The sequence below is a fragment of the Falco peregrinus genome, chromosome 2 (genome assembly GCF_023634155.1).
Source record: "Falco peregrinus isolate bFalPer1 chromosome 2, bFalPer1.pri, whole genome shotgun sequence".
Classification (NCBI taxonomy): Eukaryota; Metazoa; Chordata; class Aves; order Falconiformes; family Falconidae; genus Falco; species Falco peregrinus.
Genome location: NC_073722.1, coordinates 16,010,393 through 16,154,571, shown reverse-complemented (window position 1 = coordinate 16,154,571; position 144,179 = coordinate 16,010,393). Strand labels below are relative to the sequence as shown.

At 38.5% G+C, this 144,179-nt stretch overlaps 2 protein-coding genes across 6 annotated transcripts in view; one reads left to right on the top strand and one right to left on the bottom strand.

Annotated features, from left to right (window-relative positions):
* The window catches only part of LRBA (LPS responsive beige-like anchor protein), a 411,018-nt gene extending 377,867 nt beyond the window's left edge, over nucleotides 1-33,151 (top strand). Inside the window, 5 exon segments of the mRNA XM_055797819.1 lie at nucleotides 3,301-3,468; nucleotides 20,240-20,341; nucleotides 21,590-21,804; nucleotides 29,111-29,262; nucleotides 31,605-33,151. Coding sequence (XP_055653794.1) covers nucleotides 3,301-3,468; nucleotides 20,240-20,341; nucleotides 21,590-21,804; nucleotides 29,111-29,262; nucleotides 31,605-31,695 — 728 coding nt within the window. The 3' untranslated portion in view covers nucleotides 31,696-33,151.
* Nucleotides 33,152-39,412: 6,261 nt separating this feature from the next.
* Nucleotides 39,413-137,967, bottom strand: DCLK2 (doublecortin like kinase 2). 5 transcript variants are annotated; one of them, XR_008746149.1, is made up of 18 exons: nucleotides 136,914-137,967; nucleotides 124,180-124,514; nucleotides 90,396-90,498; nucleotides 87,884-87,982; nucleotides 86,509-86,559; nucleotides 78,562-78,656; nucleotides 69,720-69,789; nucleotides 68,663-68,771; nucleotides 61,768-61,825; nucleotides 58,189-58,308; nucleotides 56,275-56,421; nucleotides 53,883-54,016; nucleotides 52,494-52,571; nucleotides 50,875-50,971; nucleotides 48,948-49,028; nucleotides 47,678-47,794; nucleotides 46,521-46,603; nucleotides 42,736-42,873 (listed from the first exon to the last, which is right to left on the bottom strand). XR_008746149.1 is itself a non-coding variant. In XM_005243335.4 (17 exons), exons 1-17 carry the CDS (start codon nucleotides 137,329-137,331, stop codon nucleotides 42,652-42,654), a joined length of 2,334 nt encoding a protein of 777 aa, XP_005243392.2. In that variant the 5' UTR covers nucleotides 137,332-137,967; the 3' UTR covers nucleotides 39,413-42,651. The 5 variants fall into 5 exon arrangements, 2 of the variants coding, with proteins under 2 accessions (XP_005243392.2, XP_055653796.1); XR_008746148.1 differs by lacking the exon at nucleotides 46,521-46,603 and adding an exon at nucleotides 45,673-46,028 and having other exon boundaries at nucleotides 42,759-42,873; XM_005243335.4 differs by lacking the exon at nucleotides 46,521-46,603 and having other exon boundaries at nucleotides 39,413-42,873.
* Nucleotides 137,968-144,179: the final 6,212 nt, after the last annotated feature.

Here is a 144,179-nt window from a genome sequence, read left to right as displayed (position 1 = left end):
GAGGAACTTGTATGATTTTGGTAGCTTTGTCCTGTATCAGTCTGAGCTACAAATACTTCATTAAGTTATGTCTTCTATGTGTAAGTCAGATACACCAGATATCTCATTACTACCATAGCTAATTATGGTATAAACACAAATACACTTGTCAAAAAAGTTGCAGATTTATGTCTTCCATGTGTCTCCTGTTAGTCAATATAGCAACTCTAGCTCTAGTTTAAATCAAGTGAACTCAATTGTAGTTTATTTTGTTTCAAATTAAAATGAGAATATAGTAGTGAAATACTTACTCTGAAATCAGCAGAGCAGCAAGGAAAAGAGATTATGTGATCAGTAATGCATAATGGCAAGTGATCACAAGTGTTGAATTCAATTATATTTTAGCACTTACACAAAAAAGGAACTTTTTTCTTATTAAATTTGAGGTTTGTTTGGGGTTTTTTAACAGGAAATACTTTTAACATAAATCATGGGTTCTCAGCACAGCTAGTATAGCAGAAGCACAATAAAACCTTCCTCCAGCAGTGGGAATGATTTCTAGACAGCATTTTAGATTCGGTAGTACAGAGACTTGAGTCTTAGTTTTCTTTTAATTATTCGTAGCACAGCTGTCAAATAAAACATTAACTAGAAAATTTGTTCTGTTAAAAGGGGATATCTGAGTGCATATGGTAAAATTCGGTATTAGTGTATAGAGAGGACAACTTACGTTAAAGGAAACAAAAAGTTGAAGAACTCTTATGAGATTAATGATTTTTATTTTTTTTACTAATGTGAAAGAGCAAGTGCTTATTTCTTGTTTTGATGGAATTGATTGAACCTTAGCTGCACAGTGACAAAGTAAAACTAACAAGGCACTGTGACTACACGAACAACTGTCAAAGAAATAGGCTTGAAAAATGTTTGTTTTCTAGAACAGAACCTATAAACAGAATATAATTGAGAGAGAGATGTCTATAACTCAGCGATGTTTATAGCATAAACTTGTGTTCTAAAAGTATAAATCACCTGAGGTAGTTGATTACCTACAGCTATACAACTGAAAAATATATTACATAATTAAGTTATTCTCAAATCTAAACCATGTCATTGACAGCTTGAATTTTCAGGGGAAAACATACACTCGGTAAGATGTTTTTGTATATTGCCAAAATGAGGTTATGTAGTCTGTGAGTGTCACTGCTCCTAGCTGTGAATTTCAGTAACTTTTTCTGACTAAATCTGTTTACTGATCAGCGCCTGAGACAGTTAGGTGACCCTGTGACAAAAATGAAAGCCCTGGTGTGCAGAGGGGACCACTACAGAACACTATTACAGAATCACAGAAATTAGGGAAAGACTCGATGCCTGAGTTACTCTCCTTTCCAGCAGAAGGCAGATCTTCACAGTGAATGTACTTTCCAGGGGTTTGCCCTTTCCAGTCAGAAAAGGCTCATGTGATAGTACTTATTTTCACAATTTCTCTTGGGGGATTATACTTGCCTAATAGCTTTTGTCAGTCTTTTATTTTAAATCTTATGTACAGGTTTACTTTAAATGGCATCATGTTATTCTGTTTTTTACTTCGTGTACTAAAGTAATTAATTCCTTTTTTTTTTTTTCAGCTGTTCATACCTTTCTCTTTTTTTTTTTTTTTTCTTCCTGGTTTTCTCCACTTTAACGCAATTACCTTTTTTGATCTCCTGTTATAAATCATGCTGTTAACATTATTTTTGTTCTTTCCTCAGAACCACTCCCTTAAATCTTTTGTTAGCGTTAGAGTTATTTAGTGGCTGGATATGAATACAGTGCCTTTGTACTGCACAGGAAGAGGGCTATGAAATATGTCCTACTAGCCATATTATAGGATTGACTAATTTTTAATTCATGCACCAAAATATTTTGCTAAGATGTGCTTAATTTGAGTCCCAATGCTGATTTGTGTTACTACTTGTCACGTTACTAGTTACTATTGTTATATACTCTCCAGAACATTTTATTTCAGATACAGTAATTTTCCATTCCTATTTCTTTTTTGGCCTGTGTTGTTTATCCTTCCAAAGCCATCACTCTTTTCCCCTTCTGTTCTTTCTCATTCTTTATTCAGCCCAAAGCACAAATGGAGGCATGGTCATTTGGGCTGAGGAGTCTGAGGTCACACGTTAAGGGCATCACACTTCCTTGTGTCATTGGATGCAGAATTTAGCCTGGCCCATGTTACCTGAGTGGGCCAAGCAGGCGCGTAAGAAACGTGTGTGTGAATCTTTTGTCCTGTCTCTACAAGATCTGCAAAACCTAGGCTTCAGGAAATCCAGTGAGATGGATTTTAGTATTTCCATTCTCATTTCATAGGATCACGTATGCTGCTGGCAGATCCAGAAGGCAGCAGGACCCATGACATGTTTGCTGTGTAGGAGCCAGCCTCTGGCAGGGTGGTCTGGCAGAGATCTGCTGTGGGTGACCTTACATGTGTTTCCTCTCCCACATGCAAATCCACTATGCGTGACCATCCAAATTTACTTTTTTCTTGAAATAATGTCCTGTTTAGATAAGGTTAAAAGGTAACAGTCATATTAATGTTTATACAGACTCTTGAATGGCACATTTTTAACTGCCTAGGCTTTCCTTTCTCTTTAGCATTGATGTCTCTTATCAGCAGTACAAACGTTTGTTGTATATGCAACAGGTAAGAGTTTTTTCCAGGTCAGTCTTCTGAGGTTTTCTGAACATTACAGAAATTCTTAAAAGGGAAGGATGCTGGTTGAAATAATTGGCAAGTGTTTAAATGGTGATGGAAAAACCTGGGTTCAAGATTTATTTTTTATCTAAATCTCCTCTGTTTAAGAAGATGCCCAAAAGCTGCATGTGCTATATATAATTTAGGCAGCTCTCACACTACTAATTTCTTCAGGGTCTTATATTCTGTATCTTCTGATTCTGTTTCCCACATCATCATCAGAGTTGCATTTTTACTGGTACTTTCTTTGGTAAACTTGCCTTAAAAGAGAATCCCATCATGTTTCCTGTCTGCAAAGGGAATGTAAACATGTAGAATGTAAAAAACCTTCTAGCATGATTGGCCTTTGAATAAAGTGTAATATTTATGGACTGCAAATATTTTTTGCATGGACTGTATGGACTACTGCACTTTTAAATAAGTTTCCACCAAATAAAGAAAAAAAAATAGTACTCTCCACTATAGTTCTTTCTTGAACCTTTTTTTAATAAAGAAAATGTATCTCAAATAATTTATAATGTATTTAGTTTGCCTTAGAAAGAATAAAAGCATAGTTTTAAACCAATCAATTTTATATGCTTCAGGTAAACTGATACAAGTAATATTTGGACACTGGGATGTTGTAACCTGTCTTGCTCGTTCTGAGTCCTATATTGGAGGAAATTGTTACATTCTCTCAGGATCACGTGATGCAACGTTGCTGCTCTGGTACTGGAATGGGAAAACCAATATTATTGGTGATAACCCAAGAGGTAAGCAAAACCAGAAAAACTTGTTTTATAAAGACGTTGTCTAAAAATGGCTTGAGTGAACACTGCATGACAAAATTTTAAGCAACGCTAATGTTAAAGTACAGTATTTCTTTTTTCGTAGTTGTTATCAGTTCTGTTTTAAAGAATTGAGGGCACATTGCTTGCTTAGCAGCATAACTAGAACTAATTTTTAAAGTTATAGGATACTGAACATCACAAACACATTTATTTTTTTTTTCTTGTCACTCATTCAATTGGGAGAGAGTGGCTCTGGGAGTGAGGGAAGGGGATTATATTTTTATATTGCCTGTTCAATCTGAGTAAATCTTTTTCTCTCAAAATGACACCTTCATTAAATACTTGCATTTGAGTTGTTTAAAACAAAAAAAGACTTTACATTGTTCCAGTGCAGACTGTATTCTATGCAACTGTAATCTTATGCATATAGTTCTTACAGTGGTATGTTAGCTATCAATAGAGTTACACAGACAGTGAATTTTAACTTAGCCTCGGGTCGTTGTGATGAGATGTGTAATGGCCTGAGCAGGACACTTAGGTGAAAGACGGACAGACATGTGGGATGGATTAAAGAAGCAAGTTTAAAACTTCTTTAGTTGAACACTTTGGTAGGGTGCTACATGCCTAATCCTCACTCTCACATAGTAGGTATTTTAATTGGTTCCAGTGCAAGCAATAGGGCTCATACAAACTATCAAAGTCAGAGCAAACCCTGCTTCAGCCTAATTCAGTTTTAACCCCTCCCCACCCAAACTCACCTTGCAATTGCCGAAGAATTTAATCTCTTCTGTCTTGCACAATTTCCCAGGAAATCCCAAATCCTTTAACTCATGAAGATTCTCTCTTTTTAACTCATAATTTTATATGGAAAACAATGAAATGCCATGACTGTTTTACCCTGCTGTGCCTGTATTTTGTAACAGGAAAGGTAGAACGTGGTCTTGTTATTATGCCAGTTTCACTCCACACAAAAAATTAATTCCTGATCCTCAGAGCAAAGAAAAAGGCAGACATATAGCTTCAGAAAAAGCCTGAGTGAGCCACTTCACAGGAGTAAGAGGCTTTCAAGACCACTTGTAAGAGCTTACCCATGTGAATAGATGGGGTGCATCATATCCAGAGGTCCCGTTCAGCCAAAAAGAAAATGCCCTAAAGAGAAGGGGTGAGAAGCGGTATATTCTGTCTGACAAATGAATAAGAGTATTTGTTAAGTTTTCTGCCAAACACTTAAGGTCTTCTCTGACCCTGTTTAAATACTAGTAAAAACATACCTGCTGTCTGCAGAGGACAAAATGGACATCTGGAACACAAGAAGTGTTGTTATATCTGGCATATATTGCAATTATAACTGACATACAATTTCATATAATGTAAACAATATCTGACATCTTCTATATTAATTCATTTGGTAAAGTTGTGTGTTCCATACTGTTCTGTTACTCAACTGAAGTTATTTGAATTTGAAAAAAAGAGGTGGTTTAATGAAAATGCGTCCTGTGAACTATTTTGAAGAGGTACAGCTAATTAATATCAGAATGAATATCTGAATTTAACTTGCAAATTATTTGATGTTGACTGTGAAAACTATTCAAAAATTGAACAAGATAGCAAAGCTCAGTTCACACAATTGCAGAATCTTCAGGCTGAGATTGTGAGCAAGCTATCCTCATTATCCTTCCAACAGCATGGTTGAAGAGATGGGAGCTTTTCTGGGATGTGGCTAGCAGAATTTTATGAGTATTTTAAAATAAACGTGGCTTTGGTTAAGGGACAAAATCTCTGTGAATATTTATACATATTTTGCAATCTATCAATTTAAAGAGAAGGTAAACTCTGCGCTGTTTTTGCAGAGTTTGTAAACTTGGAAACTCCAAAAAGTCTGTGAAAGGAACTTAAGAGCTTGACAGTCAAGTGAGCTTGTAAATCCTGAAGAAGAAAACTGCCCTTTTGAGGAGAAAACCCTAAATATTTTACTGGTGTGAAGCAATGAACATTTGTAGGTGTCTCCTTACAGCATTTTCAAGGCCTGCAAGCTCTTGCAGATTCCTAGGCCTGTCCTGAGAAGTTCTCCTTGTTGAGTATTTCCCAGCCAGGGCTTTGTGAACAAGACCTTGCTGCTGTAGTCTCCTTTATGACCTTAACAAATTACGTGCTTGGATTTTGTACGTAGTTTCTAACTAGAATAGATAGATTTGGTTATAATCTGTTTACTGTTAAATTTCTAATGTGTTAAAATTTTGCAGTTTTCAAAGTTAATACTAGGCTATTTTAACTACTGTTTAAAATCAAACAATCGCTACCTGGTAAATCTCTTTGTTTGCACTCCTATTAAACTTGTATGTTTTAGGGACATGCAATGGCTCCTATGTTTACTAGTTACCATTATGTAGCTTTTTTTGTGATACAGCGTGCTTGGAAGCCTTTGTTATGAATTGGAATCTCATGGCACTATACATAGGCCTAGACATGTGTATAGTAAAAGACAGTTTCTGCTTCAAAGAGATGGTAATCTGGGGGTTTAATTTTTCCCAGAAATAGCTTTCTATAGGCATCTCTGTTCAGTCAAATTTTTTTTTAAAGGCAAATAAAAAGAGCTGTTTCTGCTTAGTTCTGATTTTGTCAGAAATGGAAAGCACCAGCAGACTTGTTGGGTTTTGAGCCCTGTTACTGCAACTGTAACTTCCATTCATTTGTGGGATGCTAGATATTTAACTTGTCTGATATCTTTTTGTATTTGAGGCTTAGGATTTTTTACCTCAAAGTATAGTTTATTCATGCTTCCCATGAGCACTGTTCATTGGAATTTTAGATACTCTCAGAGTTGGTATTTCTTTCCTATTTTTTCTCTATTTATTTTTCTCTAATTTCCATCTTAAAATGACTTCACAGCAACATGCATCCAATGGCACTGTACCAAATCATGGTACCAGAGTAGTTTCAACAATAACAATGTAAAACAGAAGCATTTCTTTCCTCCTTTCATAGTACTGTTGCCTCTGATACACATCAGTCAGCAGCCTAGTATGATCAAGCTACCCTAAATTCTACCCCATTGGGCACCCACTGCTCCACCAGGTACTTTTTATTTAGGTCCCTTTATCTGGTTTCGTTACTTTAGGAGGCACTGAGCTCTTGATCTCTGGCTGCATATATTCATGTTTTAGAATGGTACTTAACTCAAGCTGACAAGCCAGGTGGGCTATGGCATACATGATAAATGTTTTGTTTGATATTCTTTATCAAGGACAATTTTCTGGCCAACTGGACCGTATGGAAAAATTCTTTACGTTTTTGGTTTAACATAAGAAATATGTTACTGAAATATTCATTATTGACATTCTTTAATTTTTAACTTTTAAGCTGACTTCTTAAAGAAATTACACCTATGTAGTCTCACTGTCTGTTTAGTTTCTCCCTAATAACTCTCAAATGCATTGATCAATGTAAACCAAATTTCAGTAATTTAAATCTCAAAAGATATGAAATTCCTACGTGGGACACATCTGCTGGACACTATTTTTATTCCTCACAAAACAGCCTGATTACATTTAAGTTAAGTCCTTTTTTCCTTCTCAAATTAAAACCTGAAATTCAAAAAATATTTCACCATGCTCTTTGATCAAATGTAGGGTTTTTTTCTTTCTAAATTAATTGATTTTGAAAATGTAAAAGCATGGCAGTACTTTACTTTGGTACGTAGGCATTTTCTGATGCAGAAATGTTTCTGTGGACAATTTCAGACCAAGCCTAGGAATAATGCAGAACAGAGCAGAGGATCTGAAATAGTTGTTTCCTTTCAAATAGCTCTGAGCTATTTTCACATTAATTAGCATAATTTACTGTGGAGATGTAAAGTCACTTCGCATAGCATAAGAGGCTTTTATTATTCTCTCCTTGGCATGTGGCTTGCTGTGGGTAGGTGGGGGAGGTAGGAGGGACAGGATGTAACCCTCCCCTTGGTACCCCTTGAAGCCCATGTGTGATCTGTATCACAGGGTTGGCTTTTGCATATTTAGAGGCTCCGATCTAATAGCAAAGTATGTACCGCTTGGGGACATGGCATTATGCGTCAGGGCTTGTGTTCCTGAATAGGGTGGTAGAATGTGTAGAGGTTACTGAAGGAGGGTGGTGTACTTGTGGAAAGATGCCATGTTTTGCACTTGCCCAGCCTGATAGGGTGGCAGCAGAGGTGGAAGGAAGGCGAGATATGGGGGGTGAGAGGAGGAACTACTTGTGATGGCTGGAGAAAAGAGATGAGAGAATTCATTTGCATACAAATGGCGTGCAGCACTTTCTGATCCCGTGCTCACTTTGAAGCTCAAGTGGCAACTCTTAGGGTTTGGACATTTCCTAGGCTGAGGGATTGCATTTTACTTTGTAATCACAGAACCATAGGAAAGTGGGTGGGCAGGAGCTTTGGTCACCTGATCTATTCTCTTTTCCAAAAGAAGGCTTAAGTACGCCAAAACCATTCTTTACTGATGTTTGTCCAACATTCTGTTAAAAACTTCAGCAAATATATTTTTGGGCCTATCATTAGCAGTCTTTTCTCAGTCTTCATCCTAGTATCCTGTTTTGTTTTGGTTTTTTTCAGCAGTTGTATTCTATAATTTCTTACATACTTATCTTTGTGTAGAGAACAGATTATTTATTTCCCCCTTGCAACAACTTCCAGTTATTTGGATTGCCATGACCTGTAATTCTTTGCTTCCGGAAAGCATGCCTTTTGCCATAAGTTATATTTTTCTAGAACTCTGACTTTTTCCTGTGTTCCTCTCCTCTTCAGTTGTCTTGTCTTCCTCAAAGTAGTCCCAGCAACACAGTTGAAGCCTTTCCAGTAATAAGTAGAAAACAACCTGGTTTACAGACCATTTACAAACCATTACTTTTCACATCCCTATGGGATATCTGTTCATTTTAAAACTGTGTGACAGTGTTAATTCTTTTACGGTATGAGCCAACATAAATTTCAGTATTTTCTGAAGAACCATCTAGTCAGTTGTTTTTTCTCCTCTTCTGTGTAGTTTGACTGTGGAATGTCTTTAAACTTTCTGAATTGCATGTTTTTTAGACTGTTCCTCCAATTTGTTAAAGTTATTTTGAATTCTCATCCTTTCCTTCAGCAGACTTGCAGCAGCTCATGTCTGCAAATGTAACTTGCAGTCTTATTCTATCAAATTGCTCATTAAAGAAAACATTAGATAGTACACTGTTCAAGAATGCCCATCAATACGTTCACTATTTTGACAACGAAGAGCTTTCTGAATATAGCTTTCCAACTGGCTTTTCATCTGGCGTATAGTAGCATCTTATAAACATGTGCTTCCCTGTTTTCCTTAAGAAATTGCCTATGTGAAACATTGCCAGAGTCCTTACTAAAGACAAAATACATGATGTACCCCTGAACACAAGTTGTGTTACTCTGCCATTGCAAGAAAAAAATTGCTTTGACGTGATTTCTTCATAACAAATTGGCTGTTACTTATCTCCTTGTTTTCTTGGAAACTGTGTGTGTGTATATATATGCAAATAAAAATATACATGTTCTACCATATTTTTTCTGTTTGTTGGGATTAAGTAAACTACTCTTCTTTCTCAGTTTTCCTTTTTCTGCTTCTTAAATGACATGACTTTTTTAATCTTGCAGAACTTCACCCAGTATTCATAAAACAACAGTTAAAACTCTGAGATTATGTAGTTTCATTTTCACAGTATTCTCAGATCAGTATTATCAGGCCAGTTGAGTTCCAAACATTTCCCTCCTTTAGTTATTGTATAATTCAGGGAATTCTGTAACTGATTTGTCATTGCTGCTTTTACTATGTTTGCTCCCTGACTGCAGTTGGCCTTTTTATTGAAGACTTACTGAAATACTTCTAAATGTGTGACATTATCTATTGGCATTGCTGGCTCTTAAATAGCAGAGCAGCTTCTCATGGAAACTTACAATATTTTTGTGTTTATAGAATGACTGTTACTCCTGATGTCATTCATAGTTGCATCTCATCTGTGCTTGGCTATCCTGGTTTTGCCCCTACTTGCTTATACCTTGTGTCTTACACCGATTCAGAAAAAACTCACTTATTTTGATCTTTCTGCCTGACTTTCCTGTGTTTACAGTTATGGGAGAACTTTCAGTTGTGCTAACTGGTATCATCTTGTCTGTCTTGTCCTGCTGCATTGGGGCAGTTTTCACTAGTATCTTTTATTACCTTTTCCTTTGTTTTTCTGTAGACTAACTTTTCATGAGATCTTATAGAACAATGTTCTGCACGTATTGGAACCTGTCTTCAAAATACTTGAAAAAATTATCTTGTTCATGTTCTTTCCTTTATAAAGCGTATTGAACACTCTCATAGCTTCGCCACTTTCATGTAAGTTCCTTTAACCATCATGTTTCTGATCTGTTATATTGATGATAATCATATCTAGAAGGCCACCTCTAGTTGTTGCTTACAGATTAAAAATTGTCACAAAATTTCTTGCTACACACATAGTTGTTGTATTCCTTTACCAACAAACTTCTTTGTAGTTGGAATATCCCATTTTCTCCAATCCTTCTTCTGAATGATCCCTCACTTATACCTACCAGATAGAGGCCAATCAGATCAGTGAATGTCAACCTATGCCTACAAAATGTTTGTTTTTTCACTGCGGTTATTTTGTTTGGATGTACTTTCTTGGAGGGGAGTTTTATAGTGGTGAATTTAATTTTTTAATAGTGTTTATGCTTATAAAATGGTTTGTACTTATAAAATGCTAGGCATTTCCACAGTTGAGGTGAAGGTAAGTTGCTTTTCTGCTGTTCTTGCACTATATTCATAGGCTATGAAGAGACTGTTCTATTGCTTTCAAAATATCTACAGATTATTTCATAATTATTTTTTAGTTTTCATATTTTGAAAAACAGAAATATATCTAATTTAAAATTTTTATTTGCTTAATGAAAGCAAGGCTTAACCGATCAAAGTATTCAGTACTAATGAAACGTAGAGTCTGTGTATAACTGTATTACTACTACTAATACGAATGTGTTCTCCTCTGAGTTATTGCGTTGATCTTCCACACATATGTGAATAAAACAAATTATATTACCTCTTTTATGTTAGCCCATAAAACTAGAAAATGTTACTCTCTGTATGTATCACATTTGCATCACAAAGATTGTGGGGGTGCTTTCATTGCACAGTTTTATACTTTTTTAGAGGGTACTATATTCAGGTTTTCTGAAGTGTGTTAAAGAAATGTTTTCAGTCGTGTAGCTGTGTAGCAGGGCACGTGTGAATGTAAGCACGTGATTTTGTACTTTAATAAAAATTACTGGGTTTACTGAGATTTAATTGGGATAATTCATTGAACACTTTCACTATCACTAACATGTTGAATATCTTTCTCAGATATAATTTTTTAAAAAATACGTAATCTTTTGAATTTATAAAATGTGAAATCTCCCAAAGGATTCAAAGTTTAATCACCAGTTTCCTGTCTTGCTGAAAAACAGTCTAGCTACTATCCAAGCTACTTCTTTTAAAATAAACTGTGTTTGTTTTGGTTTTTTTTATAGCTACAGTTCCTAAATAAGTATTTGAACACCTGAAAAACTTTTTATCAATTAACATTATTATTATTAGACTAAAGCTGCGGTCTTGAGACTAGAGAAATCATTGGTTTTAATTATATTAGTAACCATAGCAAAAGGTAAAACATCTGTATTTCATCAACTGCTACGCACATTTTTCAGTTTGAAAATTTAAACTTTTTATAAGTGAATGCTTGGTAATTAATTAAGTGGATAATGCAGGCAATTGAAACTTTGAAAATATGACCTGATGAGCATCTTTGTGTTGGCTGATTAAAGAGCAATTCCATAGTTAATAATTTCTTTGTACTCAGACACACTAATTCTGTAAACTTGAATTCTATGAAGTTTTGTATACGTGCTTGCCTCTGTACACAGTGAATAGTCACAATGATTCCAGGCAGGTCATATATCTGCTGTTAGGAGCAAAAAACCCTCTTTGCCTTCTTCCCTTGTCTTTATCCACATCTTGAATTAACTTACATCTTGGTTCCCAAGTTTCTGCATGATCTAGACTTCTATTTTCAGTTTAAAACCCAATGATAATTGAGAAGATAAGGTTCCACATTTTGAAGAATGTTTATAGCATAAATATTTATTTAGAATTTTAATGTTTATTTCCTAAAAAATAAATACATTTGGAAGTAGTTTACATAACAGCTTATTTTCTTTAGAAAAATTAATTAAGAAGTAGTTGTAAAAATCTTACCTGTCAGTGTTCCCTTTTGCATTTATCATGCTAAGTCATAGAAGTATCAAAATGTCCATAAATCAGTAATCATGTTAGTTATAATGGAAATTCTGCTATCACTGTTAATTTCTGTCAAATGGTGGTCTACCATAATAGCTAAAAATTTGCAGAGCCTCCAAATACTAAAATATTTTGGAATTGCTGCAACTATGAAGGCAGTAGGTGCCATTCTCTGTAGTCAGTCTTTTAAGAAAAGAGTGTTGCTCTATGATAGTCCATCACTGAGTTTAAAAACAGTCTGCCTGTGCTCCTTTTGGTGTTCAATAGCACATTTATATTTTACCTCTACACACGTAGATTATATTATTGTGAGTCTTTCCTGAAAAAAAAGCCAGTAAATAATTCAGTATTATTTTAACAGTGTTTAACTGCAGACATAACAAATATTCTTTGTTTCTTCAAAAATGGCTGGACAGTAGCACAATGTTGTACATAAAGCAAGAATCCTTTAGCACCATCTGCTGGGTTCGCGTGAAATCTGATCTTGGACTGACTCTCCAAAGCACTGCCTAGTAAAATATTTAAAATATATATACGTTCACATATGCGGTGCAAAAAAAATTGATTTCATTTGTAGTATAATTTTTATCCTTTTTATTAAAATTATAATGAGAAAATACAATGTGAATTTAAGGTTAATGTACGAACTGAAGCAGAAATAGATCAGGAGTGTTTTGTTAAGTGCGACTGTAAAAAGAAATGGAATACTTTTTTCTTTTTTACTAGAGATTGAGCAAGTGCAATATTAAATTTTTCTATTCCTGTTGTAAGTCAAATTCAGTAAAATTTATTTCATAGAGAAGACCCATAAGGCTTAGAAAAGTACCTGTAACATTTTGAAAGGGATAGTAACCACTAAATATTCTTCTATCTAACATTTATTGCATTATTTGATGTTAGTCTTGAAAGCCTCATGAAAGCTTAATGGACATAGGCCTGATGCTGTAATTGGTCCTACAGTTCCCTGTATCTTCACATGGCACTGTTGTAGCCAGTGCAGCAAGTACTGGGACTATCTCAATGAATCTAGAACAGAGCCTTAAACTATACAGCTACAAAAGGTCACTGTTGTTTCTTTTTTAAACTATAACACATTGATACCTCAAAGAGGCTGAGGCCTCATTCCTCCAAGTACTCTATAAATCATATATAAAGGATAGTTCTAGCCTCCAAATATTTAAACTGGAAAAAGATGAGGTATAACAGGTGGATGAATTCTGGTATATCTGGAAATCTGCAAAGATGCTACATAAGCAATATGATTTTCTATTTATATAATGCCAAGAAAGTCGTGTCACAGATACTTATTTGAGGACAAGGCCTTCACTGAAAAGTGCTTGCCATAGCGCACTGTGATGGTTTGGAAGGCATCTAAATAGTCGTAGTGGTTTGGTACTGAGGGGCGTGTAGGTTTGTGTGCTATAAATACTTGTTTTGGCTAAAAGTGTGTTCTACAGTGTTAAGCACAGCATCTGTATCATTCCTGTTTTCAACAGACTAAGAGAGATTGTGTTTCAGGATTTGTCAGTCTGTGTGAGTAATTGCAAGTAATATTGTAGAGCAAGTTTTGAGGCACCATCCAGGCGCAAGTGAAAGCAGTATGTACTTTGAGACTGGAAAAAGGGAAAGAGTTTGGATGCTGCTTTTTTGGCAGTATCCAGCTTCAGGTGTCACTAAAACTATATGCATTAAATTCTCCAGAAGGTTAAGGATATTTAGTGCTTCATGATGTAACGCAGACCTTTGAGTTCCAGGAAAAACAACGCTGTATTTACAACTTGTAACTAACAGTTGATGTGGTAAAAGGAATTATATTCGTATGGTAAATGAATACAGCCTTAATGTGCACCATATGCATAGTGGTGGGTTGATGTACTAATATATCACATTTATTTACCTTGTTTGGTTGCTGGGGAAAGTAACCATTCAGTTTAAAGTGTATACCGTGTAAGACAGAACAGAGTAATGCAGAAGACATAATTTGTAGTATAGAATAAAATTATCAACTTAAATGTTGTAAAAATTATTTGGCCAATACAATAATCCTGACTTAGGTAGGAAATTATTTTATACCTGTTTCTGGATCTAAATTCTATTAAGACTAGCATCACAGATACAAGCCTTACTCCATTAAGTGCGAGAACACTATATGTAGTTAGAATTATGGCCTGCTTCATTGAAAAGTATCTGGTTTAAAACAGTTACTTTTAAAGAGACAGCTAGTTTATGTATGCTCTGAGCTTGATGTATGCCATCAGTATTCCCAGTTACGTTGCTATGTAAAGATGGGAAGCATCTATCTAGTGCAACACACTACTGCTGCACAGGTTTGAAATTAGCTTTACAAAAGCAATCAAATGGCTAAACCACCCTTTTATACATACTGCTGTGGAACAGTATTGTTTTGCAGTGATACATTTTTCTTATTATAAACAAAAATAAATTATTTTACTATACTATTTTAATAGCAAAAAAAAAAAATCAGTAATGGCTGAATTGAGCTGAATTCTCATATGAAACCTCTCATCTTGGATTATTTTCTACCCAAGGTATGAAATACTACATATGTTTCAACTAGTGGTCAGTTTCAGCATGTTGTAAGATGTCTTTTGTTTTACAACAGTTCCATAGTAGGTGCTATTTCTAACTGAAATTATTGCTTGATGGTTTTTTTTTTCCTTTCTGTTGAGGTTTTGAGTTTCGTTTTTTGTGTTGTGTTTTTTTTTTTGTTGGACTTAATGTAATTGAATAGTTATAACTATAAACCACAAGAGAGAAATACAAAGAAAATAGATCAGGTTTTTTAGCATAAACAAAAAAAAAAGCCCCTTCATAAAGCTGTTTTAGAACATTCTCAGACAAAGATGATAGTGTTTTAAAACTTCAAAGCTGATATTTAAGTAGCAGTTTATGAAGTCGGGATGGTGCAAATATTAAAATATTAGTGTACACTGACCCTGAATATTCACCTGCAGATACTTTCTAAGGGCTTCAAAAAGGTCTGTATTCAGTGGGAGGAGTCCTGCTGAATGACTTCCAGGACTTCAGCAGATGAATCCCCAGTAAGGGTGAACTAGTTCCAGAACGCATTGCATTGCATATGGTGTAGGAATTAAGAGGCTGAGGATTATTGACTTTTGAAATCTGAATTTTAATACCCAATTCATGAAGGCCTGTTAAATCTTTTTCTTTACTGTGTTTATTTTGGAAACATAGCAAACCTGTTTTCTTGACACAATGTGTATGAAATAAATGTTAGTCACTTGTTGCACAGTGTGACTGCAGGAGGGAGAACTTCCTGTAAGCCTTCCCTGTGTTGTATTTGCTGAAATGAATTCTACAAGATAAATGTAATTCTTTATTTCCTTTACTGAACATATGTAACAGCATTATAGCATCATCTGTGTTTCGTGTTTTTAGATTTTGCTTCAGGATAGAATGATAAGTTGTTCAAAGATATTGTTCATTTTTGAAAAGATGTATGGTTGAAGTGTTTTTTGCAAAAACAAAACTTGCATCTAGGCATAAGGTTATACTTTTTGTTGTAAAAGAAGTCTGAACAGATGGGAAGTAGTTTGAAGGAATTAGAGGAAATGCTGATGGGGTGTCATGTGAAGAACTGGACAACAATGAAGTTCCTATATAATATGAAAAGATTACATTGTTACAATAAAATGCATATTTACAAAGGAAAGATTATTTAATCTGAAGGTTTAGGAATACTTCAGTAATATTGTGTGGTATCACTTTAGTAAGATCTTACATCCATCAAAGAGCTAGCCTTTCTGCACTGGTGAAATGTGGTTTTAACCAGTTGGCTGTTATTTATATGTTCACTCTGTGTGATTTATAAATAATGTTAATATACAGAGTTTCAATAATATTTGATAGTTGTCACTTTGATGTAATTAAACTCTGAAATTTGCTATATAATCAACATAGAAGCCTAGCAGCAGATTAGTTTTCTTAATTTAGTTATTTTGCTGAAAGCACTTTTGTCCAAATGTCTTGTATTCTGTAAGTATATTTGTACTTCTCAAATTGATTTCAAATCTTTTTTTCCTCAATTTTTATCATACAAACCAACTTCAAAATTGTGAAATTTGAAAATTATTTTTAGAAGACTTTTTTTATATATAAATATGCTTTGGTTTGGTTGATATATCCTTCTGAGAAAGTACTCAATCACGTTTTCGCAAAAAAAAATAGGTAAAAAGATAGTTAGATTATCATTTAATTTGGACTTCTTATTGGCATAAAATCACATAATTAATTTGCCATTTAAAAGTGCCCTACAGCCTCTGCAAGCACGGAATCATAATTTAGAAATAACTGTTTGGCTGTCTGTGACTTGTAATAATTAACTGTCTTCTCAGCATAAAACATAAAAAGGAGCATGCTCAAATATTTTATATCTTAATGTGTTGCATAATATTATCTCATGCAGAAATAGTAGGAAGAGTATCATATTTCATTATGAAATAAGTTTTTCTGTCAATCTCTAGTCTGATTACTTTTTAGGGAGATGTTTGGCTCAGCTCTTACAACTTGGTGCTGAAAATACAGAAAGTGGTCATTTTAGGAATTTAGTAGTGGATTTAAAATGTCGTGATCCCGTTTTGTTTTGTAACGTCAATGAAGCTGAAAAAAAGCAGAGAAAGACCCAGCAATACAAACCAATTTCTTGTTATTCAGTAAGGCATATCTTCTGGATGTCATTAAACTAGAAGAAAGTTTTGACTTTGCTATAATCCCACTGTTCCTTTTTAAACGTAGTTTCCAAACGCCTAACATTTTTTCGCTGAAATATCGCCATAAGCTGACATGATATCATGTGCTCTTCTTTTATCTTCTGAAGCTTGAATTTTATGATTTAAAATGTACTTTAGTCACTTAAGGGAGAGTGATATTTTATGCTATTTTCTATGGGAAAACAGCTTTGCAGAAATTATTTATTGGAATGTAGGAGAGTTCTTTCAAACTAATTTGAGTGGTTACTTTAAAGGTAATCTGTCCCTTACTGGAAAATAACTTTATGTATACCTTCTGTGACTTAAATAAATCATTGATGACATTTGTTGCAATGTGAATGTGGCATTAAGATTCTTACAGCATTCAACTTCAAGTAACAATTCAGCAATGCTATAGACTAAGGATATTATTATGTACTATGCTGAGAAAAGCACATCTGTAAAACTGTTGTGTCTTGGTTATTAGTGCTAGGATTTGAACTATCTTTAATTTTATTTGACTTGTTCATCTTCCTTAAGGATCTCCATAAAGATGGACTGAGTATTCTTTTCAGTCCTTAGGGTTTGCATCAGTGGTCGTAAACCTGCTTAGTGGACAAAGACTCTTTTCCCTTTGAAGTCACTTCCCCAGCTTTTCAAAAGATCTGCAAGCCGGTTCCCCTAAAACAATTTAGAAAAGTTTGAAGTGGTGCCCCTTAAACCAGCAACAAAATAAAATTTTCTCTTTGCATTATTGAAAACCATGACAATCTCCTGAAGCAATAACAGTTTAAAAGCTTTTAAAGAAATCTGTTCTGCTCTACAACTGGCTTTTAAGTTGACCCCATTATTTGGAAAATCAGAGGCTTGGAAACCTCTAAATACTTGACATTCTTATCAAAGGAGTCAGCCTGGCTTTTCACAGGACTCCTCTTTTACAGTATTTTTTCAAGTCCTAATTTCTTTAAAGGTACTATTCAGATTTTTTTCTCTTTTTTGCGTTGAAGTGTTTCTTTAGAACAAATGTAATTTAGTAAACAGTTGATAAAATTTATGAAACACTGATCCTGCCACCTGTAGATTTATATTCTATTATGTTTGAAGTCAAGCCCAAATTCTAAAAGGACTGCGAGCATTACTCATGTAATTTTACATTTCTGTGGACTGTGATATATATATATGCTCAGTTTCTACTTCTTGTTTTAAGAATCTTATCTCCTACACTTTATGTGTATAGTTACTGACAGCCTAACCTGGGTAAAGCCTACAGTGATGTAGTTGCTGTAAGCAATATGTTTGCTATAAGGATTTTGTTTATCTGCACCTCCTAATAATTCATTCAGACATTGCTTCTTATACGTCCTTCTAACTCTAACATCTTATGTTCATTACATCCACTACAATGTTGTACATTTAAAACTTCTCTGATTTCAAAAGTTTCATTAACATGATTAGATTAATTCCTTGCTGATCTATGCAAGTGTGTGTTAAATGCAATTTCTGAAAGCAAAATAAAGCAGTAAAACCAGAATTCTAGAATTTTGCTAATGTAGGCAGCTCATTTAAAAAACCTCAAACTTATAAGTGCCTTAAATGTGCAAAGCTGCCGCCTCTTTTGTGGATTGGGGAACACAGGGAGAAGCAATTGGGTCAACAAAATTAAATTGTTACTGGATAATTAGACTGTTATGGTTGCGGTTACATTTTTCCCCTAAAAATGCAAATTTTTGGCTTGTCTACACGATGTTCATTCATGAATCTTCTAAGATGCCTGCCCCATGTTTAGGTGACGAAAGTTCACTAGAACAAACTTTTTTTAAAAGGTTTGTGAGCATTCATAGGATCAGCCACCTGAGAAATACCTAGAGGTAATTAAGTCTACCCTTATGCTTCTAATTTGTTGGGAGTTTTTCCTTTGCTTCTGAACTGTCTGCCATACTTCGTGGGTTTGAGTGTGTTTTGCCAAACATTACACAAAACAAAAGCAATAGCTTTTAAAGGTTTTTTTATTAAGAGATCAGGGAAAATTCAGCAAGTTGCTCCAAAGCATTTTCAGATTTAAAATGGTGATAACATATGCATATTTGTGTGTGTATATATGCACATAATATTTATTTAGTGAACATATTTATCTAAGAAGAAGCATATTTATTTTCTTTTAAAGATTTTGTATTGTGGATATAGATTATAATAGTAACTGCAGAATAAATCAAATTTTGAAAGGTCAAAATCCTTGATTTGATACTTTGTCATAGATTATGACCTTTTCTAAGAAGCAATTTGAATGTGGCAGTTACACAGACTGGGAGGTGTTGCAAATGGTCTGAGTAAAAAGGTAAAATATGGCGAGTAAGCTAAGCTTTTATTTGTGCAAGCCCAGATCTATACTACTAATCCACAGAAGTCTCTCACATGTAGGGTCTGGGTAGCTACCTGTTTAAATATAATTCCCAGATTATATATAAATATATAAATATATATATTTTATATATATATATAAGACCCAGAACCAGTATTGCTAGTTCTGTTAAGGCTCTCCATCGACAAACTGATGACATTATGCTTGTTTCGAAAAGTTACAGCCCCAAGTGTAATTTGTGTGATGCTACTTTAGTAACTAATGGAGTCAGTTGGCCCTGTTATTACTGTGTCTTTTTGCAAAACCATCTCTTGTTTTTAAAGTAAAAAAAGTTTGATTTTACCACTGTTTTATTGCCTTGTTGGTACCTCATGTATCAGCATTTATTGTGAAGTGAAATTATTTGCTGCTACTTAAAAACTCATCTAATCCTTTTTGAAACTAAATGGTAACATTGCCCAATACACATTCTTCAGATGAATGAACTAATTGTATTGCAATTGTGAATTTCATGAAATTTTAGCACTCTTAAAGAGGTTGATCTAGCAAATGACCTGTGAGTGAAGTTATAAAACTATTTAAAGAGTTTTATAGCATTTGCTTACCCTTTCTGTGTCTTGACCTGGAGAATAAATTTTTTTCTTTACGATATCCATATATGTTTGATTACAAGGAGAATCTCAAAAAAATATATTTTTATTTCTTGTTTTTGATGAGAATTGTCTAATAGGAGCAGTGGTAATTAATGTTGGGTTTGGGTGTTTTGATTTTGAAAACTCATCTGAAATTCATACTCATTACAGTCCACATTTTACAAGGAGCTAGACATGAAGCTGAGGTTTCAACATTGTTACTAGGTTAAAATAAAATCAGTCAATGGATGTTTTACATCTTGTTTGGGCACTCGTGGTCTGTCATCTCAGTACCTGTTGTAGTGATGCTTGCATTTACTTAACGCCTGTGACAGGAAAAGGCGGTAATTGACTTTGAACAATTCCTCCATAGGAAAAAAAAAAAAAAAAAAAAGAGGGGGAGAAGGAGGGAGGGGGAAAATGCAGATCTTTGTGCTCCAACGTCTGTTTGGTTTTACTGCACACCCAACTTCTATATTAATGTGTGTCAGTGAATGTGCAAGCTGAATTCCTATAGTATACTGCTGCTGTGCTGTATAGGTATGAGTACAGAAGAACCGTATGCAAACAGTAGCATAGAAGTGATTTGTATGGAACATGAACTCAAAGAGCAAGGAAACTGAAGACGCTTCAGTGATTTAAAGCAGTGATTTTAGAAATAGATTGTAACCAAGGATTGCTTTTATTGTTTTTTCACTGAAGGTGATTTTGCAACTCCTCGAGCTATTTTGACAGGACATGACTATGAGATCACCTGTGCTACTATTTGTGCTGAACTTGGCCTGGTAATAAGTGGTTCAAAAGGTAAGTAGCTGTTGTCATTTCTGTCTGTTCATGAAGCTATAATCCTAATGCAAAAAGGAATATAGTCTCCAGTGGCAGACTTTATTAACTTTATAGTGGTTGTATTTCTAACCTTTTTTTAGTTGCTTTGGAATCTGAAACCTCCTTTTAAACATGTAAAAACTGAGGATTATTTAGACATGTACAAGAGGCAACCATGTCAGTTTCCCTATTACAGCCTACTGATTACTATTTCTGTTTGTTTATCCAGTGTGTAATTACATACAGCATACAGTTTGGTACAGCTCTTGACTGCCAGGATGGTGAAGAATGTTTGCTATGGATAACTTGTCAGAAAGGGAAGCAAAAATTAGAGAAAAAAAGAGAAAAATTAGAGGAAAAAAATAGAGAAAAAAGAATGTGCTGTCTTTGTTTTTTTGATGAAGGGTATATATAAAGTACCAACTAAAATGTATAGTAATTCTGTTCAGGCTCTTTGAGCTTCGCTACAAAACCTGTAATATGACTCATTTTTGTTCTCAAAGACCTGCTTTTGGCAGGCAAATTATAGAGAATTATGTTGATTCCATGGATCTTGTTTATCATTTTCCTATATGCTGGTCTACAATTATTTTTAAACTGGTATTTTTTTTTTAATTAGGATCTTTCTGCTTTAGTGTTTCCAAGCTATCTACTTTGAGACAGTTTTTCAAAGTTGGGTGTACTTATCATATGCACCTGTGTGCATTTCTGTTTTATGCATGTGAACACTTGTGGCTTACATGCAAATAAGGTGTTTGTCCAAATATCTTGAAAAGCAAATACTTAGTTGATTGTGTATGAATTAAGCTCTTAAATGAGAACATACATTTTTAGACTACCTATGTATGTAAATTCGTTACACTTAACTCTTTGTGTCTTCATATTTTGAAAATTTTATTTTAGGATTCAGCACATTTATTTTTGTGCTCTCAAAATGAACTACTACTTTTTAAAAGAAAATCCACAAAAGAAAATCTGTTAGGTCTCTTAACTATTTTTGATAGGTGCTCTAAAATACTTGAATACAAAGCTTTTAAAGGATAAGTTATTTATCTTACTTTCTGGCACCTTTAGAGTCGTAGGCTAACCACCTGAACATGATAAAAGTAATTTTAATGTATTATAATAGTGATTACCTAAGTAGAAGTCATTACTTATTATTTGATATACAATGTCTTTAAATGAGCATGTAAATCAATAACTAGATATTTAATTCTGTCTCATTAGAAGGACCATGTCTCATACATTCTATGAATGGAGACCTACTGAGGACATTAGAAGGTCCTGAAACATTAGAAGGTCCTGAAAACTGCCTAAGACCAAAACTTATTCAAGCTTCAAGAGAAGGCCACTGTGTCATATATTATGAAAATGGCCTCTTCTGTGTATTCAGTGTGAATGGGAGACTTCAAGCCACTATGGAAACAGATGACAAGATAAAGGTGAGTGCTAAGGACTGTCAGTTCCAGTATCAGGAAAAGCTATTGGTGTTGGGAGTTATATGGAGACTCCTTCTATAGTCAGACCACAGAAATATGGTACTAGACCATAATAGCAGCATTCTGAAAAAATCGTAGTTAAGGGGACCGTGTACTCATAATAGTACTGGTTTTAATTTTAAGATTTTAACTCTGTTTGTATAGTAAGCAATACCCTGTAGGCATTCCCTTGAACTGAAAAATACAAATATTACTAATTTCTGACCAGAAAAAGCCAGGCTACTTCTTTACTTCTGAATCTGAAGGCAGGAGGTTGTTGGATATGCTGTTTTCGATGTTGGCTTTCCCCTTTTTGGCATTTTTGTCTACATTCCTTCATCTTAGCTTGAGATAGCATGTGTTGTGCTGAGCTTCAGGAAGTTTATAGGCATATGTCTATATTTCAGCTCTTTAGCCCTTTGGCATTTGCTGAGCAGGCAGCTAGGTTCCACATCTTTAGCTGCAAGAGACATGGAGAAAGTCCAAAACTATGCAGGAGGCATTTTAAGCTTATGGATTTATGGAAATTATTTTGTAATGCAAAATGCAGGTCTTTTGACAGTTCCTATGAAATAGTACCTATGAAGCAGAGCAGAACCTGCCAGCTATACTGCAGTGAAGCAGAAATGTCAAAAGAATGCTTTCCTTGCATTAAAAAATATTCCCACTTTTTCCTTAAATGAGAAAGAAAGGGAAGGGGGTGGGGTGGGGTAAATGAACAAGCATTACCAAATCTGCTAGAAAGTTACAGAATTCAGCAGAGACATGAAGCAAGATCACATTGCTGGGTCAGCATTCAGGGTACCTGAATTATCTGAAGTTATGGTCTCTATGCCGATAGTTACAGTCTGAGAAGCACAGAATCAGAGAATGGTTGAGGATGGAAGGGACCTCTGAAGATTCTGGGCCAGTCCCCCTGCTCAAGTAGGACTATCTAGAGTCAGTTGCCCAGGTCTGTGTCCAGACAGCTTTTGAAGAATCTCCAAGTATGGAGGAGATTGTACAGCCTCTCTAGACAACCTCTGCCAGTGCGTGGTCATCCTCACAGTAAAGAAGTGCTTCCTATTATAAAGACTGTTTACCTATTTAACACCAGCAAGAGGAATCTTTTGTTGTTGTAAGCATATAGCAGTATGACAACCCAGCTGCTGGGATTTCCAGTGTTCTCTTGGGCTGAACACTCTCAACATTTTTTCCTTTAGTTGGAAGTTAGACATTTCAAGAAGAACATGCTTCTTCATTCTCATGTTTGTTTTACAGAATTACTGAAATTCTTTCAGATTTTTGGCAAAATTTTAAGCATTTAAAAAATCTAACCTGGTCTTCCCTTGACTCTGTTCATATTAATTCTTGAGCTGGAAGAATATGTCAATATAATTGAAAGAATTTTGATCTTCATTATTTCCATTTTATAATTTACATGGAACAGTGAATGCTCCATTACCACTGAAATCTCCAGTGTAGTTCAACGTATTCCACTTAACACCTTCTAAACCGCTGTCATGTATGACTCACTGTTAGTCCAGCATCCCGGTGTTTTCAAAATGGCAGATGCATTGGTGGTGGAATAATGCAGAAATAACTCTCTGTGCAGGTCTCTTTTCCATAGTGAGAGTGCTGTCTGCAGGGGTGAGAGGGCATATGATCCTTGGATCCTGATGGCAGCCACAAGTGTGGATCTGAGGCTGGGGAAATGAAGTAGGCGTGTGTGTATTTCTGTCCCAGGCCATTTTTCCAAATTTATGTAGGTTCTTCCTTCAATTTTTAACGTTTCTTCAATTGTCTGAAATTGCATTTTTGGCTTTTCTTGTACAAATGCTTTTGAGATTTTCAGCCTACCCTTGATCCCAGTTCTTTCCATAAAGCAAGTACATATTGCAGTGTTTTCTCTTTTCACAATAATAATGTTAATAATCTGTCACTTTCAGTTGCGATTATGTTGTCAGCTAGGCCAGCAAATCTGTAAAATATCTAGAAATCCCTTGCCAGCTAAAACAATTTCTGTAGTGTTTCAGTCAGTACCCACAGCTTTAGGAATGTTGCTAGAGGCAATGGAAGTTCCACTCTCTGTGGGCCAGAATTACGTATGTACAGGGTTTGGGTTTTATTTTGTTTTGTTTTCTTTTCTTTCTCTCCCAGTGGTCCCAGTTGGGCTTTATGCTTAAACAACCCACAGCGTCTTTCCCAGTGCTTCTGCACTACATCATGTTAGAAGGCAAGTGGCAATTGCATGATTAAAGTAGGGGCATTTAAAATGAATAGTACCAACCCATGGGCTGTGCTGACCAACACTTTTTGTTGGTTTTTGCTTGAGGAGGATAGGAAAGGGGAAAAAAGGTGGTAAGAGTTTAATCTGTAATGTAACATTCCAGGTTCTATTTTCCTATAGTCATAAGCATTGAGTCTGTAATGTGGCATTCTAGTTTCTATTTTCCTGTGTCATTATGGACCAGTATTTCAGACAGACAGTTATTGACAAAACTAGCAGTTTTCAATGGTGATGTTTGGAACAACATTCCAATTTTCTTTCTTGTATTGTGCTAGAAAAATTTCAGACACTCTGGGGAAATTCCAAGTCTAATCAATACTTTCCACCTGGTTTTGTTTTAAATATTGTATTGCTCAGTGGGGCTTAGGCATATCGCAGTATATCTACCATGTAATGTTTAGATATCTTAATGAATAACTTAACTCTAAATACTCTGCTTGTTCTGAGAAGTAAAGTTATTTTACACTAAACAAAGAGTGTATGCTGTTTCACCCAGAGGAACCAATTTATTTTCCTTTCCTGAGTCTGTTTTGAAATGTGGAAGTGCCCACAAGACTCCTGCTGCTGTAAGCCAGGGCTGTCACAGTGTCAGCTCTGCCTTTTTACAAAGCACTGCCTTTCAAAAATCTAAGATGTTAAAAGAGATTTGTGCAAAGTTTTGAGACTTTCCAAGGAAATACAAGTCAGAAATGCAGCTTTTAGAACACTGCTGAAATTGTGCACTTTGGGGATTATTTGAGAGTCTGAAGCTCATGTTGTGAGAAAGATTAGTTGCAGAGTTGTTTCAGTTTCATACCTAGCAGAATTGTAGATAAACCACGCTGGGGAAAAGCAGAACAGTAAAATCAATTCATGTTGTCTTCTATACCAGTTGGAGTACTTGGGAGTAAAAGCATCCTTTCGTTTGTTAAATCTTGAAGGGCATGTCACGAAACTGAAATGTTGACAGGGTGACCTTTTTCTTCTATTCCTTCCTTCCTTCGCATATATATATGTAAAAAAAAAAAAAAAAAAAAGTGGCTGAGAAATTTATTAATAAACAATAAAAACAAATAAATCAACATCTTGTCTTCATGACAAGCCAATGACTTAGTAAAACTGCATAGGTATTAGTAAGGGTTCAAAGCCTATACTTTATTTAATCAAAGGATCACAAAACCCACTGCATTTTGCAGGTAGGGGAAGAGTTAAAGATTAATGGCTTTAATTTGCCTTTTAATATAGCATTTCTTCAGTAAAAGCCTCAAGTATAAAATTCAAGTGAACCATGACCATAAGGTTAATGGATTTTCATCAGCTGAATTTTATAAGTGTAGCAAATAATTATTTGTCATGGTCTTCATTGCAATTTGAAAATACCCTTAGGAGACTGCTATTGCTGTAGAGAAGAAAACCACCCCATATTGATTTTTGCTTCTAATGAATAATCTTTTTAATAATTGTGTGTGGTATGTTAGATCTCATGATCATCAACTCAGAGCATGCAAGTTCTGGATAATTTTCACAGTCTTATCTCAGTTTGTTTTCTACCTCTTTCTTACTCGGTTACTATACTCTTCTAAGAGGGTCTCTGGATGAGTTTTCAAGCTCCTTGGGGCTGTGCTTTGGGAAGTGCTTAGCATATTTTCATAGGCTGGTTGAAAGAATCACAGAAGCAATTTATGATTGGTACATTTATTTTTTTTCTGGGGGGGGGAGAAGTTTCAGCTCAAAATAGTCAACTCTAACATTGGTTAGTATTCAGTTTTCCATACTTAGATGTGTATACTCCATTTTTATATAAACTCCATATATTCTGTTTTGTTGTGTCTAAATTTACATGTATGTGTCGTCATCTTAATTCAAAACACAGCTGGAACAGGTTTATCATCAATTTTTTTCTGGCATCACAATATTTTGTTTACAGTATATGTATTTAAATTACATTCATTTTAAAGTTACTGTGTAAAATAAAATTTTAGCAATGTGATTCATTCTAATTACTTGAGGGGAGCTGCAGTAAACACTCAAAATTTATAATATAGAAACTCTACCCTAATGTGAGTGTTGCACATCATATAATTCTTACAGGATGTATTTGACATCATAGCAATAGAGTACAGCAATACAAAAAATACAGATGTGCAATATGTTTGACTTCAGTTATTGCTGTTCACAAAGCAGTGTCTTACGGACACTGTAGATTTTAGTTTCTAGGCTTGTCAGCAGTCTGTATAACACCTTCATGTTGCATGCATGTCACATTTTTGTGGTTTAGTTTCTCTCATTTTTGTGGTGCATGCACTAGAAATTCTATGTATTTAAAAACAACTTCCTTTTCCTGAGAATTTAAAATCACAGTGTTACAAGTTTTGCATATTGAAAAACTGTAGAAGTAAAGATTGCAAGTGCCAAAATACTTGCAGACTTCAGCAGAGAGAGATATGTTTGCAAGATCCTGTCTTCATTTCTTTCTACTGTTTCCTAAATTTCAATCTTTGAGCTGGAATTTTGCTTGTAGACTATCAACTTGAGGCAATTTCCTTGCCTTCAAGTGATAATGTTTTAGTTAAAGTGGATCAATCTATTTGTAGAACATGTGTGTTTGGAATTTAAAAGCCACTGGCCTGAATATCCTCCATCCTTACATTGTTCTGTTGAAAAGGTTTGTGTCTCTCTGCCTTGGGTCAGGGAGGTAAAATTTGTCATGAATCAGTCCTGGCGTGAAGGATACGTATTTTGTGAAAAGCTGCCCAAATTGAGCTGATTCACAAATCTCAGGTTAAATGCATTCAATAGATCACGCTTAGCACCTACATTCTGTACTGAACTTCTGTAGCCCATGGATGCAGGGTTTTGCTCTGCAACCAATCATCCCCTACAGTGAGGTGCGCAAAACCACCATGGCATGAAATGTGTTGAGGTGATGCTGGACAAGGAAAGGGAAAGACTGATGGGGAAGCTGAGGAGAAAGAACAGCAGAATCGGGGATAAAAGCAAGAACAGAAAGAAAGGTGTTTGCAAGAGTGACAGGAACAGAAAAGTAGAGATGGGAATGCTGAAACTTGCCAGAGACTAGAAGACAAGAAGAGGCAGAAAGGAAGGAAGGAAGGAAAAACAGGAATTGGAAGTAGGAGCAATGCAGTGAAGGATTAGGTAGGATCAGGAGTTTAATGATAGACAATAGTGCTTCATAGTAGCAAAGTTCCTTATTTTCCTTTTGATAACAGCAAATAATTCAGCAAACAGCTAGCAGAGTTGTTTCTTACCCTTCCATGTGCTCAAATGTAGAGGATGATAGGCTGCTGCTGTGCTGAGTATTGCATACAAAAATAAAAGTACAGAGCAGAGAAGGGAAAAAACAGAAGTCAAGCTGGGGAGCAGAAGTCAGAAAGAGACCTGGGAAGAGGCATCTGGAAACAGGAGAGCATAGGAGAGGAGAAGGTTTGGGCTTATAAATGGTCCAAACCATAGTTTTAAGGGTCTTGATCTTGCTGGTAGCTTGTGCTGATGTGATTCCACATGACAGAATTCATTCAACTTCTTGGTTTTGGTTGTTTTTTGTTGTTTTTTGTGGGTCTTTGTAGTGTTGTGTTTTGGTTTTGGTTTTTTTTTGTTTTGTTTTTTTTTTTAATTAAACCCTATAAACCCTTTGGTTTCCCAGATAGCTTGAGGATGAGGCTACAAAATCAGGGCCTGATATCCTCTACTGCTTAAGTTTCTTTTCTGCATGGCAGCAGGTCAGGGTCTTCCTTTCAGAAGTTTTGTACTTTTCAGTATTACTGTAGTAGTAATGGCTAATTTCCTCCTCCAACCCACAGAAGTCATCAGCTCAAAAACAGATTAAGAAAATTAATGGGCAGATAAATAATACAGATATATTTAATATTTGTAAATAGATACTAAAGGGATTGGACAAAGTTGTGCTTTCTGATATTCCTGACTCGGTGATGGGGAGCACAAGCGGAAGGGACTGTAGATTGGCCAGCCTCAGAGGATCTCCTGCTGCCACTGTTGGTGATACAGCGCTGGGCTAGAGGGATCATGGTCAATCTGACCCCAGAGGCTATCACTTACTTTAATAAAATTTCAAGTTCAGTTCTCTTAAACCACATTTTGGCTTATTTATATTAGCAAAATCTCTCAAGAAATATTTCTCATGCTTCCATTTATCTTAATATTTGATAGTATCATCTGGTATAGACATCAGATAACTGAGAAGGGTTACTGTTTGTCCAGGTACTCAGTATGTTTCATGTTTTTCCAACAGCACACAGGAAATACCAAAATAGATTGAAGACTCCAGTTTCAATAAGTCTTCACTGTGAAAACCAATGATATCCCATCTTTCTCCATGATTTGGATCCCAAATAAAGATTTAAAATGTAGATTTGCCATCAGTCCCCATGATGCATGCAAGATCGGGGTATAAGCCATTGAATTTGTCACAGGTGGTTTCAGGATAGATGATGAAAAGAAACACAGTCTCTATTAAGAGGATCATTATCTTATTAAATCAGAGCAGGAATCTAAAAATGCTGGTGTAAATTAATTCTAGTAATTTTTATAACATTTCAGTTCCCTCCATCATTCAGCCTTTTGCCAGAGAGAAAAGGAGGATGGCTTCTGCTAAGCTAGTATTAAAGACCCTTGGGGGAATGTCACGTACTATATTTTAATGCCAGTACAGCTGGGTCTTGTAAATCTAGCTAATTAGAACAGTAAATTTCTTTAGCTAACCTCATATTAAATCCTTGGAATATGGAATAAATCACAGGTAAGAAAATTTAACTACTGATACCTAATGTATTAAAGGGATTTGTGCATAATAACATTAATGCTATTGCTGGGTAGAATAACATAATGATAATGTTGTGTCCCAAAAGCTTGTATTGATATCAAGTCTCCCTAGACATTCAGCTGTCGATACGAGACTTTTTTGCAAGTAAAAGAGGGGAAATAAGAGCAACACATTTCTATGACAAATTTCTATGACAAATTTCCATGTGATTTCCCCTATAGGCAATTCAACTGAGTCGAGATGGACAGTATCTGCTTACAGGTGGAGACAATGGAGTAGTCATGGTATGGCAGATGTGGGACCTCAAGCAGCTTTTTGCTTATCCAGGGTGTGATGCTGGAATCCGATCCATGGCCCTGTCGTATGACCAAAGGTTAGAGCAATGCCTGGTCTTCGCAAGAATTTCAGAGAATGTATACTTACAGTTAACTTGCATTTTTGTTTTTCCTCTGATTTTAATTTTCTGTGGATCACAGATCTTGCAAATATATTGAGAATTCTGTGCTTGCATAAGATTCTTTCTAACACGTCATATTCAGAGCAGATAATCTTTTTTCAGGATTTCAGCTCTTAGGGGAATGAATAAAGATTCAAGAAATCTTACTTTCTTGGCACAATTTCAAGACAGGTTGAGTTATTGGCCTGTGCCAATGTACAGTGTGGGTCACATGGAGGTGGAAGGTTCCATACGTGCTTTTCATGTTTCTTCTTTCACTTACGATTCAAATCACATTCCTAATTCCAGACCTTTATGTTAAATATAGAACAGTTGCAGAACAAGATTCCCTCCACACATCCATACTTTGCTAAAGCAAGTATTAATTTTCATTTCTAAAAAAGTTATTTTATCCACATAAAGCATGACCCTCCTTGACGATTCGTTCTAGCAAAGGCAATCAGTTAGTATTTTTACTGCATTTTTACATAACACTTTCCAATGCAGCTGTACTTAAAAGTGTTAAAAGTGTTTTTATCAAAAGTGTTTTTATCAAAAAAGTATTGTTTGTTTATGAGATGGATATTTACCATTTCATTTGTACACTTGTAGCTGTGGGCTAGAATTTTGTTTGCTTTGGTGTATTTGCTTAGTGGAGTTCCTGTGTACTTTTGAAGAAATTTGGCTCCTAAATCCCTTAGGAATGCCTACATTGTGCAGTAAAGCATATTGCTAACGCTCTTAACCTTCTGCTTACAGAAGTTCATACTGAACATTTTAACATTTTTACCTGGACTACATTTTTAAAACTTACATTAAAATGACCTTAAGAAAATACAAACCAGCGATATCCGTGGACTTCAATCAAACATTCAATAACTTCTTGTTAAGCATAATCAGAGAATATAGGCATCTTGAAAGAAACAGTTTTCCATTAAAAAGCTCCTGCTGTTAAAAATATTTCAAAAGCTGGAGTTACAGCTTTTGGATTTTAGACCTCTAAAATGTATGAAATCTTGCGTTTAAAGAATCTTTAAACTGCAATTAATCTCATGTCAACGTAATTCTTGCACATCAATAAAATGAAATTTAATATGGACATCTAAATTTATCCATGTGCTCAAGTTAGGAACCTGTTCACTTTGGGTTTGAAGACACAGAAACTTAGAAGAGATTTACTGGGAGTATTTTAATGAGTAATTACTCAGTAATTACAGGTAATTACTCAGAGTAATTTATTTGGTATGCATGATTGTGTATGTTTGTGTTACAGTGTGTAAAAAGACGTTTTAACCTAATACAGAAGCAATCAAAATGGTGCTCTTGAAATGAAATAGTGTGATGCTATCAAAATGCAATGTTTTGATGATCTCATATTTAGTCTTTGAAGGAAAAATTACAGCTTTTTACTCTGAATGTTATTTTTTTAGTTCTGAGGGTTTTTTCCTAAAATGCCAGAATTTTATATGTCATCATACTTTTGATTTTCATAGAACTTTAATGTGAGACAGTAGAAAAGATATAGAAACTCTTGTAATTGTGTGCCCTGTCAGGGTCATGGCTTTTCAAACAGATCTAAATGATCTCTAGTAGTAGGCCAGGAGTAAGGAATTTGGAAATAGAGTGCCTCAGTGGGAAAGCACAGTGATTTCTTTCCAAAACAACCAAAGCCTCCAAATTGCTTTCAAACCCACACACTAACCTTTCCAACTGAAGTCCTGTGCACGCATCCAATTCCTTCATGTAGGTCATATGTGTAAATGGGGGAGGTGAAACGGCAATGAACACTTCTCCTAGCCTTCCTTCACTTGGCTGCTTCACCAGGGCTTCGTCCCACTCCAATACCACCACCCCCACCACCCCCACGCCCTTCCCCCCCAAAACAAACCAAGCAAGTCAAGAAATAATCCCAGGGAATCTGAAATGGCCTTGCAGGGCAGCAGTGCTGGTAAACAATTCTGTTGTCTAACTCTCAATTGTAGCTTCAGGCTGACCATACAAACTGTTGCATGGTGTTTTGTATGTTTTGTGATCCATAAATCTGTCAGAGGTGCTACAGATGGCAGGTTTAGTTACATCCAGCATTGGAAGCCCAAGATGGGAGCCCCTAAAGCCTGACTTTTCTGGTATGTGGAGCACTTCCAGCTCCAGCTGTTTTCAGTGGAATTTGGTCATTGCCTCGGGTTCTTGTGCTTATATTGACGAAACTCATTGTTGAAGAGTTATATATCTGAACGTGAAGCGGTTCACTAACAAATATGATCTTGTGCCTTCCTTAGGTGTATAATGACTGGCATGGCATCTGGGAGCATAGTGGTTTTCTACAATGATTTCAATCGTTGGCACCACGAGTATCAAACCAGATACTAATCATCCCAGAGACCAAGATTAGCACTGATGCGGGCAGCTGTTGTCAGAGGAAAACTGAACACAACACACCTCCCTTGGTGTCTTGCCACAACATTGCTCCTTATAAATAGCTATATTACATCTGAATGTAACTTAAATTTGCTGGAAGAAGCAACATATTTTTTAAAGTTAATTGCTATTTTTGTAGACCTTGCTTGACTTTTTTTGGGGAAGGGCAAAGAAGCAGAAAATATGGCTGCTGGGTTCTGTAGTTAAAAATCTATATTTTTAGTCATAATGAGAAGTCTATTTTGATCCCTGTATGTAAGAAACCTACAGTAAAGATGGTTAAAACTCACATTCTAGGTATATTATAAAGAAATGGATTTTCCATCTGAAGCTTTATCTATAACATTGAGGAATATATGATTTTAACATAATGGAAATTAATTACAATGTTGGGGGGATTTTAATCTGTGCTATCTGTACCACACTTTGTCTCATACTTTTCCAAATGATTGTACTACATCAGTACTGAAGTTTCTGGGAATCAATGGTAATATTTAAATTATGGTTAATGTGATTTTAAACTTTGCAAATCGTTTCCATCAATGTTGCTATTCAAGCATGTTTCTAGGCCTAGACAATTAGTTCTTTTTTAGTTGTATGTTTTGTGCAGTTAAGAGGGAGAAATCGGGAATGGAGTTTGTGTTACATCAAGCGTGAATCCTTCTAGTTACTACTTGGCAACTCCTTCAAAGCACACCAAAATGTGCGTTGTTCCTCAAAATCAGAAAGGCTATTTTGAAGAATTTAAACTCAAATTAGAAACCCACAGAGGCAGGTATTTCTTAATAGATGCAAGTACCAAAGCACATTTCTGCTGGCTGACTGTGAAGTCTCTAAGGCGGCAGGTGTTTGCTGGCGTACTGCCTCCAGACAGCAGCAGAAGCACTAGACTTACAGGTAACTTTTCTTTTTTTTTTTATCCCCCCCTAGAACTAGCTCCTGCAATACTGTAGCACATGCCATATTCTTTTTCTGCATATAGCAACAATATCTTTTGTATTTTGCTCTCACCAAATCCAGTCAGATCCTGCCCAATCATATTAAATTACCTCTTTCTTTCAGGAAATAAAAAATAATTTATACTAAGGAACAGTAAGTTATTTTGGTGTTGCACAAATCTACTTTTCTACAAGATTGCTGTGCAGAACTCTGTGAAAATATTTGTGAGAAGAACTGTTACTGTTTTGTAAGTCTGTATTGCATAAAAATCTTCTTTGTATGTTGTGATCTATATGAGTTGAAATTTACATTCCATATCTGTATTGATACATACATTTCTCTAGCTGCCTACTAGAGCAGTTCCTGTTTTTTCTAAGCGTTTAACTACTGTCTCTTTCAGTAAAGATTTGGAATGAGAAAATTCAGTTTGAGTGAAGAAATTAAATAAAATTACATTTGTAATTGAGAACTTCAGTGGAGTACTGGGTTCTTGTGATTCAGTATATATTCACAATAGAGGAAGTAGTTGCGATGGCTAATGCATTTAAAGTACTCTTGGTGTTTATGCAATGGCAACTGAGTTTTCTGTGCTTTCTACGTTTTTATACTGATGTGGTTATGGTGTGGTGTAGTAGAGTTACTTTTTAATGTTTTGTGTAGCAGAAGGATGATCTAATTAGTTGTCGTGTCTGTGGTAAGTGCCCAGTGTATTGAGCAGTAACATTTGTTGGCAAAACTTGTACTTCTCACTTCCTTATGTTCAACAAGATTCATAGCATTATATCAGAAGATTTTGAGGGGAAATTGGTACGCTTTCGAAGTGCAATGTGCATTTGTCTCAATCCAGGGGTAGGTTTCCTAGGCTAGGTGGAGGGAAGAAAACCCAAAGAAAGATGTATTTTGCCAAATGGAAATCCTGAAAGTCTTTATTTATGATCTCCTGCTGAACTGAGGAAACACTTTATTATTGGTAGACATAATAGTTTCTGATCCGAGAGCCAAAATACTTCATGGGGAATAGATTTGCTAGATAGCTTTTTTTAGAAAGCGCCTTATTGATCATGAGATGCTTTCCCAAACTGAAAGCATGACTGTATTTGTGCTTGCCATCCCGAGTTTCTATCCAGCCAGTGCATGCTGATGGGAAGCTGTGCGATGGTATCGAGTACTCCTTGGGGAAGCAGCAGCAGCAGTGATGCAGCACAGTGTTTTGCATGTTACGAGTGCTTCAGCCCTTCTGTGGAAAGGGACATCTTCACCTTCTGCTCTGTGAACAAGCCTGCGAAGACACTCCCATTCTGAACTGCTTTGCTGGTGGCTTCGGTGAGTAGGACATACCCCTCCTTCCATGGGTAAACAAACCAACCTTGGGTACCGCCCTGGGATCTCAGCTTTGACTGAGCTAGTCCTCATCATGCTGTTGGTGATGAGGTGGCAAAAAAGGGTTAAATTTCCAACTTATCAGGTATTTGTTAGTCTGTTCAGAGCAGCACCTGTGTCAAATGAATTGCCTGAAACCTGTTTAATCAATAGGTGCCAGGCATTAACCTGCAGCTGGGCCTCAGCTAGCTGTTACTTGTAGAATATTCCTGAAAAGAGGGAGCAGAGTCCTCTATCTCCTCAGAATTCAGAGGGAGCATTTACGAACAGTGTATTTCTACTTGACAGTCTGGGCTTTCTTCTGTTCTGGTAGGTTCAAACGAATGTGGTGTTAGCTGTAGTTTATGGCAGGTGCTCTGGAAAGCGGTGTTTGCTGCTGCTCGGAGCAAGGCTGGTCAGCAGTAGTGCTGCACGTTTAGTTTGCGGGGAAATAAGTAGCACAAGAAGCTTGAAATCAGTTCTGTTTTGTGAAAATTGCTGATGTAAATGGTGTAGATCTGGTAAGAGATGATGTGATCAGAGTGGTGGTTTCTCTGAAGCAAGTTTGTGTTGTGGTGTTACTGCAAGCAAAGGTAAATGAATGCTGTAATACTTTTTGCAAGTATTTCTTCAGTTCTTGGCTGTGTTGTGCTGTGTGTTATCAAAGAGCCTCTACACCTGGAAAGTGTGCCTTACAAAAAGTATATTTATTTATTACTGGCTTTGGTCCTGATGTACTTACTCTTGGTAGTCCTCCACCTATCTGCAGCATTTTGTTTCTGCTAAAGATTCCTGCTCTGCTGTTCAGCACTTAGCAGAATCAATGTCCAAAAGACTTAATCTGATACCAAGATAATATAGAAAGTTATCTGTGGATGTTTGGCTGATGGAGGTTGTTATTATCTAGGAAGGAGAGAGTTTAGAATCATAAAATCATTTTGGTTGGAGAAGACCCTAAGGATCATCAGGTCCAACCGTAAAGCCAGCACTGTCAAGTCCACCACTAAACCATGTCCCTATGTGCTGCATCTACATGTCTTTTAAATACCTCCAGTGGCAGTGACTCAACCACCTCCCTGGGCAGCCTTTTGCCATGCTTGACAGCCCTTTCAGCAAAGAAACTTCCTAATACCCAATCTAAACCTCCTCTGGTCAGATTGAGGCCAATACCTTTTGCCCTGTTGCTTGTTACTTGGGAGAAGAGACCGACCCCCACCTGCGTATGATCTCCTGTCAGGCAGTCGCAGAGAGCGATAAGCCCCCCCAGGCTCCTTTTCTCCAGGCTAAACACCCCGGCTCCCTCAGCCGCCCCTCACAACACTTGTGCCCCAGCCCCTTCCCCAGCCCCGCTGCCCGTCTCTGGACACGCTCCAGCCCCTCAGTGTCCCTCCTGCAGCGAGGGGCCCAAACCTGAACACAGGATTCCAGGGGCGGCCTCACCCGTGCCCAGTGCAGGGGGACGGTCACTGCCCTGGTCCCGCTGGCCACGCTGTTGCTGACACAAGCCGGGATGCTGCTGGCCCTCCTGGCCACCTGGGCACGGTGCTGGCTCATGCCCAGCCGGCTGCCCACCAGCACCCCCAGGCCCTTTCCCCCCAGGCACTTCCCAGCCGCTCTGCCCCGGCCTGGAGCGCTGCGTGGGGCCGGTGTGACCCCAGGGCAGGACCCGGCACTCGGCCTTGTGGAACCTCATCCAAGTGGCCTGGGCCCGTGGATCCAGCCTGCCCAGACCCCTCTGCAGAGCCTCCTGCCCTCCAGCAGATCAGCACCCCTGCCCAGCCGGGTGTTGGCTGCAGACTCGCTGGGGGTGCACTCGATCCCCTCGCCCAGATCACAGACAGAGACACGAACCAGGACCGGCCCCAGCGCTGAGCCCTGGGGAACACCCCGTGTGCCCGGCCGCCAGCTGGATGTGGCTCCATTCCCCACCCCCCTTTGGGCTCGGCCAGCCAGCCAGCCTTTTACCCAGCCCGGAGCGCACACGTACAGGCCGCGAGCCGCCGGTTTCCCCAGGAGATGCTGTGGGACATGGTGTCAAAGGCTTTACTGAAGTCCAGGTAGACAGCACCCACAGCCTTTCCCTCATCCATGAAGTGGGTCACCTTGTCACAGGAGGAGATCAGGTTCATCAAGCAGGACCTGCCTTTCATACACCCCTGCTGGCTGGGCCTCATCCCCGGGCTGATCTGCACGTGCCGCGTGATGGTGCTCAGGATGACCTGCCCCGTAACCTTCCCCGGCACTGAGGTCAGGCTGACAGGCCTCTAGTTCCCCAGATCCTCCTTCTGGCCCTTCTTGTAGATACTTGTTAATACTAGTATGTAGCAGTGGTGGCTGTGTTTTACAGCTGCTGTTGGCAGTTGGTATGATTTTGGGGTTCTTACTGTAATTCTAAAAATATGCAAATTGAATTTCTATTTAGAAACTTTAAGGAGAACTTGTTCTGCTATTGTGCTTGTAGTGTGTGGGATCAGGCTGGGTTTTTTTTAAGGTACAGTGGAATATCTTCAGTTATTCCACATACCTGAACAGCAGCAACAAAAACTCAACCCACATTTTTTATACAGAGCTGGTGTCCTGGAACAAAAAATTGTTTTCATTTCTTTCAGTAGCAAAAGAAAATTAAAACCTGGATGTTTTGTGAGAAATGAATTTTATTGCGACTTTAGTGAGGACATAATTGCTGTTGGATATATCGAATAAGAATGGCCTGGAGATGGTGACTAGGTTTCATATTCAGAGATTGAAGTGTGCTTCTGTTACGGCATCTCTGTTTTGCTTTCTGTTTCTCTTATACTTTGAAGTAATTCAAGGGGAATAAAAGATTACTATATTGACAAACTGGCTGCATCCTAGTTAAAACTAGTGAGACCTTTCCCTTATAGGGTTAGGATATTTATCTAAAGCTTGAGATGAGTCACTTGCTTGGCTTTCCCATGTGATACAACATTACGTGAAATCCAAAATAGTTTACTTTTATGCAGAACCAACACAAGATCTTCAGTAAACTAATACAGTTAATGATGCATGTCTGTCCTTATGCATCATGTTTTAAAGCTGCTCTTTAAACTCTCTGGATCAAAAACTGTAGGAAATGGTTTCCCATTTTGTTGAGATTTACTGAAATTCAACTACATTTAACCTAAAGCCCTGCAATTCAAATATAGTCAGGCTCATGAGGAAAAAAATGGATTAAACCAAAAGAAACAAAGTTTGAAATAATGAGTTCTAGCTTGTATCAGTAAATCGTTTATTTTTAGTTGCGACTTATTATAAAGAAGCATATTATTATTAAGAGTATGTAAAATATTTCACAACTTTTTATGAATTATGTGAAATACTACTTTCTTGCAAATGAATTGAGATAGTATCAGAAACGATAGTCTTGAAACTGGAGAGAGATGTATTAGTGAAATCTGTAATCGCATAGAACTTTGTACTTGGGACTGCATCATATAGTGAACTAATTAAAGACACTTAGATGTGTGCTTTGGAAATGTTGCTGTGTTGCATGGGAACAGACAAAAAGAGGTTTTCAAATTTGCTAAATGGACAAAGTTTGAGATATGGTCATTTACTATTTTCTCCAAGGTCTTCTAATTTTTTTCTTCCCACTGTTGCTTTGTTCACTGTGCATTGTGAGCTGTGAGCTGCAAAATGCTGTAGCACAATTGAGTCTAATTGTGTGTTCAGAATGTGGCATATTCGGCAACAGATATAGCCAGATATTGGATAGATGACTTTGCAGATGGCTCTTGTAATTTGCTTTTTTTCTTGTTTATCCTGTGTGCTAGGCATCCTTTTTCAAGCAAGCCCCAGTAGCTGCAAACCCCAAATCTAACCATTCTGAACAATAGAGCTAGTGTCTTCTTAAGCAAGGTGTTTCAGCGTTCAGCATTTAAACACTCTAAACCTCAGTATTTCATATTAATTAGCAAATATTATTTTGGGGAAAAGGAAATGGCTGCTGGTACTACTTGGTGAAGCTGTGCTTTTCTGAAACCTGCATCTTACACAATTCTCACCCTGGGCTTTCTGCTTCCAAATATGGCAAAGGCACTTAAAATTCAATTGTTTGAAACAAAATCAAGAACAGAAGCAACAGCTGAGGAAAAACTTCTAGGTGGATAGTTGCATGGTATCTTGCTTCTTCAGTGCCTGCCCTGGTTTTTTTTTTTACAATGCTAATTTAGTTTCAAAACAAAACAAAAATCCCTCTAGAAAAGATTCCCCTGACAGAAAAGCTCAACTAGATATTTATATGTGTTCGACATTGAAACCGATTGCAGTACAAGTGTTTGATTTGCTTACCTTTTTTAAATCTTAAAATAATCAGTTTCATTAGCATTTTGGATGGGTTACTAGTTTTGTGCATTTCTGTTGCTTTCCAATTGCTGTTTGAATGTAGCTTGAAAGAAAAAAAGATCAAATGAAGTATCATTTCCCATTTTAAAACTGTTAAAACTAAAGTTAATTGATAAATATGTGTATTTATATAAAAGTGAATAAATACTTCTCTAAATATACTCTTATCAATCTGTAATAATTAGGCCAGTGACTACTGGGGGGAGGAAAGATACAAAAACCAGGCTTAAATGAGACTTTCAAAATAAAGATTTCCTGCTTGCTGCATAAATTTATTAGTTTAGCCTGAGATTTTAAAAATAATTTCTGTGAATAGGAAGTTGAATCACTTTTTGGTGAGTGTACAGGCAGTGGTATAGTAAGTTACTGCTTCCTAGCTAACATTTTTTTGTTTCAAGTAGATTAGGAAAATGAGAGTCTTCTCATAAAGACCAAAGCTGTGATCCGTGTTTGAAACATATACAGGATCTTGCTGCTGATCTCCTTGATTTACACAGGGGTGCTGGAGTGTCTCCTGTACCACCAGTGCCTTCTGAGAGGTAAGACAAAGTGTCTTGCACCCACCGAAGGATGCCTGATCACTTGTGTGGTGTATTTTGGCAACTTCTTGTACACACTCAGTGTGATTTCTAAGCATAGGGCAATACAAATGGCAGTGGCTGTTATTAGTGGAAGTTACTGTTGTTGCTGTAGTCTTAGCATATACCTTGATTTAGAACATGGGTTTCTGAGAGAGGTTAATGAAGTCTTAGAAGATGTGCCTCCTTGATTTAAAAGACTGAACTTCCCCAGCTCAAACAAAAAGCTTCATGCTAGTAGAGTAGAAAAGCCTGTGTTTTGGTTTGTTTTATTAAAAAAAAAAATGCAGGAGGAAAGAAGGGGAAGATTCAGAGAGAGAAGTAGGTTAAAAATACTTTCTGGTATCTTACATATATAGTTAATTTATATATTTTAAAATAAAATGTAATTACTTGTTTAATTTAGGAAAAATTACCCTGCAATCTGTTAGTTTTAGTCATTACTTCCTCCTAGCTTCTCTTCCTCAAGTATTCAGTTTAGATGGGGGGGAAACTATGCATCTAAACCCAAGGTATCGCTGCTTACTACAGTAGTTCAAAGTAAGATTTACTGACATAGATAAATATTCTTAATGACAAGCTGTAAGCATGAGTCAATAACTTGATGAAAGTCACATCATTGTAAAACACCATCTACCTTTAATGTATTTTGACAATTATAGTAATTAATTTTCTAAGTTCAGGAATGGGGGTAATTATCTGTAAAAGTAACTTTTGATTAATTTAGTGTTATGCTGAGTTACAGCAGGGGGAGGATTCAGTTCTGGGATTTCAAATCTCTAGAACTGCAGGATTTGGCTCCTTTGAAATATATGAACTGCTGACATTCAAAGGGGCTAAAAAAGACCAGGGATTTTTAAAAATACTTTTAAAAAATAATTTTCTAAAACATAGGCATGGTAGCAGTTATGCTGTCACTGTTGACTGTTTGAAAAAAACTGGCATTTAATCAATATCTATCAAAATGGTGCAGAAACCTCAGCTATTTTTACAGAACAAAAAGGTGACAGTCCTCTGACAGATGTATAGCTTGTTACAGTCTCTATAGTCTTTTCTTTCCCTTTATAGCAGCTAGCATAGTTCTGGTTTACACTTTCTTTTCTATTTTTTGCATTATTCTAGCAACTGGTGGTTCTACAAAGTGGGAAGGATTAAATAAAAGTGCAGTAGATAGCAAACCAAATAAAATACTTATGAGCCTTCATTAAGTGTTTTAATGTCAACCAGCAGGTCTTTAGTTTTATGTTGAACTGTGATACCCTGAGCAGCACAAACATACCACCGATGCACCCATAGATTTAACATCTGTGGAACTAAATTAAGGCATGGAGTAGTGACATAACTTCCCTGAGGTTATACGTGGACTTAAGAACTTGTTCAGCTATCCCATCTTTTTATCCAGTTATGTTGGCCACATGATCATCTTGTCCAGCTGTTGTCACTGTGTTTAAATAGGTGTTCTGGCATGGTTTATCAACTGCCTCTGCTCTGTGAATCAAAATATTTGTTTAAGAATGTAACAAGGTTTAGAAGTTGATCAGTCATGAACTTGGGCACATGCATTCGGGGTATGTACGTCTGTATGTCTTTGCTCTCTTCTTCCACAAGACAAAGTAACAGTTTAGAACCGGCAGCTACAGAGCCAGCAAATTACCATCCTAGGTATGTATGAAGCTGTGTAACAACTTGTTAGTATCTCTGCTAACCCATGACAGTTTTTCATTCATAAATACTTAGGCCTTGCACAGCTGAATATCCATCCTCCTAGAAACCCAGCCTTCACCACTGCGTTGCTGGTCCCTCTTTACTAATCTTATAGTTCAGTGGTCTGTCGCTGTCTTCTCTGCTGGGGACTCCCTTTCCTTACTGTAGGTGCCTGGTTAGCCCGCTCCATCTGAAATTACCTGTCCTTTCTTTAGCTTGTCTAAGACTTGTTATGGAATTGACCAGCTGCACATACAGCTAGCTAATGGACTCCTGCTAGTTTCTGTTCTGATTAAGGTTAGTGTTATCTTCCTATTTTTGCACTGTACCAAAATGTAAATGTACATAGTTTTATACAAAGGCCATTCCCATACTCTCCAAATATCTTGAACTTAACTTTGTTACAGGTTTGCTGGATTAATTCACAATGCCTGGTTGTAGCCCAACTTTTACATTAAGACATGTAGTATGTTTTCATACCTTTACTACCCCTTTTTTGGCCAAGATGCTGTGTATCTTTCAGCTGTGCCATGACCTTATGTTGTCAGTTGGCACTTTTTGATCTTTAATTGCCTCTTCAAAAAGTAAAACACTCATATTCAGTCATGTGTTACCTGTCTTCCATAGGAGTCAATGAACTTTGAATGGTTATGAGAATTGCTCTGATTTTTTGGTAGGTACCCGACTGTTCAATCTCTCCAGGGAGAATAAGATGACATTTTCACTGACAAAATAACTGAGTTCTCAAAGAAATTAATGCCTTTTTTTTAATGAAGAAAGTTTATTGCAGGTCTTCCTTTTACAATTCTAGTAGAAAGTATAGCTAAGAAAGAAAATGATCTATGACCAATTCATAAGAACGAGCAAAGGAAAAGAATAAGCTGAATACATACTATATTGAACTAAGCATTATGGTAAAGGTAAAACTTCATCTATCTTGCAACTGCAGATTAAGGATAGCTGCTCCCCAATCCTTGTTTCCAGTGCCTGCACCAGGTGAATAGGGGGATAGCACTGACAAACCTCTGATTGCTGTTGATGGCAGCTATCTGTAGTAGCTCCTCTATCAGCTCACCCTAGCACTAGGAACTGCTCCATTCATCCTAGCTTAGATAACATGCAGCAGGCTTTCCATTCACAGGCCCAAAATCATTATATTTTATGTAATAGGTAGTCTGACCCTGGAGAAAGGTGTGGATGGGACACTTGTGATTAGGACAGAAAATGGCTAGAACAGAAAGTCTTCCTTGACTCCAGCCTTTGTTACAAATGAATGTCCAGTGCTCATGTTTACATCCCAAGTCATTTTATTTAAATTCGTATTATCTAAACACTACCCTGTAGCCTGCAAGTCAGGTAAGAAACTCGATGCAAAACCAACCATCCTTCCCTCTATCTCCAGTGTTTTTTCTCATGATACTTTAGAGTTAGTCCACTAAAATTTTTTTTTGTGAAAATTTGCCTCTTCAAGTTTAGTAGAAACTTGGCTAAAAATAGAGGCATTTGAGTAGATAGTAAATGTAAGTTTTTCTTCCCTTGTCTTCCTCTCCTACTTTTCTGCAAATCCTCATCAGAAGAACAGAACGGGGCCTGCTTGTAGAGGTGAGGCCAGGTAACTGTTCATCGTCTCACTGCTCATATAAAAATACAGTTAGCTACACCGTAAGTTAGGCTAGAGCCCAAGGCTGTGTGAAATGCACTTCATTAAACTAACACAGGTAACTTAAAAATCATCTAACATTGCCAGGATCTTTCCCCTACTGCTCTTCTCAAGACAAGAGCAAAGAGCACTCACACCGCACATTCACCCACCCGCTATGAGAAGATCAGTCTCCCCTGACTGAGCCTGCCCTGGGCTTGCCACGAGAGGGTGCGCGCAAACCGAAACCAAACTGTCATGTGAAATGAAGAGAAATCGGGGTGAGAGTGCAGGGAGCTTCAGGTGGATTTGGTTTCATCAGTCCTACGCACCAGGCCGATCCCCAGCAAACTCGGGAGATACTGAGGCAGGGAGCACGGGGGATCTGAGTGGCTCAGAAGCAGCAGGGAAGAGGGTCTTGGACCCAGCCACGTGAGGATCATCAGCTGCAGCAGTAATTGCAGAAATTTTCTCCGTTCCAGCTCTATCAGAGTCCTGACAGCGCTTGCTGCAGAAAATCTGACTCTCTTTATCTAGAGCTGTGTTCTAAAAACAAAGAAAAAAACCCAAGGCAAAATATAAAAAGAGCAGAATCAAAGCCCTGTCTTAACTTAAGGGTTAAAACAATCTAAGACATTAAGTGCATGCATTACAGCCAGGAAAAAAAAAAAGAGAAATAACATTAGAAATCTTATATATAATTAATTGTAGTGTTTTATGGTGCTGACTTCGGAGAATATAAGGAAAACTTATCTTCCAGTCAAAGGTTTGCCATGATGGTCAAAATTCTGTTTAAAATTCTGTCTAGCAAGTCTGATGTGGAAAAAAACCTACATGAATAGTATGATATGGAAGGAACCCTTCATACTAGGTGTTGGCAACAGGTATGTACCTGCGTTTTTGCAGACACAAGGAATCCCATTATGCTTAGTGAAAACTTAATAATACCTTTTCTCTGCAGAAGTGTATCTGTTTGTGAAGATGACAGATGAAAGCCTAATTATTTTTTCTATCTTAAAGAAAAGGGTCTACTTTTCTGCTTATTGTTGAGAGTAGGCAATGACCTCTCATGAAACTGACACAGTGGAAAAAATGCGTAATTTCTGAATACTATACCTAAAAATTAGTTTACTGGAGAGGAGAACAGCGGGTTAGAATCAAACCTGAGTGCTCTCTGGTGCAGTAGATGGCTTATCTGGAATATGTGGTGTACCTGCTGAAGCTGACAACTTTCATACCCTCTGAAGGATACTGCACGTTGTATCAAATCACAGTGTAATGTTTAATTGCTAGTGGAACGTCTAAAGTGACCTAGAGAGAAATCTAGTAGTTCCTGTGTCAAAAATATACATCAAAAATGCTTTCTAAGACTTGGAGACACAGCGTAATTGGTCTTATTTCACAGTTTGAAGGCTGATACTGATCATTATAAAATCTCTCTACTTAAGTATTTACTTTGTGGAAGCTCTTCAAGTACCAGTGATAATACAGATTTCAGTTAATACAAATTAATTAAGTTATTTGTAATTTATTCAGTTTTGTAAAATGGTGCAAGGTATACTTACTCTGGCACGTACAGCTTGGGCTTTCTACAGTAATCCACAAATGTGTGACACTTGAACTGAGGAGCAGAGCACAGCAGAGCACGTTTCACCTTTGAGGCACCCCCTGCATATGTGTCTGTAAGCATTATATGGCATTGTTCTGTGGAATTTCATAGTTTGAGCTGGGATGTGCTAATTGTAAAGTAAGGTCAGGTGCTCTGCCTCTTCTTTAGTGATTTTGTTTGATCGATTGCTCTGGAGGACTTGCTTTACTAATGTGAAAATTTCTATGTATTCTTGGTGGAGTTTGTCTAATACACTGTTCACTAAAATATGTAGGTTTAGACATTGAAATAATTTTCTGATACTAGTTAAATTTAGCATATTTTTTTTTTCCCCAGACTTGGTTTATTGCATCAAAGTCATCAAGGACAGCGAAAATAAGGTGCTCATCCTCCTTTTTCCAAACTGATCATATAGCTTGGTAGTGAAAACTTATTTCATTATGTGATACCTGAATTCAAATTTGTCTTTTACCCGACTTAGCAAAGAGACCCGACTAGTACCTCTTATTTCTCAAATAGAAGACTTCTAGAATTTGCAGGTATATGGATAGTGGGTTGTTCTGGAATCAGTCTCACTTAGACTCTCCTGCTGAAACTGTTCTGTTTTGGACAATGATATGGCTGCGTGCTGGGGCAGGGGAGGTAGCAAGTAGCATCCCGATATCCCTCTGGCCCCCAGGGCCTTCCTGCCAGGCTTTTTCAGAAAAAATACCAAGTATAAAAGTTCACCCTCAAAAAAGAGAAGGTATTTTGAATTTACAGTGTTTTGGTTTCGTTGGGGTTTGCTTTGGTTTGGTTTTTAATCAGGTTATGACATTACATGCATACAGGCACAAGGAGAAAATTCAATAATACACAATTGAATTCTCTGCTACTAACAATCAACTTTGTGAACGGAGGGAGCATGCAAGGAAATGACTGGCTGAACTGTATCTAGACTTTTGAGATCAGCTGTGATGTGCTGTGGTTGTATCATTACCAGAGTAGCTGCTACCCTGGCAGGATGGCATTCCCTCTTTTGCTTGCTGGAAAAAAAAAAAAAAAAAGAGTTGAGAATAAACAGGTTTCTGCTGTTTCAGTGGCAGGATAAGTTATTTAATAGGGAAGGGAAATGCTTTCAGTTCATGCCGATGGTGATTTTCTCCTGTGCTTCCTACCAGCAGCCTCTGATAGCTGTCACTCCTTGCACATAGCAATACATATAACTATGTAATGCAATTTAGGATTATTTTTTCTCCTAAGATTGAAGAGTAGGCTTAATTCTACTGTTGCTAAGTAAGAATGTTTTTTATTAATTTAAGACTAATTACCTTCTGACTAGCTCTGTGATACCATAAAGGCTGAAGTGACAAATAAGTTTTTTATTTTAAATAGAAACAATGCTTATTTTGGTGGTTTTGGTTCTGTCTTCATAGGATTGCAATCTTTTTCTAATTGCTTTTGGATATTGTGAGATACGCACATGCACAAAATTACTCCCAGGGTAATAGACCAACATACGTCTGAGGAAGTGAAATAGCTAGTTATATCAGTGTTTGCTTAGAGTATTTCAAGTATGTGTCACAATACAGAAAATGTTTTTGTAAGTGTCCAAGAGATTACCGTTTGCTGTTTTTGTGCAGCTGAAAAGCTCTTTCCACTTCAGACTGGCTGAGTTATTTCTCTTTTCTTCTTGTCAAAAATGGAGAACATGTATTTTTTGTGCAGCAGAACAAAGCATCGCAGTTAGTACGTACCATTGCCTTGGACCTACTCAGAGGAAAGCAATGCAGGCATTGGGAAAGGAGGAAAAAGGAAGGAAGCAAGGGACAGAAACTAGACTTACTTTAAGCAGAACTAACACAATTGCAGCAAATTTAGATTTACAGAACATTTTGAAATTGACAAAAAAAAAAAATCAGTAATGAATTAACAGCAACATGCTTTTAGGGGCAGAAAGAGTCTCCTGTGCAAGAACACTGATGTAGGTATGTGCAGTTTTACTTATCTGCCACATGATGGTATTATCTGCATGGGCCAGATGACAATATTTGAATGAAGTGATGCTAAAAGGGATCCATTAAATATGCAGGTGGACTGATATAGCAATGCACTGCAATACATGAGAATTACAATACTGTGCTTGTCTGACTCAGAATGTTTTTAAGCAATGAGTGCTAGTACAAGTCAACTTCTTGTACTAATTTCAATAGAAATTTCAATGCTTTAGATAAACCAGGGTAAGAATAACAGATCAGGGGGTTAACCCTCATTAGATTACAGTGTTTTGAACAAAAAGGTTACTTTTCCCTTCAGCAATAACTGGGGGCTGCATTCAGAAATAAATAATTATGCATTTACATCCTTCCATACCTGTTAGAAGGAAATAAGGCAGGGAAAGGGAAAATGAAAAGTTTCAGCGAGGTGTACTTCCCTATCTGAAGGAATGTCAGGAGCTAACAGAATCAGAAAAAACCACACCAATAAGAAGCCAGAAGCTACGCTGTGTCAGAGATCTTGAGACAGGCTTAAGTGGCATGCAAGTTGGAGAGGGGCTGAGAGTTAGAATTAAAATTGCTCTTATTACATATAGTGCATTTTATACCAGTTTTCAGCTTCAGGCTTATCCATAGTCTCAACTGTATAAAGAATGAAGCTCTGAAGTCCCTCTCAAACTGTCAAGTCAAACTGTCAAATGAAATGTAGACAACAGCATGAACCTGAAATGCATTTTCTGACTTCTCTCATTTTTATTTTAATGTTACCACTTTTCCTACATTTAAGTCTTTCGCCTATTTAGTCACATAAATGTATTTGCAAAAGCATATACATATGCAGAAACATTATTTTAAATTTACCTCTTTCCGATGATTAAAACAAGTCTTTGTTAACATAAATGGGCTGGACTTTGAGAGTAATTAATACTAATGGGGAGGGCTGGGTGTGGAAATCACTGTTATGTTATTACCGTAGATGGTTTTATCTTTCTTTTAGTAACTGAAGTAACTTTGTGTGCAGTGTCTATCCTTGCACTAGACAAGAATGGACCACAGGAAGAATGGAAAGGCAGTTCAGTCTCTACAGCAGCGGCATATTCTCTGCAAAAGTGACTGGTCAATGACAAGCGCAGTTCGGAGCACTGGTTACAGTAAACTCCAGTTCTTCTACCATGATTCACACATCTGCCTTCTGGAATTACTGTTTATGTAAGTTCAGCTACAGGTCGTCTGGGTTCCTTTGTATGCTTTGAAGAAAGCTCCCCATTAGGGAACAGAAAAAACATAGCAGGGGTTAGATTGGGACAAAATGAATGTGGTAAACATTCAATACTATGAAGAAAGTTTCTGAAATGGAGTCTGGTTTCCCAGAACAAACAGTATGCTCAAGATCAAGCAATACTTGTTCAGGCAGAGGGTAAGAGCCTACTTAACTAACTAGGTGGTCAGAATGATAAAAAATTAACAGTTTTTATACTGAAAAATTTCAAATTGTTAATAAGCTTCATTTCAACATACAACTACTTAGTGTTTACATGTTTCTGTTTGAAAGCTTGTTTTTATAGCTTAGCTAGCACACTGATAGACTCGGTTGCTCTCAAGCGATGATGAGACAATCCACACTATACGTAAATAAAGGCTAGAATTAGAGACTATTCTAGCTTTGCTTTTGCTATTCTTGCACCACACACACATGTCCATAGAGCACTGTTAGGAAAATATGCAAAGTATAGTATCAATGTATAAAAATGTTCGTTTCTCTTACCATGATGACAGAAACCCCAGCAGATGTGTTATTTTGCTTGGGTAGGGTGTTATTAAAGTGCTGCTTCAGTTTACCTGTTACTTCAGCTTGCATATTATTCTCCTGGGAAGCATCATCCTGTATAAGAATAAACACAGTACTCAAGGTAGGAAAAAACCAAAACTATGTTTGAATGTAACTGTGTAGAAGAGAAATTTTCTATTATACTCAGGTACTTCCTGTTTTTTAATGCAAAGTAAGTGATCAGACAGGCTGCCAGAAAGTGAATGCACTCTGCTACATGAGATACAGTTCAAACGGATTAAGACAAATTACAGAGGAAAGGAACGTAGCAACCACTGTTTTATGTATGAACTTACGTATTTCTTAAAATGCCATGTGGCGCTGTTTACTCTCAGTCCATTCATTGGTCCCGCAATTATAAACTGCAAGTTTGATTCAAGCATGTTAACAATAATGCGCTTGACATAGTGTTAAAAATAAGAAGCCTATTTGTCATCTGGCTTTCTTTTAAATCAGCATTTTAAATGGTCCATCATATCCTAAGCACAGAAACATTATAAAGTACCATAAATATGTTTGAGAGGAGCTGTTACGGCACAGATGCACTTGTTACAGTTGTCTTCTCTTGTTTGAAGAACTCCATAGATCATATCCAGTCCCTTTTTTAAAACATGTGGAAATAAACATTGGCTATGCATATGCAAACCTGGTATTTATTATTAATGAACTGATTTTAAATCAATAGTCAATGCACTTTTGGGGCAGCAGCAATGAGGAACACCAAAGGTGAAGGACCCAGCAGCCATCAGCTTAGTGCCTATGTTAAATTAGGTATTTTATTTGCTAATTTTCTTTCTGTTATGAAGCTTGAAGTGCATCAAGAAACAGGAGATTGTACTTTAAGTAGCATTGCAGCAAGTAAGATGCCAACATGCTTCCACATACGCATTTTTGAGATGATGCTAGGCTGAATGGTCACACATCTGCCTGTCATGTTCTGTTTAAGCAGGGTTATAGCAATGTCCAGAACCTTCTAATTGCAGTCAGCAAGTGACACCCACTCTGTTCTTTCAGGACACAGACGCTAACAGTGCTGTCAGAGCTGAAGCTAACTAACTTTTTGGGCTCTTGCTGGTCTTGTATGTGAAAATGGGACCAGTGGCTCAACAAACAGAAATGGGCATAGCAGAGGGGTATTGCTGCTTCTGAAAACTACGCTACAGATTTAATATCAAATTAAGAGATAAGTAGAATGCAATTTACTCACTGACACCCAGGGATGGCTTAGGATCTGTGCTGCTGTATATCGGGCTTCAGAATTCACATGTAACATCAGGCTAATTAATTCCTTTTTTAAGAGAAAAAAAAAAAAAGAGACGTTTGAGGAGAGTGGAGAAGGATAATACAATGGAAATATTGTTGCACCAAGTTCTTCTCAGTGGAATTTTCTTGCTACCTGGGTGAAAAAAAAAAACAGCTTACAGTGACACCAGAACCAGTGTGAATTTAGTGGAACAAAAAACTTGCCCTTCAGGTTTAAGAGTATTCTGGACAGCATATTTCTTATCAACTTCCTTATTGTGTTCATGTTTCACTGCATCTTTTGAAATCAGATGAAAAGGAAATGTTAAAAAAATCAGCTATAACGGTCCAGTTTATTCTCTATATATTCATGCAGGTAACCACAATGAAAACGAACCTGGGACAGATGAGATCATCTATGGGCAATATACATGCACCTAGTAACAGTACATAAAAAGCACAAATCAAAGGCAAGAAACTGCATCTGAAATTGAAGAAACTGCTGAAATTAGGTGAAAACTATGTTCTCTTCTGTGTTGCTCCAGAAGAATAAAAGACATTTAACTCATTTCATCAGCTAAAGATCACCTGGTATAGGAAAAAGCAGGCAGATAGAAAAATGCTTAATTCTACTAATTATACGGTTCATCCCAAAATATTTGCGGCTTTCAACAAATTCTAGAGGCACTAGCACAGATGTCTTTAGCTTTATCAAATCCTTCCATGGGCCTTCCATTAATGGTGCCTACAGACACGATAAACCTTAAGAGGTCATTGATACAAAGCAGCCAGTAAAATAAAATCAAAAAAACACCCAACAACCCAAACCAACTTTCTTCAGCTGTTTATACATTCAAATTTCTTCCTATGCAACTAACAACTAGCTTCCTCATGTAATTCCTGGTTCTACAAGCCTCTTCAGACAAGCATGTCCCCCTCCCAAATGAACAACATCATGTACTTGGAGCCAAATCCCACCCTGCAAAACCTTTTATAGTCTCCAAAGTGTCAACCTTCGTATTTTTATCAAGAGTATTTCAAGGAGATTGTTCATCACTTCAGTTTTGGGAAATGGCTTCTTCATGCATATAGTAACATACCTAACAGAGGTTTCCCAAGCAGCCAAGTTACTTAGTCTGTGTAAGTCTGAAGTGGAAGGTCACCTTTAGTGCCAAGATTGGGGCGCCTTGTTTGTTCAGAATATGTGTCTGGAAGAGCGTGAGATGATAGGAGCATGGGAAATAAACAGCCATTGGGAAAATACAGAAACATGCAACTTCTCATTGGCTGGATAACAATGTCCACTCGCTAATTAGTTCTCAGATATCATTTACAGCACGTTACTGAATTAGCTTGAGGAGTGGGGCTTAGAAGTAGAAACCTTTATCCTACAGACACAGTAATTTTAGACTCAAATGGCAATGGTAACACCAGAACTACTAGCAATAGCACATCAAGCTGGCTGCACCTCTTGAAAAGTTCTAATAACTGGCTGAAGTAAAATAGGAACAAATGATGCCAATTGCATTCAGTCCACATAGCAGCATTTTTTCTTTTTCAAAAGAGTGATAGGAGGGAAAAATTCAGAGAGACACTTATTTTACAGCTGAAGCACTGCACTTGGTATAATAATCCATCATTAAAAAACTGTGATGTTCGTGCATGTGATGTTCACTGAATGCAACTGGCATTCTGCTACACTTACTCAGCAACAACAATAACATGATGGCCTGCAAAACCCGAGCTTTCATCAAGCACTCTTAAACTAAGTAAGTAAAAAGGCACAGTGGCTGGAAGAGCGAGCAAGAGCCTGCTCTGAATCATCTGTTCTGCCTTTCGAACAGAGCAGAACAGTCAGAAACACTATTTCAGGTTGAAAAACAGATCAGTACCTTTGCTGAATCAGTGATGTTATCCCAGTAGGGAGAAGGAAATTCCAGCTTCCCAACGAGTATCTGATCAAAGAGGTCTTCTTGAAGGTTGTTTTCACTGTTAGAACAGCAATAATGAAAAAGATCATGAGAAAGAAGTCAATTTGTCATGCAAATTTTTAACTTGATTTGGAGATGGAGCAGAAATTGTATCAACTACTATAAATGCACAATTTGCAAGCTTATATAGTGGCAGCACTTCTGAGGTGTTTGTCGTAGTTACGCTATCAGGAGTGATAAGAACAGAAAAACTAATATATTGAGGCGAAAGGACTTCCACTGGAATAGAGACTGCTTAGCTAACGTACAGGAACTAAGTCACTTGCCAGCCTAGTCCTAAAGGACCTGCTACAGAAAGCATGCGACAGGGGGAAGACGCATACTGAAATGAGCCTCCTCTGTTAAACTGTCACAACAGGAGAATTTTAAAAATCCAAAAGGGAGATATGGAAAACACATGATGATACATTTAGTTTACTGAGTATTGTCAGGCTACTGATACGGAAAAGGTAAGTACTTCTGTATCAAAAACACAGTATCATGAATACTCAGGGATCGACGGCAGTGGGTTTTTGGGTTTTTAACTTCTTGTTGGCCCTGTTGGCCCTAGCCACTATGAACACCCTAGCCTGTTTCTGTAACGAAAAATTTATCTCTTGGGTTGGTTTTACAATATTTATTAACCCTGGTTGAAACCTGATCCTAATAGCCCAACTTCCAAACTCTATTCAAAGCAACTGCCATTTGTTTGTATACTACTTCTCTCAAAACATGTATTCAGTTTTAAACATGAACTAACCATGTGCACAGAACAAATACCTAAACTAAATCACAGTTTTCCCATTAACAATTGTTTATATTTTATTCTTTGCAAAATATTCAGTCTGGTGATTTTTAGTTAAAAACTAAGTATTTTGCTGTAAAAATAGACAAAAAGGCCGTGCATAAATAACTTAGAAGTTAAGAGGAGAGTTCCCTATTAAAATGTGCCAATTCCTTTTCATTCCCTGGCAAAAAAATTGCTGAGGCACAAAGCATATCCGTTTGATTTTTAGTAGAACTCACACATATTGTGACACTGAGCAGCAAGAATCACATCTGCAAACTCCATCGCTCATATGACACTTATCAAAAAGATTAACAAGGTCGAAAATGCAACATAAGCAAATCCTTTCCCTCGCTTCAGTTTACCATTAACTTTCACCCTCCACGCTACTAACTAGTCGGCTGCTGTGTCGAAACACCACCGCCAGGGGGCAAAGCACACCCGCCCACCGAGCTGGGACGGGCTGCACGCCGCAGACAAAGAGAAATGCCGCCCCACACCACCGTACCCTACACACCGCAGCGAACCAGTTACTCCCTTAGAAAAATAAGCACCTACAATTGATCCCAAAACCTGGACAAGAGGGACAAGTGAAAACATTTTAAAAAAACAACAAAGTGGTAAAGAATATGTGTCAATCGAATCCATTGTTTTTTCCCAGGATGCCTTCTTCAGGGAGGTAGGTAAAGACTTGCAAAGAAAGCAGGCGTGTGCTGCTTTACTGCTTTTCCCTTTGACAGATAGGGACACTCACCTGCGAAAAGGTGGAAATCCACATAACAGTATGTATGTAATCACACCCGCAGCCCAAATATCCACCTTTAAGCCATATCTGAGAAAACAAGACTGTGTTACTTGTGCTAGATTAAAAGAAAAAAGGTCATTCTAATCAAACAATTGATTATATTTACATGAATATATGTTAAGACTCTGTCCTGAATTATTTGCTGCTGATGTGGAAATGTATTGTGTACCTATGCATCATTGTACTTAGCATCCTTCAGTCTTTAGGAAACCATGATAACATTTTTGCATTGTTTTTTTTTCATTCTTTGGGGTTTGTTTTATAAGCCTCAGGGCTCTCCAAGGTCTTCTGAATATACTCAGATCTGATTCGGTATCAAGGTTTCCCGGTCCAGAATCACTAATGATAAAAGACAAGGATGTGCTTTCTCATTCCCCATATTGGAGTAACTATCTCTAAGGTTATCATGTGTTGCTAAGCAACAAGAAAGATACCAATTCTCCAGTGTCTTAAGTGAGTAACATAGGGAAAAGAACTGCACTTTTCTTTTAAAGCGCAGAAATTAACACACTAGAGGTCAAAAAGAGGTCTTTTTTCCTATTATTTTCTATCCAGTAGATTCAGTTTGTCAAAATCTATAACATGCAGATGAAGTGCCCTTTGATGTTTGAGCTCACTGCAGCTGTGAAATATTTCTCGATATGACAAATGCACTGAACAATGCTTGAAACAATACAACAAACCTCCCTCCATTAGGAAGACCAAATTCAGAATGGTCACAGCTATGCCAAGAGTCAGCTAGCACAGAACGGAAGTCTAAAAGGTCTAAAAGGAAAGATGACTTGTGAAATTCTACAGAATTATTTTGTATTTATGCAACCATCTGTTAAATACAGAAAAATGGGGCTGTTTATTTAAACCAACAGTTATCAAATAGCATGCATCACCCAAACAAGGTCACTTGAATCAACATGATCTAAATGGATCTGCTCTGAGAACGAATTTAGACTGGGTGACTTCTGGAGTCTGTTCCAAGAGAAATTATTCCCTTTCTGACATGAACACTGTGTCTTGCTTGTCTTGTTTTCCCCCAAGCAGCTGCCTGGCTGGTACAAGGGGCTCTGAACAGTGAGGTGAGGCAGGGAACACAAACCAATAAATTCCACCAGCGCTGGTCCTAGGGAGGTGGTAAGGAGGCGAAGGTGAATTCTAGCAGCAGGGTAGGCAATGAAACCAGCCTCTTTGAGGAACGGAATGATGCCAGCTTTCTCATAGATGGGTTGGTTACAAAAAGATGGAGGACCACCCTACTAGCGCATGCCAGTTGTAACAACAGTCAGGAGCTGCCTGCCAAAAATAATTGGTTACAAGACCTGTGTCTTAGTCAGTCATCCTCACCCTGTCTCTGCAATGATTTCTGGAGCCACATATGTGGGTGTACCACAGACGGTATATAAAGGTCCTTCAACCACTGTTGCCAGTCCAAAGTCTCCTAGCTTCAAAGACTTGGTTCCGTCTGGATATTCACATACCTAAAATCAGCAAGAAATAAAAACAGAATGAGGAAGAGAATACTGCATTTTTAAAATCCTTTAATTTTTTTGGATAATAATCACTGCGCCCAGAACAGAGGAGAGGTAACTTCCACAGCCCTGCAGGGAAAGAGGAGAAAAATGGTACGGCCACTGATTGCCACCGCGCAGCTGGAGCTAGTGTGCAGTGGAGCCGTCTGCCAGCTATGTAGGTCAGGCCATGACACAGCCTCGAGCTGGGGGTGGGGTGGGGGAAGAAAACCCAATTCTAGGATGCTGAAGTTTTAAATATATTAAGAAAAATATAATAATACCATTTGACTGGGACCTAAAATTAAAAAAGGGATTGGCAGCTACAATCAGATTTGTTTAACATCTCTCGCTAACTTAGCATAAAGCTAGTCAGTCAGCACATTTCATAGGCAGATGTCTTCCCTAAGCTCAGTCTAGGCAAGCTCAGCACAGGAGTGAGAAAGCTGACTGAAAAGCGTGTAGGTTCCTGTGCAGACCCAAGTGCACCTTGCCCTATAAAGCCCTATAAAGAATCCAGCACATCTTGTTCGGAGTCATTTTGTTGATGAAAGAAGCTAAATTTTAATAGAAAGGTGTTATACAACTGTGATAGCAAGAGAAAATCAACCCAGACTAATAACAAAGGAAACATCTCTAATAAATGAATCTCGGTTTTGTTCTTGATGTAAAATGCTTATGTTAGCAAGATTTCAGTGGGATCTAGTTTCTAGAACGTAGGACTCCAGAATGGCTGGATTTATTTGGTTTCCTCAAACAACTGGATACTGCTAAGGCAGACACACCATCCTTCATTCCCCTGTGTAATTCCCATCATTAATGGAAACACTTGTTCTCCTTGATACAACATCTTCATATCTGCTATTATTCCTAGAGTTTGTATTTTTAAATGCATGACTAGGAAAAAGAATGTAATTCAGACAGCTGGATGACCCTGTGCAAAAGAACAAACTACTTGCAATTGTAAGTAGCAATTGATGGGAATTATTTGCATTTACATTCAATACCAGCATGTTATCTTAACATTCTGCCCCTGTCAATCACAGTGAATAAGATTTGCATCTGTTGGGTTATCTCTTCAGGCTTTCTAGGCAGAAAGGACGTTTGTGTCTACTTATACCTGATTCAGTCACTAATGGGAGTTTAAAATTTCCTTCGACTGGCTATCTTTGAAGGTGCACTGATAAGAAGCGAGACTTCCAGCTTCGTTTTCTTTCCCTTAAGTGCCATGTTGCTGTGAGTACATTTGCCAGGAGAAGCCTCCTCTCCCTTCCTTTTGCTAAACAACCTAATTTATTTGAGAGCTTATTTAAATTGCTAAATACTGTCAGTGGAATTACTTGGGAAAGAATTGACTATTAAGTGGAAAATATTTTCAGCTCATAGCCCTATTCTTGTAACAGTTCAAAATCTGGTCTGGGATAAGCCATGACTCTTACTCTAGATGCAACCTCGTTAAACAGATTGACGAACACCACAGAAGGCTTTAAGAAATTCCAACAAAATTTTGATGAAAGCTACTAGCATTTCTGATGGCAGTGGCTCAAGCAGGCAAGATTACGGTTCTGTTTGTTCAGTGCACAACACGTAATGCCTAATGCCCGATATGTAATACCCGAGTATGACCTCTGTGTATAATATAAGCAAGAGAGCATACTGCCCCAGCTCTGTGAACTCCAGTCTAAGCAGTTCCCAAAGCAGACTTCACGGTAATTCCTGTCAACACAGTTATTTTATGTCTCTGCTGAAAACGAAAGTAGTCAGTCCCCTAGGACAGAATAAATGTACGTACAGAGTTAATTCATGGCTAGAATACTGGCAAATCATCAGAAAGATGCTCCTACGATGACAGTGAACGAAAAAGAAAAAAAATTGCTTGAGATAACCACATGATCGTTGGAAGAAATTGCACTCAGCCCACCTTTTCTCCCACTTGCAAACTATAATAAATAACTCATTGACATAGCTTTACAATTCATTGTTTGTGAGACAATAGTCCTGCTCATCCAAATGGCACCCAATCAAAATGTAAATAAAGACAGGTTTAAGGACAGGTTTGAGCACAGCTCACTTGGGTTATGGTGATTGTTATCTCATGGCAGAAGATTTATTTCATACATACCTATTCTAAATTAATATTCCTGCTCAGCTCCTTGACATTTATAAACGAGCATTTGCATTAATGAGAACAAAGTAAGAGAAAATATTAGAAAATAAATGGGACATACCAGGAGATTTTCTGGCTTGATGTCTCTGTGCACAATGTTGAGACCATGAAGGTATTTGAGTGCACTGGCTAAATTGTAGACCATTGCACTCCCATCTCGCTCTGTGTATTTTGTAGAAGAAGTGATAGCATCAAATAGATCTCCTCCCTAAAGTAATGGAAAGATAATAAATCACTACATGAAAAATAATTAAAATGGTATTTCATAAAAGAGCTGTGTAAAATCTTCCTTTACAAAAGACATGCTCAAATGCCTGTTACACAGTAAAAAAAATTATTTTGCGGAAAGATGATCCTGTCACCAAGATAGTAGACTGGGACTTGGGTCATCTACATTAAATTCTCAACTGAACTCCAGGCTTCTGGTGTTTGAGTTTGGGCAAATCACAACTCTTCTTTGTTCTGATTTCATTCTATTGATCTTCCTACCTTTGATCACTCATTTATATTACCTACAGGCATAGGCATAGTTTCCCTTTTCTTCATCTTGTCAATATAATACCTTCACATAGCAAAACCCAGCCCTGATTATGAGTAGAGCCTAAAGTAATATACATGAGCTCAATAATAAAAGACCTAAGGTAATAAATATCCAGCAACTGTAATGAACTGCAAATTGGAATTTCTGTAGATATTGCAGAAATATCAAATAAATCTAGCTGAAGAAGACAAACAATGTAAGCATGATCATTTTCCAACCTAAATGATTCTATGATACAATGAAGCGCAGAACCTACACATGGTTTCTGAATGTGCCGGCTGTGCAGGCTCCGATTATGGGTGCCCTATTCCTCTTGGAATACGTAACAACATGTCAGCGAGTTACTGATGCAGCATTTCCAGTCACTGCAACAAATTTTATGTGGGTGTCTCTATGATGGTTACCCTGGATACATCTGTGGGAGTGATCTGTCTGAGCTGTGGGTGGCATTCCAAGCATTTCAATACATGTGGAAGAGAAGCAGCAATTCAGGAAATACTGGCCAAGACGGTGGTGTATTAAAATGTAAAAAAAAATACTGTCTTAAAACCAAAAAAGCCTCAACTATATAAAAATAACTTATAGAAAAGCAGAGGAATGGGTAGGCTACAGAAATTATGAATTCAACGACTACAGACTTTAGATGTTTCCCAGGCTGGCAACCGCTCTAGAGGGCACTCTTGAATCGAACAATGTTTCAGACAGAAATAAAACTACAGTGATGATATATATTATTTGTATCTGACATGCCGATCAAGTTGATGTGCAGTGTTGCTGTGTATATACAGAACACAGGCGAGAGAGCATGACTAAAACTTGACACAACTTGTGTGTTTGTTTCACAAGGTAACAGCAAAATGAAGGTTTTTGTTTTCTCTGTGCATGTATGAAAGCAGCATCTATTTTCTGGTGAACTGGAAATCAGGTGAGTGAATGTTTTATATAAACAAAACGGGTGAGATTTTTTTGAGTTTTGATTTTGCTGGACCATATCACTTGAGTTTAAACTATTCATTGCATCTATTGTCTACCAAGATAAATTCATCGAAGGGAGTTTGCTTCTTTAAAGCCAATTCTTAAATAAAGACATTACTGAAATAAATGCAGGTGTTCCATCAGTAGATGCATACCCCTATTGTCTCTACATATTGTAAACGATATAAAAACTATTATTCACTTCTCTCTAGACTACGCACATTGTAAAATTACCTTAAATCTGTGTAAATAGTCTAACTGCAATAGAAGAGCTGTAATTCCATTAATATAACTGATTGACAAGGGTATTTGCATGATTAAAAATGCAGGTTGTCACTGAAATCTTATTTGGTTCTGTCTCCCAAGATCTTAACGCTCCCTAGATACTTCTCAGATTTCACACCAACACAGAGAATGAAAAAAAAAACAAAGGAAAAAAAAAAGTATTCTTAGTCTTACTTTGACCAGCTCCATCACCAGATACAGTTCCGTTGTGGTGTCCATTTCCTCTATAAGCATAATGATATTGGGATGCTTCACTCGACGCAGAATGGACACTTCATTTTCAATCAGGTGTTCCTGTTCAGAAAAGAGGACAGAAGTTTATCGGAATAGACATGAAATGGCCAATTCACTCTCCCTTTGATCAGCGGAGCCCTGATCACCGGACCAATGAGCACCTTTTTTGCTGCTCAATTTATATAGTAGGGGGTTACTGTCAGAGGCTGGATTGAACTTGTATTGTTAACTGTGGTGAACTGTACTTCACCACTGACCAAATGTAAACTGAAACACCATTATTTCACACAGAGAACCAATGGGATATCGCTGACAAAAGACCCCAGAACATGACAGCAATTCAGGAAGTGCAGATTATATTGTTATGTAGGTATTACGAGGTGAAATTAAGTTCAGAACCGCCCTGCCCCTGAGCTGGATCACTGTACCCTGCCACCCCCCATCAATAGTTAAATGGTTTTGATCCTCGCCCCCCTTCACCTTTCATTTAGTGTCGGTTAGTCAAGGACAGATTACCTAGGATTTATTTTCACGGAATTTATTTTTTAAAAAAGTTGTGGATTACATACAGGAAAAATATAACTGCTTTGGTTATGAATTTTAATTCATTTTATATGTATGTTCAGATTTAGCATCTGCATAAAACACTAGTTTCATTACACTTTGGCAGATAACAAATCATGTCACTGGCCTTGGAACTTACTCATGTTTAATGCACTGATTAGTAGCATGCACTTCATGCATTTGTGAGCAGAGCACTAGGAGATGTGACCCACTGTGCCTAGGCAGTGATTGACGATCTTACGCTATCATTTCACCTTTTATTTCCAGGGTTATTTACAGACGCACTGTGTTTTTGCCAAAGCTTTATGTGGCCATTTAACTCAGAAACCATGTGCCATGTGTGCATCTCATTTTGTGAGAGTATGGTGCGGCATATATGGGTTAAACAGTCACACCTTTGAAATTCAGTTTGAAAGAGCATCAATTGTCATTCTGAACAAACATATCTGCTCCAAGCAAAGTGCTCTGGAGAAAAAAAAACAAACAAACATGAAGCAGTTTTGTTAAACACGATGCTGCATCTCATCAACAGACAAACGTGAACAGCCACAGCATACTAAGCCTTACGGATGGAAGCCTGTAAATTCAAAACCAGCGTTGAGTCCAAGCAGAAACTAGAATCTTATTATAGCTTTTTCTACCTAAAGAACAGGTAACATATTCAATTTATCGCATCCATTAAATATGACCGAGGCACAAGAGCTTTACCTCTGCTTTCTTTGTTTCACTTGAATAAATTGTTAACTGCTTTAAATAAAGCTCAGGCATAAGTAATGCTTATTTAAAATAAACAATATATTTTTTTAAAGGCTCAAAAATATTGCTGAGCTACCATTTTAATACCTTTCCTCAAAATGCTGATACGTAGTTAGTTTTCAACCACCCCACTGTTTTTGCTATATTTTTTCATGTAAAAAAAAATAAATCTCAGACTTGTAAAGTTCTCCTAGATAGTGCAATATAGATTTCATTCTACATTAATATGATTTATTTACAGAGAAATTGTTGTATAATTAACATTTAAGCTGCTTGTAGAAAATACATTAGTCATTCAAGTTGGAAACACAGATAGATCCACTGATGGATACAAATACATTAAGATTCAAGTTTTGGGACATAAACTGCTACAGAGCAGTGAGCAACTTAAGAGTCATGCGTACTTGGACCAGACGGGTGTTTTTAAGGCAGGGCTTATGCTGGCATGTGAAACAGAGTGAGGAAGGAGTAAGCTGTAGCAAAATTTCATTCTTTTCTTTGTTGGAATTCTTCCTGGACAGTTCTGCCACTGTCCTAAGGGGTATAAACATCTTCCTAACAACAGTCCTCTGCTGGTACATACACATACATCTGTAGGTGGCTATACAGACACAGGTCCTCCAAGACAGACAAGTATACATCCCTGGGGGTGATTTGTTTGTTTTAAAGCAGTGAGAACTATAAATAGAATATATAGCTAAAATCTGTGTAAAAAATGGATTGTCTGTCTCTAGACCATTCCAATTTATGATACCTAAGCGCTGACTCAGACAAGTAATAATAAAGCAACTAAGACTGCAAACTGAACACATCACCCAAAAGTTCTCTTTTGCAGTGAAACACACTGGGTCACCCTTCCCACAGCCAAAGAAATGGCAACATTTTAATCTCAAAAAGGCAATTTAGCACTTTTTCTTGCGGTTATACATTTGAGAATTCTTTCTAAATTTTCCCTTAAATAAACCTAGGGACTACGAGATAAAGTGATGGTGAGGCGGGAACGCTCATCTCCTAGCACAAAATTTAAAATGTGCATAGATAAAGCATTTCTGTTTCAGGACCTCTACTTAAAGCAAGTCATCACAGCAGGTAATGCATTAGCGTACAGTAATATACAACTCCTTATCATACAAAGAAAAACATACAGACTTGCTACATCTTCCTACAAGGTCACATTCAGCATTTGGAGCTCTGAATTACACTTCAGAGCAGTTACTCTATGTAATTGACAAAAAGGGCACCTGCCTTGGTGGCAAAGTTACCTTCAGAATCATTTCAGTGCAATAATTTCCATAAAAAAATAACGTGCTTGCATCAAAAAGTCCATCTTTTCAGTTATCCTTGACAGAATGGTGTATTTCCTACTCTCAAAGATACTTTAATACAGAATTTGATTGCTAATTAATACTGTGCCCTCAGTGGTGTTGTAGCTAACACTAAACTGTGCTGCATTTGATTCCTAAGTTTCTGGAGAGCACTTTGGTTTTAAGGTGTCACAAAACCGTGACAGGAGAAGTCTTTGATTTGTTGTTATATATGCCAACGTCTACATTCTTGGCTGTAGGTTGGACGTTTTTTTCTTCCTTTTTTAAAATCTCTGTACTTGGGAAGAAGGTGAAGAAGTCTGACACTCTCAGATACTTGCTTCGGTGTAACATGGTGTTCTGCTACAAGCATTTTTGGACCTTTTTTTTTTTTTGAGGTTGAATTAAAAAAGTTTAAGGATCTCTGTTGTTAAGAGATCTTTGTTATACAGGATGGTGAAACTACATAAGCAGAAATAAATGGTTGCAAAAATATCCCTCCCTATGTTCTGCATATAAAAGGAACATGTACAGCCATTAAAAGATAAAAATAAGAGGCAGACAGGGATGGGAATTACATAAATACACACAGCTGCAAATTTCCTCTCTCATATTTTATAGAGCAAAATCTTTCTAATGTATTTTGGACACACATTAGCATTTTCTTTGTTAGTCCCATAAAATAGAGGGCAATTTGTTTGGTTTTTACTCTATTATCTAGTAGATTAACACTCACTACTTTTATGATTTGCTTCTTGGATACATTATCATCCTTTTAAACAGATATTCTGAAAATAGTCAGAAAACCCAAACACACCCACCATTTATGACTAATGAGCAGCTGCTAGCTCTGTTTTTGCTGTTTTTCTTACACATGCAAATTATTGTACAGTACCTTTCCACAGCATTTAGCCTTGTCTATGATCTTCAGTGCAAACTCCTTTCCTGTGGACCTAGCAAGAAAAATACAAGAACCATTAATTAGAAACCACTCAACTAATTGTGGCATTATCTGTAAGAATACATTACTGTAACAGAATGTCTTGCCCCATGGAAGGTTGCTGACAGAAAATTCACAAAATGGACTTGATTTTGGTTTTTGTTTTCTTCAGCAGCACTTGTGCCTGCTGTTTCCCTGACTACCACAACCTCTCTTACTTAATGTATTAATCCCAGGCTTCAGCTGCAATTCATTCTTCTGTGACCTGGCACAACTCTCCGTCACTTCTTTAATGCAACATGCAAAATTTGACTCCAGCCTTCCACTTAGCTTTGTTCGACTGGGAGGCTTTAAAGTTAAAATCATACGCATTTATGTGTAAGTGAGCAGCAGAAAGACTGATACCCTAGTGGAAAAATTCAATAGGCTTCAACAGAGCTAAAACCCCACAGTTCATTACACACTAGTCTAAAATCCCACAGAATTCATTAGGCACTGATTTTGACCATTTCTATTTTGTATATTCTTTCTCTATTTCTTTAACTATTCTGTGGGATTCTTCAGCAGTCATCTAAAGTCACATGACATATATGGGTGGTTATATACAAAGTAAAAAGGATTACTGTTTTCAGTAAATCCTGTCAAAGAAAGGCACTCTTGTTTGCCTTTTGTTCCTTTAAGGAGTAAAAATCTCGGTTTTTCCAGAAGGGGCGAATAAGAGAAAAAAGCAACACAAATGAATTACCTTTTTTTTCCTTTTTTTTAAAAAACAAAGATGACATTACTACTGATATTAATGATGAACTAAAAAATCACAAGAGAATGCTGAAAGGCCCTGTTGCTACTATTTTGTGTTGTGTCTGCTACAGACTCCAGCGTGCATCAGAACACCACTAGCACATATGGCAGAAAACACAGGAGACAATTACATAAGCAAGAGTCAGGCATGTTATTAAACTTCCAGGTTAATTTTCACTATATTTTTGATATTAGATAACACTAGTCAAAATCAAAACCTTACAAAAAAAGGAACTGAATTAATGTCTCCCATGTGATTTATCCATTATTGAAAAAACGTTGTGGAGAACTCTGCTCTGGAAGTGCAGCTGTATCTATGAGGTTGTCATAGTTACAACCAGATCTGGAAGTGTTATCTAAATGGTACCTGTGAAATGTCATCCTCTTACATTACGGACCCGATGTAAAATCCACTATGAATACAGTGTGTAATTCAGAATCACAGTTTATGCGTTATACCAACTCAAGTGCATTGTCTGAAAGCCTGCAAACAACTGACCGGCAAAACCCACTTAGCAAATCTTTGGCACTGAAGCTGTGTAGAAAGAGGAGTTACGACTCACAAAACCAACTCATCAACCAACTTCCAATCCCTCTTGCAAATGTCCTTTGCTACAGCACTTAAGAAAATACCCTGGATATCATCCACATAATTTGTGTGCTAATTCCACTGCCTGTCACACACCAGCATTATCTGACAGCTTTCTGGTATTATTCTGTCTCGCTGTCAGTGTCCATCTGTTGACTCATGTCTTTAAATACAGACATATAGGGACCCTTTACCAAAGAGACCATCGTAATCTTTTTGTAGAACAGCTGGTATAATAGGATCCTGGCTCCACTACTAAGGTTTCTAAGCACAACATTATCAAAAATGAAGTATAATAATTAATAGGAATTAAAAGACAAGCATTTATAGTTGGCATTTCTTCTCTCATTGCCATTATTAGCAACTATTGTTGCATATTTGCTTTATATATGAAATTAATTTAATAATGCTTCATTAAATATTAAGATTGGATCACATAAAACTAGGTTTTTTTAGTTTAATTTTGCCTTTTTTTTCCTTTCTTAATAATTTGCAGGGTTTTTTTTTCTAATCCCCTCATTCCAAAAAGCACAGATGATGTTTTGAAACCAAGTGACTTAGCATCCTTTGTCCCATTTTCAGTGGAACTTCAGTGTTTCCCAAAACGCACAGTCGATATTCCTGAAAATGAAAAATGACGTTATTCTTTTGACCTGTGGTCTTTCATGAATGGCGTTCATTCTACAGATAACAAAGGATGTGTGGCAGTTTCAGGGTACATGGGAAAACACAGAAGCATCATTCATTTCATGCCTGCGCCAAAAACTTCAAGCACAGAAGAGCCTTCGAGAGACCAGGTGTGCTGGGGCTCGGTAGGATCTGCCTATCCCAGTGGGGAAACTGCATCTTTGGGCATCAGCTGGCGGCGCTGCCTGAGGGAGCTTTAAACTAGAATTGATGGGGGAAGGGGATAGCAGCAGGATCACAGTAGGTAAGCCAAAGCTTGGCACGGCATCACCTGAGGGTAGCAATGCCAGTCTGAACATTTACACTGTTCCTGGGAGCATGGAGGGCTTGGGAGCCTAGCTGAGATGCTTGTACTCTGACACATGTGGTATGAGAAACAAACAGGATGAACTGGAAGGGTTGGTCAGCTCCCAGAGCTCCCTGTCATTGGTATTGGTGAGACCTGGTGGAATGAGTCCCACAGCTGGCGTGCTGGGCTGGAGGGCTACAGGCTGCAGGAGGGATAGGCAGGGCAGGCGAGGTGGAGGTGTCACGCTATACATAAGGGAGAGGTTTGATTGTATAGCACTTACAGCTAGCGATGACGTGGTTCAGAGCCTCTGGGGAGGATTAGGGGCAGGGAAAACAAAGCAGAGGGTGTCTACACTGTAGTGGGTGTCTACTACCAATCGTCCAGCCAGGATGTAAGCACTGATGAATTCTATAGGTAATTAGGAGAAATTTCTGGATCAGCAGCCCTTGTTCTTGGGAGATTTCAACTTCCAAGCCATCAGCTGGGAATATCATACTGCTGTGACAAGCAGGTCTTGGAAATTCTTGAAGTTTGTAGAAGATCTTGTCACAGGCACTCAGCCAACTAGGAAAGATGTGAGTACAGACTCAAGGGGGATGTGATGGTAGGTGTCTGTCTTGGCCACAGTAATCATGAAATAGTTGAGTTTAAAATGTTTGGTGTAATGAGAAAAAAAGACAGCGGAGTTGCTGTGCTGGATTTCAAGAAAGCAATCTTTAAAGTATTCAGGGAGCTATCGGGCAGAGTACCCTGGGACCTGCTTTTAAGGGCTTAGGAGTCCACAACTGCTGTGCAGTCTTTAAGAACCACCTTGCAGGAGCACAGGAGCAGGCAATCCCACTGCATCGTTAAGTAAAGCAAGTGGGGCAGAAGACCAGCCTGGCTGAACATGCAAGTCCTCGTGGAGCTCAAGAGGAAACAGAAGTTGTATGATCTCTGGAAGCAAGGCCAAGCTTCACAGCAAAATTACAGAGCTGTGCTTCATATATTCATGGAGAAGACATGAAGAGCCAAAGCTAAATTAAGAGTTGAAACTGTCCAGTGTTGTGTCAGAAAACAAGAAAGACTTTTTAAAGTATGTCAGTATGTCAATAGCAAAAGGGGTTCTAAAGAAAACACTGGATTGCTACTTGTTGAAGACTGTCACCTGACTAACAGAGACTAAAATAAAGCAACGTTTTTTTTGCCATAGCCTTTAGTAACGCTGAGAGGCCCTGGGCTGCCTGGTCCCCTGAGCTGTAGGACCACAAACGCAGGAGCAGTGACTTTCCATGTGTGGACACTGAAATTGTAAGGGACCAGCTGTACCAGCTGGATGTTCCCAAGTCGCTGGGGCCTGGTAAGATTCATCCCAGAGTACCGAAGGAGCCAGTGGATGTTATGGCAGGACTCCACTCGATCATCTACCAAAGGTCTTGGGAGCCTGGGGAGGTCCCTGCTCATGGAAGATAGCCAACGGTTTTCTGATTTACAAGAAGCGTGTGAGGGAAGACCCAGGGAACTACAGACCTGTAAGTCTAACCTTAGTTCCTGGAAAAATGATGGAGAAGATCATACTGGCTACTCCTGAAAGGCATTTAAAAAACAACACAATCATTAGGCATAGCCAACACAGGTTCACAAAGGGAAAGTCCTGTTTAACTAATTGGATATCCTTCTTGATAAGGTCACCCTCACCTTACCCTCACCGGCGTGGATGAAGGGAAGGCAGTGGATGTAGTTTTCCTGGATTTTAGTGAGGCATCTGGACAAGTTGTCCAACCGTGAGACGAGCAGGTATGCAGTGTGCTGGCGAAGAACTGGCTAAAGGACAGGCTTCAAAGGGTTGTAGTGAACAGGACTACAGCTGCCTGGCAACTGGTCACCAGCGGTGTTCCTTTAGGTCTTAGCCCTAGGGCTGGTTCTGTTTAATGGTTTTGTCAATGATCTGGATGCAGAAGTTGAATGCACCATCAGCAAGTTTTCTGGGATGTGCTGTTGACTCTCTTGAGGGACAAGAGGCCTTGCAGAGGGATCTAGATAGACTGGGCTATGATCAATGGAATGAAATTTAACAAGTCAAAATGCTGGATTCTGCACCTAGGATGGAGTAACACCAGGCACGGGTATGAACTGGGAGAGGAGCGGCAGGAGAGCAGCCCTGCGGCAGGGGATCTGTGGGTCGGGCTGAGGGCAGGCTCAGTGCCAGTCAGGGATGTGCCCTGGCAGCCCAGAGGGCAAACTGCATCCTGGGGTGCATCAAACACAGCATAACCAGCTGGGCAAAGAGGTGGTTATCCCTGGGTGCTGGGGTGGCCTCACCTTGAGCACCATCTGCAGTTCTGGGCCCCACGATTTAAGAAGGTTGTTAAGGTCCTTGAATGCACCCAAAGGCAGGCAACAATGCTGGTGAAAGGGCTGGAAGGAACATCCTGCAAGCAGCAGCTAAGAACTTTGAGCTGGTCTAGTCTGGAGGAAAAAAAAAGGCTGAGGGGTGACCTCATTGCTCTCTATGGCTTCCTGAGGTGGGGAAGTGGACAGGGAGGCACTGATCTCTTCTCCCTGCTATCAGTGATAGGATGTGTGAGAATGGTTCAAAGCTGCGCCAGGGGAGGTTTAGACGGGACATTAGGAAGCGTTTCTTTACCGAGAGAGTGGTCAAACAGTGGAACAGGCTTCCTAGAGACATGGTCGATGCCCTGTGCCTGTCGGTGTTTAAGAGGCATTAGGACAAAGCCCTTAACAACATGCTGTGACTTTTGGTCAGCCCTGAAGTGGTCAGGCAGTTGAACTACTTGCCTGTTGTAGGTCCCTTCCAATTAAAATATTCTGTTCTATTCTCTTCTATTCAGTTTCACTTAAGCCTCTCACGTGTAGCTTCTTACAAAATTAAATGGACAGGAATCCAGTTGCAACTCAGCTGGCTATATTGCCTTCTCATGGTTTTTGCAACAGACCTGCAGTGTTTAAAGCAGTAGGGACGTGATTACACACTGATGTGGTAATGCTTGTCAGGAACCAGATTTTGTTGGTAGAAACTGTTCAAAAAGAAAAAAAAAAATCAGGACCTTGGAATCTAGATGTTTACACTGACCAGAAGCATTATCTGAAACCTGCACATGCAACAGGAACTTTCCTTGAGCAGTAAGTGTAGCATATTCAGATCACATTTAGCCATTTTTTTCTATGTATCAGGACTGTGCTTGTAACTCTAGGAGTTGCTGCCTAAGTCTTTATTCCTTACTCTATAAACCTTACATGCCTGCACATCAGTTTCTCAAAATAATATTAAAAATAACAATTGTCACTTGCTGCTATAAACCACCGAATGGTGTATTAGACACTGTGTTACACACCACCTGCCAATATTACTCTCAGTAATGGAGGGAAACAATCCAGATACAGTATGAGGAAACAACTATTCTGAGAAAAAGCAACAGGGGCTGCAGAAACCTATGTTTCAGTAGAGAAGGCCCCAGGATCAGCCTCAGTACCCAACCCTTTTGGCCATATGGATGGCTCAGAAAAAATATCTATGCATCTACGATCTGCTAAGACTGGAATGAAATGTTTCCATTCATAATTATCTTTCTTTTCATTTAAATAAAATCAGCAGATGAGGACAAAATAACAGAACCTGTTCCTGTAATTTCTATGGTTTTTACAGACATTTGCTGAATTTGCCCAGTATTTGTGTACAAGTTAGAGATTCCTCATAACAGTTAAGAGGCTGACATAACTCTCAGATTGATGAAGACAGCAGAAGGTGGTTCTAAAAAATACACAGAGAAAGCGACAGTCAAATCATCTGTTATGTTTGCAACACCAACGAAGTGTGACACAAAGCTTGCAGAGGAAGAGCAGTAACACAGCACAGGGCTGTAAAGGTACCCTGTCTAACTTATGGGAAACCAGGCACAAGAATATTTCAGAGTCTGGACTATTAAAGGGCTGATTTGAGAAGTCTCTGGCTATTCCAGGCACTACTTCACAGAAGAAGCAAGCACAAGGGAGACAGTAGCACAGGCTAATAGCCACCGACAGCATGTCTTTAAGCATACTTTGCCCACAGTATTCTGAAAGCTGTGAAAAATCATTTCAGCAGCAGGCAGTAGGGATACTACAGCAGCAGAACTGCTGAGGCAGAAGTGGGGTCTCACAAAGACTGTTTAGATGCCACATAAAATTGCCCACCATCCACAACAGTCTGTTGTGTGAGGAGATTTCTTGAAGATCTGTGGGGTTTCCTTAAGAGCCTCCATTAGAAGGTGATACCTCCTCTAGTTTTGGGGATAAAAATCCATGTTCCTCCGCTGCTCTCATATCCCTTTACTGGAATAATACATAGGAAGCTCTGTGTGTTTCTCTATGCCTGGCTCTCCTGTAGGCATATCTTTGCAACTGCCCTTTGCTTTCATCTCATCACATTCCCTATGAAATCATGCCAACGCACAGGGCTTTACCCAGTAAAGCAAACAGCAGTACAGAAAAGTTTCCTTGCTCACCGTTCTATGCACTCCTTTACAACAGCAAAATTGCCATCACCAATCACCTTCCCCACTTTATACTTCTCAAGAATGGTAGATGACCCTGAGCACTTGTTTCCATTCACACCTGCAAAAGAGCAAGGTCAGTAACGCAAGCTGAAGAGAAGTGTCAGCAGGATGCAACATATCCCCAATGGGTTCCACAGGCACAGAACAAATGCAAAACAAAACTTCAAAGCAAGCTGTTTTCTTCACAGCTTATTCCTTTTTTTTTATCTCAAATGTAAGAAAGAACAAGACAGGACTAACCAGAATTGTTTGACCTTTTAGCACACAAACTAAATGTCACCATGTTTTTGTGGTGGACATATTCTAAAAGTAATGAATGCAGTTAGAACGTCCTCAGTCTGACTCAAAATACTTTTTTTGAAATATCTTTTTGCATACTCAAAGCAAAAACGCAAACAAGATTAATCTACAATGCATGTAAAAGAATCAAAAGTTTTATCTGCTGAATTCCTTCAAGTTCCCTTAGCTGCTGCTGAAACATCCAAAATGCAAATAAGCTTGATAGCTTCTTATTTCATTATTAAAAAATGTTAACATTTACTCTAAAATTAATTTTAAAAAATACCTTAAAAGCCCCACATTGCTTTAAAGAGATAGAGAATGAAAGGTTAAGTTTAGGTAATGTCAGTTGACGGGCTAGTGGTTCTACCTGAAGCACAATGTGCTGTTTTGAGGAGGGCTCCACTTTCAACCCAGCCACAAACACATTTCTGATGATACTTTGCAGGTCACGATCAAAATCACTCAAATGCTAATAGTGACTGTTGAACAGCGGGGCCCACTAAAATGCTACCACTTGACAAGCAAAGAACAGAATTTATTTCCTAGCTTTACTGCCTTGATTTAGAAAATGCAGTAAGAATCTTTCCAAGATAAGGTTGTCGACAGGGCATCAAAAAGAACAAAAAACGATTTGGCATCATCAGAAACCACCTAAAAGTGCTAAACTAACTGCCAACTAAAAGAAAATTTTTGCACGGACTGTTAGCAATTATTGGCGCCTTACCTTCAGGACTCTGGCAATGTGATTCAGGTACACCATTCACATTGGAGGAAGACCCACCATGTGGAGAGATCTATGGAAGTACATAAGAACTTATTATTTCTGATCATAATCACAAGAAGATGCCAGAGGAAAAAAAAAAAAGAGAAGTTAAAAAAGTCACCCTAAAACCACCTATACAGAGTCAGTTTACTTTTCCACTCCCATCTTATTTTCATTCTTGCTTTCTCACAGTTCATCATCATTACAATACATCATTGTCACTTGCACCGATATGTTTCAGCCCTGCTACTCTTATTTAGATTGGTAGCTGAACAGACTTCAGTAAACAGTAAAGAAAATTCCCTCCAGCTGCACCAAGTTCCATCTAAACACTATAGAGCCAGCGTGTGTCGAGGCAACGTTCCCTCCTCATTCTACACAACCAGGTCATTACAACACACTCTGGCACGCGGTTCCACATAAGCCAGAGAGCCACCTCCAGGCAACGATTCAGTGCCCACTGCAGCAAGCATGTGCTCTTGTGCTGAAGGCTAACGCATCTCATCATAGCTGGCACTGCCTGAGGTCTCCCTACCTGAACTCTGTCAATATCTGCTCTCTTCAGATGAGCACTGAAGCATGCTAGGAAGGCGACGTAGGAATGCTTGCATGGCCCTACTAATTCTCATTTAAAGAAGAGAATTTTGACATAGGTGGCCAGGTACTTCTACAACAGTGAGACCCGCTTGGTAATCTAGTGGTCTGTATTTCAGGTTATTACGGATGTGATGATTTATGACATCTACAACCAATTCAAGTTACATGTCTGATGTGAATCCAGACACAGATCCAGTCTTAGTAACTGTAAAAATCAAATACCTACACAATTATAAAGGATGAAGGCTGAAGAAAACTACTTTTGCTGCACTAACAACTTAATGGGTATTCAATCTGAATCTTCACAATTCTATTTAAAGTCACCCTGTCATACTGCCCAGACACACACACACACCAATCTATTTTTATTTTAGAAAGGGGTGGAGGCATAGGAATGAATTATAAACAGTAAAATGTACTGAATGTGCACCACTGTTCTATAAGCTCTCCCATTACAGTTAAGAAATGAAATGATGAAACTATGAAATTAAAATATAGCTTAGATCATTCCCCCTACTCTACATAACATTTCTTGCTGTTCTGTGAAGTTCCGTATCTTGTTTTCTTCATGGGCTATTCTAGTAGTTCTCACCACTCACCACATAAAGGATTAAAATACTTTGCCTTAAGCTCACTGTCTGTTGAAATGGCTTTGCATGACACCAGGAATGCAAATGCAGCATTTTCCGTTTTAGCCGACATTGTCTGGTTACACTGCTGAATATTTTAAATCATTAACACTATTGTCAATGGAAGAACTGAACTGACAGATAGGGATATTGTCTAAAAGCTCATGAAATGCTAATGAATGCTTAAGTTTCTAGCGGCAGCTGAGCTGCCAGATCAGCTAAAAGTACAGTAACTAGAATCTGTGCAACTTAATTTTGAAGAGCCTCTAAAACAATGATGTTTACTAGCATTTGGCATAGAAGTAGCATCAAACAGCAACCAGTCAGGTACTACTCTGCTCCTTACTAATAACCTAAACCCAGGCTATGTTAAAGCTACTGTCTTTCTGAGTTACCTGTTTATTTAACCAGGAATAGGAACAAGGACATTTGGGTTAAATGTCATTTGTGCAAATTCATGAGTCAGTCTCTTAACCAGTCAGTCACATTTTCTTCAAGTATGAAGCAGAGATTACAGAACAGATCACTGCAAAGTACTAGTCATCAGCCAAAACCATTAGTAATCTATTTTGGGTTTTCAGTGAGTGACAATACATGGGAATATCTACCCCAGATTTCCAACTTCCTTCATCCTTATAATCAGGTCAGAGCATGACTGGGCACATTCCTTCTTACCACAGTATTTACAAAAAGAAAGCAATCATAAACAGGAAAAAAGTTAAAAGGAATACTAAAAGGAAAAAAAATGTAATGCTGCTGTTGTGTCTGAGGTGCTAGACCAGAACCTGAAATGGACAGTTCAGCCTTAGCTCTGTGACTAATTTGCCTCGTGACTCTATAGACATGAGGCCGAACTCACTCTGAAAGAGACTGCGTGTACTTTGGGTGCTGTAGGTCTGTGTTTGAGCTCCTCAGCAGCAAAATCAGTCTAATCTTTCCCTACTGTGTCAGAGAACAGTAGAAATACACTCTCAAGATGCCTGTGAGGTGCTTGACTAGCCAGAAGACATGGAGAGGAGGCAGGAATTGTCAGTCAGTGACACAGAATAAAGGGATTTTTATTATTAAAGTACTTTTCTAATAATTTAGCTACTCAGTGACATGTAATACTTAGAATATCTCGTACTGTTGGTATCCCGATGGCTGCAGGTATTTTGAAGGTGAAGTAAAGATTCTGGGTGTGCAATTAGACTTGCCTGGTTCACTAGCCACTCCTGAAGTAGCAAGATGAGAAAAGGATGCATGTTGCTTTGATACTACACTAACTGATGGCACCTACAATCACACTGCAAATTAGGTTTTGCAACAGTTCCTCCGCTTGTATTCTAGCCCACACAGCACTGCTGTTCTACTCTAATACAGTTCCCCTTACACATGACAAATTCAGAGTGCACAGGTCTTAAATCCACCCTCACATACACATGCAACTCCTAGAAAACTCAGACATGAGGCAGAATTTGATTCTCTTTTTAAAAGCTCACAGAGCAATTTAGAGCAGCAACAGCTATCCAGCCCCTCAAACAAAACAATCGCCTCAGGATGCAGATGCTACTGGTCAAGAACATCTTCCACTGGCAGCCACCACTATTGCAATTAATCATTCTGCAACACAGAATATATAGCAATTATTGCTTTTACTTCCAAGTTGTCTCCCTGCAGGTAATTTGTGTTTCAACAGCACATTCAGAGACAAATGCACAATACAACACAGTTGTTAGAGATACTGAGAGTATCTTGGTGAACACACGGTTCTCAAAACTATCTGCATTTAATTTTACAGATTAATTAAAGATGTTGTAAAAAGTTACAAAAGGTACTAAGCTGACAAAAAAACCTCCCCAGCTGTTTCATGTTCTTCACATGATGAACTGTTTTCTGGGGAATAACCATTTTCCCAGGTTCACATAAATATCTAAACACATTATATATTATTTTGTACAGACTGTGACTTTCGGCATGAGGTTTATCAACACAACACATGGTTTTGTGAGAAACACTCACATTAGATCTGTCACATCCATAAGCTTAACACACCCAATTTAGTACCCAACGTGCTTATTACACCTCAACATAATAACTAAGGAACAGATATTTAGCATTCTTCCTTTCACCCTTACTAATATTCAACCCATTAAAAACTCTATTTTATACTTTGCACTGTAGAATATTATTTTTTTTTTACTACCTGAAGTATCCAATCCATGATGTGCCAGGCTTCTGCATCCTGCCAGATACTGTGTGCATCAGGTTTTCTAATTCTAAGTTAATGATAACAAAGCACACTCATCCCCCCAAAAAACCAACCCAAACAAAAAAACAACAAATAAAAACATAAAAGCCTTTAAACCACCACAGAGCCCAAGAGCACGAACTGAAGTGGGTATGCAAACATAAAGTGATGTATGTATAAATATCAGGGAAGGACTAGCCCAGGATTCCCTTAAAATCTGGATCAGAGCATGAATCAGTGATTTGGGAATGAAAAAGCAGCAGCTTGGCAGTCATCTTCATCAAGCCACATCTACTGGTTCAGTAGCAAAGATTTTTAATAATTCTTTGAGTCAAAATGCTACCATATATCTGAAAAAATGTAAACACAGTGCTTGTATTTAAAACAGAAATGCGCAGGGACATAAGAAAGTAATCCCAGATAACTGTACAACTGGTCCAATTTTATTTTGTGTCTCATGAGAGTGTGAGGAAGGATCCACAGATATAAACCCACATGCTCTCAAAGCAGAATGACATTTTAGTCGACAAACCTTTGCACTCAGGATTAGATTAACTGTCCATGATACGAATGTTTGCAGAAACATTTGGGGCTTTTTTTCCTATTGAAGGAAACATGTAACTTCTTGGTAGCTGCATGGGATGGTACCTTCTAGAGCCCCCATATAAAGGTTTCCTGCGTCTGTCATTCTTGCCTGTCTGGAGAGAAATGAAGGACTTGTGCCATCACGTTGCTAGGCATACAAAGGACCTGTGTACATTGTCCTGTAACACATATGTGCAAGTGCTTGTTTGACTTCGGTCAGACTTCCTGTGGTTGCTCAACATCTTCACAGCATGTATATGATGCACTAAATGTGCTGCCCTTGTCCTCCAGCACATTCATAATGTGCTGAAGAGACGCTGAACTGTATGGTCTGCATGTACACCCAGACCCTTGTGTCTGGAATATGGGACCCCTACACAAACATTTCCAATACTATTTTGATCATAGAATCTGATCCTGTAATATCCTCAAAGTGCATCTAGCCAAACTTAGAAATAAGTATGCCTAATATTGTTAACTTTTCCTTGAGTCCTCATCTGACACTACTGTGGTAATCTTCCATCTGAAGGCTAAGAAGAGAATGTAAAGTCTCATACCTCCAGAAAAACTCCCTGACATTCTCAAAGAAGCTTTCTCTGTCTTTATGAAAACATTCAAACTGGTGATGAATCTAACTGCAGACTACAAATATTTTAGTGAAATTGTGAATTAACTGTTTACAGAAATATTGTCTGAAATCTAGGGACACTTTTATAGTGTCATTGTAACTCATCCTGAAAGGCTGCAATAAGAAAGGGCTAAAAATATTCCAAATATAAATGAAATGTTGTTTATATAATCAGTATTTCCTATGAGGTGTTGTATTTATTATTATAATGCTTAATATCAACATAATCTGTAAGACAGAAACTTCATATTTTTCAAGTGATGCTTAAACACTGCTAGTAACCAACTATACTGAGAAGCTACTTGTAACAATACAATAGCTAATTACAATGTAGTTATTCTGGTGCAACTTCAGCATACATGCTGTGACAATCTATATAATACCATGCATTTTTTTGCACTGCTCTGGAAACACTGAAGAGCCACATAAGGATTTACCCTTTTTCTAAAGAGATTTTGAACCATATCTCATTATGTAAAGCATTTAGCAAACTGGTGCCGATGGGTGAATGGACTCAACACTAAGTGCAATACCTCAGTTTCCCTACCAGTACAAATTAGCCAACTCTTTTTATCCACTGTACGACCAAGAAAGATGAAGAAAGATTCTGAATTGTGAATTCAACACAGGCAGCAGTTAAAGAATTCCTCTAAGAACTGCTATTGCACCTGTGTCGCTAGGTTGGATAATTGCATATAAATATTCTTAACATGTAACTGCTAACAGAAGCACATGCGTACAAAACCGAAGAGATTAAAACCTAGATGAAGATAGGCATTAATCCTTCAAATCACTTAAGCACATGTTTAACTTTAAGTACATTAACATCCTCATTGAAGTAAAAGGGACTACTCAATAGCTTGAAAGTAAGCAGGTACTTAAGTTATTTGTTGGATCCGGTTTTAAAGCCCTTTCACTCTGGTCATTTGGTCCATCAATCGAAAAAGTAATACCAAGACAAATGCAAACACATTGCTATTTAGCTTAATTGGGATTCTAAGAAAGCTTCTTTATTTGTACAAATTTGTTTTCTTTCTAAAAAGATGAGAGACTTTGAGGTACTTAATTTCAAGAGGACGCAATAAAACACATCCAAGTAAGCACCGGGAAGCTACAAGGCCACTTCCCAAAATCTCATATTTAATCTAGTCTCTGGATTATTTTTACAGTACTAAGTGAGCCCAGTAACAGATGTACTCAAAAAAATATGAGTCGAAGTACCCCTAACAGCTTGGCATACCTGAGTATCTATAAATGCACACTTAAAACCAAAGGAAAAGGTTAAACTTGTCAACGGTCACCTGCCTATAGAACAGCAAAAGGACTCCTCTCAGTCAGTCGTCCTGTGCCACCTCATGCACTATTACCATTATGTCTTAATCCATGCACTGGTTTTAATCTCTATGGAGAAGTTAATAGAAAAATAAGAAACTCGGCACATTTGCTCAAAAAAGAATATTGTACAGAGTAGTCATTTCACGCCCATACTTGTTCACTTTTGAATCTAAATCTTTACCTTGAAACAAACCTACTGTGAAGTGACGTGAGTTTTCTGTGCCTGGAAGTACCACTTCTGCTTACAAAGCGTTGTGAAACAGAAGGAATCCTTGGGGACTGAAGAGATTTCACTTCAACAAAAAAGAACCATTCAGAGAGTATGATGTAAGACTCCGTGCCTGAGACTCAGAAAAAACCGCTGTTGCAGTCAGTATCTTTTGCAAATTTGCTGCCTTGATGACTAGCATTATCACTTAAGCTCTGTGTTGGCTGTCAAACTTTAAAAAGCTTAGCCAGGCTCTAATCTATAGTGTAATCTTTTATTTTGCTCTGGCTTTCCAAACATCACAGTTTTTGAAGTACAGTTCATGTGGAGCTGCTCTGATGGTCTGCTCTTTAGAGGAAACAGAAACACCAACCCTGATTTGTTCCCTTTTCCTGCTGACCGAAGCTCACCTAAAACCATTATTAAGTGTTGCTGTTTCAAGCTCTACAAAAATAAATATATATGATTTCTACACAACAAATCAGCCAAAACATTGCATTTCCAAGGCCAGAAAATGCAGCATTATACTTCATTATTTCACTGTCTGCCATAGTATTTGTATCTACATTTTCATTCAGTCATGGCACCTTCTTTACACAAGTGCAGGAAGCCAGACTACTGTCTGCACAGCGATACAGTCTTAGCAACAAGGAATTATTTAACAATAGGGAACAGCAGTAACCTCAAAATAATAAAATTGGTCCCCACCTTCCCTCTGTTTTCCTCATCAGGCTGGCCAAGATCAATCCTACAAAAATAATAATGGGTTTCTTAAAAGAACCTAGTTTTACATAAAACCGTGCTTCCCTGTTACTGCTTTTGTGTGGATACTTCGCCAAACCAGTCATCACTACTAGAACATAATCAAGAAACAAGGGTCACTGCGCAGTGCACTTGTTTCTTTTAGAATTATCCTGAGATTCACCTGATAACTTTCCCTATTTTTAGTCTCAGGAGTACAGCTGGGATCCTCCTACTGAACAGATGCAACCTAATGGAGTAAAACAAGAGATACTCACTGCTTCAGTAACACACCACGTCTGAGATGATTGATTTCTTTTTGCTGTTTTCTTTGGTCATATAGGGATGAATTATTTGACACAAAACCCCATTAGTATCCAGCATCAATTAAATTCCAAAATGAAAAAGTACAACAGCCTACTTCAGTGAAATTGACAGTGAAGGGAAAAGAGGACATGTCCACTTTACTGAAAATTGCTTGTTACTATCAGAATTATCTCTATCTTAATGGAGCTTTAATCAGCTAAAAGCAGACAGGACAGCGTGGGAAAAAAATGAACCAATTTATCTAGTTTCTAAACTTGTAATTTCATTAAAGAAAGATGAAAGAGCATTTGTTAAATATAGTGCAGACCATCAGAGAGCCTCAAGTCCAATGATTTTGGTGTCCTCTACTTTAAGTTCTATAGCAGAGCTGTCCAGACAGATTTTAAGACACACAGATCTAATTTTCAGTGTCAGAACTATTACTGCTCTTGGAAATGCTTTATAGGGGAAAGGCCAACCTATGTTGCTCTGCCCGAAAAGAAGCTATGGGATGTCACAACTCAACAACATAAAGGCAGAGATCAACAATAAATGAACCAAACAACAAAAAATATGTTAACATTTAAAAAAATAGATCAAACCTTTTCTCAGAATTATCACAGAAGCCTGGCAAAAACCAGTGCCATACTCCTTGCAAAACAGACAAAGACTTGGTAACAATTAGCATGTCAAAACCCAAATCTAAATACTATTCACATCACGTCCTTTAGCCAGCCTCTTAATTGAGAAAACAGTTTTACACAGAATTATGCAGCCTCTTCCTAACTGTTGTGTTCATCAATGGGAGCTATTACTCGATCAGAGTAATTAGTGCAGAACATCCAGCATGCTTCCAGAAAGGTTGCAATTGACGATTTCATAAGAAAATTCTCCTTGAAAGGACAGCTGCACAAATGCAGCAGTAAGATGCTCAGCTGTGCTCCAGACTCCTCCTTTCATTTTACCAGGCAAAATGCATAAAGCAGCCTCTAAGAACTGGAAATGCCACCAATTTTTAAGTGGTAGTGGAAGAGAACTCTCTTGGTGCACCACAGAGAAAAATCCTCCAGACATCAGGCTGCTCCCAAAGGAACCCCTCCCAAGCTTTCAGGAGGGGACTGCATTAAGGGGTGAAATTGTGTGCCACAAATGAGGAAGGGTGCTTCAGATGAAATTCTGGGCCATGCTACAAGACCATAAGGTACTGAAACAAGGATACCACATTTGTATAAGATGGGGGAACATAAATTACTTAGGGGATTTCTGCAGTCCACACAACAATAGAAAATTTGGAGGCCAAACTGGCATATTCAAGTCACCATCACCCTCTGCCTTCACTAAGCTGAGAGTTCCATCCTGCCAACCAAAGACAAAATACAAAGATCTTAAGGTCTCTTCTCCAACTCAAAAATCATACTAGCAAGACTACCCTATAGAATTGTAACTCTTTTTTTCTCTTTTTCTTTTGTTCTTCTTCAGCATCACTGTAACACATTATTCAATGAATGCCGGAATTCAGAGTTTTTGATGGTTCTGGCACTTACCTTGAGTCCACGAAAGCTGCCTGGGCTTGTCGGTGAAGAACTGGAGGACTTTGTAGATTTTGGGGTGGATAATTGACTGCTTGGGGTTCCATTAACTAGCCAAAGCAATAAAAGAAAAACAAATGTAAGAAAAACCAAATAAAAGTCAAAAACCCTAACTTGCTTTTAAACATAACATACCTCTCTGGTAAGTTATCACTCAAGTCTGCATACAAAGACCAAAACAGACTCCTCAGCATTTGGGAATAAATTACACGCTTGCATGCCACACAACTGCACCCCTGAAACTCATGTGGCTGGATCAAGAAGACACACAAATATTGCACTGTCATTCTAAAGATTAAAAAGGCCTCTTCAGTCCTTTGTCAGTGCAAGAACTTTGGGCAAGCAATAGCCATGGCCTTCTAAAATTATATCATTTATTGTGATATCGCACAATAAAATATGGAAAAAGTGTACATAAAGCCATGTGACCCTCCGTCTCTCTTTTTTTGGATCAACAGCTAAGTAGACTGCTCCACAGAACACAAGTTGTGTTGTTTGGTTTTTCCCAAGAAAAAAGAATCAAACAAACAAACAAGAAGTAAAAGTTGTTTGGATGATAAAGAACTTATGCAGTAGTTCAGAAAAATATTGATTTAGGGGAAAAAAATCCTAACGAAGTAAAAGCTAGTAGCTTATTTCTGAACTTCCAAGAAGTTCAAGTGTCTGTGAAAACATACAATATCCTCCCTTTTGACTTCAAGAGTTCATTCATTTTAAGTCCATTTTCCCAGACAGGCCTGATACAACATCTGTTAATATCCCTGGTATCTTGAATATAACTTGGGTCAGTCCTTGTCTTTTTCTGAAAAAACCAAACTGATGAATTTCATTATGTAGACAGAATAGCACACTGTTGATCATACACAGATATGATGCGACATTATTTCCTCTCTAGCTGAACCTCATTTTTCCTGGAAAAGGAAAATATGAGGCAGAATTTTAAGAGTGGAAAAGGTTTCATAGCTGATTCATGGTGAAGAATTAATTTTTCAGGAAAAAAAAAAAAAAAAGCAACCCTGGCAAATAGAAGCTTAGCTTCAAAGTAAATAATACAGTTGCTCCTGCACATAGCCTTTACACATCCAGAGGTCTGTCATGGGTTATGCATTGCTTCTTAACCAACACTATCAGATTTATTTTGCAAGTGTCTGTTAACCTAGTACTCTAACATTCTCTGAGTGCTGAAGATGCCTTCCAAGCACCATCTGCCAGTAGGCCAGGCCTACTGCACTGCAACTTCCACAAATCCCTGGTTTTCACAAAAATCTCTCTCTCTCTGATGTGTGATGTTAAGATGCAACTAATTAGCATTTAGCTACACAACAAGTCTATCTTGAAGTCTGATAACTCAGATATACATTCCCAAATCTATTACTGGATTAAGAGCTTAGTCTTTTCTACTAAAAGGAATTAGTATGTTTTTAGGATATTTTTATCTTGACTTTAAGAAGGGTTGTCTGTAAGAACAATACACAAATTATTTGAGTTTTTTAAGAAGCTGTAAGTATTTAGGTATATGTATCCCTCCTGCAAACTTCTTTTCACCACCTTATTTTAGATAACCTTCTTGAAACCTGGCATAATGATGTATCGTTGTTTTATAAAGAATTTGCAATTATGATGAGGAAAAGAGCCAGTGAATGCTATTTTACTGTTTTCTGCTTCTTGTGCACACAATTTGCTCTAGCCATTAGAAAAAATACTGAGCTGCAAAGTTAGCAACCAAAAATGAGATATTTCAGTAGAAGAATTTGCTTCCAAATGACCAACTATTACTACAGAAGGAAAACAATTTTGTTTGTTCACAAATTCTTTTTATACAGCTCACAGAATGGATTGATAGCCAAGTCTTATATCCACAGATGAGAAGGGTAGTGGTGGGTAATGAGATAGCGTGAGACCTGAGCATGATGTAAATGGTATGGAATAAGGTGTGGAGACTGTGCTGGTGTGCAGGTTTTGGCTGGGGGAGAGTCAATTTTCTTCATAGTAGCTGGTATGGGGCTATGCTTTGGATTTGCGCTGGAAACTGTGTTGATAATTCAGGGATGTTTCCATTACTGCATCCCCTTCCCTCATCCTGCTGGGGAGGGGAGCGAGTGAGCAGCTATGCGTGTGCTTTCGTTGCTGGCTGGGGTTAAACCACAATGGTACTTGTTGGTACCTAACATGGGTTTGAGATAATAACACCACCTCACAGGGTTTGAGATAATAACAGATTGACCGGAGCATATTTATAGGTATTTAGAAGGGACCGGTATCTGTTAACAGTTGTGGGTCAAGATACGGATTCATCTGTTCTCAATATTAGTTCATCTGATCTGCACCATTTTTTTGCTGTACACGTGAAAGATCAGCGTTGGCTTTTGCAGTTTGCTGTGCTCTGTAGTGATAAGTGATGTTTTGCCTGAGAGATTTGTTATTAAAACACTGACCTTGAGCTCAATCGGGTATTTTGGGCTCTGTACTTTGGGTACCATCTCATGGAGACAATTTAACAGTTATACTTCTTCCTCTGTTTGGGGGGGGGGGGGGGTGGGGGGGGGGGGGGGGTTGTTTGTTTGTTTTTGTTTGTTTGTTTGGGTTTTGTTGGGTTTTTTTTTTTTTTTTTTTTTTCCAGAAATACAGAATGGCACCTTCATTACCTTCTTCTGTGATGTTTTCTCCCTTGCTACAGCAGCTTCTCAGTATCTTGAACATACTTGAGTAGTTAAGATACTTCTATTGGTACTTCTTAAGAATATTGCTTCAGTTTTATCTAAGGTTAATAAGCAATTTAGGAATCTGATCCAGGCTCCGCGAGGGTATGGTCATGGGTGGCATGGCACATGGGAGAATACGGGCAGGCATCTGGAGAACCTCTCACCTCCAGTGGTCTGGAACTGCACTCCCAATCAACTACTGGATCCTGATGAAGTAGTAGAATGTTTGGGAAAAAAATAATAATAAATTCCATGGCTGTTCCAAAGAGGCACAACTTACCACACTGTGCTGGGCCCTGGCCAGCACCTACCAAACACTGCTTGACATTATGTAGCACCCTCAGGTAAAAGAGAGGTAAAACATACCAAGGGACACTATGGTAAAACCAGACACTCTTGTCAGTCACCCCTATAACTAAAAAGAAACAATGAAACTAGAAGTCAGCTCATTTAGTAAAGGATGAAGAAGCTTCTCCTAAGAGGGAGCAGGACAAAGACTGGGAAGAGGTAGCCTGTTTTGCAGCACAGCAGTCACAAGAACAGGAGGAGGAAGAGACTGAAATCACGAGCCACAAACTACCCGATCCCTATCCCTAAGTGAGCTGCGACAGAGACAAAAAGATTTTAGCTGTCAACCAGGTGAGGTAGTTCTCAGCTGGTTACTCTGATGCTGGGATTCTGGGGCTAGTAGTCAGGAATCAGAGGGTAACGAAGCCTGGCAATGAAGCTAGGGTCTCTTGCTAAGGGTAAGGCCATTGACAAAGGGACTGGAAAGAAGGCAGGAGTCCTCAGTCTTTGGTGGTGACTCCTGTCAATTGTGAAGGACAGGTGAAGGAAGAACTTGCAAACGCCCAGAGAAAATGGACCAACACTGAGGGATGTATCCAGTATCTGTCAGAATTAGCCAGGTTGGACATGATCTGTAACAACCTAGATGATGCCCAGGCATCCAAAGAGCCGGATGAAATCCGTTGCACAAGGTCCACGTAGCAAAAGCTTGTACAAAACGCACCGATGTCATACACCCACACCCTGGCGATAATAAGCTGGACAGACATGGAGGCACCAAATATAGATGAACTGGCCAGATAACTTCAAGAATATGAAGATAATCTTGCTTCCTCCATGTGGGCCTGTGTCTCAGCTGTAGAGGGACTGACCCAAAATGTCTGAGCAAGCCAAGAAGGATAGGTCTTCCTCATTCACTCCAACCAAGGCCTCAGCCGCCTTCTGTTCAAGGGTACAGGTACCTGGGGTGCACACCATGTGCAATGCTGCAGTTCTTCCTGTGTCACCAGGGGGAGGACACGAGGAAGTGGGATGGTGAACCCACCTGGAGACTAGACACTCAGGTACATGAACTGCAAGGAGAAACAATAGACAAAAAGCATCCATCCAGGAAAATTACTGCTCCAGTGTCTGTCAGACAGAGCAGAAGGGCTAATCGTCTTTTGACCTTGATGAAGGGACTTCTGTTTTGCAGTACAAAAATCAAGCGATGAAGACTCCAGCCAGGAACAGAAGGGCCCTGCCTTCAACTAGGTGGAGGAACAGGACAACTGGGTTTACTGGACCATGTGGATTCGATGGCCTGGCACGTCAGCCCCATGAAACTATAAAGCTCTAGTGGACACCAGTGCACAGTGTACTCTAGTACCATCGGATTACAAGGGGCAGAATCCATCTGTATTTCTGGAGTGATGGGAGGACCCCAAGAACTGTTTGTGTTGGAGGCTGAGATAAGCCTAACTGGGAATGAGCAGCAAAAGCATCCTATTGTGTGACTGGTCCAGAGGCTCCCTGTATCCTTGGCACAGACTTCCTCAGGAGAGGGTACTTCAAAGACCCAAAAGAATACTGGTGGACTTTTGGTTTAGCTGCCTTGAGTATGAAGAAGATTAAACAGCTGTCTAACTTGCATGGTCTCTCAGAGAATCTGTCTGTGATGGGGTTGCTGCGAGTTAAAGAACAGCAGGTGCCAACTGCTACCATGACACTGCACTAGCGACAATACCACAACAATTAAGACTCCCTGGTTCCCATCTATAAGTTGATCTGGTCACTGGAGAGCCAAGGACTGACCAGTAAGACTCATTCAGCATTTAACAGTCCCATATTCCCAGTGCAAAAATCGAGGACTGAATGAAGCCACACTGCTGCGAAGTGTTGCAGTACCAGACACGCTAGAACTCCAATACGAGCCACCAAATGGTATGCAACAACTGACACTGCCAATGCATTTTTCTCAATCCCTCTGGCAGCACAGTGCAGGCCACAGTTTGCTTTCACATGGAGGGGTATCCAGTATACCTGGAATCAACTGCCCCAGGCATGAGAACACAGTCCTATCGTCTGTCATGGACTGCTACAGACTGCACTGGAACCAGGTGAAGCTCCCAAACACCTGCAATATATTGACGACATCATTGTGTGAGGCAATGCAGTGGAAGAAGTGTTTGAGAAAGAGAGAAGAAGAATCTAGACTCTTTCGAGAGCTGGTTTTGCTATAAACGAAAGTAAGGTCAAAGGACCTGCACAGGAAATCCAGTTTTTAAGAATAAAATGGCAAGATAAGCGTCATCATACCCCAACAGATGTGATTAATAAAACAACAGCTGTCTCCATCAGCTAACAAAAAAGAAACACAAGCTTTCTTAGGTGGCGTGGGGTTTTGGAGAACGCATATTCTAGGTTATAATCTGATCATAAGTCCTCTCTAGCAAGTGACCCAGAAGAATAATGACTTTGAATGGGGCCCTGAGCAGCAGCAAGGCTTAGAACAAACTAAATGGGAGATAGTTCACGTGGTAGCACTTGGGCCAGTCCAGACAGGACAAGATGTGAAAAACATGCTTTACACCTCAGCCAGGGATAACGGCCCCACCTGGAGCCTCTGGCAGAAAGAGCCTGAAGAGATTTGAGACTGACTCCAATTGAAAAAGAAGTATTAGCAGCATGTGAAGGAATTCAAGCCACTTCAGAAGTAGTTGGTACTGAAGCACAGCTCCTTTTGGGACTTTGATTGCCTGTGTTCGGCTGGATGTTCAAAGGGAGAGTCCCCTCTACACAGCGCAACTGATGCTGCACAAGTCAGTCACGCAGATAACAACGCAACAGGCTTGAATAGGAAAACCCAACGGCCTAGGAATTCTGGAATTGATCACGGACTGGCCAGAGGGCTGAAACTTTGGAGCGTCGCCAGAGGAGATGACTCCTGCTGAAGAGGCCCTTCTGTATAATAAATCACCAGAAAATGAAAAGCAGTATGCCCTGTTTATGGATAAATCCTGTCAGATTGTGGTAAAACACTGAAGGTGGAAAGCTGCTGTGAAAGGTGGAAAGCCCACACGACAAGTCACAGAAACTGAAGGACAAGGTGTATTGAATCAGTTTGCAGAAGCAAGCAGCAGTGCAAGTACAGCAGTGACCAGCCCCGAGCTGGCTTTGGTGCCTGGTAACTCCACAGAACACACCACCTCTCCTGTCCTGAGTGACCACCATAATGGATAGAGTCTGAAGTCATGGACTAAATGAACTCAGTGGACATTTTGTGGACATTTATGGACATTTTGCAGACATTTCACAGGGCTGGTCCATAGACTACGGGAATGAGAGCCATGTATTATATCAAAGGACAGTACAGGTGGTGGTGGGTAATGAGAACGTATTGGATAGCATGAGACCTAAGCACGATGTAAATGGTATGAAATAAGGGGTGGAGAATGTGCTGGTTTTGGCTGGGGTACTGTTAATTTTCTTCGTAGCAGCCGGTATGGGGCTACATCCTGGATTTGTACTGGAAACGGTGTTGATAATTCAGGGATGTTTCCATTACTGCTGAGCAGCGCTTACACAGAGCCAAGGGCTTTTCTGTTTATCACACCACCCTGCCAGTGAGCAGGCTGGGGGTGCACAAGAAGTCAAGAGGGGACACAGCTGGGACAGCTGACCCCAACTGACCAAAGGGGTATTTTAGGGATATTGCATTCTATATGAAATCATGCCCAGCAATAAATCTTGGGGGAAGGTTGGAGCGGGGCCACTGCTCAGGGACTGACTGGGCATTGGTCAGTTGGTGCTGAACAACTGTTTTCATTTGCATCACTTGTGTATTCCTCTCGTTGCTATTTTCCTTTTCATTACAATTTGTTCTTGTTATTATTTCCGTTACTAAACTCTTCTTATCTCAACCCAGGAATTTTCTCACTTTTACCCTTTCAATTCTTCTCTTCTCCCATCCTGCTGCAGGGGGAGGAAGCGAGTGAGCAGCTGAGTGGTGCTTAGTTACCAGCCGGGGTTAAAACACGACACTGTTGTTTCAAACAGCACTACTTTATAATTTTTTTTTTTAAATAACCTCAAGAAACACACAAGCATCTGTGTTCATTTTTGGCACAAACCTGTCTGCTGTCCACTGCTATTCATTTACTGATTATTTCATGTACATGCAAAACTTACCTTTCTTATCTATTTTCTAAGTTCTTATGAGGTTTCTTTCAAGATATATAGCAGCCTGAATATCAAAAAGATAAATTCTTTTCTGTTGTTCTTTAAGTAGTATCTATTAGGCTACAATTCTTTAGCATATTGGAATATTGAAAACTGAAAAAAACCTATGAATATCTTTTAAATTGTTAACTTCTAGTATCATCCAAAGTCTCAACTTATTTGCTAATCAAAATGCATGTTACTTGTTTTAGATATACTTTCAGTTTGAGCTGAAGGTTCAAAGAGGTTTCTCTGTGTTTTAGAGCTTAGGCCGAAATAATACAAGTAAACAAAGGAAGGTAAGAAACTGCAAGTAGAATGAAAAACTGTAACGCGTGGTTTTGTGCTGCTTTTTTTAGCAACTATTAGCCCTGTCTTTTTGCACTAGTTGAAGTTTTCAATTATAATATACTTTAGAATACACGTACAAATTTATTGCTCCTCAGAATACTCTTCTACTTGTAGTCAAATCATACCTTTACAAATTTAACTTTGACACCATTACAGATGTCCGACAACTATAAATCATCATTTATATTATTTCACTTAATCTACTTCAACAAAAACCTACACCCATAATGTCTCTGGTTCGCCAAATTCAAAACCTGTGTTTCAAGCTTGAAAATATTCACAAATACAGCAAAAAGAATACAGGTAGATGGATAGGGAGGAGACACACTAGTGATATACAGCCATAATAGTAATGGCTCACCTGGGGATTTTGCTGAAGAATAAGCACTGGAGTAGTGGCCACCCCTCTTTACTGTACTCATATATTTGACACAAAGGAAAGAGACATTAAGGAAAGAAGTTATTAAACAGCTCTGAACATGCATGAAAGGAAGAAGGGTAAATAAAGATAAGTAAAGACTACATGAGAAAAAATGGCAAGTAAACAGAAGGATAAATACTAGACACTTCGGATAAGTTTTCCAAATTAAACAAACCAAAGGGTTGTCCAAGTAGAAATAAGCAAGGAAATGACAGCACTGATTTCTAAATACTTCGCATAAAATTTACTGTTGATGGATATCCCATGTGATCTCACTGGTTAATAGGACTGCATGAAATGTAGATCAGTTGTGAAACTTGCCCTTCATGCTATGTTTCTCTTTGTTCTTAGTGCAATCCTTCTTTGAAACTTTTCGGTTAATATTCAACCATTATAAATAGATGACAAATATGCCACTTTGAAAGAACCCAAAGTCATAAAATTACTTTAACCAGCATCAATAAAGCAAAAGAAATACTGATATGGAAACAAGAATATGGAACATGTTGCAATTCTGGATACACGCACAGAAGCTTACATGTGTAGTTACATTCAAAACAGAGCATCGTATATTTATGAATTCAATGGCTTGATTTCAGGGCTACTTCTCCAGGTCTGAGGGGAAAAAAATATTTTTTATTGTATTTAGAAATTAAATGCAGAGGTAAAAAAAGGAAAAAAACAAGTTTCTCCCTTCTGTTTACTTGCATAAAGAATTCAATGGTTGGAACATACGGTGTTCAGCCAAAATGCTGGTAAAAACACAATGTGAACCTTTCTTTGAAAGTACAGGAAGCACAAGAAGAATAAAACAACTTTCTCTGTTAATGGGCAATAACATTCCAGAACATCTCCTAAAATTACTTGAAACAGCAGAATCCTATATTTCCAACAGTATTGGGCTTATATGAGAGAAACCTGTCAAATTCAAAACACCTAAGGATATACTCTAGTTCAATGAACATGAATTTAACCACATAACATCCTGTCTTCAAGAAAATTAATTGCCATGCTGAAAACACATCCCAAGTGTACAATTAGTACAAATTATTCCAATGTTCATAAAATGAAACTTTTTGTGCTTGTTAATTAAAAAACAGAAACCAGATTTCTTCTCAGGATTCAAAACCGAATGCAAATTTTATTACAAATCAGTATTAAATCTATGAGATAAACTGAAAAAAACCATATTTCTTCCCTCAAGAAACAAAGCATGGTGCACTTACTTCAGACAGAGCCAACAGTTTTTAACTCCGTTAAATAAATTCAAAGTTTCATGTATTTTACATGTTCAACTCTTTCCTAGAAGCAGTACCTGAGGCAGGTGATTTGCTTCGACGTGAAGGTCCTGGACTTTTGGACCCAGTATGCCTCATGCCAGATCGGGAATAAGAGGACTTCATAACACGGCATTCTGCAATGCAAGCAGATAGATTTTTGACAACAGTTCAATGTTACAGTCTTCCTCCAAACACTACTGTTGCTGTTTATTATCCAGAAAATGAACATCAGTGTTTTCTAAACGTGCTTGCCCAACTAAATGAAACAAATTCCTAAGAGAATCTCAAAACTACACACCATACAACATTATTTGAGCTACTCAAACACTGTATGTAATATTCTGCATGTAATATTTCTTCATGTTTTGAAGCTGGGTTATTACTATAATTCATGTTTGTACCTACGCACAGCTGAAAGAGTAGTCAGCTGATGCCAAGGTTCCTCTGATAATTCAGTAAATCCTGCATGCTATAATGACAACTTCATGCCAGGCAACTGCAAAGCATGCCCCGTTTACCTTCTTTTGTAAGAAACTGATGTTGTGACCAATTTTTAAGGAGGTGAAAAATGACTACTGTTTCCAAAAGGCTGTGACAATAATTTTTGCCACTTACCAACAGCTATATATCATTAAATAAAGGACAGTCTAGATGGGAAAGGAATCGATAGGCATACATGCATTGACATTTTGGAAAGATTTTAATTCCTATAGTTAGCAGCAACTGCAAATCACTCCCAACAGAATCATATAAATTTCCCCTCTAATTTTGTCCCTGTTCTTCATCACTATGTCATCAATGCTATCATTATGATGCCACGTCACCATCAAAAATAGTAAGTAGAGCTGATGCCCTGCCAGTCATGTTCCAGTCTGTACCTAACCTGCTTTTCTCCACTAAGATCTCTAGAGTTGTTAGAGGAAGCAGGGACCACCAAAGCTGAACAGACAAAAGGAGGAAAAAAATCCCTCCATCATGGGTTCTTGGAAAGGAAAGGAGTCCAATTAGTCCGTGAATGGCATAATGGAAGAAGCAAAGTTACAGCCTTAAAAATCTGCAAGGGAAATAATGATTTTGCCAAGACTGGGATTTGCATTGTGAGTTAATACAACCATACTCTTCCATTCCTGTGTAAGCATAAAATCGTATCTTAGCTAGTCTAAAACTATGTTAAAAAAGTACCCTTCTTGTCACCTCCACACTCGCTGAATCGACATAAACAGGCAGTTCTCGAAAAGCAGCATACTGGCAATAACGACCGAATGGGAACCAGGCAAATCCTCCATCCATCCAAATGTATGGACCACTGGTTAGATATATACCTGTACTTCTTGATGTAGCTCAAGATTTTGTAATGAAACTATGGCATTTGTAAAAATTAGAAAAACACCAGATGCTTTTGCTCCACACTCACACCCACACTCCTTCACAACCTGAAGCTCTTTAATAATCTGATGATTATTGCCAGGGCAAGTTTTTTTTTACCACAGATCAACTTTTTCATAAAAGAAAATCAGGGTGATTCTACAGCTGAACCAATACATGTCTTGTTGCACCTGTAGTGATAGGGTAAGGGGTAATAGTTTTAAAATAAGAAAGGGTACATTCAGACTAGATAGAAGGAATTTTTTATGATCAGGGAGGTAAAGCACTGGAACAGGTTGCTCAAATTAGTTGTAGATGCCCCATCCAGGGAAACATTCAAGGTCAGGTTGGACAGGGCTGTGCGTAATCTGATCTAGCTGAAGATGTCCCTGCTCATCACAGGAGTGCTGAACTAGATGACTTTTAATGGTCCCTTCCAACCCAAACAATTCCATGACTCAATGAACACGGAGGAAAACCCAACATATATATGATTTGACATGCCAAGCCAATTCTAAAAGTCCCTGGTAGAGAGCTTTTTCCTTGAACTTACATTAAACATTTTCTCTTTACAGAAAGACAACTTTCATAAGTCAAATCCATGATCTGTCAACAGCAGACAGCCTGGGCACAAAGTCTCAGTTGGTCTCACCTCCTTCCCCACCCAACAGCACCCCCTATAACCTCGCAATATCAACAGGCTCAACACTTGGTCTATAGCAGACAAGACTGAAATGTGTGAATTGTCTAGCAGGAAAACTCAAGACCTGAAATGAGCATGGTTACATATGTGATTTTTCAAAAGAATCTCATGAAAACAGCAATATGGAAATCATCTTATAGTCACAGATACCAAAAGTGAACTTTTGAAACATATTTTAGATTCATTAGATTCATGACTGAACCTTTTAAAACTCAATGGTGTTTTCCATGTAAATTTAGGGACCAGGTCTGTTTTCTAAGAAAATATATCATATTTATTAGTGCATTTTAACAGACTTACAGAATCCAGATGATGGTTTAGAAAAACTTTTTAATCCATAGGAAAATATATTCCCATGTATATTTTCCTTAATTACACAACTCTTGAGCATTGAACAGGGGGATGGTGGGGCCGTGGGTAGGGGGAATAGTTCTCAATGAGGTTAACTATTTCAGCGGGTTTGGGATATACAGTCTTACCACTGTGATCCAACACGAAGTCATCCTGAGCATACCGGTATTTCTCAGGCCCACACGCAATGAAGACGTCATCATCTCCAAAGAAGTCCTGCAGGCATGTCACCTTGACAGCAAAATATACAAAGCAAAATAAATAAATGCAGCACTTTCAAATACTAAATCTGCAGTTAGTCTGCAACAATTAGTAAGTTTGTGTTTTCATTTTCACAGTGCCACTATAATATTCTTTTATAATGACAGCAACACTCCAGTTCAAGTACTTCAGCTCTCCCAGTAATGCAGGAAACCTTAGGGTCAAGAATGTAAAATATGACTGTCCCTCACCTTCAAAAACACCTTCTCTTACATTTAACACCTGGATTTATGCCTAGAACTACACATGCATGCTGATGACTGACAAGACCAGTTATAAACACTACTCAAATACCAAAGCTTCTCGTATTCTTACATTAATTGCTTATGGGAAAATCTGTTGAATTAAAATGACTGCATTTACAAGTTATTTTTTTTAATGCTCTGAGGCATTTAACTTCCATGTTTTAATGTCCTGTTAAAAAAAAAAAATAATCCTCTCTTTATTAAAAGGTATTCCATATTCAAGAAAAAAGGTACAGAGCTCCTCCCATGCCCTTTGCAGCTCTGACTATTCTTATTTCTTTCAGTAATGATGTTACCATGTATTTCAAGAAGGATGGGGATACCAGAAAGAAAAATGTTTTAGACATTCTTTAAAAACACAAAAACAAAGACCTTGAAAAAAACTCACTCCTCAAAAGTCAGTGAAAGTCAGCTTGTGAAGGAGCAAGTGTCTGCTTTAAAAACAACATAACCCCTAAAATGCCATAACAAGAAATCCCACTGGACTCATTCTAACTCCCTTGTAAGAAAAAAAAGTGTTTGCACGTAGCAAACTATTTTTTAAAATATAAACGGATTAAAATTTTACAGTGTAATTTCTTCCCTACTCTTTTTAACATGGCACACCCTAATGAGATCTGGGAATAAAAGCTATGTAGAAGCTAAGAGAGTTAGAACTATTTGATAAAATCAAGTAAATAAAGAAGTAAAACAAAAAAACCTGCTTTTAGGGAAGCTAGCTTTTTTCCTTCCCAGACACCTATCAACACCATTTGCATATTCTGCCCACTGTGACAATAGCAAATATTGGCAGAACTACACGAAGGAGCCTCTACTGCCTGCAGTATTCCAAGAAACACTGGGAATACCAACGAGCCTCAGCTTTCTGCAAGAACACCCACACAGGGCATGCACCAGCACCAGCAGCACAGTTGTCATGGCAGCTAACCCAGCAATAACAGCCGGTGCCCTTACGGCAAGGTCCTCACTACAGTGCCACACGCAGCAGCCAGCATTCATGTCACTGTGTTATGCAGCTAAAGGACTGCAGCCATCACCAAAATACTTTTATTGCTACCACACCATTGCAGTGACAACCTGCTGTCATTGACGAGAGACATTTTCAGCTGTGCCTGAAACCACTGCTTCTAGTTAACCAAAGAGGCAGTAATAACTGGATTCAAAAGGCCATACAAATTTAAGAATAGTTTTGCTAACATGGGATTTATTCCTCTCTGCTTAATAACTCTACTAATATGAGGACTCATTAACATTACCCACAGGTTTCAGGAATTCAGCCACCAACCCAAACCCACCAGTACAGGCACAGTGGTGGGACAGCTTTCAGAACACTCATCCCAGAAGCACTGCTGGACACAGGCAGAGTTCTGCAAGGTTCACACCAAAAGACGGCCAAAAACCAGGTGCCATTTCCACAAGCTCTGCCTACCCATCACTGCTCTACTTATGCCCCCAATGCCCTTGCGGTGCTGTTTTGAGCAGGTTAGAGTTAAGTGATGTGGTTTAGCAAAGCCTAAAATTAATCTTTCTGTTCCGATTCCAATCCTCGCCCTCACCCCTTAACCCACCCAGCCTAACATCTGAGCTGAGAGTAACAGAGGAGAGAATGATGGCTCTTACGTCACACTGGGAAACAACACAGGGATATAACTGCATGCAGCAGCATCCTTTTGTTATCTGCAGGGCAATTTACAATGGAAGGGTCAGATCTGTGTGCAAAAGATGACAGATGTACCTTAAAATCTTTTGTAAATGGCTACCGGGGAGGGGAAGAACTTTAATAAAGGTATTAATTTCCATAGGTGCTTCCCCACATGTTCAGGTATATACAGTTTCTCCAGGCAAGAATACACCGGAGTTGTTATAAGTACCAGTAAGCAGATAAACAGCTGGAGGTGGAGCAACGGCACCTCCGTCCCGGAGCTCAGGCTAATGCCAGCCTCTCAGCCTGCTTACACACTGCGTATCTGGCCTGTGTGACTTCCACCTGTCAGCCAGAGACCAAGACAGACTTGGGCTTACTGTAAAAGATACTAAACTACACTTACAACTGGAAGCCACATCAATGCAAGTATGAGAAAGATTTACATAAATGCTCGCTATATGCCAGCAGTGAATGCTAGAAGTCCTCCTTCTCCCTATGAATAGTCTGGACTGGCTATACATAAAATACACAAGGAAAAAATATTGGAAAAGTGTATTCAACAAGGAATAAAGATCTGTTAGAACTTACCAATCCCAAATAACCACACATTACCAGATGAGGGAAGTATTTTTAAAACCAATTTCATGAAAGCCTTTACCATAATAAAGTCAAAGAAGCAGCTCCCAATGTGCAAACAGATACTATAATAAAGTCTTTGTTTCCTACAGAATTAAAATTAATGTATATGCTGCAATTAACGATAACAGTTTTTTGCTCAGTGTGCAAAAAACTGTTAGGAGAAAGCAGAAATGAATAAATCATTTGCATGGGGTTTTAAATGCTGCAGGTCCACTGTGGTCTAACTCGCAAATCACACAATTTCACTCAAAAAAATATCTATACTTACACCATATAGCAATTTTTTAATAGCTTTGAGCAAGATTCAATTAGTTCAGAATTTTAAAAACAAAAAAAAAACCTTTGAACACCTTTTTTTTTTAGAGCTTCATTAGCAGTCGAACTTGTGCCTATGAATATCATGTCAGTCATTCCAGTAGGTAGGGATCAAAATTTGGTTTGTCAAACTTGCGTATGCCAAACGCTGCTTCTCTTTCCACTAAGTGTCTACACTCTTGTCTTACCCATTCTTTATTCTGCTGCACTTGGTGCTAAAAGAACTGTTCAGTCTTTCAAAATATTTCCTAAAATGCCTTTCAAAGAAAGATGCTCTTAGCAAAGCTGTATATAAGTGTACCATAGCAAAAATAGTCAAACATGTAGTCATTTATTCAAGTAACAACTCTCTTGCTCGTCTTGATGCCATGAGCTTCTGTGCATGAAGCTGAAAATGCAAAAAGCTTTAGAAACCTTGAGGTGGTTTAGCACCAAAATGAGATCTGATTTTCAAGTACTGAGAGCTTTTTAAAAATGACAGTCATTAGGTCATTTTTGAGATTCAGATGAGGCCACTTCCTAGTTTACACCCACACAAGCTCTACACAAGTATTTAGAACCCACGCTTTCCATCAGCGGGCCTCGCAGTAAAGCTCAATCAGAACGTCTCTCCCCTGTCTGTGCTTTAATTACCACAGATAGTGCTCTTTTAAAACAAGATGAAAGCAATTCGTTTGCCCAAGAAAAAAAAATTATTTAAAACCTGACTTTTTTGTAATGGACGGCATATACAGAGCTGCACAAAGAGGGTTTTTTAGGGCTTATCATCATAGCCAACACTACAAAGGCTCACACCAAAGCAGTTTCACACTTCCTTGATTTCTTCACCACCACCCCTCTCCAAAAAGTGACATATACTGTGAGAAACTGCTTTAGGAACACTTTAGAAAAATGTTATCTTGTTAACTCTGGATGTTTCAATTAACATGGTTGACATGTGTTAAACTCTTATTTATTTCTAAATACAACACGCTTTCCTAGTGAAACATTGCCTATGTTCTGCTTGTAACTCCACTGGCTTCTCTTTATTCAGAACAAGAAGTGACTTACTGGTGCCCTTCTGACAACTCAAACTGCTCTCAGGATGTCTTGTTGCATTGCTTTTTTTCAAAATACGCCACTGTACGCAGCAGAGAAGTGCATTATTTCGACAGGATTGGAATTGTCCTCAGTCCTTTAAAAACACTTGTAACAGCTTAGCATTACAAGCAGGAATACAAGGGAACAGGGAAAAGCAAAAATGTGTGAAAAGTTTCAGAATGAATGTAACTGGAAGACAATATTACATTTTATTTTTATGTCACCCACAGCATTCCTGTGTGTCTGTTTCAACAGAATCCATTCACCTGCATCATCCTCACCATAGCTTTCTGAGTGCAAATGACTCTGGACATCACTTCCTGAGGGCTCAAAAAGGCTGTGCTCACCATTAGACTAAAGATCAGAGGGCAACATAATTTAAGGGGCAGCACCAGGATAATTAAATCTAATTGCCTTCAATTGCAAGAAACCCAAAGTAGTACGCAAGAGGCTCAGTGATCTAGTGATTCAAAACTTGAATTGCTTGTTATAAAAAAATCAGTCTTTACTCATAAAACTTCCCCCTGTCTGCAACTGAGGATATCTTGGTACACTGAATGGATGAAGTTTTGGAAAAAAACCACAAAGACCCTTTCAAACAGAGGTACACATTACTAAATATGCATTATGTTACAGAAGCGGCATGACTAACAGTAGCTTGCAGGACCATTAATGGTAAAAGCACTTCAAAGTAGCACAGCTGAAAGCCCAAAAATGTGGTTTACAAGCAGGAGAAGAAAAAAAAAAAAGAAACACAAACTGACAGGAATGGGCAAAAATTTAAGTCAAAATGTGAAAATGGGGTGTTCGTAGGGAAGGGAGACAAACACGTGTATTTGAAAAATAACTTTCCTGATCCCCTGTTGTCTAGTAGTGCGGTGTTTTAACGTCACATACACCCATCACATTTACTTTTTAAAATATATTTATATTTCTGACAAATATTTGTAACCAAAGAAGTTTGCTCTTTCCAAAAAATACTTCTTCAGACAGATCAAGCTACTGGAATAGAATATAAAAATCATGATCCATACAGAAATCCCTTTCCCATTACCATCACACAGGGCTAGAAATGTAATTTACACCAAACCCTACTCCCACCTCTGAATCTAACAAGCAGAATATACATCTCCACCAGAAGAAACAAGAACAATGGTTGATCTCTTATAGACAGAATTCAATGGGTATTTAATAGTTGTCCTTTATGAAGAAGTTACAACTAAAAAAAATGAGTAATTTAAACAAAACTTTATCCACAAGATATTTGCCTTCCAACCTCCAGAGGAAAAAAAATACAAAAAAAAAAAAAAAAAAAAAGAAACTGAAACTATTCAAATTACTCTGAAAAATTCTCTCTCAAATCTTTAGCACTAAAAAGAGTTTTGTAATCATATATCAACACCCTCCAGCCAGGAGCTCACTGGATAAATTGTATTTATTGCAGCTCTACAAATATGCTTCATTCTAAATGCAGAAGCAAGAGCTGTAAAGACAGATAGTTTGGCTCAATTTAGTATGGCTGATTTAATTTAAGTAAGCAGCAGCAGGGCTGTACCGTTAAGTCCACACCCTGAGTCTGGGGAAAGCTGCTCTGGATGACAGAATTTCTTTCATCAGCTGAAAATGGAACCGAGACAACCGAACTAAAAAAGATGTGCAAGATTATTTGTATTTGTTTTAACAGTGGGAGAAATATTTATAGCTAAGGACTTCAAGAAAACAGGATATGGCATAAATATTTAAAAAAGGAAGTACATAACATACAAGGCAAAAAGAAAATGGGAAAACTGGCATGCACAGTAACAGCTGGATTTGTGAAAATCGTTTTAGCTCTGCAGTAGTGACAGGCATTTAAGGCTGAAACTCTTAAAGAAATGCAGTGAGGTTTTTTCCATGAGTTGCCGAAAAAGAATGTGAATAATTTTTTAAATGTCAGCATGACAAATCAGATAAACCCTCCCTGCTACCGCTTTCAGTGTGACAGGTCTTCATACTTCTGCTGAGAAACATTACTCATTTTGGACTGGGACAGATTGCAGCTATGCTGTACCGATGGTTTTGCCTTTTGCCCCTTGCATAAACCTTTATTCTGAGTAAAAAAAAAAAAAAAAGTCAAATATTTGTCTGGTTTGCCAGTCAAGTTGTATTAGTAATCACCATTTTTGTTCCCCCTTTCAAAAAAAGTTAGCATCTGCCACTTCCCCTTCACTGCCACATGGTCTCATTAAAATCCTTGCGGTGTTTTTGAAGCGGTCAGGCTTACAGTTCAAGGGTTTACGCATGTCCTAAAGCATAAAAGGCAAGGAAAGCACTCCTGCAGAAACAGGTCAGTTGGCTGTTTGCTGTTTCAGTTCCACCACCGACAGGGCCAGACCTAACTTTCAAAAGGAAGAGTTTCCTCTGGGCAGTCTCAGGAACTCAAAAAAGGAAGGTGAAAAGGGCATTCCCTCCCTCTCCTACAGAGTACTGTGATTTTGACACGGATTTTCTTACCTTAGGACTTCTCCTGGGTCTCTGCACTTTCACAGAAAAACTTGGCCAAGGGAAAGGGGGTGTATGTGTTCAACCAATATTCTTAACTACTTACTAAGCCATCAGTATCCTTCATGACTGAAGCCTAGACTGGCACAAAAGAGGTTCGGTACTAGCTTAAGGCAGCTATTTGCCCGGTTATACTGAGTCACATTTCCCGACATGTCTTCAGTAAACAGCGAGACAACAGCCAGCTGGGTAGCTAGAATACACCCAGGAAGCAGAAATACAGAGAAAAGTCAAACTTTTCAAAAGCCCCTGACATGCCCTTTAAAAAAACCACCTGTAATTGCCAGTAATAACCTGTTCATTTGGTAGAAAGGACAGTGTTGAAGGGAAGGGTGCTAAGTGATTTAGAAACAGACAAAAAAGAAACTGTTAAAGAGCCAGGCAAGTACAGAAGTCCGCATTGTACTCAAGAACAGCAACGAAACCCACTGCTATATCAGGTATGTATTAAATCTGAAAAATCAGGTCAAATGATTAGGATTTCTGCTGGCCAAGTGCACTTGACACTTTGAAAAACTTCTGTTCCTCAACAGCTTATGTTCTCTGTGGCAGTTCTACTACATAAACTCTCTGGGAATTCCCAAACTAAACAAAATTACACAACACCAAAAGAAGGGTAAGCAAGCTACTAACCTCTGATACAATGCTTGAAAGAGCTCAACTGCTACTAAAAGTGGGCACATCTATCCAAAACAGCTATAGGGCAGGCTGGGGAGTCCTAAAGCTTGAGGACACGCATCCATGAGCTTGATAGACTCTAGACACATTTCCTGCTGGCTGTAGCTGTGAGGACTATGTAATGCATCACGCTGACCTGCCCAACAGCCAACTCCATAAGGTCATTAGCAGACCAGGACCAAAAAAAAAAAAAAAAAAAAAAAAAGTCTCCTTTGTTCTCTAAAAATAATTGGAATTAGGTCAAATACCTCTTAATTTCTGATGCTCAAATGAACAATTATTTTGTCTGCAACTAAAATGTGGAATACAGTGACAGAGATCAGATCACGTGGAAAGAATGCAGAAGTATTGACTGTATTACAAAATTTAAAAATTCATTACCTGATTTTCTATAATATGACCATGCATCTTGACAACAAATTTACTTGAGATTTTAAAGACTGTGATTTCTTTTATATTAATCTCCTATATTTCTTGACAAAACAAAGAAACTTTTTAGAGTGGGGTTTTTTTGCTTTCTTGTTTGCAATCCACTAAGATGCTCTAAGACCTTCCCAACACTCAGTTAATCTGTTTGTGAAAACATATTGGTAGTCCTTTTTCTCTACAGCTAATTCAAGTAGTTCACTGGTTTTTTGATTAACCCACGCAGCTGGTTAGCTTTAGGCTTGAGAGCAGTTCTGCTGCAGTCAATGGAATTAGTGACATTCATGAACCTATGTGCAGCCACAGCTTGTGAAAGCTCTGAGGGCCTCCCCAGCTCTGCACTGGATACTGCAATAAACTGCATAACAAATCTGATTTCTAGGTCAGAACTTCCACGGGACATGGTCTGATTTACCATTTGAGGTTTGGCATCCGGCACCCTTTTGTCTTTTCTTTCAAGTTTATTAAATTCAGCAAATAGGGAGTGAGAAAAATAATTTCCTGTTTTTAAAAAAAATTGTTAAGTGTTGAATTTGCCTGCCTTGGTAAAGGTAGCTTGTTAACTTCTTTAGGAAAACAGAAAAAAAAAAATATTACTAAAACAAAGACCATAATGAGAATAATTCTTCTAGGCCAGTTTCCTAAATGACTATTTAATCAATGGCTGTGTCACATTATTACAGTAATCATTAGAAAATGAACTGATGCTCTGTGATGAGGAACAGCAGTGAAAAAGGAGGAGACAAACCCTTCTGTCCCGGAATCTAAAGAGTAAGAAAGAAAACAGAAATGTTAAATATTTGCTTGCTGCCTTGTAAACAGAAAAAGTCTGGCAGTAAGCCCAGGGAACACCTAATACAGTATGACAGTGCAGAAAGACTGCATAAACAGACCGGTCAGGCCACCACAACTCATACGGCTATTGGGAACAGATGACAGAACAGAACACATTTTACTTCTATTTCAATTTTAAACAGATTTTTGCATATATTTTTTAACATCTCTAATTTTAATTCAGACAATGAACACACATGGAAATGGACGATTGCATTTGCGTGGAATTCAACCAGATCATCCAGATCATCCTCACTGCATTGGAAACAACAGTAAGAAAAACAAGCTCTAGAAATATGCACAAGTTAAAGTGAGTTCCTACACACAGCCATTTCTTAAAGCCTTCCAATACCATCAGACTTTTTTTGGCAAAGTCCATTCACCAGTTTTTCCAAAGGGAAAAACTGATCTTTTGTGCAGAACTCTATTTCAACTACTGCATGGAATATAAGCAGCTATTTAGATATCAGACAATTACAGCTGAAAAGGATTAATTTTGGAAATTCTGAGTCATTTTGAATCACTTTACAACTCATCTGCCTCTGTAACACAAAACATACCAGAACAACCCTTCCCACAGTATTATCCACTACTTCAACAAGAGTCAATCATTTCAGTATATTAAACAGTGAAATTTAACATCATGCTTTGCAATTTCAAGAGTTACAAAAAGAAACAACGGCCTTACTAAGCATGGAATAAGTGGAAATTGTACTCAAGAACAGCAACGAAACCCACTGCTATATCAGAATATGTAGTAAATCTGAAAAATCAGGTCAAATGATTAGGATTTCTGCTGGTCAAGTGCACTTGACACTTTCAAAAACTTCTGTTCCTCAACAGCTCATGATATGACCACAATCCAGTTTGTGTGAAGAATAAAAAAAAGCCCCACAATGGTATTTGCAGTTACAGGACAAGGATAATGTCTTTGCCTACAGATGCATTAATTGCAGCCGTTCAAAAGTCAGCATAACACATTCTTTTCTTAAGCAGCATAACTGGGAAGCCTACCTAATACAGAACCAAAAATAGCACCTGACTTCACACAGCTAACCTTCCATCTTACCACTGAGCAGCTAGTCTAAAAATAAAATCCACTTGTATTATGAAAGAACATTAAAAGAAAAAGTGTACATATAAGGACAGATAGCTGGCTCAACCAGGTCAGTATAATATTATGGATTTAATGACATCCTGTTCCACAGCACAAATGCAGTTTAAGATATATCTTCCCTCCCCCTACCCCGCTCCATAAAATTACCCCTTTTGCCCATTATAGAAATCAGTGCCCTTAGCTAATCACCCTACTTGAAAACACGGCATCCACATACTATGGAGAACTTAAAAAAATTAAATCATATGGCCAAATATTCAATGTACTTTCACCACTCTGATTCTTTAGGTCAGAAGAGTTGCTGTGGCATGCAGTGATGACCTACTGCAAACCAAGGTTTCCACTGTTCGCGGGAAGACACTATTTCCTGGAGAGGCTACAGAAGCAGCAGATCTTTAAATAACAAATATTTTTCCATAGACAAACAAGAAATCCAAACTCAAGTGTTTGTAGCCAGTCTAGAAAGAATAAAAGAATAGGTAGAAATATGGACAGGTCCTTTAATGAAGGGTATGAATAATTTTTTTACGAATCTTTAAGCTTTAAATGGAAGTTTTACAGTTTTATACTGGAACAGGTTGCCCAGGACGGTTGTAGATGCCCCATCCCTGGAAACTATTCAAAGTCAGGTTGGACAGGGCTCTGAGTAACCTGATCTAGTTGAAGATGTCCCTGCTCATTGCAGCAGGGTTGGACTAGATGACCTTTAAAGGTCACTTCCAACCCAAACCATTCTGTGAATCTGTGCTTTTCCTATGGCTTGAATTGCTCACGTAGTAGCTGTCAAGTCAAGTTTCTGTTCAAAATCTATTAAGAAAATCAAATCAAGTAAATCTAAGATTCAAAATATTAGTCAACATGCATGACTCACTGCAATTTAATGTTGTTATGTAGAAATAAAAAAAAAATATCTATTGTTTTATGAGTTCCTGTCAGGATTTCAATGTTGCCCTCATTCAAAGCCACTACAGTAGGAGGGGGAGAAAAGTTTAGACACCATATTAATTCAGCTATCTCCCTCTGTTCTGTGCCCTTCATATATACCACTTCATGGAACAAGGAGTTCTGTTAAAATCCACTGAAGTCCTTATGGACTAGAAGGACGCTTTTCACATAAATTTTAAATTTTAGTAATTTAACATTTTTAACCCTTAAATTACTTCATTTAATCAGTGTTCTACCTGTTTCAGTACAACGACTGTACTTCCAACTAACCTTGCAGTTTGGTTTTTGTAACGTTAGCCTACAGGTTTTGCAAAGCTAATTGCTTCCCAGACATTCAAACAGCATGCACACCTTTCCAAGGCATTTGATTCTCGAACTACTCTCCTCAATTGCAAACTGGAAATACAGAAAGAAAATTAAGCTTATGGATGCTCTCTGTTCATCATTTCAAACAATGTCATTTCACAGATCAAATAACAGAGATACAGTGTAAAAATACTACCATATATGCTGTGAAGGTATTTGGTGCTCAGGAAATTAGCTCCCATGCTTACTCTGCTTTGCCTGTCCTGAGCTACTGAGGTCTGTTGAATTTGTATGCAACATCTGGAGCAGTTACGCTGGGCTATGGGCATCAAGTAAAAACAATGAGGATATACTTGATTAATCAAAAGATTAGATGCTCAGAAGCATAACAAAATTTACAGTAATAGAGGAAACAGAAACTGTAACTGGCTTTCAGAGACCCAATTCAATTCCACTAGTTTCCAGCCCCAACCAATACCATTTCTAAGTCTGTTGCTGCTGCTTCTGAATTGCTTTACTAAGCAGATAAACAGATGTAAAACACGTTTGAAGGAGTAGAAACATTTTTGATTTCATGTTCAGACAACAAATGGATTCCAAAGACAGTGGAAAAGTAACATTTTTAGGCACTGAGAAAAGAACAGCTGTATTAACACAGCAGAAGTCCTGCCAGAAAAAAAAAGGTGTGTCCATCAGTTTCTCCTTAACAACAAAAACCAATAAAATTTCACACACGTTTCTTCCTTCATGTCTGAAAATGTCAGCTCTTCCTTCAAACAAACATCCAGAAGTTTCAGAAAAAAAACCAAAATTGAGTCCCTGCCCCCTGAAGGACAGACAAAAGCAACCCCACCCCTCACTAACAGCACAGAAACAAAGCTCAAAGCCTCATTTCTAGGTCAGTTGACTCTTGTATCTGCTATCAGGCTTGAGCAGAGTGTTTTAGATACCCTGCTTTACACCTTTATTGCCATACTGCAATTAGCAGCTTGGAACTCCCGTGAGTTAGGCAGAGGATTTAGGTGACTCAGAACTTTTTTTTTTAATTAAAAGCTGACTTGGTCTGTTCGGATTTTTTTTAAGGTTAAAGTGAGAGAAAATTGGAAGGTGAAAAAGATGCATGTAGGGTCATAATTCAGCAACGAACTACTAAATATTATAAAACCCCAAAGCAGTCTGGATGACTGTTTCTGCTGAGCCAGAACATGCAAGACGCTGCTGAACTTTGGAAGCATCTGGTAACATTATCTTGTTTTGTGGACCTCTGTATCAATTATATGACAGGTCCTTTTGAAATGCATGAGAAAGGCCATTCTGTTTTGAATTAATTAGTTCAGAAATCATTATTGGCACCTAGAAATAAATTTTCAGAGAGCAGGAACAATACGTCATAGATTGTTACTGAAGGTCCATTTCCAAACCACTGAATTATACATATAGTTTTAAACTTTAAAAATGCGTTCCACATCTCCTCCTATAAGATACTGAACTATGAAGTATAAAATGGAGCAAACAAAATCTGCAAATCCTAAAATCAACCACAGTGAAACTCAACACTGAAGGCCCATCACTGAAGGCTCTGCTACCCTCAGAAAACAATGCTGGCACTTGAAAAGAATTTTTCACTCCCTTCCACTTATATTTAGCAATAGTGAATCAGTACTTTCTTCCAAACTCCTACCACTCATCGAAGAGCAAATAAAAGCCATATTTATTCCTGTACTACAAACTTCTTCTGACTTTAAAATTACATAAAGCTAATTTACGTAATGGAAGACCCAATGCAAAATTAGATTTGTATAATATGAGATTTTGGCTGACCAAATCTTTTCAGTGGTCTGGCTTAATGAACTTTTTCAAACTTTTACTCGAGGTGACTGCTGCTAAACTGACAGTCTCCCAAGTTTGCGTTTTTGCAATAATGAAGTCAGAGTTCACTAAATATATTATTTTATCTGAAGGCTGTTTCTTCACATAACACTTTTTCCTCTGTATAAAACCTACTTGGAAGCATGACTACATTACTGACATTTAAATACAATGAGAAATGTGAATTGGTGTACATCTGTTAATTTCAAGTTGTTGGTGTTGTGTTGTGGTTTTTTTTTTTCTAAATCCCCAGTTCATCAAGCATTTCATCATACTTTGTCTTCACGATTCTTAAGGCCTCATTATTTTCACTGCATTGATCGCATTTTTTTCACATAAAAAAAAAAACCCAAACAGTAAATGCAGCAGTAAAATCGCTTCACATTCCTAGTCATACTGTGTACAAAGTCAGCTAGTCTGGATATCACTAATCGCCTATTTCTGGTTAAACAAACACACAACAAGCAAAACCCAGTCTGTTTCCAGCTACAAAGAAGATCAGGCTGTGGAACTGGAAGGTACAGTTATATATGGAGATACCCTTTTTTTTCCTCATTAATCATGTATCAGCAAGAGCAGTTATGAGATGGCATTGCATCTGCTAGTGCCACTATGTAATATAAATATCACGGTTTCACCGCTCTGTGAAGATTTTTCCCATTTAATTAGTTTTCTTTAGCATTTGTATATATCTATCAAATTTTCAACATCAAGTTGTCAACCCTGATGAAGGAGGATTTTAAAAAATGTTACTTAAACTGCAAATATAGATAAAAATGTAAACTATGTTACGGTTTACAAAAAAATTGGGAACAGATGAGGGTTGCCAGCTGTACTGCATACACAGCTAGAGACATGGAGATCACCTCCAATGATACAGTGGATACTCCCTGTATTCCTGAGCCTAGGCTAGTCTGGGGCAGCTAAGAATAGCAAATGCAGCCCGAAGAGGTTAATTGCCACATCATTCTGTAAAAAACTGGAAGCTACTGTAGCTGCAACACTTCTCTGGCATCTCTTGTGATGTTCCCATCACAGCTCCCAACAAGTGGAATTAATCAAGGTCCAGCTCAGTCTGGCTGAATCTAAGCTGTAGCACTGATGCCTTTGCTCTATGCTCCATAGTCCAGTTTAAAGAGAATGGTATCAAGGTGTCCAATCTGATCTGGCTCAGAATGTACCTATTGTTGCAGCTGATGGAAATACCTATGCAAATAAATCAGGAAACCTTGGATTACAGGTTTTTTTCATTACCATTACCAGGATTAATTTACAAAACAGAAAAAGCTTCCAAATTCTCTGCTTCTCCTTTTCCTAAAAAAAACCCCAAACCAACCAAACAAAACAAAAAAACCCTACAAACCCACACCCCAATATTTTCACCAAAACTAAGTAGATATAAAATCATGGCATAAAGAGCTGAAAAGTGTACTTACAATAGGTTTTTAATTTATTCTGTAATAAGACAAAAATAACATTGAGGTTGGAGATGATAGTATCTGTACAGAGTTCTAAACTGGACTCTGGTAATGTGGACCCCCATCTTGTGCAGACAAATCCAGGGTAGCTTTAATCTTGCCATATTCAATACTAACAGTAGCAACTCTCCATCATAAAACTTTGCAAAAGGCTGTCTGGCATTTTGGGTACCAATACCAGCAGCTGAGGCCTGCCTGGGCTGCTGCCAGTGCGCTGCTCTTTGCATCAGACTCAACTTAAAGCCACGCTGCAGTTACACCTATTCACTGCCAAGTGATCCTTCTAGAACTGAACTGGATTATGTTCTGCTCCATGCAGAAGGGAGGTTTTTGTACAGACTGCTCCACAGCTTGCATCTGGGTACGTAACTGCACAAAAATGCACATTGTACACTACGGTCTGCTTGCAATACAGCAGTATAAATGAAGTGTGGGCAGTCTCTTAACGTTACAAACACAGCTTGCAACTAGCAGCAGCACCAGGAGTGCAATCTAGTAAACCCATCAGGTGCAGGTACTGGATCTGCTCAGAATTATTTAGGCTTTGAAGCAAACGCTGCAGCAGGCTGTCATTGTCACATACCTCTGATCACAAATACAAGAACCTGGCACCAACCCCACTACTCTGTTTTCCTGCAGTCAGGTCAAGATTTATTTGTTCCATCTCCAAGAAGTATACAATGCCTGGAGAAGCATTCTAATTTAAGCAGCAATTAATATTTTTTCTTCCTGCTAACTTCCATTACATGTATGGCTTAAAACACAGTTAGTTGTCTGATCCTGAGTAAGCAGATTAAAAAAAACACAAACATATTTCTCATTTGACTAATATTTCGTAGGTACCTTGTGTCGAGAAACAGAAACACCTGAATTTTTGTCATTCTCTTCCTCCTTAGACCACAAGAATCTCATACTCTCCAAGAGCAGAAAATGCTTCCTCAGGCATGATTTCTGGCATTCTCTTCAAATGCTGAAATACCACCACTGTCTTGAGATAATACAGCCCATAAAAGGGGTAAAGCAGGCACTTAAAAATGTGTCGTCAGGATATCATCATTGAATCTCACGTATCAGTTACACTAACAGATTCACTTTACACCTCCTGCTCTTGCAATTCCTCCCATTGAAAGAATTTCCATCCATACTGGAGATCTGGTTAGAATTTCAACCACCCCTATACTTGTTTACAGCAGTATTAGCCTTAATCCACTTAGTCACTATTGCTAAAGTAGGAGTAGAGTTCTAGTGACTACTCCTTCATTATGAGGTTGTTGGTGACCTTATTTCTATTCTCAAGGTCTAAGTCTTTTGCAGATATTCCCTAGTGCTTAAAGAGCTTCCTAAGCAGCTTCTGGGAACATATGTTGTTTTTACTAGCTCCGGGTAGAGTTTCACTCCGTGTGCCAAGCAGACCTCCATGGGGCCCTGTCAGTGATCAACTGATTTAGTGTTCAAAATTAGAATCCAAGCCCAGCTACTTTTGGCAGACTCACTGCAAGAGTCTTAATTCTTATCTGCATTCAGCATATCCAATCATAGTTATTTGATTTTACTTACCCTGACATTTTCTCCACTGGTACATTAAAATGGCCTGGCAGTACAGTGCACTCTACAGTGCATTAAAATGGGCTGGCAGATACCTGTCTGACTTGCAGAGCCCTCCCCAAGCAAGAAGCTCTCTTAGAAGCTGCTTTGAAGAAAATGCCTAGAGATATGAGTTGTATTGACACAAACAGTCTATTCAACATTAACAGTAGTCCTTTTAAATTCAGTTGTAAGTGGAAAGTCTGAGGGATAAGAGGCAACATGGCTCATTTATTCCCAAAACAAGGACATAATGCTAAAAGGTTTTCTAGGAAGCATATACTGGATCAGTAGAATATTTTTTTTTTTTCCTTTTTCCAAGCCTCCCCAGAAATACTTCTAGTGGAGATGCAGATCCCTGTGAAGGGCATTTAAAATTATCAACTATTACTTTATGATTCATAATTAGCTTTTAGAAACCATCTGTTTTCTATGAACACCATGTTGAAACTGCTGCTTAGAACACCGTATGGAAAAGTTAACTGCAACTCCAGGAATCCATGGTTCACACTGCATCTGTTAAGTATCCCACAGAGCTTTCTCCACTAAAGGAAAGTTGGGAAGCGGACTGTAGCAATATTTTTCATTATAAAACTCTTTGCTTACTAGTCTAAAAAAAATCCTTTGAAATTGTAATATGAATATTTACATTCAATATATGACAGTTACATAATGGTGCCTTTAAAGGGGCGAGAACTACTATTAAACACAGAGGAACTAAGTCACCCTGAAATCTGTTTACATGCGAGGATTGAACGCAGCTTTCCGCAGAGCCATATTAAAGTGCAAAACTGATTTTTATGATTCCTTTATTACATTTAAAACTCAGATCAAACAGAACAGGAGAGCTCAGAGCCTGCAGGCAAGCAGTGGGCAGATACTCTGGACTTGTGCTCGTTTTTCTCAACTCAGTACAGGTATTCCTGAAAGTCTATCTGGAGAATAATCTAAAAGATACAGTATGAAGTGCCTGCAGTACTAAAACCAAGTTCAGTGAAAGTTTTTAGTCCTCCTAGGAAGCTTCTTTTCCCTGATTTGGTCGTCTTATTTATAATACATAGGACAACTCTAAAACCAGTAGGCTTAAAAAGCCCTCAAACAATTCACAGCAGAAGGGCAATCTTCCCCTACACAGTTTCTCTTAATATGCTTCATATTTAATTAAGTACTGTCAACCCAAATTTAAGTTTACACAGAGACCCCAGAAACATTAAAATAGTGCTCTGTGCCTCAGCAAGTTACTACTGTGAGAAGTGTGTGTAGGGAAGTAAAAAGCAGTGAGAATCAGCAAGAAGAAGAAAGCAGCAAAACTTAAGAATTAACAGTTCAGAAAATAACACTATTTTAAACACATAGACGTTTCATCTCCCTCCAAGCTTATATAGAAATGGGAAGAGCAAAAGTTTAAAACATTTTTATAAAGAGATAAGGTATTTTATGGCTTTTTAGCAAGTACAGAAGTTAGAAAATTAAATAATATTAATTTTAATGCCTCATAGGCTATATGTAAACCTCTCTACCCTCAGTCTCTAACTGTGCCACCCTCTTAGCCATGCACTTTAGAAATTTATTCCAGTCATTCACCAACTCAGAGATTTCACATTAAATATTGACTTTTTCTGTCAAAATTTGCAAATTTCACACAGATACTGCTTTTAAGATAAAGGCTTTTAAAATAAAGGCTTTTACTTCCTTCTACTTCAGTCAAACAGACTGAAATAAAAGCCACGCTTATTACGTGTCATAGTAAAATCCTTCCATCCAAAGCAAATTAATGTAGAAATCCTCTACGTGGATTTATTGTCAGCCACTATGAAGTAGCAGATGCTGTATCGACTTTTTCCAGAACTGCCAGGTAACATTATTTTAAAGAAACACTGCAAAAGTGCTTTTCATTTACTTCATGATGGCCCCTCCAATCTCCACCTCACAATTCCTGGGAAACACAAATACTGATTCTTTACTAACATTAAACTTGTAAAAAAAATCAGCCAAAGGAAAGTGAAACTTTAGCCCACTGAATTCAGTTAAATTAAAAAAAATAGTCTTCGTTTGACAGAATTCCTAAAAAAAAAGTCTTCGACAAAATTCCCTTCCTGCAAAGTGAGATTATATTTACCTATTTTGAGTGGTTTGAAGCTTCAGCATTCCATTGGATTAAAATCCAAGAAACATTTTTCATCAAGTTGCAAGATTACTTATTCTGTCAAGAGTGTTTTAAACAACTTCTATTACATCCACAGCCAAAAATTCATAGTGGTTTTCTGACAGATTTGCCATAAGAAGATTTTCTATTACTCAATACTTTGTTATTACAATACACTCACACACAAAAAAGACCTATTGATATCGTTAGGTTACAATGTCTATTTGTTACTAAAATCCATTCCACATTGGAAGAAAGATGGCAAGAGAGGGAGAAGAAAAAGCAAGTGAAAATTCAGTCATTTTGCTAGTATTTATAACAGCCCATACTATCACTCTGAATAGGGTCACAACACTATTAAAACAGAGAGTTAGCATTTATTGTTACATTGACAGAATTTTAGAATTACCGAAATGTTACACTCGTCTCTCAGTAGAAACTGTATATTATCACCAGGAACCCAAGAACACTTCTTAACTAAAGCACTTACACAAAATGTTAGATAAAAGAAATTAAAAGCTTTGGACGCTCTTAATCCTTTTAAGGTAGAAAGATGGCAAAGAGAGTGCACATGTAAGCAGGTAAGTTTATCCCTCAGCTCCTACATACAGCTTTGTTAAACTAAGACCTTGCCCAAAGATGCATTCATTTACTTACCTAGCACGTTAGCATTACTGATGGTAGGAAGGAAAAAGCCACACACACAAAAACTATGCTAAACTTAGACTGAAATCACAGGAGGCATTTCCAAGGCTATCTTAATACAACACAACAGTAGTAGCAAAACAAACGTAAATCAAATCCCATCAAGGAGGTGATGAAGATGGGTCACTGTGAATTAGAGGAAGGCAGACATCAAGTACTTGCTAAAGAAGTGATGCAGAACAAGTGATTTGCGACCAGCAATTTTATAATCACAGTTGTACTTCAAGCATATCTATGCACTAGTGAAAACATGCAGGTATTTTTGAAAAGTAATGTCTCAGAACACAGATTTTGACCTGAGAATTTAATTTTTAAAATAGTTGGAAATGCATTCAAGAGTTTGGAGATTTGAAGTGTAACCTAATAAATAAAATTCTAAGAACTCTCACCCAGATTTAGCCATCAAAGAATATAGTCTAGTGGATTATTAAAAGTGGAAAACCTGTTTAAATTATACATTCTACTAAAAAATATTAGATTTGCTGTTATTTTGAGGATACAAGTTCTGAAAACGAATCTATGTATTTTACAAAATACACAAACTCAAGCATACATATACTAAAGAATGCTACCAACAGAAGTCACTTTTCTCACTGAAACCTGGTAATACACTATTAGAATAAGAATTTCCTTGTTAATATTCCATTTCACAGAAAAACTGCACTTTCTATTATAGGAAATAACAATTAAAAGATAACTTTTATAGAAAAAAAACTTGTAACTTGTTCTCTGCCAACTGAGGACAGTTTAGACACAAGGTCCTCTCACAAACATTCAGGTGTCATACACAAAATGTGTAGCCCTTTGCTAAAAATAAGATTTTTCAAGTATGCTAGTCAGACTAAAAATGGCTCACAGTACAAGGGAAGGATGAATCAGCTAAAGCATGTTGAGATTAATTATATATGGCTATATAAAACACTGAGCAAAAACTAAGGTCACAAAGAGTCTCTAACTTCAGACTCATCCCTAACGAAGTCAATTTACACAAGAGGTATTAATATTTATTTCTCATGTCACACCTGACAAGGCTTTTTGTTTCAGTCCCAAGCCAATTTTGAACTTTACATAACCCTTTTTTTCCATCATACAAAAGAGGAAGTGTTGTAATTCCTACCAGCGTACTAACACACATTCACAGTTGGGTCTGCATGTGAAAACACTGGACACTAGCTTTCCCCTTCATCCTTGCCCAGTACTTCGAGCAACAAAGAGTTTTTGTTCAGAGCAATGAGAGTTTCAGCAATATGTCCTGTTGCCAGGATCTGTATCAATTCCCACTGGCTCTGAAGAAAAGGAGGAAACACAGAGATTACAATTTTGGAAAGATTTTGGGACAAGATTCTATGAAAAACATAGATCCACTTCTAACTATCAAGCAAACAAGCCAGAAGACAGGCATATTTTGCCTCTGATGCACATGTGATTTCACAGGAATTTTACCAATAAACTTAGCTATAGATGAAGGGGGGAAAAATGAAACACAAAGCACATGAAAAGATTCAGAAGTCATTTCAGATATATGCTGCAGACTTGACAGCAGTGAAACACTGGGGAGTCATATTTAGCAGAAATATCCAAGGCCCTATTTCTCAAGAGTTTTTCCATTGTCCAGAAAACATACCACATGTATTGAGCATTTGCGTCCAAACACTTGAGAACAACCAGACCAGGCACACATCTCATTTCCTTAGCTTACCAGTTGACTTTTTTTAATCATAATTTATCTTTTGTAACTACAAGAGTAAGCAGAAAATGGTTTGTACGTGACAACACCGTTCTCCATAGGACAGTACCATGAACTATCCTGTTCCCTCTCTTCAGGGAGGCTTTCGATAAACAATGCCCTCCACTCCCAACCATCAAGTGAAGATCCTGGTGACAGAGTTAATGCAATGAAAGCTGCTTTTACTACTTAGCTAAGACTCCTTATTTAAACAAGATGGATAAACTGAAGTTTTCAATTTCAGGTAAGCATTTAGGCACTACCAGACTTGCATCTACCATCCAACAGATGAAGAAAGAAGGTCTAGTATGTGACACATGGATCTTTCCCACAGTGTGAGCATGAAGTAGAAATCTTGGAGGCCTAGCTATTAATAGGTTTGGAGTGCCTCTTCGTTCTGGAAGCCTGCTGAGTTCTGGTATGATAAAAATCCCTGCAGATTTTTTTGCCACTAATATGCAAGCAGTGGAGTAGTTTTGCATACCTTGACTTAGCAATACTTACACAAGGAATGCATTAGACTAAGGAGGATTAAAGAGAACTAGAGCAAACAAAGAAATGTAGCTGGATGGCACTGAGCTCTGGCTGTTCTCTCTTCAGCCAGAAGTAGCTCAGTACAAGTCCAAATAGCTGTGAGTCCATCCTTTCTTTCTGTAGTGTGTATGGGAGTAAAGAATGAAAAAACCCTCACTCTAACAGTTCAGATGTCCAACACAATTTCAAAACATCCCCCTCCTCCCATCCCTCCAAGATACAACTGAACATGGAGTTTATAAAGTACACTGCTGTTCTACTTGTTCTCACTAGAAAACTACATTCATTAATGTAGGTAATCAGAGACTGAAGGGTTTAAGTATTGTTATCTGGCCTTATAGACTCCATTTGGCTACTCATATTTTAATAGTTCTAGCACTAGAGCTGCTTTTTTTTTAAGCAGCAATCAGGCTGAATTTTCAGACTTTCCCCCCACATTTGACAACTTATACTGGTGTTTTACCTCCAAAAACTCCGTATAAAACTTACTTTTTACTAAAGACTGGGACAGGGACTTCTTGAAAGCCTCAGATAAGACTAAGAAAGGTGCTGAAGTCCTAATCATTTTTAGAGGTCCACAATGTCTCAGTGCTTCTGGTAATTTCCTGTTCATGTCTTTCAATTTGTATTGGAACAAACAAAATATTTGTTAAGCCTTTTTTTATTTCCATTAATATATGTGTAGTGTCAATCATACTTTGTTACACAGGTCTTAAATGAAGATGAAAAACTTCCTAAAAGATAAAAGTGTTCATCCATTGAATCTGCCATTCTTTTCATGAAGATTTTGGCAAAAAAAAAAGTTTGCTACACAACATTATGACCAGTGAACACTCCTAATATTAGCATTTATTTCATATCTCCCATATATTAAGATACATATACATGGACGATGGAGTTACTGTGATTGTAAATAAAGTTCCAAAATAGACATTCAAGGAATAGAAACTTTCACCTCACATGGATTACTGCCAAAATAAGTAAGCCACAATAGTTACTTTGAAAATTTCAGTGAAGTACCTGCAATTCATACAAAGTAGCATCAACCACCTTCATTCCCCTACTTATTGTAACACTGTTCTAAATTTTGTATATTTAGTGACACATATATGGGAGGAAAAAGAAGCTGTTTAGATATAAGTATCATAAATACATTTTCTAAAGTCAGATATTTGAGAAGTAGAAGATAGGAAAAAAATTATGTGCAAAAGATGAAAAGTGCTGAAATAAATCAAAATGCATTCATGTGTGAAAACGAAGCAAATCTGTATAATAATTACTAGTTCAAAGAGTATTTGAAGCCCTCTTAGATCTTAAAAACTTCTCAGAATATCACCCTAGCATCTTGGACTGCACCTTCTCTCATGGGCTTCTTGATAATGTGTGACAGAAGACAATTACAAGGTTCTCACACATCCAATTATGTATGTCACTCCAAAAGCAAAAGCAAATCCCCTTCAGAAAAGGAAGATCAGTGCTTGAACTAGAATCGCGTTCTTAAGCAGGCATCAGACTTCAAGGTAATAACAAATCCACTGTCTATATCAACAGCCATTCTGATACCGAAATTGCAGGAAACATTATTGTTTCTGTATTAAAGCAAAGGAGGACAAAACACAGAGCTTTGTGAAACAGATTTAATAATTTTTTTCATCATCTTCCTCTTAGACTTCACCAGCTTACACTATCAATTTTACCGTATTTATACTTTAAGTAAGAATATGTAAGTATTATATATTATAAAATTTACAAGTATGCATTAACATAAATATTACAGATGTGCTCTAATACATTATTTTTTATTTTACCCTAATCTGCTGTACCCATAGCTTGCATGGGTACCTGAAGAGGACAGATTTCCCTGCTTAACCCTTCAGCTCCAGGCAAGTGGAGAGAATAGTTTTCCCTTTGAGACAGAAAAAATCAGCCACAATAAGAACTGGCCAGAATACTTAAGTCTACCAGGAATCTTCACTGTGCCGTGTTTCCTCCTACGCTCATATAACTGTGTTATAAAGATTTTGTTTCCAGAGATGTTTTCTTGAGTCAGATGTTAAGTATAGCAGTGTGTTCTCTTTGCTAAGAAAGTCATAACTGTCCAATTTCTAGAATTATTTTCAAATAGCCCATCTAAAATTAGAAGTGTAGAGGCAGGCTGGGGTTATAAAGAACATTTTTTATCTTTCCCATTCTTTCTCTGTAATACACAATCATCAAAGTCCTGAAGTTTCATGGACTAGCACTCTTTAAATTGATACAGGTCCTGAGGATGGTTTTGTGACAGTGTTTGGGAAAAGGACACAGGGAACATTCTTGTGAACTATGCTGGACATAAAGCATATGAGATTGTCAATACCAGGTGGCGACTGGATATTGTCAGCCATGCTGCCCCTTCCAGTCCTGTATTTCAACAGGCTGTTTACTTCTGCTGTTCCTAAAGTGATTATATAAAGGATTCTAGCCAACAGTTACTTTTAAATGTACCTTGGTTGGATTACCATTCGCAGTTGTAATATGATTGCAGGAAAGAACTTCTGTCTAAACACATCTGAAAACTGCCCCAGTTTCTAGGAAAACCTAGTAACCAAATATTCAGAATGTTTTTGTTTATAGCACAGTATGTGCTAGAAATATAATTCACAGTTTAGAAATATATAGAAATTAGATTTTAGGAGTATATTAGTAGAGCTAATCCAGAAAAGTCAGCCATACAGTCATGACGGCTCAGTTTAGGCTGAGTAGAACCCCAACTGCTCAGTCAAAAGCCTTTCATCAAAGTCACTCTTCATTTCTGCAGGAAAAGGAGAAACAAAAATCTGAAACTTGGTAATAAAGCAAACATGTCAGAGGGAAAAATACTTATTTTCAATACTTTTTCTTACTGTCTGACACATGCGGAGGGCCTACAAGAAAAGAAAGAATGGGAAAACCCATTGATTCTCTACTATCCCCAACAAAAATCTGGTAAAAAAACCACTATTACCAAGAGCACACGTTATATTCTAGTTCTCTTTGCCATAGGAACAATACTTCCCACCTCAAAAAGCATTACACACATAACTTGGTAAGAATACATCTATCCACCCAAGAGCAACTAGATATGATGTCAGTCTGCAGCCTGATCAGATGTAGACCACCTCCAGGTCCATAAGTTACACAACTCAAAGCTAGCTGGTATCAGATATCTGTCTGCCTTACATCCACATGGGCATCTTCTAAGATTCTGTATTTTTGGGTCCCTTGCAAAACAGGGAGAATAAAGCAAACACTCTTTAACTAGGATCCAGCTCCACATTTAGCTATGATTGAATCTCTTCTGTTCAATTTTACTCAGGTTTAAATCAACCAGACCCTTGATTTCTTTAAAAGGTCAACAGCAAGTTTTCCCCATGCAAGAAAATGGCACCTTCAGAAAGCATTTACAAAGAGGATTCTGGTTGTCTGGTACTCATCTTTTTTTTCTCCTTTTAACTAACCTATTTTCCAATAATTTTATCCAGACTGGAATTCCCTAACTAAATACTAGTTGAGTTGGAGGTTAGAGATAAGAAGAGCAAAGCCAAGAAATGTCGAACCTACTAGCCTAAAAATCTAACTTGCTGTTTAGTTTACAAGTTATGTTCTATTGTTTTTGCTTTCTTCTGAAATACTTTAGTTTCTTCAAACAGCCTTCCATGATTGCAGAGATACCCTGTGCCATGTATCACTAAATAAAAGACCAAATAAATAGGAAGAAAATAAATATTTAAGAACATGACATAGATAGCATATTTGCACAAAAGAAGAAAATTGTTGACTTCGTAAACAAGAGAAGTGCCCCAAGAACGCTGACTTTCACTGCCAACAGTGAAAACAGTATCACTCCTTTTCTATGCAAAGCTTCCAGACTTCAAGCCACAGACAGGGTCATTGTTCCATTTAAGTGCTGGGAAGCATTTTGCTTTTAAAAGTTGGCTGTGTTCCTATTACTTCAACATTACTTTCCTTTCAGAGTCTTCAGACTACTGTGTTTAAAAGTCCATTGCAAAATAATCAGCTAGCAATATTTTAAACATCAGAAATGAATATTCCCTTTCCTCTCTCTGACCAACTGTTTTATGTTTCCTGCCACTAATTTATTATAGAAGAGAATGCCATTTTTCTTAATAACTGGTATGAATCTAGAAGAAATGTTCATATTTTTGCTTCGGTAGACTTCAGACACACTGATGATCTAATTACATCCAACCAAGCAGCTACTATAACAGATCTATCAACCTGACAATCTGAAGTTAAATCTTGACCAGAAAATCTGCTTGAAGACTGTATTATGAAGAGGAATGGAGAAAATTTGACCTTGAAACCCTTTCATATGTGGTTGGTAAGTAGCTTTACACTGTAAGGTGTTAACAGGCTTCCTAAAGAAAAGTCTGCATGTTTCAATGTGAGAATGCAAGAACTGTTTTATTGAAGTAACACAGGGTAATATAGTTAGAGGAAAAAAATTTCCAAGATCTCACAGTAATGAGGAACCTGTGACACAAATCCTAATCTGGCATATGACAGCTGCAGAACGAATTAAAAAGATTTTTACCAGACTAATTATCTGTTAATGGCCAGGCTCAGCAGGACGTAACAAATTCCCAAGGTTTAGTTTCCAAGTCATGTGATTCGATCTTTAGCATGGCAGATGGCAGACAATGACTGCATACTACTCTTTTATTCCAAGAGCTACACACACCGTTTCTGTAGCCCAGCACTGAAATTACTGTAATCATACACCAACAAAGATACGACGTTACCACTGATGACACCACTATTTTCTCAGTGATTGTTTCCCACACTGTGTGGCATGTCATTTTTATTAAGTGCTGTCAGCTCTTGGTGTGCACAGACAAAAATTGAAAACCCAGTAGGATTTATCCTCTCTATACATTCACAAAGACTCCAGCAAGTTGGGTATCACTTTTAACAAGACACACATGCTTGCTTTTAGCTAAAATATTAGCAATTTTTTTTTTCAGTTACTATGCTTTAATTTAAAAGTGCTGACTTCACATCAGGGTCTGATTTTGTGTTCATTTTTAGAAAGCCTGTTATTTTAACATCCCACTTCACCAACCTGTTAGTTTGATGGCAGTGCGTATTTCTAATTACGTATCTAAAGCTTACCTCACTGAAAAAGATTCAATTCACACCCAGTGGACCCCAGCCATTCCCTTCCCAGTAACGTTACACCACGTTCCCAAAGCTACAATTACGTACACCTGCAGGGAGGAAAGAGATACACCGTCTCTATTTTATCTGTACTATATTTTGGGTTATGGATCTCCAGAAAGTAAGAGTAATACACAGGGGTGTTTTTTCCCACCCCCAAAAATTCTGAAGACCTTTGCTCCAGAGAGCCAAGTTTTTCAGTCCTAGAATGTGGCTATTTCACATGGCATGACCTTTTTGCAACAAAGCTGAAAAGTTTCCTCAGCCTTATTGTTCACTTCCAGTTTAAAACACTGTTCTGAGATGACTCACTAGATGTTCAAGGTTCTGTTTCTTTTTTAATACTTTTTCTGTAGCATCTTAAGCATCATAACTTTATTACTTTTAAACAAAATCCTTACCATTTTGCATTTTCTTTTTGCCTCAAAACAGTAATTGGACTGCTAACATGGTCCTCCAACAACAGTGATAAAAATCGTAAATACTTCCTAGGGTAAATCCTAAACCCACACATTATCTGCCTGTAGCCTTTGCACCGCTACAAGTAATAAAAATGCTTTAGGTGTTCCATGACAAGATTTGTTGCTGGAAAAAGATCTCTGTATTTTCATACTTAGGGTATTTTTCAGATCTATGCATCTATGACAGGGCACAGTTAATTTCAGGTTAGCTTCAGATAACAATTCCTTCCATAAATAACTACAGATGGGAATATTTCTATGTCCATGGACAGAGGCCAAAATTATCTCCTCTGCTTAGGTACACTATTTCCTCCTTTCTTCTAGTAATAAATAACTGTGGCTTCCAGTTCTGATCATACCAACTGAAAGTCTGAACAAAAATATCATGTAGCAGTGTTCATGGATGAATTCATTTCCTGTCATACTGACTTCCTCAAGATTAGGGCCACTTTAATTCTTTTGTTTTCCTTAGAATTGCAAGACTTATCCCTCACTGATTAGACAGACATCTCTCCACAGCTGTTCTCTGAAACAATTCTAGCCTCTACTGCAAGCCCAGCTTCCCCTAAATCGCTTTTCATTGATGTTTGCTAGCACTGGGATAAAACAACCCAACTGCAAAACCTTCTGTATGAATTCTCTGTGGGATGCCGGTGTTTATACATGCACATGTTTATGTTAATTTACATTCATATTTTTGTTATTTTATCTCTAGCTCAACAGCTCCTCCAAAGTTGAAGATAGCCTTTAGTTACTGAAAACACTCAAGAACAGTTTTCAGAAACCTCAGAGACTGTTAGACCCCAATTATGTGCTCCAACAAAAATCACCTGTTCAGTAATCTTAATTTTACAGTGACTACTTGACTGGAACTGATTAAGTAGAAGCCTATTATTTATTTTCCTATACACAGGGAAAACACAGAAGTCATTGCCTTTTTCTTTGCTGCTAGCTTTTTTTATCCATCCCCGTGAAAACTTGTTGGTCATCTTTCTCTAATCTAAGCAATCCCATTTCCTTCAATCTTTCTTCATGTAACATGTTTTCTTAGTTCTTTTAACTCTTCCCTGTATTTTCCATAACAAAGCTGTCTCTTGCTGCTATCATTGCATTGAGTGAGCCAGAGCAGAATGGCCACCTGACACATACATCAGAAACAAGATGATCCACTGTAATTTCTTTAGGGAATTTGGCTTTCCTCTCCTATGCACAACATTGACATCATTAATTCATCTTCAGCTGTGATCCTTTACCACTTCAACCAGAACTACTTGCCATTTCCTATCTGCATTGCTAATAACCACTGAGTCTAAGATTACTCAACCTGCTTGATCCTAAGCTATTTCTGCAGTTTGTCAAGATTATTCTAATTTTCAGTTGCCCAGCTTTCCTGTAGCTCATGTTTGGTGTGTTCTTTGTATTTAAGCTTATCCTCCATTCCATCTTCCAGGTCATTTACAGTGACTAGTATAGACACATTCATTGACCCCTACTCAATATAAAATTCCAGTTTGGCAGTGAATCATCAATAATCATTCAGAACAGTATGCCAACTGTGCATCCAGTAAATAGTGCATTTTTTTCCTACACCATGCTTCCCTAGCTGTCTGATGTGAAAAGAAAATGTCAAAAAGCTTACTTCAGATATAAGGAAGTAGCCACTACTGGTTTCTTCCTCTTGTCTCTCTCCCCAAGCAAGTCATTTTCGTAACTATTGTTAAAATATTGTTAAAAGAGCAACAACAACAAAAAAACCCAACACACACACACACACACCAAAACCCCACATCATACGGTCTGTTGAAGCATTTTGTGTCCTGAGCTCAACCCAGAACAGCAGGCTCCCTGAACAGACAGATGCTATGTCAGAGCCCTTCTAGCCTATAACACACATAAAGGAACTGCACCAAATAATGTGGAACTTCTCAGCTCCAGGTAATAGAGATATTCCACTGCTACGTATTTGTGAAAGGGGAAGATGATCCAGCCAACCATCAGCAAGTGATTCACAATATTGCTTCCTCAATTTTTTTTTTCCCTTTAAGAGTCAGAGTGAATCTTATTTAGCTCAACCTTAGGACGTTCAACTCATTCAATGAATGTCAGTTGTAGGACCATTAGACTCTTCCAGGACTGCTCTATACTCTTTTTCAGGGCTTCCCTATATCTTGCAAAGTAATCTTTAGCTCTTTCCCACTGTCTTTGTCTCACATCCATCCAGTGAATAAGAAACGTGGCTCTTAACAACATCTAGTATGAGCTTTTCTTCTCCTCCTCTGTACTGCAAGTGTGTATCTTTTCTGATTTAATTACCCAGGCCACTTAGTTCCTATTCCCTTGGAAGGTGTCTCTCTTGGAAGTTCTATTCTCTCCTTTTTAAAGACAATCTAAATACTACTTCTGGTTGCATCTCCATCGGTATGTTTTACTGTTTCCCACACAATATTAGTTCAGGGACTCATGTGAGCTAAAAAAGCCCCAAACAAACAAAAAAACCCCACCCCCCAAAAACCCAAACCAACAATATATATGCCTCTTGCATGATATTCCACTCTTATGTCACAGCACTATCCACTGCTGCATCGAGGCATCTCAGAGGTAATGTTCCTGTTCCCATTCTCTCATATGGCATTCTCATACTCTGCCGATAGATATATTATTGGTCTTATATGTACGTATATTGCTCTTATAAAGCAATATACAGACTGTAATGACTTCCTGTGCCACGGCCCCAAACCCCCCCCCCCCCCCAGTAGACATAGCTCTCATTTCTGTATTTTGTCACACAAGAAGGTTAACATGATTTTTGCTGAGGACATCAACCACAATTATGGCAAGTCCTTCTGTCCAACACACCTGATCTTTTAGTAGTTACATTGTCAATCATATCTGTAGTGTCAAATCACCAAGTAGCCTGCTGCAGGTTATTTGGCAAATTTTAAGCCTTGAAGCTAGGTGAGGAAAGACTCCTGCCCCACAAATGTCATACTTCTGTGGGGTTTGCAATGCAGAGAATCATTCCCTTGGCAGCTGCCACTGACATTCCTCATAACATATATAAGCCTTTTTAAGAGTTGTGAGAAATGCAAGGGCTTAAGGAATTTTCCCCCTTGTACTTGCAGGTCAATGCAACATTTCAGCTTAAAGTGCTGTTTTAATTTTCAACAGAACTAGAACTGCAAAAATGTTGGAGCTTTCTATGTTCTTGCAAAATTGCCTGTAGCAGAAATTAAAATCTACACTACTTGCAATACATTTGTGAAAGTATGTATACTAGGTTAGAGCCTGAGACATAATCTGTCAGTGGAAAATAAAAAGTTACAGACAGGAGACCATAGTAAGTCTGATGAATACTTCCAAATGTAATATCTGTTTTCTTCAGTTACCCATTTACTTCTAATTAGCACCTTATGAAACACTTTGTTAACAGAAAATTAGGGAGCTTCTGGTTTCACAGATAGCCACCAAACACACCTGTGGCCCATCAAAAAAATATCTTTAAAAATAAGGGTTATCTGAGGGATGTTCTCACTGTTTTGGGAATGGAGTATAAAAAGGTGTCTCTCATCCACCTTTTCAATCCTGTTAGGGATATTAATTCATGAAACTGCAACACAATGCAAGCTTAATAAGTTGCTGTCTTCCAGGAATTAAGATGTAATTTATTTTGTGTGTTAAATAATACATGCTTCAGAGTTCTGCATGGCTTTTTGTGAGTTTCTCGCAGAAAATTCCCCTCTACACTCCATCCCACCAAATTATATTCCTTTAGGCAATTAGTCCAGGTAATTTACCATTAAGTTGCTGCCCTACACTTTGCAATGACTGAAGCTTGAAGTTTGTTTAGCAAGAAAGAAACTGTCCATTCTCTTCTGAGATAATGAAGGGTTAACTTCCCAACTGGAGAAGTTTCAGTCTGACTGTCCCTGCTTCACAGTGGGATAGTGACAGATTCCAGGGAAAATGCAGCCAAGTAAGGGAAACACTTTGGTCAAACGAATGTATTAGGCAAACCTCAATGTCAGAAGCACCAAGACTGGTATAACAGAAGCCTGCACTGCAAAGTTGAAGCTAGTTACTTTTACAGGAATATTTTTCCTCACATAGAAACCATCACAAGTGTCTTGGGAGGTAAAAAAGTTGGTTGCTCAACAGCTTGAAAGTGAAAAGCACCCTTGCACCAATGTAGTCAAAAAAAATTTCTGTACTTGAGGCTACAAAGCACTAAAATGCTAAGATACAGCACCCATATTGAAACTGAAGATAAAAGGAAACCAGTAAAATGTTATAAAATCTTACAATTAAAAGCTAGATAATTGTCTGTCTTCATACACAGTAACCAAGGAAAATATCTGACATGGATGTTATTCTCTGTTACTATTATCATCAAGGTGTTGCTACAGTCAAGATTAATGAAATCATAAGAGTAAATTACTATTTTAAGGACATTTTTCTGTTATACTGCTCAAAATTAAGAAGATTTCTTCATATCTCACTGGTTTCATAATCATATCTTACACATGTTAAATAGTTCTATTGGAAAACAGAATGACCCCATAAGTTAACAGCAAACACATTCCCTAATAAAAGGACCCAAATTTTATACATGCATGTTTTAAACACCTGAATTTCAGCATCAATTCTGTATTAAACAAAAAATGCAATGTAAACCCATTCTCACAAAAAAACTTGCAAAAATTATGTATTTCCTCAGAGATAAAAATATGAAGGAGCAGGGAAAAGAAAAAAACAAACCCCTGAGAGACACAAAAGCTACATTTATAGGAACATAGACATTTACAAAATGCCGCCTTTTTTTTTTTTTTAATGGTTGCCTTTCAAGCTGTGCCAACACTACAACGAACATAAAAGATCTGCTTTCCTAGCAGATTTAGAAGAATAAGCAATTACTACATTAGAGAAAATAGGCTCAGAAATTTCCACCAATTGGTAATTGGCAGGAAAGCAACTCTTTTATTTGCCAAACCCCACAAAGCCCTTGGGCACCAACCTCTATATATACACCAGCAATGAACAAAAAAAGAAAAAAAAAAATCCCTACTGCCTCACACTGGGGTCAGCCCCTCATTTTGGAGAAAAAGAAACAAACAAATAAAAAAATCCAGACCGAAGTCTCTATCCCCCTAGATAAGCTGGAGAGGGCTTTTACTATCAGGGTGTTCAAAGCCACAGGTTTTCTGTCTGGGGCACTATATCCCATGATCACTCAATTCACATTTACACTATGGTTGTGCAAGCAAAGGCTCCTTCCCAAAGTCAATGGAAAAGCAAAAAGCCCTTCTTCCAGATGGGAGATCTCCACATTTATGCACTAACTGGGGATTTCTTAATCCTGCTTGAGAACACCTACATTGGCAGTCCAAGTTTGATTATTGCCTTTACCACAGAAGGGCAGAAGAAGATACTGAAGCAATTAGAAATCTTATACTTATTTTGAAACATTACCAGTAATTGGTCATTCTCACTGAGGACTAAAGACAGCCATCATCCACCATGGGTGACAGTAACACGCAAGAAATACATGTGAGATGTAATGTTAATTAATTTTATTGAACTCTGATGTACTACTGCATCTTCCACACCAGTGCAGACCAGTGAGTTTCTACTATATCCATAATGCAATAGAAGAGGTGAATCTGAACTGAGAATCCTGGTTTTTGCTGTTTCCTTTCCTGACCCTTTCCATCTACTTGCCCGAGAAGATTAAAATAATCTTATCTGAGACAATAACAGATGACTTCATGGGCAGAAAAGACTAATTACTGTATAATAAAAATTGTTATAAATATATTCAAAGCTATTTTATTATGAGTTAAATTAAACATGACTAAATCACATTTTAGATGTTCCTAGAAAAAGAAGTTGTGTTAACAAATTTCATTAAAAAAATCAAACCTATTAGAAGAACTAAAGAGCACATTACAGTGCCACCAAATATTGAAAATCAAGAGTCTCAGTGATGCGCTTGCCTCACTATATTTAATACCAAATAACAGAAAGTTCAAGTAATTATAAGAAGAGTATCCACAGCATACAGAATATAACCAGAGAGACAGACCTCATATCAAGACAATCTAAGTTCACCTGTTCTGCAATGGATTTGCTAGCATCTTTCAACATAAAAGGGTGCTTTTCAAGAAGTCTGCAGGATCACAACCATTATAAAAAGCTTGACAATAAAAATTCCCACATGTTTGAACACAACTGAAACTTTTACAAGTAGTTCACGCAAATATATAGGTAGGGAGGCAGGTGTGCAAAAATACCTGTTGAATGAGCAAGGATCATAATATTTAGTCAACGATACAACAGTACAAGCACCTGATACTGAATATGATCTACTTTATAGCCTGTGTTGTTCTGTATTACTAAAGATGCAATGCTGTCAAAGTTCCACATCAGTGTCAAATCAAAGCATCAAGCACCAAAGTCCTGTCCCATGAAGGGCTGAGTCATTAACTTGACCGACCAACAGCAAATCTATTCCTGACACTTCAACCTGTTGAAGCAGAACACTCTGTGGACCACTCCTTTGCATTTCTGTGTGAGAATAAAGACCTACTGCATCATTAATCCTGGCAGCATGTTTTTGCAGTGGTAAAACTAAAAGCAAAAACATATCGCGAAGATATGATTAGCCCCCAGAACTACTCACTTCAGATAAAATTCTTGACCTTAGATCATGTCAGTTACTACCTCCAGAAAGACATTTCAGTCCTCTTGCTACTTAAATAGCAATCTGTGAAAGTGAAATGGAAGGAGGCAGCAATATCTTTCTCATACCACTCAGCACTATGTAGTAGTCTGATAACATGACTCTGCTTCTGAAAACACATTAGGTATTTTAACAAGTTTGCTTTTAAATAAACTGTATTACTTGAGACACTTTTTAGCAGTGCAATAAAGTATATGAAAAAGAGGTTTTCATATTTTTTTTTTACTTTGAATATAAAGTGGTCAACTTCTTTTGCATTGCATAAAATTTTAAAATTCTGTAGATATTAATAATTTAATACAAACTTTAAAAGTTGTCATTTATTAACTGTCCTTATTCAGAAGCAGGTTAAAGTATATACAGTGACAAGAATACAATTTATGAAAACAAAGAAGCTTAGATTAACTCTTAATTATTAGGTGGTCACAGCAATTTATTCTCCTACCTGCTTTCCATCCAGCGTACAAAGTCTCTTGACTACACCTGAATCTAACTTAATGGCTTCTGTGATGTCAGTCAAGACCTGTTCGAAGGAGTGAGCAGTCTTCTTATTCAGTAGAATTCTCACAGCTTTCCGTGGTTTTACTCCACTCCTAATAACAGTCACTAATTTGGGTTTTATGAAATCTTTACTCTCCTTCACTTCACTCTTTGTGGATGTCAGAGACGTCAAGGATCGAGTAGACCCAGTCCTTATGTTCACACACCAGTTTGGATTGACATTCTTGGTGTAATCAACTTTGCGATACGGTTCATTGGATGCACATACATAACTTTCACCTGAAAAGAAGATGACATTTTCATAATTTAAAGGGTTTAGCAACTATTTTTTGTAATTAAAAAAAAAAAAAAAAAAAAACCAACAAATTTTTCAGGACTGATTTTCCTGTATTTCAACCACAGGCCATTTTAAATGGAGGACTGTAAATCATCAGAGTTTTCCACCCAAACAATACCATATAAAGTGGTTTCAACACATTTCAAAAGACCCCTAGTTAAAAAATAAAAATAAAAAAATAAAGGGTAATAAGGGGGTTGAAGATATTTCCCACTTCTTTTGGATCGTAAGTTCTGACTGCAGAGTCATTTTGCAAGTGCTTAAATTACTTGAGCTCACAATACATGACATTAAGAGCATTCTCCTACAGCAAATTTCCAGGTCCTTCTCTATATAATCGTCAAATATATACTTCAAGATGTATAAACACATACCTATGTTTAATAATGAGTTATTTTTAAAATGAGCAAGTTTTAACAGAATAAAATTCTAGCATCTCAAGATCCTTGTCCTGAAGGACATTTTAATTTACCAGGAGTTACTGCTTTTCTACAAAGGACACACTGTTGAAATATATTCACTTCAACATTTTTATTCTTTTTTAAAAACCACAAACACCTGTTGAGGCCACAAATGTGACTGTGAAACTACAGGAATATGAAAGGACATCTATACTTCTCCATTTTATTTTCTTTCTCAATTCAAAGCCTGCACTGCTGATACTTCCCAAAGTTATGAAAGTCAGAGGACAAAAAATATTATCACAGGCTAGTAATACACACCTTTACATCAATTATTTTAAAGTGGCACCAGCCATGACGCAAACCTAAGGAATTTGTTAGCTTTCTCCATTCCTTGACATAATGCAAGGCTAGTGACTAACTGGGGCTTTTTTGTTTCCTTTTGTTTGGGTGAATGTGGGTTGTTTGTTTTTTTTTTTTACAAGAGGATATTTTTCTCTTAAAACTGCTGGGTTTTGTTTACCACAACTCTTTTAGCGTCTGACAGCAATATTCAAGATGCAGACCATAACAAAGGACATCTTTAACTCTGTGTTATTTCTGTAACCTACATCCTTGGGGTCACACAAAATGACATCCAAAGACTTTCTCGAAAAGGCAGAGTATTGCCAGAAGGATGAAAGCATTCCAAACCAATGGAACACACCAGACAGAAAAGCCTTTCACTATTTTAGAACAGGTTAAACATTTTTTTTAAGATTAAAGCTAGATGCTCAAGGTCACTGGTGAAACAAACTAAACTCACCTCCTATATATACAGCAAAAAGGGTAAAGCGTACACACACATCTGTTGAACAGTATTGTAGAAGGTATAAAATGTATACCTATATTTAAATAGACACTAGAAAAATTCTAAACGATGCTTTTACTTTCTGAACTTTCGTTTGGAGAGCTGATTTAGCTTAGAAATTGTGTAGCTTATTTTAAAAGCAAGATAGGAAACTACTTTCAACCCCCTGAAGAATTACTGTGATCTGAAAGACTTTTTCCTGTTTCTCTTCCCATACCAGTTACACTACTTTCTCATCTATCTTGTATTTCAACGTTCTTGAAAGTTTACTTACTGTATTTGAAAGAATTCCACATTATCATGATTTAGCTTGGGAAAATGTGGCAGCCAGTTATGCCTCCACAAACATCACTGGGACTGTACTCCACAGAGGTACAAAGAAACAGTTTGGTGTGGGGTTTTATGGACACCACTGCCATGCCTGTATTCTTCCTCTTCACTCATCCCCATCATCGTTCCCCCTCATATACGCAGATCAAGTGGTGCACAAAACCAACCAATACAGACAAAACCATGACTCCTCTTTCCCCAAAGGATAAGCAAAGAAAAAAAGATGTTTTCACCCATAACCTCCTTGAATGGCATTTCAACACAGCTGCACGCACACTAGCTCTAATCTACAGGTAGAGTAAAAAAAAACCCAAGCCCACACAGCTTAGGAAGAACCATAGTGGCCTAGAAGCTTATGCTGCCCCAGAACTACATGCTAAATGGCAAAAAGCCTGCAGGCAATCATAATTACTATTACCTGCTTTGAGCAAGACGTTGGACAAGATAACCTCAGAAGGTCCCTTCCAAACTAAATTACCCTATGATTCTAAATAGGTGGACAGCTCTCTCTTGACAGCTGTTCTCAGAGACCTTTCACTCATCTGTCCTGTTACTGTAAAATAGCAAGAGGTGTTAAACGTTTTGTTAGCATAGCTCAGCTGCAACTGAAAGCGAAGACTACCCCCTCTACATCCTCTTAAATTAGATTCAAAGGACTATGCTTATTTTCTGAATAATTTCTAATAAGCCATGAAGCTGTCTCTCTCTAAACACAGTGCTGCCAAATAAGTAGCATCTCAAAGAAGCCGGTAGTTCTAATTCATACCGTTAGACTTACTAACATTGTAACTGCTGATCACTGTTATTCCTCCCTCTACAACTTGTTTACTGCGTGATGTAGAACCCTGATGTGGTTTAACCCCAGCCAGCAACTAAGCAGCTGCTCACTTACTCCGCCCCGGTGGGATAAGGGAGAGAAAATCAGAAGGGTAAAAGTGAAAAAACTCAAGGATTGAGATAAAAATAGTTTAATAGGTAAAGCAAAAGCCACACATGCAAGCAAAGCAAAACAAGGAATTCATTCACTAGTTCCCATCAGCAGGCAGGTATTCAGCCATCTCTAGGAAAGCCGGGTTCCATCACTCATAACAGTTACTTGGGATGACAAATGTCAACACTTCAAACATCCCCCACTTCCTCCTCTTTCCCCCAGCTTTACATGCTGAGCGTGATGTCGTATGGAATGTTCCTTTGGTCAGCTGGGGTCAGCTGTCCCAGCTGTGTCCCATCCCAGCTTCTTGTGCACCCCAGCCTGCTCACTGGCAGGACCCCAAAAGGAGCAGAGAAGCCTTTGGCTCTGTGCAAATGCTGCTCAGCAATAACGAAAACATCCCTGAATTATCAACACTGTTTCCAGCACAAATCCAAGATGTAGCCCCATACCAGCTGCTATGAAAAAAAAAAAAAACAAAAACTATCACCCAAAGCCAGCACAAACACTTAGGACAATTTTTTCCACAATTGCACGCTAAACTTTTTATGGATGCACCTAGCAAGTAACTTAGTTTTTTGTGTGTGCCTGTTGGTTAAGAATGCTAATTATTATTTCCTCCTACCATAAATTAATTGAAGGTCATTGTTCTGGCTGCATGATGTCAGGCATTCAACTTTTGAAAGTCGCTGACCACTTGCTTTGAAGTTTATTGATCTGCATAAGACTTTGGTAATTTTTAATCATCCTCTGATAATAATTTATATATAAACCTGACAGCATCCTGTGCATGAGAATACCTTTCTAAACACCCTGAGTGCCCCTAGCATCTCAAAAGACTTTACATGAGCTTCAGTTCATGAAGTCCCTATCACTTCAGAGTAACCAATTCAGCACACCCTGTCCAGCTGTTAAAGAAATGAAAGAAATCTTAGCAATCAGCACTACAATGTATGTCAAAACTCAACATCATTGAGCATGTTCAGAATTACCCTTTCAAACTCAAAAAGAATGCACTTCCTAGACCATTAAAAAAACAACCACAAAACAACAAACGGACAGAAGACAATTCAAGGTTAAACCTCAGGGCTGAAGCTTAAATTAACAAAGTAAAAAATAATAGGGGAAAAAAACACCCACACCACAAAACCCCCTCTAAATTAAGGCTGTTCAGAAACAGGCTCTCACACTTGAAAGAAATTAAATGCTTTATGTAAAGTAGTACAGGTAGAGAACAAAAGGTCCCTTTGCTAAAGGAGTTACCATAGAAGAGTCTCAACATGGTATGCTTGCTTTGTCTTTTACAGACACGTATCATAACAGAGTATCTTTTTCGTACTATCATGGAATGTGACCTACTATCAGAGCCGTACCTACAACACCCCTCAGGACAGCAGAAATTGTCGTGTTATAAAATTTTCAGTATTAAAAAGGAACTTTACTTTTTTAAAATCTCAGTGTAAAACTCTTTGCCTTCTACTAGTTCCCTTGCTTGATGCATAAATAAAATAATTTATTGATTATCTGAATAGGTTGCAATACCTGTTTACTACAGATTTCTTATCATTATTTCTTTTCCTTTAAAGAGAGGCCTTCATTTTCTTTCTCTAATAGAAATAAAAAATAAAGAAGTGCTTTCAACTTAAAACAATGTAGTACCTTAAAAGAACACATTTCAAATAACTTGTTACAACTGCATTTTGCCAAGTCTTAAGTTGAAGCAGAAGCTATTTCAGCTTTTTTTTTTTTTAAATATCTGGCAAAACTGATTGCAAAATTTCCTATAATTGGCAGATACAGGAATGAGTAATTACTTGATAACTGTAGTATATTACAGATTGTTTAGTAAGTGTTTTAATTTCCATGCCTGTTTTCTTATACCAGTCATATAAACTAAACTTAGTAACAGGTTTTACATGGAAAACAGATTTTACTACTACACCTACAAGGCAGGCACAATATGGCAGGATTACGGCAAGGCCTGTAAGTGAGGAAACACATGCATTGACTTGCTTGGTTCATGACTTCAAAGATAAAGGATGAAGTTTTTATTCTATTGAAATTATTACTTAAACTTCTAATGATTTCACCCCAGCCAGGAATTCACCCACAGGTTCTAAGTGCTACCAAGACTCTTGCAAAATACCCCCCAAAATGCTAGAAACAGAATATAATTAGGAAACCAATTGCTGCTTTCTGCATAATAATTATTTTCTAGAAATGAGTTAAACATTTATTTGGTTGGTTGAACAGGGATATACAATTGATCATTCAACAGAAGAAAATATTTAAGGAGGAAAACAAATGGCAGGGGTGAGTTACATCACACCTATGAAGTTCACTAAAGGAAAGTTTCCTACAGAATGGTGTATTCAACAAGCATGGCTAAGAAAACAACACCCCTTGATGAGCAGGCATTTAATTTTTGATCACTGTGCTATTGTTTAAATTTTTATTTTAGCCATCCTCCAAAGCAGAAAATGCATTTTTATACGTCTGTTTGGAAGAAACATCAAGTAACGTCTAAGAGTATTATCTCTCTTTTAAGTTACACTTTGTAGGTAAAAACCTGAAAGCGTAATGCTATATGTAGTATCTGCTCATGGCTTTGTATGACCTGATTTAAAATCTGCTTGGAATTAATTCATGTGAAAACACACACTTCTGATAATCTCCCAACTCTCACAGAAAAACAGTATTTGTAAAATGTAACACAGAGCACTTCATTTCTGGGGGGTTTAAACCAGTCAAATTGACTTCAAACGCTATCAATAAAGTAGCAGATAACTTTACAGCCAAAACTACACACATAAATAAGTTTGGCTGTTTCACTAACTGCCTTGAGTGAGATTTTTCATGTGTGTAACCAAAATTCATAGCATCACAATTACTAAGAAAATATTTTCTGAGACTTCAGCAGCATTTTGATCAGGCTGTAGCTTTTTTTTGTCCTTTGTACATCTACCAGCCCTATAAAGTTGACACAACTCCTCCAACAGGCATAAATAATACTTCAAATATTTACATTGCTGATTTTGATATGGTCCATTTTATGGTTTGAAGGCCCACTTTCCCTTTATAGTCTTGAAAGATATTAAAGCTAATGCATACTAGCCTTAACTGGCACATAGTCACAGCAGTTAACAGTACTGGAAATAAAATACCATGTCTTTAGCTTACATTAGCATTAACATGAATCAGCTCCCTAGTTTTTAGATCAGGTCGTGAAGTTAGTCACTAATATTACATTGCAATTGCAGGTAAAGTAGTAAACTATAGACTAATGAAGCAGAAAGATAGATTATGCAATACCTTTTTTTTTTTTTTAATGCAGAAAAAAACTCGCAAGAATTACAGACATAGGTTACAGCTGGGACTCTGAACACAGCCAAATTATTCTACAGCAGAAAGCTTAACCAGACTGCAGAGTAGTTTTGGCAGAAGTATGAAACCTCCTTAGAAGTTGGCATTATAATTTCAACGGAGCATATGTGTCATCCATCCCACACTTCATGACAGTACCCAGAGCAATCTAAAAATGTCAATTCTTCCACAAAGAAATCCTGCTACCACCAAAAATTCCTCAAATAGGGCATATGCTCACTTAAAAGGAGTAACATCTGCTGATATTTTGGCTCTCAATATATTCAACAAATGGAGTAAGTTTACTTCTGATTCTCTATGTCTTACTAACATTAGAAAAAACAACTAGAAGACATGAAACATTGCCCATTACCAAGGAAACATTACCTGCCTCTAAATAATTTACCTGTGCTGCATTAATAACCAGATGCACTACCCATGAAACGAAGACCCATCTGTGTGCTGCGTGTATATAATTTAAGCACCCTGTAGAAGGATTCCAATTTTCAGAGGGCTAACAGTCCAAACATGATACTCACCATGCCCTTGCAACAGTAAAATACAGGTTATGAACCGAATGGATAAAAGAGAAAACAAGACTACATTGGTCAATCCACCTGACAAACAGCCATAGACCATCAGCTGCCTAAATGCTGTTTTGCTTACTTAAAAACTTACCTACCAAGGTTTCCGTTTGCCATCTGTTTCTTCAACACTGTTATTCGCAGGAAACGTGCCTAGCTCACCTTTCAAGATATAAACCCAGGCATAAAGAGAGCAGGGTGTCCATGAACTCTCCAAAACTCATCCGTGCAACTTTAGGTACTGATAGGAAAAGGATTTATCTTCTCCTTCGGTGTCACAAGTGTACATCACTTGCAACTATGTGCAGTTTTGAGGAAGCACAGCTGCCTGACAACTTGGGGCTCTTCACAGCTCAAGTTTTGTGAACTGAAGCCCACCACTAAGCATATAACAAATAGCCTAGAAACATTCAGACTTTTTGTCCTTAAAAACAGAGAGTACTAAAGAAAGATTTGTAGATATTTCAGTTTTCTTAGCATTGGGTTAAAAATCAACTGTAGATACACCATGTAGTGAGTGATGTAAAGTAGAAATTAAGTGTACAACACTCAAAAATCCTGAGTCGGGATATTTGAAACAGATGTCTGTGAACAAGGCTTTCTGGCTTGCTTTTTGCCAGGTGTTAACAAGCACTTTCTACCTCCTGACAGTCACATAAAGCATCATGTTTTTAAATGGCACACTGCATAACAGAGAATGATATAGCTGGCATGGGTAAAAACATTGCTACAGAAAGAAAACTGTTAGGTCTTCATATTTTTCAAGCATGTCCTCCCCTGTGAAGCACATAGGACAGGGCAGGCTTCTAGGGTACATTTCATCTGTCCATCTCACATTCCTCAGCTGCTTTTGGTGGAACTCACTAGTTTCAAGAGTGCCAAAAGCTGCTTATTCAGTATAGCACAGTAGTTATTAGGGTTAGTAACCTCTTAACTTTAGGAATCACAGGAGGGTACCCTTTTTTTGTTCTGTAACACAAAGCCGAGCAGATTTCCTGACCAGTGTACTTATGGCATGTATAAGAGGACTGATCTAAAAATAAACCAACCCCTTTTATGAAGGATTAGGTTATTTAAATCTCTTTCCTTCCTTTCTTTCATAGAACTTCCTTCCTTATCATTTTCTCATGATTCCTTCACTTTCACATCACCTCCAATAACCCTGTGTAAGTCATGATCTTTCCTTATCTACAACATTTTACGTTTCCCGTGTATGTTTTAAACCTGGGATGAAAACCAGGATTTTAGCAGATTACTAACTGCTCCGAGTTCTCTTTTGACTTAATTTAGTCCGGAGGTTCAGAGGACAACTTCCTACAAGCTTTCATACAATCACAGAACAGCTGGAGGTTGAAAAGGACCTGTGGAAGTCATCTGGTCTGAACCCCTGCTCAGGCAGGGAAAAAGCCTTCAGAAGACCATTAAGGCCACCTGGTATCAATCCCACCTAATACCACATGCTTCCTCCACAGAAAGTAAATAATTCTTTTCAGGTAAATTACATTTCTCCTGTCCCTGAAACTAGGAGATGCACATTGGTAGAACTGTGCTTTTTATTTTCCTTGGATGGAAAGTTAACTAACAATTACATCTGTATGTCCCAGCCACACCCTGTTGTTCCAGGACTCTGTAACGAGTGATCTGAACACGTATCTGGAAGTAAATGCTTTTAACAGTTTTTAATCACCCTATTATCCTTCCTTTCTACCTTTCTTTGTTAAACCCGTGACATTTGCCTCTTTTTAAAAGTATTACAGCTCTTTGCTTTACCACAGGAAGCATACCTTTTGGAAGAAGCAAAAATACAAACTGCCTACGTGGTGTTACTATGTGCTTGCCCAGACAAGAGAAAAGATATTCTTGACCTAATATAACAGCATGCATCAACCAGAATCACAGGTACTTAAGCAGGATTAAAAAATGTAACTATAATCTAAGGCAGAAAATAGTTGGATCTTTCGATACCTCATTTCAAAAATATTCTTTCACTCTGTATCAGTGTGGCAGAGCCCACTTCTTTAAAGCAGATATTGGCCACCGTGCTACATTTCCCAGCCACGCATAAGGATTGTCGTGCTCAGAACCTTCCCAGCTCCTGCCCAAAAACTTCCCTACAGGTGCCTGTTGATTGTCTGCACAGTTGTGCAGACAAAACTACTGACATTTTATAAAGGACTGTATTAATTAAGCACTGTATTTCAAAGAGCAAAGACTATTAGCAATGCTTCCTACCTAGGGAACTAGAAAAGTTGTCCGTCACATGCCAAATCAATATAACTTTTCTTACAGGGTGTTACATTTGGTTTCTTCTCCCCAAATCCAACATCTCCCAACTTTGCAGCAGACTTTTAACAATCACGATTCTCCATGCCTTTCATTGCCAAGACAATGAAAGCACAGGATAGCGTGACAGAGCATGACCGACATCAATGTAAAACACAAACCTCAGCACTAAAGAACTGCACAGTTCCTACTATTACCATTGTGTCATGCTTTAGAAGCTCACATTTTATTAAAAAAACTGAAGTGTTTAGACAAAATCAGTTAAATTGGGTAGAGAATAAAAATGAAACTATTATTCCATTATTGCTATTGAAGGGAAAATATAAAATTACACATGGAATCTCCTATTCAAAAGTAAAGATAATAAAAAGCAGCATAATGTCTAATAGTAATGTTGAAAGAAATAAAACTATGAGAAAGTTATAATATTCCCAAACTCCCATCCCCTCTCAGGTTCTCTCTGCTCAAACAAGATCTGGATCAGACAACAGAATTCTTTATTCCTCCCATTCTAAGAAAACAATGAAACCTGTCAAAGTCATATGCCATAATGTTCCCTAATCTACAGGGGCTGGGAACATAAATGATATTTGCCTAAGGCTGGTCCAGCAGAGCATGCTTTTTGACTGTCACACTGCATTAAGAAAAGCTATACGCTTAAAATGGAGTTTGTCAGTTTTTGACTATTAAACACGATCTGGTCAAATTTTTAACTGTCTCAACCCGTAACAGTAATATTTGAAATCTACAATATGTCTTTGCATTAGCTATTTTCCTCTTAAAATTATAAATAGTAAAACAGATTGCCAAATACAGCCAAACCCCAAAAAGCATTCATCAGTGACTCAATTCAGCTAGTTTGGACTATTATAATACAGAATTTGATACTGCCAACTTTTATACCCCAGACAGATATTAACCTAATAAATGGCAAATAGGCCTAAGAGCTGGCCTGCACTGGGGCACATCAGCGTCCAAGAGCTACACGCACAGGCTTAAGTTGAGAGAGGTTTAATGCAGATCTTGCTGGCTTGGCAAGCATGAGTGAGCACTCACCTTCTACTGACTTTATAGAACTGCCACTAACGAACCTGAGCTGCTGTGATTCCATGTACCAGTTCAACAGCACTGATGATGCACAGACAGACTAGTCAATTACGTATGGCATCAAGTAGCCATGTACAGTCTGGTGTTCAGCCTGTGGCTGGCATGCACAACAGCACTTTATTTTCCTTTCTGCAAATGAAAAAGCAATACAACAAAACACCATTCAGAACTACTTCTGGTGCTACTACAGTTCAAGCTATAGGGTATCACCGACGTTCAAATATTCTAGAGCAGCAATTCAAGCTTGCTGTGCTGGGACTACAAGAAATAAAGAAAATAAAACCAGATCAGATCCTCTTCCAGCATCTCAAGAAGAAAATAGCTGGCAAAGAGCTCAGGTAATTTCAAGGAACGATGAATTCGCTACTCCCTTTGTACCCACCCCTCTATATGCTTTCCTTTCTCTTTATGGTAATTACACTTACCCTGGTAAAGTTTTTGGCAGGCTAATTGGAGAACATACTAATCCAATTATGATGCTACAGGATTTTCTTAAGATTCCGGAGAGTTGTATTGGTCACAGATAGATGACTAAGTAATTGGGACTCATTTTTTTCCCCTTTTTATTTTACAGAGAAAACATGGAAGTGGCATTTCAATTGTGACACTGGCTTATTCTTCCAGTGAAGAGCAATGATAAAGGTCACTCTTTCAATGAGTATTTGAAGAGGCAGGAAGTAAGTTTTTGCTTTCAGTTATTAACTTATTTTGAGAGTACACACTGCATTTATACTGTTGTCCAGCAAGTCATTTTGTCTTTGGTTTAAGCCATAAAAGCTTAACATTATTCCTTCGGCAATGTTTCAGAAGTCATTCAAAGTTATCTTTACCCAATTTTTGTTTCTACATCTTTTCCCAACATCCCCACTCCATCTTTTTTTTTTTACTACCTCTAAATTAATCACCAATTCAAGAAAAATATTTTGATTGACTTCATATTTATTTTATTACCACAGAGTTAGTATTTTACTCTACAGTAATTTCACATTTCCTCTGCTTTGACTGTGGAACAGCCTTTTGGTAGATCACACAACGAGGAACGTCCTCAGGCACTATGTTACTATTACAAAGTGCACTTTCACGCATACCTTTTTTTGAGTGAGACCCCCTTGATCTAGCAAATGCTGTAGCCTCTCCCTTCCTCTCACACATTCTGGAGTAGCTGGTGCCTAACTCCCACTGCCTTTACTAGTGAATTACATAAAGGTCTGCAGGGTCCTTTTCTCATCAAGTTCTCCAGGTGTGATTCAGCATTGCTTTGAAAAGGGGAGTTTCCAAATCAAAGCTTAAAGGATACGCAGCTGAAAGCCTAAAAAGGAGGAGCCATCAGAAGACCTATAAAGCATACTTCGTCATTAACACAAATCAGCTACACCTGGCATAGAGTCACCAGGTGGAAGACTGCAATGGTGGATGCATTAGATACCTAAGAAGCATCCAGTGAAAAATGATCATGAACCTCACAGTGTGCACAACATAACCAACACATTTGAAAGGCTGATTCATGTAATGCTGAGTTTAAACTGTAATTTAAGACATCACATAACAAACACGGAGGAATTCTGCTCCTTGTTTTGGTAGTTATCACTCCCTGCAAACAAGGGACATATGGTTCATATAGAAAAAAAAAAGTATGTCTCAAAATGGGCCAGAACTAGTCAAGCGCCACTCTGCTCAGATTTGCAAGGACTACATAACCTTAGCCACCAAGTCCCATTACCAAAGGCTACCTAGGGACAATTCTGAAAAGCATTTCATTCTGTAGAATGCTTCTGGAAATCAGACAAGGCAGATAATTCCCCCTGTGAATACAGACTCTGATCACATTTGGAAACAAGACTTTACAGCAGTTTGTTTTAATAAGCGGTAGGGTATAAATATCCCTCTTCGCAACACAGGGGCTTTCTCACCAAGAGCTGAGGCCACTGCCCGGCATCAAATGTCAGGGAATGACATCCCAGCATTTCCCTCTCTTACAAACGGTGGTGACAGAAAGGTAGCCAAGAACTTCCCTAGGGTTCTTGCAGATGGAAATCCCGGCTGCTCGCCCACTGTCGGGCCTGCCCACGCCAGGCTGACGGTGATCGCCCGGGCGGCGGGCGCAGCGGCCTGTCCACACTGGGGATCGAGGCCTGGTGCACCTCAGGGCGGCGGGCAGCCCCTCAGGGGCTCCACGGCTGCTGGCCTCCAGCAAGGCAGCCTCTCCGGGGGCGAGGGGCAAGCCCACCCGCCGCGCAGCACCAGTTCAGCAAGGCAGCCTCTCCGGGGGCGAGGGGCAAGCCCACCCGCCGCGCAGCACCAGTTCAGCAAGGCAGCCTCTCCGGGGGCGAGGGGCAAGCCCACCCGCCGCGCAGCACCAGTTCAGCAAGGCAGCCTCTCCGGGGGCGAGGGGCAAGCCCACCGCCCAGCGCCCGGCCCCACGCCGCCTCACGCTGCGCCCCGACATGCCAAGGCGCGACTGCCCCCGGCCCGCGCCCTGCTGGCCCCCTCACCTTCCACCAGCTCGTCCAGGCTGGTGAGCTTCTTGCTGCCATCGATGGTGTAGATGGTGCGGACACCCTGGGGCAGGTTGACGTTGTCCGACAGGGAGCGGGTGAGCTCCACCAGGAGGGCATCGAAGGAGCGGAAGCGGTCGGTGGAGATGGCGTACACCAAGCCCTTGAAGTACCTGTCCCCGTTGCGGTAGAAGCGGGCTTTGCGGGCTTTCTTCTCCGAGCTGAGCGCCTGCAGGGTCCGCGTCCGGTAGAGGCTGCAGTGGGCGCTGTGCGCCGGGCTGGGGATCAGCCCGTTGCCCCGCGGCCCCGCGGCCCCGCCGCCAGAGCCGGTCCCGCCGCGGCGCGGCCCGGCGCGCTGCTGCCGCTTGTCCCGCTCCTCGAAGTGCTCCAGCTCGATGCTCCGGTTGCTCGCCATGGGGAGCCGCCCGCCCGGCCGCCGCGACCCGACCCGAGCCGGCTGCGGGCTGCTAAGCCTGCCCCCGCGCCTGCAAAGGGCTCCGCTCGCCTAATTCAGCATCGCGCCCGGCCCCTCTCGCCGCAACTGCCGCGGGTGGCCGCGGCGCCCGCCCTGCCCCGCAACCGCAGCTCCCGCTGGCTCCGGCGCTACCCGCTGCTCCGCCCGCCGCCGCGCACAAAAGCATCGCTCACGCCTCAGCCCGGCGCCTCCCGCTACAGGCAGCGCCGCGGGCAGCGGGAGGAGGCGGGAGGAGGCGGGAGGCGCGGGGCAGCCCCGCGGCCGCGCCCCCGCGCCGGCCCCACGCAGCCTCGCACAATGCGGAGGGCGCCGCGCGCGCAGGGCCCCTCCCCGGCCCCGCCGCAGGGAGGCGGTGGGGGCGCAGCGCCCAACCCGCCCGCTCCCGGCCGGCCCCGGCTCCGCGCCCGGCGCGGGGGGGCAGCAGGACCCCCGCGGCGCCAGCAGCCGCCGGTCAGCGCGGGCAGCGGTGCAGGACCCCGCGGCGGGCGCGGGCGCCTCAGCAGGGACGCAGCCGCCGCGGGTCCGGCGGGAGCAGCGAGGTGCGGCGCGCGGCGGGCGGGGCTGCGGCCGGGCCCCGGGGGCGGGCGGGGGCGGGGCGGGGGCGGCGCCATCGCGGCGCGGGGCGGGGGCGGCGGCGCTGTCCCCTGCGGCGGCGGGAGCCGTGGAGGATGCGGCGAGAAGGGAGCGGGGTTCTGCCAAGGAAGGGGCGCGATTCTGGGGAAGCGGCTTTCCCGCGGCTCTGCCCGACAGGACCGGGCCGCCCTCGGTGCCGGTCGGAGCTCTCTGCTGGCTCTCTCCTGGCCCTACGCTGGCTCAGTTACCAGGTTAAAACGCGAAACATGCCTCTAGGGCGCCTGTCAGCGTGGCCTTCTCCCTAAAACACGGCCCGCGCAGGACAGAAAAATGTGCATCCCTGTCGTTTCCCTTGGCCGTTTGGGAACGACACGGCCCCGAGCTTCCCACCCGCTCTGAGGAGCCACATAGCCCTGGGCTGCTTCCCGCAGCTTCAGCCTCCTAAAGGTGCCACGGCTGATGGCATCCCCGGGCCTCCTAAAGGTGCCCCGTCCCACGGCTGATGGCTTCCCTGGGAAAGCGGCTCTGCGCTCCCTGGACTGCTCAAGTCACATTCAGTTTTGGTAGGAAAGGCCAACGGATGCATTGAAATGGCTGCAGTTTCAACTTCTTTCCAACTTAGTTTTTCTTGGCATAATGAGAACATCAAAAATAGAAAAGGCATTTACAGCCAGGTACAGGTGTTCCCTTTGTTCAGGTCTCTTGCTTTGAGAGATTCCAGCTGTGCAAGGTAATCACAGCTGGCCAGTCTCTGCTCCTTTGTCCCAGGCCAGTAAGAACCTTTGCCCACCCCTCACACTCCATGCAGGGTTGGTGGCAGGGGGTGGCACTGGGGCTGATCCTCTCCACTGCCAGTGTGACTGATGCAGGTGGAGCTGCTCTGCATGAAAATTAAATTAGTAACTGAAAGACACATATGGGAGAGAACAGGTTTATGAAAGTCCTTTTTGCGCTTAGGGCGGATCTCTATTCAGTAGAGACATTCTACAAAGCTTACGAGATATGTTGTCTATTTGTACATACTGGGAAATGGAAGAGATTTGGCTAAGGCTTATCTATGGGTTTGTGTTTCAGCCGTTTTTGGAAACATTGTTTGCCACACTTTCCATGGATTTATTATTTTTCACTTTTTGTACTTTGAAATACCAATAAAGTCAAGTATTATCTCACCGTTATTACTGGGTTTATTACAAAGTAGATTAAACACCTACCTACAGTATTCCTCAAGACAACACATGGAAAAACATCAGTGAATTTCACTCTTTGTTGAAGCGTCAAACATCTATTGTGCCCAGAAACCTCCACAAGCAAAAGGAAGTGATAAACCATGGGGCTGGGTTGTCTCCTCGGGTGGTAAAATCAACAGAAGGAGCTGAGCAAGGTGGGAGTTTTGTTACAGTTGGGGCATGAATACACCTACTAAGATTAGATGTGTAGGTCCTGCCTAAGAACCAGGACTGGGAAGCCACAAAACAGTAAGGAACAGTTTTCCTGGTTTTGATGTGTAGTTTCTAGTCCTGTTTACTGGCAAAGTTCCACAGGTGAAGTTCAAACTCAGCTGTGTAACTTTGCTCCAAAGTGGATTGGTCTCAGCTGTGAGGGCTGTATTTTTGCCAAATAGTACCACACTGCATGGGCACGTCTAGCCTTTGCAGAAGAAATCAAATTCCTTAGGTTTACACCTCAGCTGAAGGTTATTTGGACTAACCTTTTTCAATTTGCTCAGAAGCAGACCACAACAGCTCAGGGAAGTTTAATTTCCCCCTTGTACACAGCCTCTACCTCCTTCCAGCTGTTAACTGCATCTGCTATTCGCAGTACAGAACTCAACTATGTGCAAATGACTCATGCAGACTAATGTGTAATATATATATATGAATTTAATATATTAACTGTGTCTATGACTGAATTTAGGTTGGAGAATTCAGTATCAGGGTAGAGATTTTATTGGTTTCAAGTTGTTTTGCTGGGTGGTAGGATGCATTGTGTGCAGGACTTGCTCTGACTTCTGAACTCCCTAGCTAGAAATGGGATGGGGGGAAAGGAATTTTATACAACCCCTACAGTAAAGTAAAACCAAAAGGGAATTCTTACACCCTTGACCAGGCAAACTCTTTCTCCTTCTCAAAGGGAATCCCTGCTACAGAGAGTTTTTGAAGCGTGTATAGCCACGGTGTTTTATAAAGCATATAAACATGAAATTAACTTCTGGCCTATAAAATTGAACTACTTCTATATCAAGAGGCTATTTACAGAGAGGCTGCAATTAGACCTGCATGTGTAACTGCCAAGGAGGTTCCTGGTGACACCTCAAACATGTTTCTACAGCTTGTGCTCTTCCTTTTTGGTTCTTTTCAGATGTTTGTATTTTGAATAAGCTCTGTCAGCCCCCACTGGGAATGCTTCACAGTGCTTCTATTTGTATGTATGCTTTGCCTTTTCCTTACCACCTCATTTGCCCTTGAGAGTTATCTGTAGTCAGAGATGTTTTAAAAGACTTTCAAAGATGAGGAATAGAACCCCAAAACAACCCCATATGCAGCTGAACTACATTTGCTGTTACACATGAGAAAATTAATGTGCTTATATAAGCAGTTCTGTATGGAACTGAGCTACGCAATTCCATTATCTTCTTCCCACTTCATCTTTGCGAATAGGGTTGATGAATGAGCAGTTCACTTAACAGCAAGCAATGTTACATGTATAAATGATACTTTGCTTATTAACCTAAATCTCCTGACACCATAAAAATGTGATTATCAGTCATTCTTGGGATATTCTTATTCTATAGATATACATTTCCTGTTTGAAAAGAAAAGAGCTTCCAGTTTCCATGTCCATCTAATTAACCAGTTCTCTTTCCTGTCTTTGCTTTAGTTTTTTCTTCTGCTTTATTATGGTGGGCATAACAAATTCTTGGTTTAAATATCTTCCTGTATCTAGAAGACCTTCTACGTGTCTTGGGTTTTTTTTGGTTTTGTTTTGGTCCATTGGTTTTGGGGTGGGTTTTTTGGTAACAAAAATCTGTTAAGAAAATTCTAAAAGGAAACCAAAAGAACTTTACCATCAGATACAATGTTCCTTCTTCTTCTGTCACCTGAACTCCTTACCTTCCTGAGTGGAATTGAAGTTGTTTAGCACATTAGTGGGTTGATAGGCAAAATTAAGTTCAATATCAGAGTTTATAGTGGTTAGTTTTAGAAGAACATTTATGTGTCTGACCTTTGCATTTAGCTCATTGATTTCACCTTGAAAATTATAATATGTAATGTTGCTAAGGAAGAAAAAAACCCCACCATAAACGTGGGATTTGTTGGCTCAAGATTTATTATGTGAAAAACATTCTTTGAATAATTCAATAACAAAATGTTTACTTGTGGCATCAAAGATATAACATTTGAGTATTGAAACGATGAAATGGTTATTTGTAGTGATTTGTTTTCAACCAAGAATATTAAAATGCTTTAAAAATATTCATCCAATAAAACCTCTCAGCATCCCTGTGAGCATCAGCTGTGCCCTATTCATACAAATATATGTATATAAAATGGGAAACCAAAATTTTAAGCGACTTGCCCAAATAGCAGAGAAGTCAGACTGGAACCAGCAACCTCTTCAACCACATTCTTTTCATCCACTCAAGAGTTTCTCCATGAATTCCATGTAGAATATAGCATTGCTTTTAATATGGTAGATGTGAGTATAGACAGCTATACAGAAACAAGACATACAAAGAAATACGTCACCATAGGTTGCATATGAAAGATGCTTTAGCACTCAGTCAGGCATAATCTCCTTATGCTGCATGTTCTTGTTACAGTAACACTTGTTGATTAGTGGGAATGTGAGTCTGAGGCTCATTGTATATTGAATTATCTTAGTACATCTTAATGTATCATAGAGGAATGTCTGAATCCAGTATCTGTGATAAGCTAATGTAAATGTGTATTCAAAAGACCTCAGAATTATTCAACTGTTTCAACAGACTAGATAAAAATTCCATACAGGGGTTCAGTTAGTTGTTAAACAACTTTGTACACTTCCCAAATGATTCCTTTCTCCTTAAATTTACCTTTAAGAGTATTATTTCTGAACATCCATTTAACAGTTCTGAAAGTAGCTAAAAACCTATCAATATGCCTTATAAAGCCAATGTTGAACCTGAAATGCAAAAATGCAGAGATGGGAAGACCCTCACAGTATATTCTATTTCAATGTGCTGTACTAGGGAAGACTCAAATATACAAAAACCATTCCCATGAAAGTCCTGGCCTCTTCATCAGTGAGATTTCATGTTAGCCAGTAGTTTGCTCAAAGGAATGGTTTTCTTAATATCCAGTTGTTTTTTCTTCTGCAGTAACATCTTCCTGCAGAACTCTAACACTTTGCTGTTATTCAACAGAATCAATTTTGTCCTGGTTTGTGATCCCTGATGTAGGAATGAATGAGAGGAGTGGGATGCTACCTCCATCCAGAGCAGCATTGACAACATTGTCAAATATTCTCAAAAGAAGTAAGTCCTTCACATGAACATAGTTTTTGTGATATAGCAAACGTCTCGGAAGATACACTCCCAATAGGCTCTTTCTAAAACCAAGTGAGATGTCAGGCTTTTTGCACGCCAGTGAAAATCCGTTCCTGGTTATCATTGATTGCTCAATGACATGAGATCATGATCCTCACTCATTCAAACTGGAACAGAGATTGCCACATTAAATAAACTGAGTATGTGTGTCTATGATATAAATAAATACCTAACTCTCACTGCCTTTACTGGTGGGTTATACAAAGGTCTGCAGGGTCCTTTTCTCATCAAGTTCTCCAGGTGTGATTCAGCATTGCTTTGAAAAGGGGAGTTTCCAAATCCAAGCTTAAAAGGATACGCAGCTGAAAGCCTAAAAAGGAGGAGGCATTAGAAGACCTACGAATTGTACTTCTTCGTTAATGCATCTACATTGCAAGGTATCTGTGAATTTTGTTTCTGCTAACTCTTTAGGGTGGCTACATTAATTTGTATGACTCATTTCATCTTTGCTTATGGTGAACCAAGAAGGTGTATCATAGGAATTCCGACTATTCAATACCACTGTAACTGGATAAAAATAGAAACAAATTAGTATTCTTATAGAAGAGTACAGCATTTGTCTGTTATCAGAATATATATTCTGTAACACCTGAGAAGTCTTAATTTCTACTGGCAAGATATTGTATTGCACTTACTAATCTAAAAAATTCAGTTTACATAATTAAAAAAATTAAAGACATTTTGCATATGGGAGTCAACAAGACTGCTTGATATGTTTAATATGAATTAACCACATATTATATATTCTAAGATTAGGACCTCAGCATAATTTTAACTGTAAAAAACAACAAAATTGATAATTTGAATAGGAAAAAGGCATGATTTACAAAGAAATGCCTCTTTTACTCATTTTTTTTTCCTAGCCCATTTAGAAAGAAGTCATTGGGGTTTTTAAAACATATCTATTACCTTTTTGCCGTTAACCCTAGTATCACATTTGTATAATCGTTGATAATTTTAATTCTATCTGTTGCTGTTTCAATACAAGACATCAAAATTCTATATTTTCAATAGAAATGGCAGTCTGAATAGTTGCTATAAGATTGTTTGAACAATCCATGATCCAGGATTAAATTAATCATTTTATTTGTTGTCTTACTTAAAAATATGATCAGTCACATAGTCTTAAAAATAGGGAAAATGTAGGATCTTGGGGGGAAAAAAAAACCCACAAACCAAAGAATTATGTTATTTCGGAGGTTAAATAGTTAATAAGAAGATGCAAATAAGTCTCTGAAATATCACTGCTGTTATTTTTTATAGTGAATTACCACTATACTTTAAAAAGAAAAATTAATTATGCTTTCTGAGATAGCTACTTCAGCAGAGGTCTAAAGTTCACTGATGACCCATACCTGATGAAATATGGAAACTAGGGAAAAAAAAAACCCAATGAAACATATGAACCACTCAAGGAGTATTTTTTAAATATAATTTTGTAATATGATGGTTAATGAAACAAAGCCAATGTCATCAAATTCTCTCATCTATACTCTTGTTCCTAGGTGTTTTTTCCCACCCAGCTGGGGTTGCAGCCCCTGTTTGTGCCGTACAAATATCTGTGTGAATTTGATCTGTGGAATGATCTTGATTGAATATTAACCCTCACCTTCAAAAATGGGATAGGGCA

Excerpts from the sequence above, each read along its gene's own strand:
- DCLK2 (XM_005243335.4), bottom strand. The coding sequence starts at position 137,331 with ATGGCGAGCAACCGGAGCATCGAGCTGGAGCACTTCGAGGAGCGGGAC. Across the intron at positions 61,826-68,662 it reads GTAAAGGAGTGCATAGAACG|GTCCACAGGAAAGGAGTTTG; the intron begins GTGAGCAAGGAA and ends TTTTCTTGCTAG. Across the intron at positions 42,874-47,677 it reads CTGGGGTTTCTGTCATCATG|AACACAGCTCTAGATAAAGA; the intron begins GTAAGAGAAACG and ends CTTTGTTTTTAG.